Source organism: Scomber japonicus, chromosome 22 (assembly GCF_027409825.1).
Source record: "Scomber japonicus isolate fScoJap1 chromosome 22, fScoJap1.pri, whole genome shotgun sequence".
NCBI lineage: Eukaryota > Metazoa > Chordata > Actinopteri > Scombriformes > Scombridae > Scomber > Scomber japonicus.
Genome location: NC_070599.1, coordinates 17,491,856 through 17,619,325, shown reverse-complemented (window position 1 = coordinate 17,619,325; position 127,470 = coordinate 17,491,856). Strand labels below are relative to the sequence as shown.

The 127,470-nt window shown below is 40.8% G+C and overlaps 8 protein-coding genes and 26 non-coding genes across 35 annotated transcripts; 30 read left to right on the top strand and 4 right to left on the bottom strand.

The window, feature by feature from the left end:
- Window positions 1-242: 242 nt before the first annotated feature.
- trnan-guu (transfer RNA asparagine (anticodon GUU)) lies at window positions 243-316 on the top strand. The gene has a single exon. It is a non-coding gene; the product is annotated as a tRNA-Asn (tRNA).
- A 291-nt stretch (window positions 317-607) lies between these two features.
- On the top strand, window positions 608-681 carry trnan-guu (transfer RNA asparagine (anticodon GUU)). The gene has a single exon. It is a non-coding gene; the product is annotated as a tRNA-Asn (tRNA).
- Window positions 682-972: 291 nt separating this feature from the next.
- Window positions 973-1,046, top strand: trnan-guu (transfer RNA asparagine (anticodon GUU)). Its single transcript has one exon. It is a non-coding gene; the product is annotated as a tRNA-Asn (tRNA).
- Window positions 1,047-1,337: 291 nt separating this feature from the next.
- Window positions 1,338-1,411, top strand: trnan-guu (transfer RNA asparagine (anticodon GUU)). Its single transcript has one exon. It is a non-coding gene; the product is annotated as a tRNA-Asn (tRNA).
- A 1,021-nt stretch (window positions 1,412-2,432) lies between these two features.
- trnan-guu (transfer RNA asparagine (anticodon GUU)) lies at window positions 2,433-2,506 on the top strand. Its single transcript has one exon. It is a non-coding gene; the product is annotated as a tRNA-Asn (tRNA).
- A 291-nt stretch (window positions 2,507-2,797) lies between these two features.
- trnan-guu (transfer RNA asparagine (anticodon GUU)) lies at window positions 2,798-2,871 on the top strand. Its single transcript has one exon. It is a non-coding gene; the product is annotated as a tRNA-Asn (tRNA).
- Window positions 2,872-3,162: 291 nt separating this feature from the next.
- trnan-guu (transfer RNA asparagine (anticodon GUU)) lies at window positions 3,163-3,236 on the top strand. Its single transcript has one exon. It is a non-coding gene; the product is annotated as a tRNA-Asn (tRNA).
- Window positions 3,237-3,527: 291 nt separating this feature from the next.
- On the top strand, window positions 3,528-3,601 carry trnan-guu (transfer RNA asparagine (anticodon GUU)). Its single transcript has one exon. It is a non-coding gene; the product is annotated as a tRNA-Asn (tRNA).
- Window positions 3,602-3,892: 291 nt separating this feature from the next.
- trnan-guu (transfer RNA asparagine (anticodon GUU)) lies at window positions 3,893-3,966 on the top strand. Its single transcript has one exon. It is a non-coding gene; the product is annotated as a tRNA-Asn (tRNA).
- A 291-nt stretch (window positions 3,967-4,257) lies between these two features.
- On the top strand, window positions 4,258-4,331 carry trnan-guu (transfer RNA asparagine (anticodon GUU)). The gene has a single exon. It is a non-coding gene; the product is annotated as a tRNA-Asn (tRNA).
- Window positions 4,332-4,622: 291 nt separating this feature from the next.
- Window positions 4,623-4,696, top strand: trnan-guu (transfer RNA asparagine (anticodon GUU)). Its single transcript has one exon. It is a non-coding gene; the product is annotated as a tRNA-Asn (tRNA).
- A 656-nt stretch (window positions 4,697-5,352) lies between these two features.
- On the top strand, window positions 5,353-5,426 carry trnan-guu (transfer RNA asparagine (anticodon GUU)). Its single transcript has one exon. It is a non-coding gene; the product is annotated as a tRNA-Asn (tRNA).
- A 291-nt stretch (window positions 5,427-5,717) lies between these two features.
- Window positions 5,718-5,791, top strand: trnan-guu (transfer RNA asparagine (anticodon GUU)). The gene has a single exon. It is a non-coding gene; the product is annotated as a tRNA-Asn (tRNA).
- A 291-nt stretch (window positions 5,792-6,082) lies between these two features.
- Window positions 6,083-6,156, top strand: trnan-guu (transfer RNA asparagine (anticodon GUU)). Its single transcript has one exon. It is a non-coding gene; the product is annotated as a tRNA-Asn (tRNA).
- Window positions 6,157-6,447: 291 nt separating this feature from the next.
- On the top strand, window positions 6,448-6,521 carry trnan-guu (transfer RNA asparagine (anticodon GUU)). Its single transcript has one exon. It is a non-coding gene; the product is annotated as a tRNA-Asn (tRNA).
- A 291-nt stretch (window positions 6,522-6,812) lies between these two features.
- trnan-guu (transfer RNA asparagine (anticodon GUU)) lies at window positions 6,813-6,886 on the top strand. Its single transcript has one exon. It is a non-coding gene; the product is annotated as a tRNA-Asn (tRNA).
- A 291-nt stretch (window positions 6,887-7,177) lies between these two features.
- On the top strand, window positions 7,178-7,251 carry trnan-guu (transfer RNA asparagine (anticodon GUU)). Its single transcript has one exon. It is a non-coding gene; the product is annotated as a tRNA-Asn (tRNA).
- A 291-nt stretch (window positions 7,252-7,542) lies between these two features.
- On the top strand, window positions 7,543-7,616 carry trnan-guu (transfer RNA asparagine (anticodon GUU)). Its single transcript has one exon. It is a non-coding gene; the product is annotated as a tRNA-Asn (tRNA).
- A 291-nt stretch (window positions 7,617-7,907) lies between these two features.
- Window positions 7,908-7,981, top strand: trnan-guu (transfer RNA asparagine (anticodon GUU)). Its single transcript has one exon. It is a non-coding gene; the product is annotated as a tRNA-Asn (tRNA).
- A 291-nt stretch (window positions 7,982-8,272) lies between these two features.
- trnan-guu (transfer RNA asparagine (anticodon GUU)) lies at window positions 8,273-8,346 on the top strand. The gene has a single exon. It is a non-coding gene; the product is annotated as a tRNA-Asn (tRNA).
- A 291-nt stretch (window positions 8,347-8,637) lies between these two features.
- On the top strand, window positions 8,638-8,711 carry trnan-guu (transfer RNA asparagine (anticodon GUU)). Its single transcript has one exon. It is a non-coding gene; the product is annotated as a tRNA-Asn (tRNA).
- A 291-nt stretch (window positions 8,712-9,002) lies between these two features.
- On the top strand, window positions 9,003-9,076 carry trnan-guu (transfer RNA asparagine (anticodon GUU)). The gene has a single exon. It is a non-coding gene; the product is annotated as a tRNA-Asn (tRNA).
- A 291-nt stretch (window positions 9,077-9,367) lies between these two features.
- Window positions 9,368-9,441, top strand: trnan-guu (transfer RNA asparagine (anticodon GUU)). Its single transcript has one exon. It is a non-coding gene; the product is annotated as a tRNA-Asn (tRNA).
- Window positions 9,442-9,732: 291 nt separating this feature from the next.
- Window positions 9,733-9,806, top strand: trnan-guu (transfer RNA asparagine (anticodon GUU)). Its single transcript has one exon. It is a non-coding gene; the product is annotated as a tRNA-Asn (tRNA).
- A 656-nt stretch (window positions 9,807-10,462) lies between these two features.
- Window positions 10,463-10,536, top strand: trnan-guu (transfer RNA asparagine (anticodon GUU)). The gene has a single exon. It is a non-coding gene; the product is annotated as a tRNA-Asn (tRNA).
- A 291-nt stretch (window positions 10,537-10,827) lies between these two features.
- On the top strand, window positions 10,828-10,901 carry trnan-guu (transfer RNA asparagine (anticodon GUU)). The gene has a single exon. It is a non-coding gene; the product is annotated as a tRNA-Asn (tRNA).
- A 6,482-nt stretch (window positions 10,902-17,383) lies between these two features.
- Window positions 17,384-31,123, bottom strand: gba2 (glucosidase, beta (bile acid) 2). 2 transcript variants are annotated; one of them, XM_053343514.1, is made up of 17 exons: window positions 30,923-31,123; window positions 26,997-27,088; window positions 26,460-26,575; window positions 25,422-25,640; window positions 24,640-24,879; window positions 24,338-24,440; window positions 23,859-24,012; window positions 22,819-22,944; window positions 22,505-22,689; window positions 22,018-22,122; window positions 21,831-21,938; window positions 21,408-21,559; window positions 21,112-21,218; window positions 20,303-20,445; window positions 19,853-19,968; window positions 18,905-19,096; window positions 17,384-18,440 (listed from the first exon to the last, which is right to left on the bottom strand). In XM_053343514.1, exons 1-17 carry the CDS (start codon window positions 31,114-31,116, stop codon window positions 18,186-18,188), a joined length of 2,607 nt encoding a protein of 868 aa, XP_053199489.1. In that variant the 5' UTR covers window positions 31,117-31,123; the 3' UTR covers window positions 17,384-18,185. The 2 variants fall into 2 exon arrangements, with proteins under 2 accessions (XP_053199489.1, XP_053199490.1); XM_053343515.1 differs by lacking the exon at window positions 30,923-31,123 and adding an exon at window positions 29,401-29,485.
- A 1,670-nt stretch (window positions 31,124-32,793) lies between these two features.
- Window positions 32,794-37,381, top strand: rgp1 (GP1 homolog, RAB6A GEF complex partner 1). Its single transcript, XM_053343360.1, has 9 exons — window positions 32,794-32,928; window positions 33,059-33,174; window positions 33,673-33,806; window positions 34,202-34,285; window positions 34,479-34,628; window positions 34,906-35,052; window positions 35,411-35,538; window positions 35,625-35,802; window positions 36,671-37,381. Exons 2-9 carry the CDS (start codon window positions 33,059-33,061, stop codon window positions 36,892-36,894), a joined length of 1,161 nt encoding a protein of 386 aa, XP_053199335.1. The 5' UTR covers window positions 32,794-32,928; the 3' UTR covers window positions 36,895-37,381.
- A 683-nt stretch (window positions 37,382-38,064) lies between these two features.
- Window positions 38,065-39,111, bottom strand: msmp1 (microseminoprotein, prostate associated 1). Its single transcript, XM_053343109.1, has 3 exons — window positions 39,009-39,111; window positions 38,793-38,901; window positions 38,065-38,236 (listed from the first exon to the last, which is right to left on the bottom strand). The coding sequence occupies exons 1-3, from the start codon at window positions 39,109-39,111 to the stop codon at window positions 38,065-38,067; spliced, it is 384 nt and encodes a 127-aa protein (XP_053199084.1).
- Window positions 39,112-42,967: 3,856 nt separating this feature from the next.
- pik3c3 (phosphatidylinositol 3-kinase, catalytic subunit type 3) lies at window positions 42,968-54,629 on the top strand. The gene is made up of 25 exons (XM_053343281.1): window positions 42,968-43,345; window positions 44,601-44,789; window positions 45,123-45,266; window positions 45,437-45,566; window positions 46,760-46,846; window positions 47,437-47,532; window positions 47,839-47,910; window positions 48,035-48,139; window positions 48,717-48,809; window positions 48,953-49,138; window positions 49,290-49,420; window positions 49,959-50,040; window positions 50,119-50,186; window positions 50,296-50,401; window positions 50,505-50,621; window positions 50,861-50,992; window positions 51,476-51,604; window positions 51,713-51,782; window positions 51,884-51,948; window positions 52,044-52,128; window positions 52,223-52,297; window positions 52,414-52,582; window positions 53,091-53,181; window positions 53,869-53,994; window positions 54,307-54,629. Exons 1-25 carry the CDS (start codon window positions 43,281-43,283, stop codon window positions 54,319-54,321), a joined length of 2,628 nt encoding a protein of 875 aa, XP_053199256.1. The 5' UTR covers window positions 42,968-43,280; the 3' UTR covers window positions 54,322-54,629.
- An 8,644-nt stretch (window positions 54,630-63,273) lies between these two features.
- On the bottom strand, window positions 63,274-91,125 carry tesk1b (testis associated actin remodelling kinase 1b). The gene is made up of 11 exons (XM_053343282.1): window positions 90,499-91,125; window positions 76,732-76,853; window positions 76,514-76,562; window positions 75,286-75,432; window positions 73,505-73,587; window positions 67,895-67,985; window positions 67,100-67,183; window positions 65,772-65,858; window positions 65,468-65,564; window positions 63,556-65,367; window positions 63,274-63,524 (listed from the first exon to the last, which is right to left on the bottom strand). Exons 1-10 carry the CDS (start codon window positions 90,697-90,699, stop codon window positions 64,244-64,246), a joined length of 2,085 nt encoding a protein of 694 aa, XP_053199257.1. The 5' UTR covers window positions 90,700-91,125; the 3' UTR covers window positions 63,274-63,524; window positions 63,556-64,243.
- Window positions 91,126-102,052: 10,927 nt separating this feature from the next.
- On the top strand, window positions 102,053-111,860 carry faah2b (fatty acid amide hydrolase 2b). The gene is made up of 11 exons (XM_053343355.1): window positions 102,053-102,464; window positions 104,102-104,184; window positions 104,677-104,813; window positions 105,202-105,411; window positions 106,405-106,524; window positions 106,615-106,750; window positions 108,075-108,192; window positions 108,280-108,399; window positions 109,742-109,853; window positions 110,303-110,494; window positions 111,415-111,860. The coding sequence occupies exons 1-11, from the start codon at window positions 102,282-102,284 to the stop codon at window positions 111,588-111,590; spliced, it is 1,587 nt and encodes a 528-aa protein (XP_053199330.1). The 5' UTR covers window positions 102,053-102,281; the 3' UTR covers window positions 111,591-111,860.
- A 995-nt stretch (window positions 111,861-112,855) lies between these two features.
- nelfa (negative elongation factor complex member A) lies at window positions 112,856-120,105 on the bottom strand. The gene is made up of 11 exons (XM_053343020.1): window positions 119,722-120,105; window positions 118,044-118,215; window positions 116,861-117,022; window positions 116,549-116,638; window positions 116,239-116,366; window positions 116,000-116,069; window positions 115,782-115,870; window positions 115,255-115,363; window positions 114,829-115,157; window positions 114,590-114,689; window positions 112,856-113,725 (listed from the first exon to the last, which is right to left on the bottom strand). The coding sequence occupies exons 1-11, from the start codon at window positions 119,929-119,931 to the stop codon at window positions 113,541-113,543; spliced, it is 1,644 nt and encodes a 547-aa protein (XP_053198995.1). The 5' UTR covers window positions 119,932-120,105; the 3' UTR covers window positions 112,856-113,540.
- A 1,453-nt stretch (window positions 120,106-121,558) lies between these two features.
- On the top strand, window positions 121,559-123,546 carry c22h4orf48 (chromosome 22 C4orf48 homolog). The gene is made up of 4 exons (XM_053343616.1): window positions 121,559-121,577; window positions 121,793-121,922; window positions 122,840-122,928; window positions 123,475-123,546. The coding sequence occupies exons 2-4, from the start codon at window positions 121,811-121,813 to the stop codon at window positions 123,544-123,546; spliced, it is 273 nt and encodes a 90-aa protein (XP_053199591.1). The 5' UTR covers window positions 121,559-121,577; window positions 121,793-121,810.
- The last annotated feature ends 3,924 nt before the right edge of the window (window positions 123,547-127,470 follow it).

The following is a 127,470-nucleotide window of genomic DNA, read 5'->3' as shown; positions in this document are numbered from 1 at the left end:
TACACTATGGCGGCATGAGTGAAACTGAAGTTTGCTAAATGTCTTCTGTATCAAATTATCAGCGCTTTGCATTATTGGCTGAAACGTTGACGTTAAAATTACGTAGCATGTATTGAAAGGTCTTTTCCTTTATTATGCCATGGTTAGAATGCCTTCCATATTTCCTTTATACACAAAATGGTACTACGTGTGGGCGGGGATTAAAGATCGAGGCCACACCCCCTGCTAAAATTGAGCGTGCTGTCTCTGTGGCGCAATCGGTTAGCGCGTTCGGCTGTTAACCGAAAGGTTGGTGGTTCAAGCCCACCCAGGGACGTGGGCATTCAATTGTAATGTTTCCTACTATGAATAACAAACCCTTTAGCTACACTATGGCGGCATGAGTGAAACTGAAGTTTGCTAAATGTCTTCTGTATCAAATTATCAGCGCTTTGCATTATTGGCTGAAACGTTGACGTTAAAATTACGTAGCATGTATTGAAAGGTCTTTTCCTTTATTATGCCATGGTTAGAATGCCTTCCATATTTCCTTTATACACAAAATGGTACTACGTGTGGGCGGGGATTAAAGATCGAGGCCACACCCCCTGCTAAAATTGAGCGTGCTGTCTCTGTGGCGCAATCGGTTAGCGCGTTCGGCTGTTAACCGAAAGGTTGGTGGTTCAAGCCCACCCAGGGACGTGGGCATTCAATTGTAATGTTTCCTACTATGAATAACAAACCCTTTAGCTACACTATGGCGGCATGAGTGAAACTGAAGTTTACTAAATGTCTTCTGTATCAAATTATCAGCGCTTTGCATTATTGGCTGAAACGTTGACGTTAAAATTACGTAGCATGTATTGAAAGGTCTTTTCCTTTATTATGCCATGGTTAGAATGCCTTCCATATTTCCTTTATACACAAAATGGTACTACGTGTGGGCGGGGATTAAAGATCGAGGCCACACCCCCTGCTAAAATTGAGCGTGCTGTCTCTGTGGCGCAATCGGTTAGCGCGTTCGGCTGTTAACCGAAAGGTTGGTGGTTCAAGCCCACCCAGGGACGTGGGCATTCAATTGTAATGTTTCCTACTATGAATAACAAACCCTTTAGCTACACTATGGCAGCATGAGTGAAACTGAAGTTTGCTAAATGTCTTCTGTATCAAATTATCAGCGCTTTGCATTATTGGCTGAAACGTTGACGTTAAAATTACGTAGCATGTATTGAAAGGTCTTTTCCTTTATTATGCCATGGTTAGAATGCCTTCCATATTTCCTTTATACACAAAATGGTACTACGTGTGGGCGGGGATTAAAGATCGAGGCCACACCCCCTGCTAAAATTGAGCGTGCTGTCTCTGTGGCGCAATCGGTTAGCGCGTTCGGCTGTTAACCGAAAGGTTGGTGGTTCAAGCCCACCCAGGGACGTGGGCATTCAATTGTAATGTTTCCTACTATGAATAACAAACCCTTTAGCTACACTATGGTGGCATGAGTGAAACTGAAGTTTGCTAAATGTCTTCTGTATCAAATTATCAGCGCTTTGCATTATTGGCTGAAACGTTGACGTTAAAATTACGTAGCATGTATTGAAAGGTCTTTTCCTTTATTATGCCATGGTTAGAATGCCTTCCATATTTCCTTTATACACAAAATGGTACTACGTGTGGGCGGGGATTAAAGATCGAGGCCACACCCCCTGCTAAAATTGAGCGTGCTATCTCTGTGGCGCAATCGGTTAGCGCGTTCGGCTGTTAACCGAAAGGTTGGTGGTTCAAGCCCACCCAGGGACGTGGGCATTCAATTGTTATGTTTCCTACTATGAATAACAAACCCTTTAGCTACACTATGGCGGCATGAGTGAAACTGAAGTTTGCTAAATGTCTTCTGTATCAAATTATCAGCGCTTTGCATTATTGGCTGAAACGTTGACGTTAAAATTACGTAGCATGTATTGAAAGGTCTTTTCCTTTATTATGCCATGGTTAGAATGCCTTCCATATTTCCTTTATACACAAAATGGTACTACGTGTGGGCGGGGATTAAAGATCGAGGCCACACCCCCTGCTAAAATTGAGCGTGCTGTCTCTGTGGCGCAATCGGTTAGCGCGTTCGGCTGTTAACCAAAAGGTTGGTGGTTCAAGCCCACCCAGGGACGTGGGCATTCAATTGTAATGTTTCCTACTATGAATAACAAACCCTTTAGCTACACTATGGCGGCATGAGTGAAACTGAAGTTTACTAAATGTCTTCTGTATCAAATTATCAGCGCTTTGCATTATTGGCTGAAACGTTGACGTTAAAATTACGTAGCATGTATTGAAAGGTCTTTTCCTTTATTATGCCATGGTTAGAATGCCTTCCATATTTCCTTTATACACAAAATGGTACTACGTGTGGGCGGGGATTAAAGATCGAGGCCACACCCCCTGCTAAAATTGAGCGTGCTGTCTCTGTGGCGCAATCGGTTAGCGCGTTCGGCTGTTAACCGAAAGGTTGGTGGTTCAAGCCCACCCAGGGACGTGGGCATTCAATTGTAATGTTTCCTACTATGAATAACAAACCCTTTAGCTACACTATGGCAGCATGAGTGAAACTGAAGTTTGCTAAATGTCTTCTGTATCAAATTATCAGCGCTTTGCATTATTGGCTGAAACGTTGACGTTAAAATTACGTAGCATGTATTGAAAGGTCTTTTCCTTTATTATGCCATGGTTAGAATGCCTTCCATATTTCCTTTATACACAAAATGGTACTACGTGTGGGCGGGGATTAAAGATCGAGGCCACACCCCCTGCTAAAATTGAGCGTGCTGTCTCTGTGGCGCAATCGGTTAGCGCGTTCGGCTGTTAACCGAAAGGTTGGTGGTTCAAGCCCACCCAGGGACGTGGGCATTCAATTGTAATGTTTCCTACTATGAATAACAAACCCTTTAGCTACACTATGGCGGCATGAGTGAAACTGAAGTTTACTAAATGTCTTCTGTATCAAATTATCAGCGCTTTGCATTATTGGCTGAAACGTTGACGTTAAAATTACGTAGCATGTATTGAAAGGTCTTTTCCTTTATTATGCCATGGTTAGAATGCCTTCCATATTTCCTTTATACACAAAATGGTACTACGTGTGGGCGGGGATTAAAGATCGAGGCCACACCCCCTGCTAAAATTGAGCGTGCTGTCTCTGTGGCGCAATCGGTTAGCGCGTTCGGCTGTTAACCGAAAGGTTGGTGGTTCAAGCCCACCCAGGGACGTGGGCATTCAATTGTAATGTTTCCTACTATGAATAACAAACCCTTTAGCTACACTATGGCAGCATGAGTGAAACTGAAGTTTGCTAAATGTCTTCTGTATCAAATTATCAGCGCTTTGCATTATTGGCTGAAACGTTGACGTTAAAATTACGTAGCATGTATTGAAAGGTCTTTTCCTTTATTATGCCATGGTTAGAATGCCTTCCATATTTCCTTTATACACAAAATGGTACTACGTGTGGGCGGGGATTAAAGATCGAGGCCACACCCCCTGCTAAAATTGAGCGTGCTGTCTCTGTGGCGCAATCGGTTAGCGCGTTCGGCTGTTAACCGAAAGGTTGGTGGTTCAAGCCCACCCAGGGACGTGGGCATTCAATTGTAATGTTTCCTACTATGAATAACAAACCCTTTAGCTACACTATGGTGGCATGAGTGAAACTGAAGTTTGCTAAATGTCTTCTGTATCAAATTATCAGCGCTTTGCATTATTGGCTGAAACGTTGACGTTAAAATTACGTAGCATGTATTGAAAGGTCTTTTCCTTTATTATGCCATGGTTAGAATGCCTTCCATATTTCCTTTATACACAAAATGGTACTACGTGTGGGCGGGGATTAAAGATCGAGGCCACACCCCCTGCTAAAATTGAGCGTGCTGTCTCTGTGGCGCAATCGGTTAGCGCGTTCGGCTGTTAACCGAAAGGTTGGTGGTTCAAGCCCACCCAGGGACGTGGGCATTCAATTGTTATGTTTCCTACTATGAATAACAAACCCTTTAGCTACACTATGGCGGCATGAGTGAAACTGAAGTTTGCTAAATGTCTTCTGTATCAAATTATCAGCGCTTTGCATTATTGGCTGAAACGTTGACGTTAAAATTACGTAGCATGTATTGAAAGGTCTTTTCCTTTATTATGCCATGGTTAGAATGCCTTCCATATTTCCTTTATACACAAAATGGTACTACGTGTGGGCGGGGATTAAAGATCGAGGCCACACCCCCTGCTAAAATTGAGCGTGCTGTCTCTGTGGCGCAATCGGTTAGCGCGTTCGGCTGTTAACCGAAAGGTTGGTGGTTCAAGCCCACCCAGGGACGTGGGCATTCAATTGTAATGTTTCCTACTATGAATAACAAACCCTTTAGCTACACTATGGCGGCATGAGTGAAACTGAAGTTTACTAAATGTCTTCTGTATCAAATTATCAGCGCTTTGCATTATTGGCTGAAACGTTGACGTTAAAATTACGTAGCATGTATTGAAAGGTCTTTTCCTTTATTATGCCATGGTTAGAATGCCTTCCATATTTCCTTTATACACAAAATGGTACTACGTGTGGGCGGGGATTAAAGATCGAGGCCACACCCCCTGCTAAAATTGAGCGTGCTGTCTCTGTGGCGCAATCGGTTAGCGCGTTCGGCTGTTAACCGAAAGGTTGGTGGTTCAAGCCCACCCAGGGACGTGGGCATTCAATTGTTATGTTTCCTACTATGAATAACAAACCCTTTAGCTACACTATGGCGGCATGAGTGAAACTGAAGTTTGCTAAATGTCTTCTGTATCAAATTATCAGCGCTTTGCATTATTGGCTGAAACGTTGACGTTAAAATTACGTAGCATGTATTGAAAGGTCTTTTCCTTTATTATGCCATGGTTAGAATGCCTTCCATATTTCCTTTATACACAAAATGGTACTACGTGTTGGCGGGGATTAAAGATCGAGGCCACACCCCCTGCTAAAATTGAGCGTGCTGTCTCTGTGGCGCAATCGGTTAGAGCGTTCGGCTGTTAACCGAAAGGTTGGTGGTTCAAGCCCACCCAGGGACGTGGGCATTCAATTGTAATGTTTCCTACTATGAATAACAAACCCTTTAGCTACACTATGGCGGCATGAGTGAAACTGAAGTTTGCTAAATGTCTTCTGTATCAAATTATCAGCGCTTTGCATTATTGGCTGAAACGTTGACGTTAAAATTACGTAGCATGTATTGAAAGGTCTTTTCCTTTATTATGCCATGGTTAGAATGCCTTCCATATTTCCTTTATACACAAAATGGTACTACGTGTGGGCGGGGATTAAAGATCGAGGCCACACCCCCTGCTAAATTTGAGAGTGCTGTCTCTGTGGCGCAATCGGTTAGCGCGTTCGGCTGTTAACCGAAAGGTTGGTGGTTCAAGCCCACCCAGGGACGTGGGCATTCAATTGTAATGTTTCCTACTATGAATAACAAACCCTTTAGCTACACTATGGCGGCATGAGTGAAACTGAAGTTTGCTAAATGTCTTCTGTATCAAATTATCAGCGCTTTGCATTATTGGCTGAAACGTTGACGTTAAAATTACGTAGCATGTATTGAAAGGTCTTTTCCTTTATTATGCCATGGTTAGAATGCCTTCCATATTTCCTTTATACACAAAATGGTACTACGTGTGGGCGGGGATTAAAGATCGAGGCCACACCCCCTGCTAAAACTGAGCGTGCTGTCTCTGTGGCGCAATCGGTTAGCGCGTTCGGCTGTTAACCGAAAGGTTGGTGGTTCAAGCCCACCCTGGGACGTGGGCATTCAATTGTAATGTTTCCTACTATGAATAACAAACCCTTTAGCTACACTATGGCGGCATGAGTGAAACTGAAGTTTGCTAAATGTCTTCTGTATCAAATTATCAGCGCTTTGCAGTATTGGCTGAAACGTTGACGTTAAAATTACGTAGCATGTATTGAAAGGTCTTTTCCTTTATTATGCCATGGTTAGAATGCCTTCCATATTTCCTTTATACACAAAATGGTACTACGTGTGGGCGGGGATTAAAGATCGAGGCCACACCCCCTGCTAAAACTGAGCGTGCTGTCTCTGTGGCGCAATCGGTTAGCGCGTTCGGCTGTTAACCGAAAGGTTGGTGGTTCAAGCCCACCCAGGGACGTGGGCATTCAATTGTAATGTTTCCTACTATGAATAACAAACCCTTTAGCTACACTATGGCGGCATGAGTGAAACTGAAGTTTGCTAAATGTCTTCTGTATCAAATTATCAGCGCTTTGCATTATTGGCTGAAACGTTGACGTTAAAATTACGTAGCATGTATTGAAAGGTCTTTTCCTTTATTATGCCATGGTTAGAATGCCTTCCATATTTCCTTTATACACAAAATGGTACTACGTGTGGGCGGGGATTAAAGATCGAGGCCACACCCCCTGCTAAAATTGAGCGTGCTGTCTCTGTGGCGCAATCGGTTAGCGCGTTCGGCTGTTAACCGAAAGGTTGGTGGTTCAAGCCCACCCAGGGACGTGGGCATTCAATTGTAATGTTTCCTACTATGAATAACAAACCCTTTAGCTACACTATGGCGGCATGAGTGAAACTGAAGTTTGCTAAATGTCTTCTGTATCAAATTATCAGCGCTTTGCATTATTGGCTGAAACGTTGACGTTAAAATTACGTAGCATGTATTGAAAGGTATTTTCCTTTATTATGCCATGGTTAGAATGCCTTCCATATTTCCTTTATACACAAAATGGTACTACGTGTGGGCGGGGATTAAAGATCGAGGCCACACCCCCTGCTAAAACTGAGCGTGCTGTCTCTGTGGCGCAATCGGTTAGCGCGTTCGGCTGTTAACCGAAAGGTTGGTGGTTCAAGCCCACCCAGGGACGTGGGCATTCAATTGTAATGTTTCCTACTATGAATAACAAACCCTTTAGCTACACTATGGCAGCATGAGTGAAACTGAAGTTTGCTAAATGTCTTCTGTATCAAATTATCAGCGCTTTGCATTATTGGCTGAAACGTTGACGTTAAAATTACGTAGCATGTATTGAAAGGTCTTTTCCTTTATTATGCCATGGTTAGAATGCCTTCCATATTTCCTTTATACACAAAATGGTACTACGTGTGGGCGGGGATTAAAGATCGAGGCCACACCCCCTGCTAAAATTGAGCGTGCTGTCTCTGTGGCGCAATCGGTTAGCGCGTTCGGCTGTTAACCGAAAGGTTGGTGGTTCAAGCCCACCCAGGGACGTGGGCATTCAATTGTAATGTTTCCTACTATGAATAACAAACCCTTTAGCTACACTATGGTGGCATGAGTGAAACTGAAGTTTGCTAAATGTCTTCTGTATCAAATTATCAGCGCTTTGCATTATTGGCTGAAACGTTGACGTTAAAATTACGTAGCATGTATTGAAAGGTCTTTTCCTTTATTATGCCATGGTTAGAATGCCTTCCATATTTCCTTTATACACAAAATGGTACTACGTGTGGGCGGGGATTAAAGATCGAGGCCACACCCCCTGCTAAAATTGAGCGTGCTGTCTCTGTGGCGCAATCGGTTAGCGCGTTCGGCTGTTAACCGAAAGGTTGGTGGTTCAAGCCCACCCAGGGACGTGGGCATTCAATTGTTATGTTTCCTACTATGAATAACAAACCCTTTAGCTACACTATGGCGGCATGAGTGAAACTGAAGTTTGCTAAATGTCTTCTGTATCAAATTATCAGCGCTTTGCATTATTGGCTGAAACGTTGACGTTAAAATTACGTAGCATGTATTGAAAGGTCTTTTCCTTTATTATGCCATGGTTAGAATGCCTTCCATATTTCCTTTATACACAAAATGGTACTACGTGTGGGCGGGGATTAAAGATCGAGGCCACACCCCCTGCTAAAATTGAGCGTGCTGTCTCTGTGGCGCAATCGGTTAGCGCGTTCGGCTGTTAACCGAAAGGTTGGTGGTTCAAGCCCACCCAGGGACGTGGGCATTCAATTGTAATGTTTCCTACTATGAATAACAAACCCTTTAGCTACACTATGGCAGCATGAGTGAAACTGAAGTTTGCTAAATGTCTTCTGTATCAAATTATCAGCGCTTTGCATTATTGGCTGAAACGTTGACGTTAAAATTACGTAGCATGTATTGAAAGGTCTTTTCCTTTATTATGCCATGGTTAGAATGCCTTCCATATTTCCTTTATACACAAAATGGTACTACGTGTGGGCGGGGATTAAAGATCGAGGCCACACCCCCTGCTAAAATTGAGCGTGCTGTCTCTGTGGCGCAATCGGTTAGCGCGTTCGGCTGTTAACCGAAAGGTTGGTGGTTCAAGCCCACCCAGGGACGTGGGCATTCAATTGTAATGTTTCCTACTATGAATAACAAACCCTTTAGCTACACTATGGTGGCATGAGTGAAACTGAAGTTTGCTAAATGTCTTCTGTATCAAATTATCAGCGCTTTGCATTATTGGCTGAAACGTTGACGTTAAAATTACGTAGCATGTATTGAAAGGTCTTTTCCTTTATTATGCCATGGTTAGAATGCCTTCCATATTTCCTTTATACACAAAATGGTACTACGTGTGGGCGGGGATTAAAGATCGAGGCCACACCCCCTGCTAAAATTGAGCGTGCTGTCTCTGTGGCGCAATCGGTTAGCGCGTTCGGCTGTTAACCGAAAGGTTGGTGGTTCAAGCCCACCCAGGGACGTGGGCATTCAATTGTTATGTTTCCTACTATGAATAACAAACCCTTTAGCTACACTATGGCGGCATGAGTGAAACTGAAGTTTGCTAAATGTCTTCTGTATCAAATTATCAGCGCTTTGCATTATTGGCTGAAACGTTGACGTTAAAATTACGTAGCATGTATTGAAAGGTCTTTTCCTTTATTATGCCATGGTTAGAATGCCTTCCATATTTCCTTTATACACAAAATGGTACTACGTGTGGGCGGGGATTAAAGATCGAGGCCACACCCCCTGCTAAAATTGAGCGTGCTGTCTCTGTGGCGCAATCGGTTAGCGCGTTCGGCTGTTAACCGAAAGGTTGGTGGTTCAAGCCCACCCAGGGACGTGGGCATTCAATTGTAATGTTTCCTACTATGAATAACAAACCCTTTAGCTACACTATGGCGGCATGAGTGAAACTGAAGTTTACTAAATGTCTTCTGTATCAAATTATCAGCGCTTTGCATTATTGGCTGAAACGTTGACGTTAAAATTACGTAGCATGTATTGAAAGGTCTTTTCCTTTATTATGCCATGGTTAGAATGCCTTCCATATTTCCTTTATACACAAAATGGTACTACGTGTGGGCGGGGATTAAAGATCGAGGCCACACCCCCTGCTAAAATTGAGCGTGCTGTCTCTGTGGCGCAATCGGTTAGCGCGTTCGGCTGTTAACCGAAAGGTTGGTGGTTCAAGCCCACCCAGGGACGTGGGCATTCAATTGTAATGTTTCCTACTATGAATAACAAACCCTTTAGCTACACTATGGCAGCATGAGTGAAACTGAAGTTTGCTAAATGTCTTCTGTATCAAATTATCAGCGCTTTGCATTATTGGCTGAAACGTTGACGTTAAAATTACGTAGCATGTATTGAAAGGTCTTTTCCTTTATTATGCCATGGTTAGAATGCCTTCCATATTTCCTTTATACACAAAATGGTACTACGTGTGGGCGGGGATTAAAGATCGAGGCCACACCCCCTGCTAAAATTGAGAGTGCTGTCTCTGTGGCGCAATCGGTTAGCGCGTTCGGCTGTTAACCGAAAGGTTGGTGGTTCAAGCCCACCCAGGGATGTGGGCATTCAATTGTAATGTTTCCTACTATGAATAACAAACCCTTTAGCTACACTATGGCGGCATGAGTGAAACTGAAGTTTGCTAAATGTCTTCTGTATCAAATTATCAGCGCTTTGCATTATTGGCTGAAACGTTGACGTTAAAATTACGTAGCATGTATTGAAAGGTCTTTTCCTTTATTATGCCATGGTTAGAATGCCTTCCATATTTCCTTTATACACAAAATGGTACTACGTGTGGGCGGGGATTAAAGATCGAGGCCACACCCCCTGCTAAAACTGAGCGTGCTGTCTCTGTGGCGCAATCGGTTAGAGCGTTCGGCTGTTAACCGAAAGGTTGGTGGTTCAAGCCCACCCTGGGACGTGGGCATTCAATTGTAATGTTTCCTACTATGAATAACAAACCCTTTAGCTACACTATGGCGGCATGAGTGAAACTGAAGTTTGCTAAATGTCTTCTGTATCAAATTATCAGCGCTTTGCAGTATTGGCTGAAACGTTGACGTTAAAATTACGTAGCATGTATTGAAAGGTCTTTTCCTTTATTATGCCATGGTTAGAATGCCTTCCATATTTCCTTTATACACAAAATGGTACTACGTGTGGGCGGGGATTAAAGATCGAGGCCACACCCCCTGCTAAAATTGAGCGTGCTGTCTCTGTGGCGCAATTGGTTAGCGCGTTCGGCTGTTAACCGAAAGGTTGGTGGTTCAAGCCCACCCAGGGACGTGGGCATTCAATTGTAATGTTTCCTACTATGAATAACAAACCCTTTAGCTACACTATGGCGGCATGAGTGAAACTGAAGTTTGCTAAATGTCTTCTGTATCAAATTATCAGCGCTTTGCATTATTGGCTGAAACGTTGACGTTAAAATTACGTAGCATGTATTGAAAGGTCTTTTCCTTTATTATGCCATGGTTAGAATGCCTTCCATATTTCCTTTATACACAAAATGGTACTACGTGTGGGCGGGGATTAAAGATCGAGGCCACACCCCCTGCTAAAACTGAGCGTGCTGTCTCTGTGGCGCAATCGGTTAGCGCGTTCGGCTGTTAACCGAAAGGTTGGTGGTTCAAGCCCACCCAGGGACGTGGGCATTCAATTGTAATGTTTCCTACTATGAATAACAAACCCTTTAGCTACACTATGGCGGCATGAGTGAAACTGAAGTTTGCTAAATGTCTTCTGTATCAAATTATCAGCGCTTTGCATTATTGGCTGAAACGTTGACGTTAAAATTACGTAGCATGTATTGAAAGGTCTTTTCCTATATTATGCCATGGTTAGAATGCCTTCCATATTTCCTTTATACACAAAATGGTACTACGTGTGGGCGGGGATTAAAGATCGAGGCCACACCCCCTGCTAAAATTGAGCGTGCAGTCTCTGTGGCGCTACCTCGGGCAAGTTCGTCTGTCGTCAGTCCAAAGCGCTGATAGTGTAGCTAAAGGGTTTGTTATTCATAGTAGGAAACATTACAATTGAATGTCCACGTCCCTGGGTGGGCTTGAACCACCAACCTTTCGGTTAACAGCCGAACGCGCTAAGCTAATTCGTTCATTTCCAAAGTCAACAGCGAATCAAGTTCGTTCATTTCCAATGTACCTGGCCAATCACAACGCTACTTTCCAATTTTGGATGACGAAGGTTACCCACCGCCGCACCGGAGCTTTTTTTCCAACACCGGAGCTTTTTTGAACATCCATCAGTACGATTTAATGGTAAGTAACTATTCAAATATGTGTTTCCTGCTGAAAAAGACATGTGGGGTTTATTTTAATCCTTCACACGAAGTTATCCGATTGTTTTGCTACCTGTTACGTTACATTAAGGCCAGTTTAGACGCCATGGCTAACAATCGCTATTGCTAACTTTCCGGTCAATTTCGATTTCGCAGAGGAGATGTTGTACAAGATGCCGCCAAATCATGTGTGATTTATGAATAGGATAACGTCATTGTTCTAGATAGCGTGAACTTGCATCATATAAGGGGGTATACCAAGCTGTGGGCTAGCTAATATGTGTCGTTCGTGGTACAAACTGACGTTTACGTTACGATCAATAAATGTAACGTTTATGGGCTCAATATTAATATGAATAGAAAAAGCCATGTAACTGTCATGATATTAGTATTCCTAGCCAACCACCTGGGTAGATTATAAGCTATCTGGTTAACTGTTATGGCTAGTTTGTGTCATGTAAACAAACTTACGTTACGATCTACATAATACCCTCATTATTACTATGACTAGCAAATCATATAAACTACTTCACCATATCAGAGGTGATCAGACACCCAACGTTACTGTAACTTGATTGATTTTATAATGCAGCTGTCTGTCATGCTGTCATATTAGGTGTGTGTGTGCGCGTTTGTGCTGTAGTGTCACAGTGCATTGTCCATAGGATGCTCATTGTTTATTGTTGTCCATATTCATATTTATATTCATATTGCCTTTAGATGAGCAACAGGCCTAAAAGCCACAAGGGCATGGGGGAAGGAGATTGGATGGCAAGGCTGAGGGCATATGCCAGCTCAGGGGTTTGGCCTCCTGGAGGCAACAGACCAGCCCCTAGGCAGCGGAAGTGGCATGACCTCTATCAGAAGGTAAAATATGCCAATACATAATGATGACTTGAAAAATGTACCCTACAATAGTGCAGATACTATGAATAAAGCAAATGACTGTATACCCAGGCTAAACACAGTACTGATCGTTTCAGATTGAGAAATGCCCCATGCAGGCCCGTGGACAGTCCACTCTGTTTGGAGGGTCAGTGGCCTGTAACTGTGGCTTTCACAGTGCTAAGGTGAGCTATGTTTAAATGATGTATCGTTATGATTAATCTGGCATCTCATGTCTGCTGCAATGCTGTAGCTGTTATGTTTCATAACACAATGCTGTTGCTTTTGCCACCACTCAGCCTCCTGCCACTACCTCACAGTCTGCTGCTGTGGCCCCTGGTGCAACGGCTGCTGTGCCACCATCTTTCTTTCGCCCCCCTCCAAGTTTGTCAATGGTGAATATCATATTAAATAACTCATTTCATTCATAGTGGTTTTGTATTTGTTACATCATACAATTAATACTGTTTGTCTTTTCAGTTCACTAAATCATGCTTTGGTGGATCTATCTCACCAAAGCCTAATTTAGTGGCTAGGAGGAGCCCGAGCCCCTCTGCCTCCCCTGCGAGGACTCCCAGCCCCACTGCCTCCCCTGCGAGGACCCCAAGCCCTGCTCCATCCTCTGCGAGGACTCCCAGCCCCTCTGCCTCCCCTGCGAGGACTCCCAGTCCCTCTCCATCCTCTGTGAGGACCCCCAGCCAGACTCCATCCTCTGTGAGGACCCCGAGCCCTGCTATGTCCACCAGCATGGCAGAAGTCTGTGTAAGTACAGCAGCATCTGTTCACTGGCCTGGCTGTTGTGTAGGTTATGCTTAGTGTAGCCTTTATTTATGCCATACATTAATAACGTGTTGTGTAGGTTATGCTTAGTGTAGCCTTTATTTATGCCATACATTACTACATTATTGTTGTCTTCTAAACAGGATGCACCTGGAGGAGTTCAGCAGGCCACTGCGGGGGCTGCAGCTTCGGTGTGGTTGCCAGCGGAGATGTACAAAAACATCCCCGTCCAAGACCAGAGGTGGATTTCGAATGCCATCTTCCACTCTGGCAGACTGCGGCAAGACCTTAAGTTGTGGTACGAGCCCCCTGCCCCAGCCCTCATCTACCACCAGACGCCGACTCCAGACCGCTTCTTCACCCACAGGCTGATGGTGTGGATGCCCTACCACCTGTGGAAGGTGAGGGTAACCTGCCCTGAGTGTGGGAAGCAGCTGACGGGGTACGGTGTCCACAAGAGGGCTCGGAAGGTTCTGGACATCGACAGGTATTACCTGATGGTGACAGAGACGCTCAGGTGCACTGTGTGTTCTCTGAACTACCTGTCGACCTCCCAGACTGTCCGGAAACAGCTGGACCTGCCGCACCAGAAAGTGTTCCGGCTGATCCTGACCCGCAAGTGAGTAAATGGAATTCCGCTGTCACATTCAACTGTTGCTTCGCCGGCTGCGTATGATAGCCTTTGCATGACTGTAATGACCCTCCCATTAATGCGTAACTAATTGCAGCTACATGTCCATTTCAGGTACGCCTGTGACATCCGTGTAATCCGCCTGCTGCGGGACCGGACTCTCGGGAACAGTCCAGCACGTCTGGTGAAGCAGTTGAAGGAGAACCATGGGGAGGAATGGCTGAACAGGTTGGCACATTATCTTGGGGAGTGTGCTGTCTTTGTTGGCCGGCCAAGCCTCTTCCCAGTGGTGTGCCAGGATCCACCAGAGCCCATTGCTGTGCCCACCAGTCGATGGCTGCTCTCGGTCTACGGCAGGGACATCCTCTCTCGCCTAGACCATATTAAGGCCAGCATAACATCGACCTTTGGCTCCATCTTAAAGATGGCCTCAACCAAACAGGTAATAATAATACATGTGTACAGTGTAGTTAATCTATATACACTTGCTGCTGTAGATGGTTAAAATTTTACAGATTTTTTTAACATCGCTATTGTGAAATTCCAGATCACAAAGAAGCTGGCTGGCCATGCCAAGGGGACTGGGCTCTGGGTCACCTCCATTGGGAATGAGGTTGGCCAGATCGTGACCAGTGTGGTGACAGTGCAGGAGGGGCCAGGACTGGACAGGATGGTGGCAGGAGTGATGGAGCGGTACCGCCTTGCAGCTATCGCACCCCCACTGCTGCTGTATGTGGACTCTGGCTGCTGCATCAGTGAGGGCTCCAGCAAGCTGCAGACCAGGTTTGGGGAGTGGCCAGACCTCCACATACGGCTGGACATCTGGCACTTCATGCGGAGGCTGGCTGTTGGCTGTACCACCGACGCCCATCCCCTCTACCCCACCTTCATGGGCTGCCTCTCTGCCTGCATTTTTGAGTGGGATGCAGGGGACCTCTCTCTGTTGCGTCAGGCAAAGAGAGCAGCTCAGGCAGGAAGGTGTGCCAGCCATTACTGATCCTGCGGTGGACGCCAGGATCAGTAAGAAGGAGCTGAGCCAGTACTGCCGCAGGAGGACGCGCGGTGAGGAGGCCACCATCAGGCTCATTGAGCGACTGCTGCAGCAACTGGGCGGAGACAACGGGAGAGACCTGATGGGGGTGCCACTGCTGGACCAGGTGCGCATGGAGCACATCTGGCGTGTGCAGCAACGCCACGTGAAGTGCATCCAGGACCTGCCTGGTGTGCAGCTCTACACAGAGACCGGCACCACCAGGAAGGGAGGTATAGTCCTGACCAGGTACCGCTGCGCCAGGGGGTCCACATCCCTGGAGTCGTTCCACTGCCACCTGAACAGGTTCATTCCAGGTTGGTGTCTCCCTTATGTATAAGCAGTCACTATGCTCTTTTATGAAAGCACTCATTAGATTGGAAAGCTAGAGCTTTTTAATTGATTATTAATATTTCATTGTTTTCTCAGGAACCAGTGCAAACGCGCTGAATTTCCAGCTCTACCTCCTGGAAGGCCTGAACAGGTGGAACCAGGACCGAGGGACGGCGGCGGTGACCAGCAGGCCATCCTCTCTGCTCACCTACTCTGGGGATGTGACCCAGAGCATCAACACCAACAGCATTAAGGTGTTTGGCCGGGCATATGTGCCAAACTTCAGGCCACCCTCCGAATACACCGGTATGCTAATGTAATGATATCTGTCTACCTAGTGTATATACTTGACATCATACATAGCATTAATGTTTACTAATTATGTGTGCATGCTTGTTTATCTGTTCTTTTTCATAGGAGAGCTGCTTGGTGTTGACTACCTCTTGAGTCAGACTGGGCAGCCCCTGAAGGTCAGCCCTGACGCAGAGGAGACGGAGGACATGCTGGAGAACGTGGAGGGGGGTGAGGAAGAGGACGAGGGCATTGAGGAAAACCATACACCTGACCTCATGGTGTCAGGTCTCCTTGATGACCCAACACAGCCTATCTTCTCCCTGGCTGCTCCCATCCAGCCTGCTGCCACCTCCCTGGCTGCTGCCTCCTCCCAGCCTGCTGCCTCCTCCCTGGCTGCTGCCATCCAGCCTGCTGCCTCCTCCATGGCTGCTGCCTCCTGCCTGGCTGCTCCCTTCTCCCTGGCTGGGCACACACACACACCCGCCACACCTGTGGCTGTGAGGCCACGCACACAGCGGCAGCTTTTCCCTGCTCCAGCTCCCACGGCAGCTCCACAGCTGATGCTGCTGCTGGGACCAGCAGCTGCTCCTGCAGGCGCTCAGGTGCCTGTCCTGATGGCTGCTCCACAGGCCCTGAGTTTCGGCCTCATGCCTCCTCCTCCTGCTCCTGCTCCTCCTGCTCCGGTCCGCAAACTGACCCGCAGAGTATTGCACAACACGTGCAAGAAATGCGGGCAGTTCAGGACAGCAGAGACTGGCCACAGCCAGTACAAGGGGACAGTGTACTGCCCTTCAGTTGAGACTGTCCCCAAAGAACAGTGGCTGGAGGGCATGAAAAATAAATAGTGTGTAATGTTTTTTGTTTTATTGCAAATTTTTTTATATAAAAAATATAAATATTATTAATAATTATAATATTGTTTATTCATATTCTGTTTCATATTGTTATTGTTATAATAAAAGTTTGGTTGATTAAAAAACATATGCTTCACTGTTTTTTTGTGTTTTATTGCAATTCTACTTATTTTTTAAATAAAAAATATAATATCATTATTATGCATAATTATAAAGTTTATGAGATAATTTATGATCAATTTCAATGTTAGAAATTGCGGTTGAATGACTAAAAATCCCCTTTTTCTTTCCTTTCCTCCTCTTTTTCTCCCTTTTCTCCTTTTTCTCCCCTTTTTTTCTTCTGGCGCAATCGGTTAGCGCGTTCGGCTGTTAACCGAAAGGTTGGTGGTTCAAGCCCACCCAGGGACGTGGGCATTCAAATGTAATGTTTCCTAGTTTTTATAACAAAACCTTTAGCTACACTATGGCGGCATGAGTGAAACTGAAGTTTGCTAAATGTCTTCTGTATCAAATTATCAGCGCTTTGCATTATTGGCTGAAACGTTGACGTTAAAATTACGTAGCATGTATTGAAAGGTCTTTTCCTTTATTATGCTATGGTTCAAATTCCTACCGTATTCCATTTCTTGAAAAAATGGTACGTGTGGGTGGGGATTAAAAATTGAGGCAATTGGTCAGCGTGTTTGGCAGGTAACTGAAAGGTTGGTGGTTCAAGCCCCCCCCAGGGACGAGGATGTCTAATTGAAGGATTTATATGTTTTCGTTGCTTTTGTTGAATTTCCTGGGGTTCATTTGTGCCTCTGTTTAAACAGCACCCTTTTTGCCGGTCTGAAAGTTCTTTTTACAACAAAAATATATGTCTGAAATGGGGGAGTTATCTTATAAATCAGAGCACCAAATATAAAAGCCAAATTTACAAGCAAATAAAACTCTTTGAGTAGGTTTGACATTCATCATCTTATGGGCTGTAATTATCTCTATTTTAGAACTACAAAAATTATACCATATACATGTAATTAACATCATAATGTACAACCTCTTGTATTTTGTTCAGTTATTTATTCAGCATGATTGTCATGAGTATTGGATTCTATAAAACATGGTAAATGTTGCCGCTACATAATATACTGTAGATACAAGCCAACATGCAACAAGGCACCAAATGCTATTAACAAAAGAAAAAAAGGGAAAATCTATATCTTTTTTTCAGACTTGATTTCCAACACTACTCATCACATTTTACATCACTGAGTACAGCATTTAAATATAAATGAAATCAAATTAACTTCAGGTGTCTACATTTCTGGTCCAGTAATCATTTGTATCTAATTGTATTCATTAACAGGGCCTCTGGTGTACTCAACTGTTAAAAGAAAATTATTACATGTGGCTGGTATAATAACAGGCAACGCTCTTCAAATATTTAGCATATATACATTATTTTTGACATGATCGTGAACTGTGCAATGTAGTGCTTGCATGTGTGTGTACATGCGTGCAGATAGACAATATGTTGCTTGAACCCAAGGTCAATTTTTAATTAGCAATACACGCTGGCTATGATTTTGACATTGCCTGGCTGTCACTCTATCTATTTGCAGTCTGTTCTCCTCACCTAACAAAAAAATACCACAATCTATAGTAGATAATGACTTTTTCAAGCATAAACCATCATAATTCTGACTTCAGGCCTCAAATGACGCAACATCTGAAGCAAAACAAACTGTAGACAATTTAATTCAACGTTTGTAACCCATCAAATGCAGATGTGTGGAGGCTGCAGGAGAATTTGGAGGTCATCAATTTCAAGTATGATGGCTCAGGGTCCTAGCTCTGATTTCCTCTCAAATCCTGTCCCTGCTCCCTGTCCGTTGCTCCGGTTTGAGATGACGTGGTCTGATCCTTTTGTGAAGAGTTTAGGGCCAGCTGCATGGCCCAGATGCTCAGAGGCCTCATGTAGGCCAGAGAGCGATAGATACCCTTCTCACAGTAAGCTTCAGGAGTCTGGAAGGCCATGCCCAGCCTCTCCCACACAGTCCGGTAGCAACCCTCTGCCGTGCGCATACCTTCTTCCTGCATACCCTGATAAAGGAAAAAAAACAGAGTAAACACAACCAGTCATACAAAGATCTACTTTGTGCAGCTATCAAGTTACTTTCAAACATTTTAAATACATACATGAGCGTAAACATAAAAAGAACAGTAGACTTATTTGCTTTTTTAGAGTTACATAAAAAAGATAAATACTACTTTTGTATCTGTCTGTTAAATATTAATGAAGCTGGAGCTAGAAGATGGTTGGCTTAGCTTGGCATATAGACTAGGAAAAAGGTAGTCTCAAAATCTGCCTTAACCAAGACTCTTAATCATGGAAAAATACAACAAAACTAGTCAAGAAGGTAGGCTTCAAATCACTTTTAAAAAGTGAGGAGAACACACTTGAAGAAAAAAACATCAGTTCCAAATTTAAACAGGACGCGAATATGATACATGATCATTGTACATGATACAACCCTCCAGTGTAAAGTGGATACACACACACGCACCTCATGAATCATAGTCGCTGCCAGTCCATACACCACTCCAATCCAAACCTCGTCTGACTGGACACTGGAGCGGTCAGGCACTCCTTCCGGACGCATGCCATTAACTGCCCCCATCTGGCCTCCAGCAAAGCTCATTACATTCAAGTCAAAGACTGATTTCAGTGCACTCTTGATCTTTTCATTTGGAAAAGCCTGGAGGAGAGAAAGGAAGCAATGTTTAGACCACAAAGCTACTCTGAAAACATTTGCAGCTGAGAGTTCACACAACTTGCTTCTTAGCATGGGAAAACACGGTACTATTATATAATAAACATTAGTATGTTATTATTCAGTGTATTATTGTCAGTATATTTTAATATTACATGAGTATTACATTATTGAGTAGGACATGTATTAACTAGATTTTAATAAATTACACCTGACACTTATACTGTAGATATTAAATGTGTATATTATAGCAGTAGTTCAAACATTTGTGGTTAACGTTTGAGTATTTACTACATACTAATATATGCATGTACAATGCATACATATATTATATGTAACATACATACATACATACATACATACATACAATATCAGCTTTTGTTATTTGGCAAGTGGGCAAATAATATTTTAATTTGGTTGCAACTAACAATTTTTTTGCTATCCATGTGTTAGTGTTTGGGTGAATCATTTTGTTCATAGAATGTAAGATGATTATGAAAAATGTATTGTAATTCTCCACAACACAAGGTGATGTCTACAAATGTCCATGCAAAACCCAAAAATATAGTATATATATAGTATACGTATATAAAACAGAGAAAAAGCAGCAGATCTTTGCATTTGAGAAGCTGGAACCAGCATTTTTGATTAAAGAACTGAACTTAAAATTACTATTTATCACAATAGTTGCAGACAAATCTTCTAATTGATTTATCAACTAATCCTTGCAGCTCTACTTGCCTGGTAGTCGTCCTCTCCCAGCCCAGACGCCCTTAGGAACCAGTGGCCAGCACACTGGTCAGACATGACACTGTTAGAAAGGTCTCTCCCACTGCTGTCATAGTTGTAGTACTTCCCTAAACATGATGGAAAAATACAAAAAAAAGGAAGGCGTTTCAGGTCTTCATCAACTTCAAAATGACTGTAGTGGTGATGTAGTAATACAACTATTGTTTTCAGTTCAAAGTCAGCTAAGCCCCTACATTCTGTTTTTCTTTTCTTTAAAAAAAAAAAAAAGAAGAAAATAATGGAGTAAGAAAATGAGTTACTCGTGTCACAATTAGTTTAGCATTTGAAGGGTTTCGATCGAATACAAGATTTGTATATTTTTAAAAACAGCAGTAAATCCGACTGTCTTGGTTTGTGCATATTTATATGTATATATTGAGCCAAATGAATGGATTAACTTACCGTTCCAGAGCAGTTTATCAAAAGCTGCGCTGCCTCTGTCCAGGATGTCTCTGTAACGTTGGTATGTCTCCTCGTTGTCCACCAGTTTGGCCATCTTACACATCACGCACAATGACGCCAACCACAGCCCACCACAGTACGCACTGTAAAATATACATAAAAAGGACAGCGTTAACTTTTTTCAGAGGTGAACAAGATTTACATAAAAACCCTGCATGCAATTAGAGTCAAATGTAAACTTTCTGTAATGACACTGAAGTTTGACTACAAGCACATTTCAACCAGTAGGTGGCCGATTACAGCGCCACATCACAGTCAACACAGACTTTTCATTTACTTTGTTGGACGGTGTAATGAGATTCCTAGCTGTTTTGAATCCTTGTTAAATAATAATAATAAATCACAGAGTTTAAGTAAAGTTGGTCTCCCAGCCTTTAAACTTTCTGTGTGTCCATTGTTCCCAAGTTTAAAAGATAAGGAAAAAGAAGTTGCAAACAAGGATTGTCCGTTTTGAAGGCAACACAACTTTCAATCTGGCAGCAACATTTGAAACCATCAAACCTCTGCTTGCAGGAAACACTGCAACTAAGGGTGAATCAGTTTTTCCTGCTTTTTCTCATTAGTCATGCTTTTTCTATTTTTATTTCCTTCCCTCTAACCGGAATGGTTCGAGGGAAACTAGCAGGCTGCTAGCAGCAGCATGTTTTTTATTCAAACCTCTGTAAAATCTTTAATCTCCACTCATATAATTCATTCTATGTGCTGCCACTGTTTTGTTTTTTCATCTGGTCAGCATATTTAACTCTCACCTTGGTCCAGTCACTGTCCATCCATCGTAGGTCTGGTCAGCATATCCAGAGTTCTCTATCAGGCCATCTCCATCCAGGTCGAACTTCATCTCTGACTCCATCACCGCCTAGAAGATCAAATCATCCAATACACTCACGTTTCATTTTACTTCTACAAAAAGACAAAAAACAATTCTATACAGGGAATAATTAAGAGACCACTTATATCAATCATGTATGAATCTATCCAACTTTCACATATAGGATTGTTAAAGGACGCTTACAGTGTATTTTAAGACTATAGCAGTCAGTTATACCTGGCAGATGGGCCACATGTCCCGTAGATACTGGTTGTCCTGGGTGAGATGAAAATCTCTGTAGACCTGCAGGACAAACTTCAGATTCAGGTCCTTCCAGTCCGCAGTGTCATGAATGAGGTAGGCATTTACCCTTTTCCATGGTTCGTCATCTAGCGACAAGGCCGACATACAGTACTCAGTGACAGTTCATGAGAGGAGAGTTTGGTCTAATCAATACTTAATCAGCATGCTTCTACTTGCGTGATGGTAAAATAACTTAACGAATAAATCTACCTGATTTATCTCTGTGATTGATTACTATGATTATTTGGGGAAATGACAATCACTCATTATGCAAAAACATGCAATTATCTTTCAATAAGGTTTTAGTGTAAGAACTGCCATCACGGCTGTAGTTTATTATGTTCTCTTTTTTCATACCTGGGTCTCCTATGTCGTGAGGCACCACATTTTTGGCCTTGACTGGAGAACACAGCCCACTCATCAGATGGAGTCTCTCTGTTGGGTCCTTCTGAACCACACTGCCAGCTGAAAAGAGGTTTCAGCTGTGAAATATGGATCTGGTACAATCTTTGATAAAGCACTAAGATAAGAACGCTCCACTCACCGATATCATATTGCACACTCAAGGCAAGCTTGGGCCACAGCATGATAAGTGCAAAGGAAGCGTAGAAGTGCACGTCGTATGTGTTGTACATTCTGTACTCCTGACCTGAAACAATAGTATAGTAAAGAGCATCATTATATCGAGTATCATTATATCCATACTTTATGCATAAGAGCATAAATAATTTTCTTCTACTTTTAAATAATAAACTTTATAAAAGAGATGCAGCTCAAAGTGTTTTACAGCAAAAGAAATTACACACACCAAGTGCTTGACATGAAAAGGGTTAGGGGTTATTTTCATTTTTGCATTGTAGCTTTTGATTTCATTGTCTTGTTTGAGAGATCTGGTTTTTGAATTCTCAGTTCTGACCACATGGATATTATAAAAAAGACACTGTGACTAATAACACACTGTGACATTAACTGCGGCATGTGGCAGGCTACCACATTAGTTTCCTGATAGACTTCCTGTGCAGGAAATGTACCTTCTAAATAGGCAAAACGCCCATACTCCTTGATGACAGCTGGCTGAGCTGGCAGTCCCCCGTTCTCGCTGCGCACTCCGCCACTGACATCAGCGTCCTCTGGTAGCTCCGTCCACACAGTCCCTCCATCCGTCACAAAGTACAACTCGTTGAACAGGGCTGACTTATACCAGGAGGGGAGAGAACTGCAAGGAACAAGTGAATGTACAAGCTGATGTAAGAACAGGGCTTACCTGCTGAGGTCAACAGCCAAAAATTCAAAGTCTGAACATTTTTCATTTAGCCTGAAGAGGTTTTAGAGGTGTGAAATCTACCTGTCCTGCAGTATGGGTCTTTGCCACTCCTCAATGCTCTTCTCCCACTGTTTGTAATGCGTTAGAGCATAGTGACAGAGTGAGGGGGACGCATCCCCATTGGTTCCATAGTACCGAGTATATCTCCTGGAGAGAGGAAAGTCATGGGATGAATGACGTTGATACAACATTGTGTCATGTTTGTCAACAAATATGAAAGCATTACTAAATGACAATTATCAGTCTGCAGTGGTAACCCTTGTGACCCTTGCGTTTGCATGTCAGTCAAAGTTAGTCCTGGAGCTGCAGACCTCCCACTGGACGATCAGGTTGGACAAGTCCATTCACATAACCAGAGTGCCTTGTGATCTCCCACTACAAGGTGACAGAGACGCTGCTGTCCTCAGTCATGCTTGATATTTGCAATGTGGTTGCAAATTCTGTTATTGTGGGTTATGATATTTCAGTATACAGCAGTGCATGAAAACCGCTATGTGGCCACTAAATGAGTACGACTTGTATCTGTATATGATTTTATTCAGTAAACAAAACGAAATACAGAACAAATAATTTGTTTAGTTTCCTGTTTTGCTCTTATGCTCACCTCCCTCTCCCTCTCTCTCTATTGAACTTTCTTTTCTCTCCCTCGCTCTAACTGTTTTCTCGCCTCTTTTCTAAAGTTTATGTAGTAAGTAGCCACACTGAAAAACAGACCAGGTCAAGTCGTTTATGTCTGTTTTGTATTGTTTTTATGCTCGCCCCCTCACTATTTTCTCTCACTTCATTTCTAACGAGGTAGTGAGGCTTTTATCTTGGGGGGATAAATAGAGAGAGACCCCACCTGAACTAAAACTCTGAAAAGGAAGTGAGACAAATGTCTTACTTCCTCTGAAAAGGAAGGAAGACATTTGTCTCGCTTCATTTGCACTGACGGAGTGTGAAAAGGGTGTTTCACACTTCTGCAAATAGAGTGTCATAAAACTTCTCAGCATGTTACATGCAGGGTAATGGGGATGTGACAACGATCTCCATCTTGTTTATCTTTCAGCAGAGCAACATACCTGATGTGCTCTCTCTCCCTAGACCCGAAGGTGATTTTGGGCATGTCCCACCCCAGGCAGAATTCCAGTGTGTTATGACCCTGAGCCGGCACTGAGCAGCCCACAGCCAGCGCTGCAGCGACCTTCTCTCCTTTAGGTGTTGGCGGGCTGGAGCCTGCAGAGGTAAGACAGAGAGAGCAGAGGATAGTGAGGAAGGTTAGCATCCATCTTATAAAGCATCTCTATCAAACTCAAAAAGTTTTATGTGACTACATGTGACTGATACATGTGTGTATGTCAAAGAATAAATATAAAACATATAACATCTCATCTCTTTATAGGTGCTTATTATACTGCTCAGGTGTGTTTTTCTGGGTGTTTCCTCTTCTTTCTACTTGATTTTTATATTACTACTCCATGTTAGGTGAGCAAGTAAGTTAGATTGCTGTTCGAGTGTAAATCTGTCTCATCCTTCCATTGACAGTGTTTTAACTGCTGACCTGTCGGAGAGTCCAGACGTCCATCAGTGATGAGGTCACTCCACAAACCACTGCAGGTTCCCTTTGGACTGAATGCTGTCTGATGACTGATTTCCTTGTCAGGCTGTTAAAACACGCACAAACCCAAACACTCTCTTGTTAAATCTAAAACTTAATGCTCATTAAGACTTATTTCACAAAGAAAAAAATGTTGATTATAAATCCGCTTACAAATAACAGAGACTATTGTTACAAATCCAAAGAATTAAACAACCTACAATAAAAACCTTTGAAGCTGCTAAAATCATGAGGTCAAATCAAACCTGCTCTCGGGCTGCGATGCACAAGGTGTACGGGTTCACCGTTGTGCAGTGATGTAGCAAGACCCCAGACACTGCCTCTCCCTCTTTCTCCAGGTGGAATGGTTCGTTCCAGTGTCCCCCGCTCTTGTCATCCTTGTGTCCCGACCCGTTGACCATAGTGAACATGATGGAGACGTCTAGAGCGTAGTCATTCTTGTTCTCTATGTCCCACACGAATACTGCCACTGGCAGACTGGAGTCCTGAGAGAAAGGAGAGGGAACATGACAACATATGTAAAACATGTCCTTCAACGCTTCTGAGTGAGACTTTGATGCCTGAAAATATCACAAGGACAGAAAAGTTTTGGGATGATCCAAAAAGCTAAATAACCAATTTAGCTTTTACTTGCAACTTTCTAAACCTCATTGTCAAACTATCAGTATGACCAAGTATCAATAATGATACTAAAAAGGTAAATGACAAAAACTGGACAGTGATCTTTATGTCTGGGGGCTGTAATCCAGCACAAAGCTTGACGTTTTAAATTAACTTTTTTGTCTCGTGTTGAAAAGTTTAGACACATTTTCTCATCCTTGTGACACAACGTCCAAATGACTTGTTATTGTTTGGACAAATTGGCTTGATATGGGATTAAGACATGATGCTACATAATAAGCAAGAAGTCTCGCTCTGTTTATTTTCAAGAACCAAAATAAGTATTTAAAGTCAGTTATGAACGTCAGACAAATGAACCTGTGATGAACCTGTTTAACGGTGTGAAATCCAGAGATGCCTCAGTTACCTGGTAGTCGTGTGGGATAACCGGGGAAACCTGTCGGCAGGTGAGGGTGACATTCTGTCCAGGGAGGTGGTAGACAGTCCAGGCACGGGGGAACAAGGCATGGTAGAAGGCGTACTCTCCACAGTAGCCCCAGTTCCAGCCTTGTAACGTGGGAGGACGCTCTACAGAAAGCACCTGCTGGTAAACGGTTTGTCCCCCACGACGCAAACACACTGTGAACTGAGATGAAAGAAAAAATGTCAACATATAGTGATTTTTTTTATGATTATGTTTAAAAGGAAGATGTGAAATTAGAAATTGGTCATTAGAAAGAATATTTTTGGTTGTAATTTACTTTATAATGCAGCCATTTGTTCTTCAACTGTCTCAGGCAGAGAGCACACTGGTGATAATGACAGTCAGTCAACAGGGTCAAACAGTCACACCCCTTTTTTAGAAACGCACCATATCTTTGAGTTGCATCTCACGCATGTCTGCTGAGGCTGCTGCCAACACAGTTGACCCTGTGTGACTGTTGCAAATCAGCCGCTCTTTTAAAAAAGGGACTCTCCACAGCATCTGTTACATTACATGTGTGAGGTTAACTTGTGTGGTTTGCATCGATGGTGTGATGTGTGGTGAGGTGTGATGTTTTGCTGTCTACTTTTCTAAAAGGAAAATGACACCACCAAACAACTGAATGGATCCATTTATTAATGTAGACTTTGACTGTTTATCTTCTATGCAACATTTGGCTGGTGCTCGACAGAGATAGCTCATATGGATTAAGTTAATGATTAACATGAAACAGTTTCCTCTCCTGCTGATACTTTTATGACACCTACACCAATGCTATAGGGGTCTAGAGATAAGTGATTACTTATCAACAATGTAAAGCTTGACTTCACTGCCTGCTGGACTTTGTCTGTTGAGGTTCAAAAAAACAAAAGAGCCATTGTGCTCCAACTTTTTTAAAAAGGACCAGACTATATACCGCCAGTTCAATGTTCATTGATAAACCTATTTGGCACAAGTTACTCTTTTCAGGATTGTACATACCTGATTGGCTGTGACGGTTTTATAGTGGTACATCCCAGGGTTGAGTTGCCATCTACAGAATTCACCCCTCCAACCTCTCGTGATGGTTCCTCCCCCAATCCCACCTAGTGGAGCACCTGCAAATAAAGAGCACAGCGTTAACTGGGATGGAGCGATGCAGCAAATTCATTAGAACCTTTATTTTTGCACAATTTGAAAAGTCTACATGATGAAAACTGAGTTACAACCAGGTCATTTTTAGTCAAAAAGTAATGTAGATGATAACGATGGTTTGAGTCATGAAAATCGAGGCTGTCGTGACTCCAGATGTCTATCAAAGGTCACAGCTACAACAGGAATAGACGCTGCAGACTGATATTAGGCAATAATCATTCATCTGAATTGCACTAGACTGATAGCAGCATGAGTCCACAGAAACAAATCCATGTTTCACCACATATGTTCCTCCAAATCCAGCCATAAACATCCATATAATTCATTTACATAGACAAGTTGAACATATTTTTATAGCAGCACGAAACCTCCTTACTAACTTACCATATATTTGTTTCAGGGGTTGGGCACGAAACATATCGATGAATGGAGCCTTCTTCTCCACCTGAGTCTTCTTGTACCACCATTTTAGATACCTGGATAAACACGGACATGCAGTCATTACCTCAGGAATCACACGTGAAAGGATGCAAGTGTGACAGTTAAAAAGAAAAGAAAAAAAAAAAAGACGGCAAAATAACAAGCAAAGAAATTAGCACATAATCAGAAACAGAGTCGGTCAGATAAATGTGACCTATGAGGGGAAGCGTGTACTATAACGCTCATGTATTAAAGCGTTGATGATTAGAGATGCTTTTTAATTCTCAAAAGGACCACAAAAAAGTACCATGACAAGCACATGTGCAATAAGTAAACACGCCTTTTCTCCTCGCCTGTTTATTTTTCTCTATTCATAGTCTTTTAAAAGTGCCTTCAGCTGTTTCCTTTAGTCCTCTGAGCCAAAACTGGAACCAACAGTCAACAATTTGGACACACACACACACACACACACACACACACACACACACACACACAGACAGAGGCAGAGAGAAAAGTTGGGAATTGTCTAACTGCACGAGGGAAGCACTTTGTGAAACGAGAGGTCGAAGTGAAAACTCGTACACGCTATGACACCGGGTTTGTAGCGTAAAATATTAATTAGGTTAGGTTTCAAACAGCTTCTAAAGCCCTCTGACCAAAGACTCAGAAGTTCACAGTGAACGTCACAGAGTCATTAATCTGTTAATGCTCTGAAATCTGACCCAACACACGGATGATTTTCTGTTAATATGAAGAATAAAGTTGCTGTTTTTGGTTGAGCTGCTGTGTTTTATTCATTAGTTCAGCACAGAATTGGCCTCAACGCCGATAACGCCCCTCATTACATACAGTACATCCTAGAGTGAGAACAAGTGAGACACGTACTGTCCAAAACATATCTGCAGCAATCTGACAAGTTGATGAACTGGCTACAATTTCTGAATTCTTTTCTCTTGTTTCCTGTTTGGGATAAGTATGAAAAATGACTCCTCAGACATTTCGTTGTCTGGCCAACATCAGGACAAAATTATTAACACTGCTGGGGCATTTTGGGTACGCCTTAATCCATCTGTCGGCCCATGAAACGGTTTAGGAAGGCACAGTGAGGAGGATGAGGAGGAGGAGGAGGATGATGAGGAGGAGGAGGAGGAGGAGGAGGAGTGACACCCAAAAAAAACACTTTTAACCCCAGACAATTACAGCTCTTTAACGATCTACACCATTTAAGATTATAAACTGGAGAAGACATGACTCAGGGTTCAGTTTTATGACTTTGTTTACACAACAGAATAATAATCAATAACACTTGAGCCACACAAAGACCTTCCCAACTTCTGACAAAAAAAAAAAAAAAAAATCCTGTAGAACATGAAAAACATGCTGCGCTTGGCTGTATTACAAACAATAACTTAACAGGAACGGCCTGTTCCAGAGAAACAACAGCAGCGGCCCACATGGCTCCAGTCAGGAGAGTCTGACTGGGGGACCCGTTAAAGCGTGATGTTTGAGGCCACGGTAGGTTGAGCTTTTGTCAGGATGTTGTTGTTCTGCGGCTCAGCTGGAATGCAAACAATAGGATTCGCCCCTGATCCAGATCTGTGAATGCAGGCCAAGTGCATCAACATGAATTTAACTTGCGTCTGCTCAAGCTGCTTTTTTTTTGTGTCCGCCGCCACAGTGAATACGTCACAAGTGTGTAGAAGTGAATTTTCTTCTTATATTTCTTTCTCTATTTCCATACGTGCAGGAGATATACTGTATAACAAGAGCATATCATTTCCAGTATTTCTTTCTATTCAACAATATTGGTTCTTTCCTACCTATGATCGATTACATTTTCTCCTTTCATTTCTTTTAAAGCTTTCAATGAGACATACAGGAGATATACTGTATAGCAAGAGCAGATAATTGAGACTATTTCTAAAGCTACTGATATAAATGGGAACTGGAAGCCTTTATGTGGTAAAGAAACATTTTTAGTATTATAGTAATTTCACATTGCTGTTTCAAAACCTACAGATCGATACGTCATCAATCATAAACATATTAACCGTTAAACTGATTTTAAGTAGCATAAAATTGTAGTCTTTTTTTTTTAAAGCTTTCAATTAGACATACATGCAGGAGCTCATTGTGTCACAGTTACCTGGTTAGTTTTAGATATACTGTATAACAACAAGAGCAGATCATTGAGAGGATTTCTAACAATATTGGTGCTTTTCTATCTATATAAAAGGTAACCTACTGATATATAAAGGGAACTGTGTAGACAAGCCTTCAAGTGGTAAATAAACAGTTTAGTAATAAAGTAATTCCACATTGCTGCAATTCCTAATCAGGCCATGGTAGGCTGAAGGTGTGACAATACCTGGATTTGATGGTAATCTCCCTTTTAAGTCTGTCTAGACCTCCTCCCAGTTCTTAACGACCATCACATTCAACCGATACAATAATTAATGAGTGTTGCAACATGGACAAACCTGTCAGACAAACTTTGTATGAGAAACTGGGCTGAGATTTGCTTCTTTTTTGTGAGCTTTGGGAGTAATGTGTTTGTCTTGCAGAAACATTGCAACATCTTTGTGAACATTGATGCAAGTTTTTGTTTTATATTTTACCTTTTCTAATAGCTTCCTGGGAATTTATTGGCCTTCAGCACAACGTTGTGTCATGAAATTGACAGATAACAGGCTGAGCTGACAGTCTGTAATTTATATGCTGTCATATCCAACTTGAAATATCTGTGCTGCAGGGCTCGCTTTCAAAGTCAGTAGGAAAAAAATGATCAACCTGCAGACTGAAAATACAACTTTGCATCTGTCAGAGTTGTATATTCAGTCAGATGTTCAGACAGCAATTCAGTTTCAGGCAAAGTTTTACATCCCTGGCAATTGTGCAAGTAGTGTTCCCGGCACTTGCGTTGGCATGTGTGACATATATATATGATGTATCACCACACCCATTGTTGCAACACTCTTTGAAATTAGTGACATTAACTTCTCCTTGGACCAGAGCTTGTAGCCTACTGTAAAAAGAAGGAGTCAACTACATGTTAAATCCTTCAGAAACAGTCAACTTCTTATGTTTACAGCGCTGATTGAATAGAACATTTACAGAGAGGACCCCTGTGTTACTGCCCAATTTGCTGTTGTGACAATAAGCTTGAATACTGTGATGAAAAATGAATTTGTTTAATAATATTCAAATGCTTCTTTTAAAGTGGTTGACTACCTCAGTGTGAGCAACTAGTAGATTTTCCTCTCCTAATATTTAAGATTGTTTGGGGCTATAATAAACAATTCTAGCAGGATTGCATTTCACACCTGCTCTCAGGTGTGGGTTGAGAAACATGACACCGTGGGCTTAATGCTTCCCCAAGTGCGACACCATAGAAACATGCATAAGGGGGTTCAATGGTATGGGCTACAGATTGTTAAAACATATGGAAGTGTTAATTAAAACAGGCTGTGTCAGTAGAGACTTGTTTGGTGTGCATTGAGTACATTTAACAGAGAAACCATTACATTTTTTTGTGACAATTATTTAAAGTTGCTTGTTGTTGACTAAAGTTTTATATAGTAACTCAAAAAGAAATGAAGTGTGATAGGTGTGGCCCTATAGATACAGGGGTTTGTGTAGCTTTTTTACTCTCATAAGTTAAATGAACCATATATTCCACACCATACTCTATAAAATATATATACCATTTACAAAATCAGTGTCTCAATTGTTAGAAAGATTATTGTTTTAATACGTATTCACCTGTATCTCCTCATAATGTCTTAATATAGGTGAAATATAAAATGAATCACACAGGTTACCTCCTTTTGTCTATCTGTTACATGCAAAAAAAAGTTACAAAGTTGAAAGTCTAAAAGTGAATGTCTCACCTGATCCCAAGACCAATGTGCTCTAAGACGTTGGACAGCGAGACATCTTTAGCTTGAAAGGGTTTTCTCTTCTCCTTGAACTCGTGTGCCAGACAGATGCGCCATCCTTCCTTGGGTACTCCATATCCCATTTCCTTGGACACATATCTAGTCATAAGATCCGCTGTGGATTTCTCACCCCAGTCTGTTGTCATTTTGGCTGATTTCAGGGTGTGTGTTTTTCTCTGTCTGTGTGTGTGTATGTGTGGAGGTGGTGGGGGGAGAGTTGTTTGAAGTAGTGAATGAGAGCAAGAAAACCACTAAACAAGGTAGCTGTCACCACCTTTTGTCAACAGTCAGTTTGTCGTGTCTTCACCATGAGGCAGAAAACACTGAAGAGGAAGCTACAGGTGGACAAGAAATCTTTGAATGGATCAGTAAGCTGCAAAAAGTCATTCCTGTTGCTTTGAACACCTTCCGGACAGGGACAAACAAGAAAATAAATACATAATCAGCCCTTTTCAGGTTGGAGGACCCACTGCCATTATACTGTTATTAACATCCACATGAGCAATCAGCCTCTACAGCTCAATATGTGTTCATATCTTGAGAGGACAAATTTGCCACCATCATGTTGTGTTGTTGTGGCAGAAGAAGTAGGTTGTTTTCTTGCTCTCTTTTGCATGCAGGGATGTGGCTGTTATCTGCAGCTGGATAGATGGATGACAGCAAACCACCAGCAGGAAATAGTGAGGATGCTGAGTGCTGACCCCCCCTCCACCTCAGTCATTTAGCTGGGTAGCACCTAAAATGGGATCAAACAGGAGAGAAAAATCAACAAAAGTTATTAAATTGATCATAATTACGGTTTAACTACATTAAACAGCATCTTTTCCAACGAGAGGTTAGCTTGCAAAGACCGCAAAACTGATACATCGATTAATAATCAATAATGCGACGTTAGCTGAAGCCATTGATTTGTTTTAAACCCGGGGAAACAGTAGCTAGGTAAATTATGTATCTAACTCACCCGGTGATGAACGATGATTATATGTTTATTGTTGGGATCAACCTCATCATCACCACTGCTCCTCACCGATTATCTGCCTGCAGCTCCAGCCAGCGTCACCTTTAAACCCTGAGTTTAATTTTGCTCATTTTTTAGTCTTTCAGGCACCATTTCCCCATCGAACTGCACACGGATATCGCTTTATTAGGTCACAATAGTGGATTGAAAATCTCAACTATGATTTACAACCACCCACATTTTCTAAACAACGCGTTTAATTTCTTGGTGAGGTTTTATTTCATTTAAAACAGCAGCAGCCTGACAGTAAATGCCGTCTGACAGACTAAACTCAGGGATTATTAATGAGTGGATTAAACCATTTGAAGTAAGAAAGAGGGGGGTGCGTCATCACAAATACGTACTTATTTGCTCTATATTTGACTAACATTAGCATATTTTGATACATATATAATTAATGTTCTCATTATAAAACTATGTGTAAATAATGTGTAGTGACAATGTACCAAAGCGACGTTTATTATTCGTAAATGTCGCGTTAAAGCCTCCCTGTCAGTTACCATAGCAACAACCCACCTCTCGTCAGCTCTGCCACGGGTCGTCTTGTCCAGCGGCCGACCAAAACAACACCGCAGTAAAACTTCTACACTCTTATTGTCTTCTTTTAAAATGTTAAATTAAGACACACATCACTTAGGTGCAGTGCAGCACATTTTCTATAAAGATAATGTATAATTTTTGATACGTATTTCTATTCTTCAGGAGTTGTCGTTTTCCATGGTTAGTGATTGGTCGTCCAACACAGTGTATAGGATATCTACATAAGTTATATATGTTTTTTTGTTTTGTTTACCTCAGTTGTCAGCTTTTGTCGATCAACTGTATTGTTGCTGCACAAAGGGTGCATTTACAGATTATTGTTTTGAATAAGTAAGTTTACGTTCGCCTCGGGAACATAGATAACGTTATTCTGCACGGAGTAGTGTCGGTGGAGGCCAAGGTATGTGTTTTTATTATGCAAATCTGCTGTGTTTTATAGCAGGGATAACTCATTATATTCTCCATTTTGGTGATTGCATCCTCCATGTGGTAACTTAACCGTGTTGGCTGTTGCTTTTTAACCCTCTCAGATGATTGAGGTGGTGGCCTCTATGGCCCGAGGCCCTGTTTTCCTGGCCGGGGAGCTCATGGAGTGTCTGATAACTTTCACCAACCCCATGTCTCACCTGTCCACCTCTGCCAGCAGGTAGGATTGTTTCCCTTTCATCAATTTACTGATAAGAACCCTCTACATAACGATACTGAATTTGGGGTGTGATATAACCAGCCTTAATTAACCTAAATTTTAAGAAACAAACCATGGATTAGATGTAATTTGAAGAAAATACATGGTTTTTATGCACTATTTATGAAACGTGAAGTTAATTTGCATTTATTTAATTTGGTTGTCAACAGTGTTCAGTTGTTTTTTAATGAGGATTTGTTGTTTTTTTTATTATCAATTATTTATTTAAATATTCATTAAATAACCTAATAGACACAATATTAAGGACGTTAAAGGGTGACAGGACAGGGCATATTCAGTATGGGTATCCATATTATGATTTGTAATGTAGTCTTGGTTATTCTGTCTAGTGTCTTGTAACCTAATAGTGGGGAATCATATGATGCAGGACACTTGGATCCATATATAATTTAATCAGTGACTCTTTAAATGCCTTGGTTTACCTTTTGTTTTTCCCAGTGAGATGCTGGCGTGGGCCAGTGCGCAGATACACTGCCAGTTTCATGCCAGTGAGAGCAGAGTGGCTCTGCCGGCTCAGGGCAACAAGCAGGATGTCCAGGCTGAGAGTGACACTGTGCTTATTCCTAGTAGAGGTCAGTGGGAGGAAAAAATGAAATCCAACACACACATTCAGAAATCAAAACCTACGTATATGTATCAGCAAAACAATCAACTTTATGCATCTAAATCCACTTGTATTGTAACATAGATCATTATAAGACTCATAAGGGCTCATGTTACTTATTTAAACCATGCATACTTGTGTTAAAGCCCTTGTAGATGCAGGAGAACCAGTGCAGCCAGTAGACACCTCTCCTCAGAGGGTCCTTTGAGGGATTGTCAGAGTCTTGATCATTTAAAATATTTTGGAACTTAGTTGCAGTTGTTATATTTGTAATTCTGTTAAATAAAAATGACTCTGGAAGATCATTGCTTAATGTTTAATATGCCCCACTTCTCTTTAACATCCTCTCCTTTCATCACCCAGGAGAGCGAGGACAGTGTGTGCTGGACACACCACCCAAGATACTATTCTGTGACCTGCGCCTGGATCCCGGAGAGAGCAAAACCTGTACGTGTTAGTTTGCATATGTTTGCATATATGTCAAAAAACTTTTGACATAAAACTGTAACGCTACTATACTCTACTTTAGTGCATGTCAGAATGGAAGCATATTTACTCACCAAATTACATCTCAATTGTAGTTCTTCCTCAAATGTTTATGTACTATATATAAATTAACATATATGTACTACTCTCATAGATTCATACAGTGAGCTCGTACCCGTAGACGGCCCTCCTAGTTTCCGCGGTCAGGCGGTGAAGTATGTCTACAAACTGACCATCGGCTGCCAGAGGGTCAACTCTCCTATCAAACTTCTCAGAGTTCCCTTCAGAGTGCTGGTTCTGCAGGGTGAGACTTCTCTTTATTTCAAATGGTTGCATTTTACACTGCAAATCTTCCAGTTCTAACAAAGATCTGCTGTAACACTCTTAATAATTGGTGGCAATGAACAGAAAGAGGAAACAGCCAACTAAATGCTGATTTACTTTTATGTGGATGGTGAGAGACTCCTTTTGAAGATAGTAAATAGGAAAAATGACCAGATATAATGAAATCTACCTCTCTCTTTAGTCTGAGAGATGAAGACAGTTGTATATTTATAATAATCTTTAATGTTGGCCTGTAGGCATGCCAGAACCTCCATTTCCACAGGATGAGGAGGTTTCCCCCTCTAACCCGTTCCTGGAGGAAGAGGAAGCGAGCCGCAGGGATGCTCGGCCTTTGGAGAGAGCACTGGACATGTTGATGATCACCACATCAAGGCGCTGCCCACGTAAGCCTCATTGTTGTTCTCATCCGTTTTTATACAGAGTGAAACCAACTTCACTAAAGTTAGATTGTTCCATCCATTTCTTCTTCATTTGGGAAGTCTTTGTTTACCAGCACACCGTCCACCTTCAAGCTATGAAAGAATGGACTTCAATAGGAGAGAGGAAGTACTTTCATGCAGTATTGCACAGTGATTGGAGGAAATGTAAACTAGACACAGACATTAAGAATAGTTTTGTTAAATCACTATAACTTTAAGTAATAGTTGTATTTTACTTTTAATCTTCTACTCTGAATTATATTTTGCCACTGTTTTTATTTGGATGGTCTACATTTGACTTGTGGATCTCTGTTTTCTCCAGACATGTTTAATATCACTAACATGCGAGGGAAAGTGGCAAAGTTCTGCATCTTCAAGACTGTTTACAGACTCGGAGAGGACATCGTCGGCACATTCAACTTCTCAGAGGGCGACATTCCCTGCTTACAGGTGTGTTTGCATTTCTTCCTGTTGCACACACAGTGTTTGTAATTTAATGTGTGAATGAATTATTATATACTGTAACATCATTTCAGTATTCAGTGAGCCTCCAGAGCGAGGAGGAGATCCAGCAGCATTACCAGCGGCGTCCCGGCCAGGCTGTCAGCGTCACCGGACACGGACGGCACATGGAGTCGTGCCTCCACACGGCCTCCAGCCACTTCTCCCTCCCCATCCCCCTCAACGTCACACCAGGCTTCAGCACAGACATAGGTCAGTCACCAGATGTCTGAAACATGTCCATCTGTTTTATTAATGTGACATCTCAAATTTTATGTCTGACATTTAAACATCTTAGCAGTCCTTAATTATGCATGTTCAGTTAATAGTACTGTTATTAATAGAATGTTTAATGAGGTTGTTACAAGCCATAATAAAAATATTAATGCATTATAACTATTAATATGTACAGAGGCCAGTATAGCACCTTTCAACAAGAACATTCAAAGCTCTGTACATAAGACATAAAACAGTATTAGGACAAAATGTGAGGGGAAAAAAACACAAGACCATATAAAAAGACATATTTACAAATTTATATGAGGGAAAAATTTGTCCCACATCATGTCCAACTTAAGTTAAATGTATCCTGTGGATTTATGATCACTAGTAGCTCTTTGGAGCCATATTTTTAAGAGTGGGGCCTCGTCTTGTTTGTATTTCGTGGATGACGCAATAACATGCAGTGTAACATAAGGCAGGAAATAAGAGTGTTGCGAGCGGCTTTGAGAATAATTTTTGAGGAAGGAAATGCATTCAATGTACTTGTTAGATGTTAAGATGATGTAAGTGTAACCCTAATCTAGCAGCAAATTGTGATAGAGAAATCATTCCAAATAGTTTCTTCATAGATGTCAATGTCATTTTCAAAGGGTCAGTTATTTACCTCCAGAAAGAACTTTTTTTTAGGGTTTTTATCTTTGGGGTAGTGACCATTTTATTTATTATTTATAACATTTAAGAGGTTATGACAGCTCCCCTTAGGGACATTAGGGACATGCTCATCTGTGTGCCAAGCTCCTGTCTAACTCCAACAACACACAGTAACCCAAAACTCAATCTCTTCACTCTGCTTGTACAGTGGCTCTGAGGTGGCGCATGCACTTTGAATTTGTCACGGCTCGGGAACCTATGGAACCGCCCACGGTCCACCAGAACCAGTCGGAGGTGACGGTTTGGTCCGGAGCGGAGCATGTCGACGTGGATACCTTCAGCTGGGATCTTCCTATCAAGGTCCTCCCTACCAACCCGGCCCTGGCATCCTATGTGTCCCAGTTCACAGGGACCAACAGCATTAATATTTGACTGCTGCATGTGTGAGACTGTATGACGACGTGAGAACATAAGACATTAAAAATTATGTTTTTGAGCTTATTAACAGATGTTGGACAGATGATAGTGTGTGTGAGAGAGAGAGAGAGAGTGTGTGTGTGAGAGAGAGTGTGTGTGTGTGTGTTTTTCCAAAAAAGAGCTTTTATTTTGTTTCCTTTGTGCAGAACTGAACTGATGGATGATGCATATGTGAAATAATGCTACCTATTTTTTGGCATTATTTTCATGTGCATTTTGCTGTGCATCCTAACTTAACACATCTTCCTTTTTGGAGGACCAACACATGTGTGAAGTGCAGCTATCTCCGTGACTGTTGTGCATTTCTGTATATATGTAATTTCTTTTTTTACTTGTTTATTCAACAGCCCACGGGCACACTTGTCCTTTCTCATGTTATAAAACAAAATCCTTTAACTGTTTAACTGTCTTACTTTTAGTTTGAGCAAAGGCTGTATTGAGATGTAAATACTTAAAGAGAAATACTAATTAAAAGTGTGATTTAAATTTGATAAATGATGTGTCTGGGTGTCATTCAGTACAGACAAAGCAGCATTTTCTTTTTGTAAACTTTATTTGGAGGTTAAATGAGTTACAGCAGAGAACAGGTCAAATTCAACAGGAATTGTTTTATATATGTATATACAGTATATATTAATGTATATATCTATTTGCTGATATTTACAATAAGTCATTAGATGAATTGAAGATCTAGCTTCTGACTGAATATAAAAAATATGAGGAAAGAAGCTTCAACATTTCCAGATTTCTTACAAAACAATTTTGGTGTGAAAATCTCCTCAAACAACCTTTTATTAAAATAAAGTCGTGCAGCTTCTGCTTCTTTTACTACATAGTTTGAATCAGCCAAACAATTAATATCAAGCAGTTATTGATGAAGAAGTTTAATGAAAAATAGATGCAGCGATCTACCGGTATGTCTAAATTTAGTGAAGTGGCACATTGTGTGCTCGTTGTCTTGAAAATACTTAAAAATTCTTTCACATTTCCTTCATTGATTATACAACCTTAAAGTTACAATTTCCGTTAATGTTTGATATTAGTACAGTATGTATATGGAAAACTGGTTACTGGTATTTAACTGTGGTGAGTACTGGTTTCATAGGCAGATATCTGAGCGGTTTTCTACCCCTCCAGCTGTTGCTGCAGCTGAAGTGATCCATGGCTGGGGTCGTTGATGTCCTCACCTGGGGAGCATGGCAGGCGGGTGTCGGCTGTCTGGACCAGGGTCACTTTGCAGGTCACGGGCTCTACACGTATCTCGCACCACGCGGGGAAATCCACTGGCCGATGAACCCTGGGCAGTGAGTAAGGTAAAGGAGAAAACTCAGTGGATGTTTGCAGTTTTTAAAGCACCTTGAAGTCATGTCATTCACAAAAATGTGAAAGCATGTGGGGTTTAGTTGCAGACACATGACATAAGCACTCTTACGGCAAGAAACTCACTTGTCCTCACTTGTATGTCATGTGGACTGTAAACAACACTGTTTGACTCCGTTTCTTTTGCTGGTTCAGCAGTGTGTCACACTTTCAGTAAACAGTGTTGATTTTCCAAAACAGTTAAGTCTTGACAACATTTTTCTAAATGCCAGTGATGGAAGGCAACTACTTAATTTATTATGTATTTTACGTAAGTACAATATTTTACAGTGTTTTAAAACTTTGCCACTTATGCAATACTTTGCGATACTTTTTGTGTAGTGCAACCCAAAATTTCCCATAAACACAAAATAATTTAGATCCACAACTATGAAGTAACGTCTACTCCTGTGTTCGGTCTCCCTCAAGCTAGATGCAGTATAACAACCATGAGCATCTGGACACCAAACCACACAGGTTGTTTGTATACTCACGTCTCACAGCAACCGACACCCACAGGGTGCAGACAGGTGCACTGCATACAAGCGTTGTCCATCCAGGATTCACCCAGTGAGTAATGTCTCCCCTCAAACTCACACAGAGCTGGAACAACAGATGGAAGTCATAAATGAACTCAGAATAAAGATATTGTTGTGTTTTTTTTTAAATAAGTACAGATAGATATGATATTTCAAAGTGTGATATCTCACCTCTGGAGTCGAAGTGGCACTCCATGGGTGCTGCAAATGCACTGCTTGTCCACAGGAGAAACCCTGTGACAGTGAGCGCCCAGTTAACTCCAGCAAGCTCCATCTTCTTCTTGTGGTCTGGTCAGCGTCTGGTTCCTCTTCTCCCTTTGCAACCCCAATTTATACATCCTGAAGCTTCACAACCACGGCGTGGAGGTGTGGTTAGCACCGTCACAGGCCTGGCAGGTGGCCGCAGAGGGTGTCAGGGGTGCCATTGGGAATGAGGAGGTGGTGGTTTGTGGAGGGAGGGGGTAGAGAGAGAGAGTGAGGGGAAAAGGCTGTTTCTTGGCACCGTTTTGGCACTCCGGAGATCACCTCGATGCGCTTCAGCGGGCATGAACGTCTAAAGTGATAGAAACAATGACACATCCATGTGGTGACTAAGAGAGGGAAGGGTAGGAGAGAGGTGAGATTGAGGGCAGTGAGGGAGAGAGGTGACGTCCAAGGAGAGTAGGAGGAGGACAGAGAGGAGAGGAGAGAAAGAGGGATTGGATGGAATTATTAAACATGATTCATCATTCAACCTCTCATATGGTGTTGTAGGCCAGGTTGAAGTCAAGAAACTGAAGACGTGACTAATGCACCTATAAAACACATGCGTAAGTCCTGATTTTATCATAACTATTACAACACTTAAATAAATACAATCCATAAAGTTGAAATGTAGACGTACTTCACATGATCTACTGCTTTGACTGCTACATACATACAGTGTGTTACTATAGTTACAGACCCTCATCTGTATGTATGTACAATATAAAGTCCTGTATGGATACATATGTGTTTATCTATTAAAGGACAGGTTCACAAATTTAAATTCTGTCCTAAAACTACAGTCAGGTGCCCAAACAAACAGTGATGTGTTTTTCTTGTTCATTCCTGCTGTTCATACTGACCATTAGAAGATCTTTCATAGTGCACTTACAATGTAAGAGATGGGGGCAAAAACCCACAGTCCTCCTTTTGAGCAAAAAGTTTATTTTGAAGTTTATTTGAAGCTAATATTACCTGTTAACCTGTTTCAGTGTTCATTTGGGCACCTGACAATTGTTTTAAGGCAGACTGAAGGTTTTCCTTCAATTTATCATCCATCTGTGTGTATCCACTGAATGATGTCATGCTAACTACAAAACTTTAATTATATGTTGTGGCCCTCAAACTCACTAGGCTTCAGCTTTGTTGTCTGATAAAATAAAAAAATATGTTTTTAAAAAAATGATTTTCATCCCCCCAGTATAGAGTTAACCCATTTCCATGTTCACATAACTCTTGCATACATTGTGACCTCTAACCTTGCCTGTCTGTGCAGTGTTACCTCATATCAATGACGTCATTAATCCGACTGTTGAAACCTAAAGGAACAATGGAAATAGGGGCGCTGCAGTAGGTGTATTTGTCCCAAACCACTTGGTACAGGATGTTCAGTCACCCTGGCTACCATACACACGTAGTGTCGGTGTCACTGGGCTCCACTCTCTGTAACAGTTAGAACTGTGAATTTTGTGTACCTTTACGCTCCTAGTGTCAAGAAAGAAGAAACCTGTTCATAGTAGACCCCAAATGATACATCAGAGGGCCAATATTATTAGCCAGTATTGTTTTTTTTTACTAATATATTAGTATTTCCATCAATGTTGGATGATAAACAATAAAAACACACAATATTGCAGAAAAAGTGCATTGTGCTTGAAGTGATTAAGAAACTGTAATTATGACACAGTCGAAGAAGATGAGAAGTCTGTTAAGAGTGAATTGAATGAACAAGGTGCGCTTACTTTGTTTTCCAAGAAACTTTCAGCTCCATCTTATGGCCTTCGTCAGCAGAGGAACAGGCTGGCTGAAAGTGAGTGGAGCTTGTGATAAGAACAGTTTTATCTAATTTATCTTTCCTAGCTCAAGAGTGTAACTACATTTATTTTCCAGCACCTTTATCACAGGATGGATGTCTTTACAAAATGTGGCCTGTATATCCTTGATTTCAGCATCTTTCTACTCTTCTAAGACTCATTTCTGGGAAAAAGGCTAAATGCGTAATTAAAAATAGGATCCTGATGTGACAAGGCAACACAGTATCACTCTGTGAGCCTACAAAACATTAACTCATCTTCTTCCACTTGTTTGCAGTCTGAAGCGCCAGATCATAGGAAAAATCCTCTCAAGCCTTTCACAGGAGGCCCCGGGGCCTCGTAACACAGTGTTTTACGGGCCTTTTCTGTGGTAGTCACAGTAGTCAGAGTGTTGATAGGTCTCCCTCATCAGACGGTGATGCTTCTTCATTCATTCGATGTGTATGACTCACAGTTTGGTCTGTGTTGGTTTGGGCATTTGAGAAGTCAGTTAAGACAATGGAAGAAATTTTAATGACAAATGTTCCTTCATAACTTCAACCAGGGCAGATCTGACCTCTTCAGAGCTTATGGGTCCCATACATGACAGTGAAATCACACCCAAATTTGTTGTCGTCAGTTCCCGTCAGTGTTGATGAAAAAGGGAGGACCTCATCAAAACAAAGGATGAGGATTTTCCTGTCACACGCCTGTTCCTCTTCACGGACATGCACTTAATTGGTGAAAAGTGCATTTTAATTGGGAAGAACTTTCTGTTTGAAAGTTCACGAGGCTGTCGTCATCGAGTCGTCACACTTGGCATCTTTAATCTTTGATTAAAATGATTGTTTTTCTTTTCTTTGTTGTAATTTATTATAATACAATTAATACGTTTTACCATTTTACCAGTTTCTTTTTAAAATTTTAGTAGAGAAAAGATGACGGTAGCTGATATCTCTCCATGATGTTTTTATTATTCATATTTTATTTCAATTAATAATAATTATTTGCAAACTGGTATGGACTTTTCTGTACTGTGTTTTCAGTAGCGTAATAGCACTTTTTCTCCACTCCCAAGCTCTACAAGAAATAAATAAATAAGTTAATGATGATACATCCTTGAAAAAAGTTCACAAGTTTTGTATATAGAAGTAATGTATGGAGGACCATGTGCCTAATTGGTTTAGGCATTGTTACTCTACTAAGACAGTGGCAAGAGGTCTTTATTGCTGATTATGCTGTATTGTTTAAATATGTACCATTAGGGGTTTTAAGTTACATCTGAAACAATGGGAAATTAGCATACATCATCAATCTTATAATTATCTAAATTTCATATTCATAAGTGTAAGTTAAGTTTGCCAACAGAAAAAAATCTTATATTCCTCTCAGTTTTTCATAAAGAATGTGAGCAGTATGCAGACCATTAAAACTTGCACTAATAAGAAGGCTGTAATTATGTTAATAAGTGCCTTGTTTTAATGTCTTAATTTAACTTATTCTGTTGTTTTATTTATCCAAATGTTTTTTATAGATTTTAAAAAACTCCTTTTTCCTCTTTCTATTTGTTATGTGCTATATTTGTTTGTTCTCCAAGACTGTACTCCATGGCCATTCATGCAATCAGTAAAGAGAAAATAAAAATATATAGATAAAGAATGTATTTAATTAATATTTAAATGTACATAGTAAACAATTTTAAAAAACATAATTTAAGTGTAAAAAAAATACATAAACATAATAAAACAATTAAAAAACATAATTTAAGTGCAAACAAATACATAAACATAATAAAACTAATTTAAAAAACATAATTTAAGTGCAAAAAATTATGTGAAACATAATACAACAAATTTAAGAAGCATAATTTAAGTGCATGATTTAAAAACCCATTAATAATCAATGTTTAAAGCACTTTTTTAAAGACAGGTTTTAGGTGTCATGTGCCTTTAATTAGCCCCGCCTCTTTTCTACTTCCTTCTTCACCCCATCAGACTCGACAAATCAACCCAAGATTCATCGATCGCCCGCTTAGCCTCCCCAGTCCCGCTCTAGCTACGATCGACTGCTTTAGCCTGGCCTGTATATGTCGGTTGCTGCTGTGTTGTTGTGTAGCTCTCAGAAAAAAACATCAAATCATGCCCGGTGAGACAGCAGGTTAAAATAATGTCTTTACCGTGAACACAGGCGTTTAATGTTTGCATTTTTAGACTCGTTTACAGTTAGTTAAAGTCTCTATCCGTGTGGGCCGGCGGGTTAAAGTGGTTTAAAGTGAGTACAGAGGAGTGTTTTTGTGCTGATCCGAGGCCTTGTCGAAAAAAAAAAAAGTCTGACATAAAAGCGTCCGAGGTTGCATGCTGAAGTCTACAGGTTCTCTGGTTAGGTTTGAGTGTTTCTCCGTCGGAAGATGGACACTGATAAATTTAACTATGTTTACAGCTGTGACTTGGACATCAACGTTCAACTTAAGATGTAAGTTTCTTCCTTTAGCATCGTGCAAGTGTGTCGTTAACTAATCTATCTTGTGACTTGACAGGGTGTGTGTGTGTGTGTGTGTGTGTGTGTGTGTGTGTGTGTGTGTGTGTGTGTATGTATGTATGTATGTATGTGTGTGAGTGTGTGTTTGAGTGTTTATTACCATTGATAAGTAACCTAATTGACACTAATTAAGTTGCTAAATTATAAAAAGAAATAATACTACTGAAATGACAGATTCTGATATTTAGACAGAAAGTTAACTATTCTAACTATTTTTATAGTTTCATCATTTATGTCATTAATCGAGCTGATATCTAATTTATATCACTACATATTGATACAGTTGCATCCTGATTGAACCCCAAAAAAGCCTTATTTCTTTGAGACATTAATTTACAGATTAATTGACACTGATAATAATCTTCAATTGCAGTTGTAGTCTAAACTGTAGCCTAACACTGAGAAACTAACTATTCTTGTAGCCAGAATAGAAAGTGTTATTATTATTATTATTACTTCTACATCATAATGAAGTTACTAAATTGATTACCTGATTGTTGATATTAAAGCAGATTCCACCTACTAAATATGATCCGATTCCAATGAATCTACTCACACTACGTTTCATCACGAGCATAGTTTGTTGTTGGATGTTAGACGGCGTGTTTCCTGGTGAGGATTCTCATTTGAAAGCACAATCGTCCTTTTATTAAAATCAAGCGCATGGCTCATGAGTGTAATTATTGCATTAAAACAGTTTAATTAATGAGGCAGCTGTGAACTGTGGCCAGCTTTTCTCCAGTTTCATCACCACACTGGGACGGTGTCCAAGTGTCCATATTCATTTCATGTTAATGATTTTCATTCATGCATTTAATGCTAATGAGTTTTTTTATTTTTGAAAAAGAAAATAATTAGTACATCATACGTACATTTCTTTTTTATTCTTTATCATTGTCTGAAATACTACTGGGATGAAACTGAAAAAGGAAAATCTCAATAAATATGATCCCATGTTAATCTTGTACACCCTTCTTGCATCTGTATCTTGACTATTTTTAATTAAAATACTGAAAAATGAAATCAACATAGTTCAGACTGTGAAAATGAGTGTTAGGAAGACGACTAGACGAGGTTGACAAATTTACAAGAGGACAAGTTGAACCACTCTTGATACCATCAGCAAACAACAACACTTCAAACAACCTCTTTCTTTCCTCCTCACTCTTGTCTTTCTCTCCTCCTTCAGAGGCAGTTTAGAAGGGAAGCGAGAGCAGAAGAGCTACAAAGCCCTGCTCGAAGACCCCATGCTGAGGTTCTCCGGCCTCTACCAGGAGAACTGCTCGGACCTCTACGTCACCTGTCAGGTGTTTGCTGAAGGAAAACCTCTCGCTCTGCCCGTTCGCACCTCTTACAAAGCATTCAGCACTCGCTGGAAGTAAGTCCTGAGCTGTGTGTGTGTGTGTGTGTGTGTGTGTGTGTGTGTGTGTGTGTTTGGTCTATACAATAATTACTTTACCTCCTCATAACAGCTACTTCCTGTGTGAAGTTGGTGATTATTAGATGAACGCTGGTTATCAAAAATGATTTCATGACCTAAAAATAAATGTTATGTTAACCTGCCTTGAATTTTTCCGTCTTTAGAGCACATCTTCCAATGTGTGCTTTTTCCTGGAGTTTCAGAAAAGTTTCATTTCAGTTGCTCAGAGCTTTATGTCTCTTTTCTTATCTTTCTCTCTCTTTTATTCTCCTCTCCTGCGGTCTTTTGTAGCTGGAACGAGTGGCTGCGGCTACCAGTCAAGTACCCAGACCTTCCCCAAAGTGCCCAGGTTGCTCTCACAGTGTGGGACATCTATGGGCCCGGCAGAGCCGTCCCCGTCGGGGGAACCACTGTCACCCTCTTCGGCAAATATGGGTGCGTAAAAACTTGTTAGCGATCGAATAAGATTGTGTCAAAAGTTGAAACGTCGGCTTTGAATTCATATCAAGCTAAATCCTAAATTGGCAAGCAGAAGCACACAAAAACAACAAGATAAATAAACTGACGGTGTAGTTTTCAAACCCCCTCCCCCCGTCTTGTTCCAGTATGTTCCGGCAAGGGATGCATGACCTGAAGGTTTGGCCGGGTGTGGAGGGGGACGGAGGGGAGCCCACCACCACGCCAGGACGCACCAGCAGCAGCCTGGCAGAGGATCAGATGGGCAGATTGGCCAAGGTACAGTATGTACAGGAACAGGAGAGCAGGGCAAAGGACTGGAGAGAGGAGAGAGTGTGTTGTTGCAAGAAAGGAGGAGAGGGAAGGAGTGTGTGTGTGTGTGTGAAGAGGTTGGGGGTGGGGGGGGGTGGGGGGGGGTGGGGGGGGGGGGGGGGGGGGGCAAAAGAACATTGTGTGTGTTGGAGAGAGGAATCCTCCGATACGAAGCCCTTTCTAAACCACCGTCTGTTCCAGGGCCCTGACCTGGAGGTACTCAGTGATGTGAGTACAAGTGGAGGAGTCAGTGCTGGCAATGCAGAATGTGTGTGTGTGTGTGTTTGTGTACTGTATGCGTGTGTGTGTGTGTGGGTGTGTACAAGGCCTTGGCCAAAATTTATTTGAATATGAATCCTATCCTATTTTCTATTGACATTTAATACGACATTAAGACAGAACAGACTGTAAGGGATGTTCACACTATAAAGTCTTCCTCTGTTAAATCCCTCAACACTTTGCTTTGTTGTTTGAACTCATAAGTAGAAACATCCCATAAAAAGCATTTACAAATACATTTTGACTCAGGTTTTGGTGTGAGCACCTGTTGTCTGTCAAGGTGTGCGGCTGCGTTCTTGAAAGCATCACACACACCTGCTGTTGCCATACCTTCCTGTATGTACGCGTGTGTGCATGGATTTCATTTGTATGTGGACACGAGAACTTTTTGGGATATCTCCAGGGAGACGTCATTAAACATCAGCTGATTGAGGCTCGATTTTTTTTTTCAAGTTAAAACCCAAAAACCGACTCGATTCCTTTATATCTCACTAATCCTGACTCCTGGTCAACGTAATCATATCTGAGGATGTTTCTCAGCTGCTACCAGTTCATATCATATGTTGTTTCAAAGAGTGACTACTAATTCTAACCAGCTGTGTTGTGGGCCTCTCGTTCGTGGCCAAGTGTGTGCTTACATTCCCGACATCCACACTGACTGATGAGTGGCTGCTGAGTGTGCGAGCGGAGATGCTGGATTGGCTGCTGCCACTGGATTTGTGCATGTTTATGGATCGAGCAGTTTGCACACCAGCCACCCCGATGTTACCTCAATTATTCTATTTATTTATACATTTCAGTAAACCTTTTTTTTTTTTTTTTTTCTCGTCCCCCTGCTCTCTCTTTTTTTTTTCTCCCTTTCTTTCCTTGTCTCCGTTCAGCTGACGAAGGCCCATCGACAGGGCCACATGGTGAAGGTGGACTGGCTGGACCGTCTCACTTTCAGAGAGATTGAGATGATCAACGAGGTGAGTCTGTTTCCAAACACACCATTTTAATATATTTATAAAAAATAGGTTTAATATAAGTGATTATCAATATGATGATCTTGGAGGAATGCAGTTACGAAATGTAAGATTTTAGGATTTCTGTGTACCTTTTTCATAATCTTTGTGACAACTGTATGACGGCTTATTAGGACCATATATGTAGAATTTATATATACTGACCTGGAGGAGCCGGGATAATATTTTGAGAGAAAAAAAGGCACAAATTTGCTAAAGAAAAAAATCTGTTGCGAATTTGCGAGAAATAAACTCACAAATTTATGAGAAATACAATATCTTTTCAAAGTCTGGATGCTTAGGATGATGATGTGGTGATTCTGGGCTAAGATAACAATTATCTCCTTATTGCTAAACCCAACTGAAAAGTACAATTTGAGCAATGTCTCTCCAGTGTTACGAAGTGAGGCTATGGCAGAATAAAACAGCTTTTTTTCTCAAAATAACCTCCGCCTTCAGGTCAGTATTATTTATAAATGTATTTTATATCATTTTATATCAATGGCCCTACTGTTGTCTTTTGAAAACTTTCCTACATGTGTGTTTTTCTGCAGAGCGAGAAGCGCAGCTCTAACTTCATGTACCTCATGGTGGAATTTCCACGCGTCAAAACGAACGACAAAGAATACAGTATTGTCTATTACGAAAAGGTATTTTCATTTTTATAAACTTGTAAATAGGATAGTATAAGCATCATCATCTCTTTTTTCTTTTTTCTACTATTTTTATTCCTTTTTATTCTAATTTTAGTTTTTTTTTAATTGAGCTCTTACTATTCCTTTATTGTTTTTATTTATTATTATATTTGTGTATGATTATATAGTTTTTTAATAACTGTACAGCACTTTGGTTCAACTGAGGTTGTTTTTAAATGTTTTATAAATAAAACTTGACTTGATCATAACACTGGAAACCCTGTCAGCTGATTGGGTGCGTTGTGCTTGACCCCTACTCAGGATGGAGATGATTCGTCACCCGTTCTCACCAGCTGCGACATTGTCAAAGTCCCTGATCCACAGATGGGGATGGTGAGCAGACACACACACACACACACACACTGTTGCTGGTGAAATGTATACTGTAACTGATTACTTTATAGATTTGTATGTTTAATTCACAATATATATGTTTGTGTGTTACCTTTCCTCACAGGAGAACCTAGTCGAGAGCAAGCATCACAAACTGGCTCGTAGCCTCCGCAGTGGACCTTCAGATCACGACCTGAAGCCCAACGCTGCAACACGTGACCAGCTCAATGTAAGTAACCAGTAGTTCAGTTTTTACTTAGGACACATTGTGCTGACTGATACAAAAAAACCTGGTCAAAATATGATGCTGAGTGTCTTATTTCTTTTATTAAACAACTGCAGAACGCTATCATAAAAATATCTGGAGTGCAACCAAGCAAAATCATTCTTAAAGTCATGAAAACAACATCGATGGGAAGCTACTAGCATGCACTGCAGCACTGTGACAGATGCTTTGAATGTACTAAGCCTTTTTGAACTCTGAGTGCCAGAACAAACTGTTTAAACATACAGATATAAATACTCAAGAAGCATTTCTGTGGGTTTTACGATCTGTCGAAGCTCTTTGATTTTCAGCATCCAAGCATCTTTTCAATAGACGGAAATATTGAAGCACATGCATGACAGAAATCCCCCTCAGCTGACCATTTTTCATCCTTTTCTTTCGCAAGTCATAGTATCTTTATAGCTTTGGTATTTAAAAACAACACTTTTAGCAGATTTCACTCCTCTGTTACAGTTTGTCTTTGATTCTGTAGCAAGTATTTATTGCTAAAAATTGATTTGATATGTGTGTGCACCAACAGATCATTGTGAGCTACCCTCCTACCAAGCTGCTGAGCTCTGAAGAACAAGACCTGGTGTGGAAGTTCAGACACTACCTCACCACTCAGGAGAAGGTGTGTTGGTCTGACTCTGCTCTGCCACTCTGTTGCCACTTAACTCTCTATACCATCTTGCATAATTTGAATGCTTCCTCCTCCTCCTCCTCCTCCTCCTCCTCCTCCTCCTCCTCCTCCTCCTCTTCCTCTTCTCTCTGCAGGCTTTGACAAAGTTCCTCAAGTGTGTGAACTGGGATCTGCCCCAGGAGGCCAAGCAGGCTCTGGAGCTGCTGACGAAGTGGAGGCCCATGGATGTGGAGGACTCTCTGGAGCTGCTGTCCTCACAGTTCACAAACCCCACGGTCAGACGCTACGCCGTGGCACGCCTCCAGCAGGCAGATGATGAGGTAGGCGTTAAGGGGGGGGGGGGGGGGGGTCATGAGAAGTGAAACTGTATGTGGGTAGAAATGTTTACTTATAGATAGCTTATAGAAAAATGTTGAAAAATATCTCTTTACATTTTCTGTCACCATAATTCCTCCCCTTTCTTCTCTCTAGGATCTACTGATGTATCTCCTCCAGCTGGTCCAGGCGCTCAAATATGAGAACTTCAGTGATATTCAAGGAGGGTTGGAGCCAGGCAGCAAGAGAGACAGCCAGGGACTTTCAGATGACTCCGCACTGGACAGGTCAGCACTTGGACGCCACAACGTTATAGCAGCTACTCTGGTTGTGGATCATAAATAAGTCAACGCTACCAACCACACTGACGGAGGCACGGAGACTAGTCCTCTGGCCAGTCGCTTAAAATGTTTTAAAAATGACACGATTGTTCTACTTCCAATTATTTATTTTTTTCTAGTTTTATTTAGTTTTCTACCGCCTGGATCTCAGTTTATCTCTGAAACGCTCACTGGCTGCGAGAGTATTTGCTGATTTGCAGAATTTGATTATTTTTTCTTTCAGCAACCGTAATGAACTCATTGGGTTTTTCTGATTTTACTGGCGTTAGTCTTCAGCGAATCTACAGCTCTGGCCAGAATCTCGAGCTGTGAAATCGAAACTCTGCAACTGTGCTGACCTAAAATAAAACAAGAAACAAACCTTTATTTGCAGAAATTGAAATGGCGATACTCTTTCCTCTGTCTGTAGTTTGAGTTTTGCGTCTCCATATTCTCTATGTGCTCATTGATTTACTTTTTCTGTCTCTTGTTACTGTTTGTGTAGTTCTCAGATCCTCTCTGGTACGTCTGGACCCTCCACAGCTCCACAGAAAGGCAAAGAAGGAGCTGACAGCGAGAATATGGAGGTAAAAAGCCAAAACGTCACAGAAAACAAAAGTAGACATGAATCAATACCCTAAGTAAAGTATTCTATCTCTTTGTAGCAGGACCTATGTACGTTTCTCATCTCACGTGCTTGCAAGAACTCCACGCTTGCCAACTACTTGTACTGGTGAGCACAGTTTGTCTGACTTAAAAAACAAGCTTAGTTTGTTATTTCTATTCTATTTCTATTGTGCCTGTTTGTGCATTTGTCAGCAAAAGCTCTTCGTCATCCTCAGGTACGTGATAGTGGAGTGCGAGGATCAGGACACCCAGCAGAGAGACCCTAAGACCCACGAGATGTACCTGAACGTCATGAGGAGGTTCAGCCAGGCTTTACTCAAGGTCTGCTCTCCTATACGTCTCAATACAAGTGAAACAAACTGTCTCTGTCTCTCTTTGTGGCCTACTTCCTCTTATTTGAAACACACTCTCTCTTCCCTTCCAGGGTGATAAGAGCGTGAGGGTGATGCGGTCGCTGCTGGCCGCCCAGCAGACATTTGTAGACAGACTTGTGCAGCTGATGAAAGCCGTTCAAAGGGAGAGCGGAAATCGCAAGAAAAAGGTATCAGAACATCTTAACGCGCAAATGATGCTTATATATAGATATCATTTCAGAAAACGCTTTCATTAGAGGTTATTTCTTTTAGGTTGTTGACAGAATCAACCTAACTTTCACATTTCAGTAACACATATTAATTCTGGTGGTTGGTTTTTAACTGGAAACGTCCATCAACACACTGACACTAGTGCTGCTGCTGCTGCGTCGTGTTAACATCAGCGTGTCTTCCTGTGTGTTTGCAGACTGAGAGGCTGCAGGCTCTGCTGGCCGACAATGAGAAGGTCAATCTTTCAGAGATCGAGCCGATTCCTCTTCCTCTGGAGCCTCAGATCCGGATAAGAGGCATCGTCCCCGAGACAGCGACACTGTTCAAGGTACAAGAAACATGACATTCACCCCTAATAATAAATCACTACAATACAGAGACAAACATGCTGTTCAAGGCTCCAGTACACAGCGGCAATTGTGAATTTAATGACCCTTGAACTTCATTATTTGTATAATGTGGCATTGAAAGAAGCATAAAAGACAGATTGTACTTTCATCTTCAGTGAGATCCAGTTTGTTCAGCTTTGTCCTTACTCCACTGTATCAAAAACCAGCACCAAATCTTTACTTTTACTGCCTCTGAATCAGTTTACTCTTCACACATCTATGCCTTTATTGTTTATTGAAGTATAAACAAGGCATATCTCCACCTGACTTATCTACCATAGGACACAGCCAGCCTTAACATGACAGAGATTAACCACTCTGAAACAGACAGGCCCTCTGCTCCTGAGATAGAAAATGACCCAGGAACGCAAATATTTCCTTCATTTCCTTCATGAGTGTTTTTTCGTGTGTGTGTGTGTCAGAGTGCTCTGATGCCAGCCAAGCTGATATTCAAAACCGAGGATGGAGCCATGTACCCGGTCATCTTCAAACACGGAGACGACCTGAGGCAGGACCAGCTCATCCTTCAGATCATCTCCCTCATGGACAAAGTAAGAGGACTTTAATATTAACATGATCATAGATGAAAAATCAAGAATGATGACACAGAAAATAGAGCTTTGTTGAACTGAATTAAACTTTTTTTTTTAATGTTTTAGCTGTTGAGAAAAGAGAATCTGGACCTGAAGTTGACGCCCTACAAAGTTTTGGCCACCAGCACCAAACACGGTAAGAAGGAAGCCAAGAATCTTTTTATGAAGGATGTCTTAGAAAACAGCAGCATCACATTTAATTACTTGATATAACAATTAAAATCATTCTTGTTCCAGGTTTTATGCAGTTTGTCCAGTCGGTTCCTGTTGCAGAAGTCCTGGCTACTGAAGGCAACATCCAGGTCAGGAGTTGATAATCATTATACTACCTACATTCAGTCTTTTTCTCTTCCACTAACAAACACTAGAACTTCTCATTCTGATCTTATTTTGACAGAGCTTCTTCAGGAAACACGCACCAAGTGAAAAAGGGCCGTATGGTATCAGCTCAGAGGTGATGGACACATACGTCAAGAGCTGCGGTGAGTCAGTTTGAACTGTTTCATGTGTATTCTCTACCTGCAGATGATCACAGAGGACAAATTAATGAAATCTTGCTTCTGTATGTCTTTCCAGCTGGTTACTGTGTCATCACATACATCCTGGGAGTAGGAGACAGACACTTGGACAACCTGCTGCTGACAAAGACCGGTGAGCCAAACATGCTTTTTATAGATCAGAGTTTATTGAACATTATTTCATTTATTCATTTCTACAAAAAAAAAAAAAAAAGACAAGTTTGACTGTCCTCTCTTCTCTTCTTCCAGGGAAGCTCTTCCACATCGACTTTGGTTACATCCTGGGCAGAGACCCCAAACCTCTGCCGCCGCCCATGAAGCTGAGTAAAGAGATGGTGGAGGGGATGGGAGGCATGCAGAGCGAGCAGTACCAGGAGTTCAGGAAGCAGTGCTACACCGCCTTCTTGCATCTCAGACGGTAGGAGGCCAGAGACACACACACAGATACATGTTTGCTTAAGTCACTTTTGAGGACATTATAGAGATTTCCTGGAGACTTACCCTAACCCAAAATCAGAGACACAGCTTCTGTCCCCAGTTGGATAAGCCAGCCCAATCAACAGTCCCTGAAAGTAGCCTTTGACACACTCACACGTGCACACAAGCTAACAGAAATAACTAACCCTGTACCAGAGCAGTGGGTTTGCATGATTTAACATTATGACCAACTATTGTCCAAAGTATTGATTTCCTTCCTTTCATGCAGCCACTAATAGCATATTTTGTCATGGAGATTTAAAATAACTAAAAACTTTAAGCTTGTTTGAAGTAAGAAAGAAATCACAGGAGACATTCAAGGTTCAGTTTTAGTTGGATTATTGTCACATGATGAAGCAGATAGGAGCACACTTCTTTGTTGGTACATGCAGATTTGACACAAAAACCCCCACTGCACATCCTGTATTAAAACATGCGTCTCTCTTCAGATACTCCAACCTGATCCTGAATCTGTTCTCGCTCATGGTGGATGCCAATATTCCTGACATCGCTCTTGAGCCCGACAAAACTGTTAAGAAGGTAAAAGATTGTCGTTATGCCCAGTGAAACTATTATATATATATTTTTAAGTGGAGCTTAGATTACACAATTAAAATGCTGTTTCACTTTCTGACACATCAGTACGCTGAGGTCCAGACATTCACACTTTTAGCACTTAAATTACCACACTTACGCATGATATAAATGTTAATAAATGTTTATTACACAATATAATGTAGTTGTTAACAGATGTGTTTATTAGTATATTTAACTATAACAGAGTATTGTATATTAAACACCTAAAATGTCCTTTTAATGCTGCTTTTAGCTACATTATAGTGTGTTATAAACCATTTATTGAATGTATAACTGCTTATAAACTCTAAATAGTGGGACTTAAAGTAAAAGTGCTACCGATCTACAACAGAAATCAGCACACAGTAACAGTCAAAAGTTTGGACACATCTTTCCATTCACTGTGTCCAAACCTTTTACCGGTACTGTACCTTCCCCTTTTTAAAGCAGGTGAACCTTGGTAACTTAAATGAAACCATAATGGAAGTTATGAACAATATTAAATAACAGTGACATCAAGATTTACATTTCTGATGGGAACAAAAAAAAAAAAAATCAGTTCATTTCCACCTACAGCTGCCAAAGTGTAAAGCTGCCCAGTACAATAAACAACCAGTGACATTTATGTGGTTTTAATATTTTTACTACTAGGTACAAGACAAGTTCAGATTGGACCTATCAGATGAGGAGGCGGTTCATTACATGCAGAGTTTGATTGATGAGAGTGTGGGCGCGCTGTTTGCTGCTGTCGTCGAGCAGATACACAAGTTTGCTCAGGTAAGTGTAAAATACATTTCATATACTTGAATCCAGAGCTGAAAAACTAATGCAAAAATAAATCTGCAGTTTTGATCATCTGTTAATGGGTTAAGTGAATTCTCCAGGTCCAGCTGCTCAAAAGTAAATATTTGCTGTTTTTTTTAGTCTTTGTTGATACTAAACTGAATTTGGGTTTGGAACAACTGATAAAACAAAAACATGCAACACAGATTTGTCAGCTTGGGCTCTGGGAAATTATGATGAGCATTTTTTTTTACCAGACCAATCAAATGATCAAGAAAATAATGAACTGTCCTCGTCTCTCCTCAGTACTGGCGCAGATGAGCAGACCAGAGAGGCGGCCGAGACGAGACGAGACTGAACTGGATTGACAGATGCACAGAACTTCTGCAGCAGGAACGCACGATCGTATGGTGTGTGTGTGTGTGTGTGTGTGTGTGCGTGTGCGTGTGTGCGGATGAATGAGAAACTCTATGACACTGTTTAAAAAGGCCAAGAATGCACTGCCAACTTTTACTGCAAGATGGCTAAACAAGGACACGGACATCTTTGTTTGCTTCTGTATATAACATGTATATTAATTATTAAATGAATTAAATGTATGGCCAAATAAAAGACCGTTGATACAAGTATATTTTGTGGTTTTTTACTCAAAAGCAGTGTATATTTTCCATCATTTTAGCCCAAAAAAGTGCTGCTATGCAGTGTTTATGGCACGCAAGATGTTTCTTAATTGAGCATTGCTGACCATCTGTGGCTGGTCGTACGGTCTACGCGGGGGGTAGAAACCCCAGAGGGTTGATGAGTCATCGAGCGAATGACTAAGCATTTCTGCTGAGAGGGGAGATCATTTTGTGCTAAAATAAATTTTTTAACAGAACAATAATTAACTAAAACATCTACAGCGGCCAACTATTTCAACATGCTTCAAACAGACTTTATAAAAAAAAGTGACACTATCCCTTTTTTAAATGTAATTTTTGGTGGGCATTTTATGCTGTTATTAGATAGCACCACAAGAGAGATGGAGGGAAAAAGAGAGATGCAACAAATTCCCCTGCAAGACTTGAACGAGGGATTTTGCTCCTCTTACAGCATCTTGACCGCCGAGCTACAGAGATGCCTGTTAAACTTTCTTTTAAGGCATCAACATGGTTAAAAACCTGACAAAAAAGATTTTATCAACATCAGGCCACTTGTGGTTCAGGGGTTTTTCAGCAAAATAAAAACATCTCATTTAAAGCTGTTTACAATTTTTCTAATTTCATTAAAAATAAACATTAACTGCTAGTTTTATGTTCAAAAACATTCGACTCTCAATGTTGGATGTTCTCTGTGGAGCAGTAAAATAACTTCAGATGATTGATAACATGCTGACTTCGATTAACTCAACAAGCAAGAAAGCCAACTTGTAAAGACACTGTCAACGAGTGTTAGTCAGACTTACATACTTTTCTCAATATTTCTGTTGGGTTTTTCTTTTGGCGTAACAGTTAAAAACATTAGTTGTATTCATATTACACTTAAAACAACAATTAAAAGAGAGCCATGGTTTAAAAAAGCTTCAACATTTCAAGATGCTGACTAATCTAATCTAGAAATATAAGAGTTCAACTAATGATTACTTTGCAATTAATACACCGATTATTTTTTGGTTAATTCCTGTCAGAAACTTGTAAAAAAAAAAAATAGTCAAGTTCCTGAGAGACAGCCGAAGGTGACTTAAGATTTAAGGTTTTTTCTAACCAGACATCCAAATCTCCAAGATATTTAATTTACAGTGATTTAAAACTAAGAAGCTGAAACCACTGAATCTTTAGGATTTTTACTTTTTAGCAGACTCAAACAATCATTAAAATAGTATGTGGTTAATTATCTATCAATCCACTAATCACTTCAAGGTTTAACATAATTCATCTTCATGTCCTCAATATGAAAAGCAGTTTTTTTATTATGATCTACGCAAAAAGCAGAATTAATTTGAGTACAAACACAAGCTTCACAGGGTTAAATCAGTGAGCTGTAATACACTGCACTTTACTTCTCAGGTCAGTGCATGCCAACACACACACGCACACCTAGTGGATAAGCAAACTTTAAATCCATCTTGGTGGAGAATTATTACAAAACAGCCGAAAAGAAAAGCAGCAGCTTGACTGTTGTGTAGTCAGGTGCTCATTCACAGCAGCCAGCTTTTTCCTTAATACATTAATCATCTCTCCACAACGTAAGCACTGCGCTTATTAATAAAAGCCATAACGCACTGGCTTGTCCGTGGAGCTTTGGATAACCCCCCAGGTCACTGTGGACTCTGGAAATGGTAGAAGGGGAAACAAACAACGTTGGACGGCCAAACCCCCAAAGGCTCCCCAATGTTGCGTAAAGATTGCAACACCAGCAAAACAGAAGGCAAGATGTCAAGATGTTCCTTGTTTTCATGCAGGAGGCAGGATGAGGTGTCAGTCACGGTTAAGAGGCAGCGAACCTCCGATGGGGCAACTGTGAGTCAGAAACATTTCAGAGCGATGAGGAGAAAAAAACCTACTCTTTGTTATCACTTTGGGAAAAAAAAGCAGCATGAAGGAGCTGTTGGCTGCATGTGGGGGGTCAGAAGTTTTCTTAGTTCTTGTTTATGAAGTTTATGGTTTGGACTCGCCTGTCGAGCGGCACTGGACCGCAGCGACCGCAACCAGATTTAGATTCTTCACTGAATCGGTGGACGTGCACAAACACAGGAAAACAGCTCCTTTTGGACTTGTCAGATAAACTTTTTCTCCATCATTGGTTATTCTCACTCACCAGTCAATTCTCTGACCCCCCTTCACGCTGCCCTCTGACTCACATCAGACTCTGAAAAGCAGTCGCAGGAATGTGCTCGTAGGTTTGAGGCTGGAAGCCACAGTTTCTATCACTTGATGATGGATGCCGGTTAAACAGAATGACATGCTAGAGGTCAACCGGTGGCCTGGCGGGAAGGAACAAATATGTTTTTCTTACAATAAGGAATTCAGTTTTGGGTCATGACCTTTCATTCACTGGCCTAATAATGGACTCAGGTTCTACAAGAAATGAAGGTCAGAGGTCAAGGTCAAGTACAGAAAACCACCTACTAAGCTGGAGGAGATTCATTATCTTACTCAAAGACACTACGGTACTAAGTATGTCATGTCATGAAACACAACACTGTTAGCTTATTAAAAAGAACACAGTAAAGCCTCAGAGCTGTAATGATTAGTCAACCGACAGAAAATCAATCGACAACTACTTCGAGAACCAGTCATTGTTTTGAAAAAGTGATAACTATGATTTTTTTCTGTTTTCTAAAGTCCTAGACGATAATAAACTGAACATCTTTTGGTTGTGGACTGTTGGTCAGGACAAAACAAGATATTTAAGGAAGCATCTCTGGCTTTGGAAAGCGTCCAAACCACGCTTTCAAACCACCATCAAACCACCATTGATCAATTGAAAAAAAATAATTGTCAGATTAATCAATAATCAAAGCAATTGTTGGTTGCAGCCCTGGTCATGATAAAAAGCCAGCAAACTGTGAAAAAAGTTACAGTTACAATTGAAGAAAAGCTCAAATATGAGCCTAGAGTTTTTGTTGCTTTTTTTGAATGAGAATTAGTGAAACAAAGCCCGACCAATACTAGACTACTAAGGCTGACACAGACATTTTTGTTTTTCAAAACAAATCCATCTTTCCCGCCATTTTTGGGTACAAACCACAACCTGCAGCTACTCCTCAAGGAATACTAAGGCATTCCCAGGTCCAGCGTTTTATGGGTTTGGCCTGTGGTCTTCTCCCAGTTGGACATGTCTGGAATACCTCCACATCAGAGAAGAGGGAGCTCTACTCTGCACTTACTCTGAATGTCAGTGTCAAGAGATCTCTTCTGTCGTTACTCTGAGCTCGGGTTCATAGGTGAAAAAATCTAGAAACATCATATACAGACTGATGTATATGTCTGATGAGGAACAATTTATCTTTGCTATATTTGAGCTGCACATTGGTGTTTGTGTGTGCTTATTGGCCATTATGTCTGTCATAACCTTTGTCTGCTCTATATCAATCTACATGTAGTTCATTGGAGGAGCAAATCATCTTTTTCTCAATTTTTGCGATCTTGGTACTGAACAGTTTGACACAATTGTCCTCCACAGAAGACGGATGCAATGTCAGACATTTCTAGTGGACTTCAGCAGGTATCACTTAAAGAAGTGTACAACTCCCTCTTCTATTTCAACCCTCACAGAGCACAGTGATGTGTCGAATCCTGGCACTTGCACGCCTGTGTCACCTATTTTTATAGAGCAGCACTCATGGGAAGATGCATCACAAGTCTTTTAGCTTCAGTCTCCATTTGTCCCACCTGTCTCCTCTGAAGAGTGAGATGCAGGTGGGATGCCGATTCCTGAGTCCAGGCCTGTCTCCATCCCTCCACTGTCCCAGTACGCTGCACCTGAGTTGGTGTCATGATGAAGAGGATCGCCGGTGTACATGTCACCCAGGGTTGAGGTCTGATCCTCGTTGGAGGGAAGACTAGAGGACGACATGATGGAGACCTCATCAGCAAGTTCCACATGAATGTCACAAGGGTCGACAGGGAGCAGGGACAGAGGAACCAGAGAGACTGGATCGTGAACAGGTGCCTAAAAGAAAGAAATATTGGGAACATCTTTGTTTAGCAAAAACAAGCAAAGAAAGAGTGAAAACTGAAGAGTAACAAAGAATTCAGACCGGAGTCTTGGGTTGATTTTCGGTGGCTGGCGCAGCTGGTCTCGGTTCACGCAGAAACACAGTGAGAAGTGGAACGATGAGCAGAGAACAGAGCCCAATTCCCAAAAACAGCAAAGGCAACAACCCTGCAGGGAGAAAACACTCACAGGTTGAAGCAACACACGAGCAGCGCTGCATAATTTCACACTAGAGGTAAACAAGATGAATCAACAGTGAGGCAGCAGAATGAGGCGAGCCAAGACACCAGCAGGAGACTTAATTGGCGTTTTGGACTCTGTTGTCAGACATGGATTAGGTTCAGTCCTTTTTAAACAGGCGAACAACCGAGTCTTTACCATTTTAGTTTTAGTTTTTTTTTGCTGAACTAGACACCAATCTGTTAACCTGGTGCTATTATGATTACGACTCTTTCAAATTAAGCAATATCTAATCATGACAGCTTGTCACATGTTGCAAATATCATTGTGAGATGAGCTGTTCCACCTAAGCAAAGATTACATAAGTCAGTCATTTTCAAAGTCTCTGGGACTGCCCAATAACTCTGGGCAGATGTTAAATGCTCAACAAGACAGTACACTTCAGACCTTCAGTTTTATTACATAGCCCATAGCCAAATTTTGTAACAGAAAAAGCGTACAATGCTGGCTTTGTGGACAGCTACACTGTCTTGCTTTTGAAAAACCTATTGAGGGGAAAAGACCCCACCTTTGAGAAAATGTGAAGCTTCTTTATGGCATAACTATAATTTTGTGTGACAGAACAGTTTTCTTCTTATCTGTCCTGTATATCATCCTGTGACTCCTTCCTTCTTACAATCTTTTGTGTTCTGGAAACAGCAGCTAAACTTCTTACAGTACACCATCTTTGTAAAAAGTGAGGAACCATTTGTGAAAAGGGGAACAAATCCATCATGTCCACTGTACTCCTGTATAAAGCTAAATTGACTCTTCTTCAGTCTTCCTCTCACCTGAATTGGAGATGGTCTCGACACACTCCGGGGCAGATAGCGGGGAGGCCGCCATTGAGAAGGTTGGGAAGGAGAAGTTGGCAGCAGCACAGTAGTTCTGACCTGGAGCCAAGCCTGTGAACTCAACATGGGACACCACTTCCTGCGTCCAAACTGTGCGGCTCTACAAGACACAAATAAAACCAGTGATCCAAAACAGGAAACAATCCTTTTTAGTATTTAGGACACGACTACAAACAAAACTTCGGTTTGTGAAGAGTGGATTTTATGCAAACTCTTCAAAAACTTAACTCCAACTTAATCAATATTGAGCTTTTCCTTGTGGTAAAGGACAGAAACTGCTTGGTCAGTGTTTTTAAAATATGTACAAAGATTTGTGGCCTAAAGTGGGATCTGAATTAAATTTGTGATTTATAATTCATGAAGAAATCGATGTGCATTTTGAGACTTAACACCATCTTAGTTAGTGAATTTCAATTAATGCCTTAATGATATTTCTGCTCTACCTGCCTGTGAAAGTATTTTATCACTTGTTCTTTAAATTTAATTATTCAGCTTTTCATTATCTTAGCTTAGTGTTGAACAGTTTCATTTTCCCCCCTCTGTTTATTTGTTGACTTGGTGGAGAGCTTGTAGATGTTTTTAATGAGCGGAAGACTGCAAATTTACTCGATTTGACACTCGATGTGACCCAAAATTTGGAGTTTTGAATCTTTAGACTAAGTGGAAATTAAAATGTGTGACAACTTCTAGAGCAGCACCCTGGTGTGAAACTGTTAACTGAATGAAAACTGTTAAAATACACCAGAAAACTGGCTTGTGTGGACTCCCCTTTCAGCAGGTTTTCATATTTATACACCACAACTGTAATCAGTTAAAAGACAAAGCATGTTAGACCTGGTATTCAGAGCGATCGAGCTTATTGTACACAGTCACTGTTGTCCAGGGGTCAATCAGTTCAGAAATCGGACAGCATCCCTTCAGAGAGCACCTCCTGTTGGCAGCGCAGGGGAACTGCACCTTCACCAACAGCTGGTCTTCATGCACAGAGACTGAGACAGATGGAGGGCTGAAGCCTGGGTGGGCAGCGAGAGGATAGAAGAAGTGTTAATTATCTTCAAGCTTAGGATTAGATACCCTGAGATACTTTAACATATTACACACTTTAGCAGGTAATTGTATTTTAAAAGCAGCAGAATAAAAACCATGTGCCATAGACAGCAAGAGTCCAGTTTTTCATTCATACTGATTGTTATTTTTTTTCTCATCTGCACTCTTTCAACTTGAGTGCAGATGCAAGCTCTCTACACTGTGTCTCAGGTTTTGAGGCTGCAGCATTACAGAAAGTGTAGATTGTCACTGACTGAAGTCGCTGTAGTCGAACTTGCGTGGCTTAATCCAGACAGTTGAGCTGGGGCTGAGGTGGACACCCAGACGGATCATGTTGTACAGCTCGAAGTCTGAGAAGGCCTGAGACACGTCACAGCTACGGGACGAGACCCAAACACACCACGGTACATCCTGCCAGGGGTCCCTGCAGTCACACAAATATACAGATTTAAGATTTTGGCATAATTTGAATGTTGTAGATAAATGGCTGCTTGGACATTTCACTGATTTTTATCAATACCAAGCACAGTTTCCATATTTCCCCTTGTTGATTCCTGCAAATGTTTAAGGCCTGTCAACATCCTCTTTTTTAATATGTTGGTTTTGCATGCTTACAGTATCTTCATGTCTATTTTGATTGAGATTTAAAAAATATATATATAACAGTACATGACAATGTTTATATGTAGTATAGATATAACTTTAAAAAATACATAAATAAATACAAATATATCATGTATATATACATTATGAGCATCTTTAGATTTATATATACAATGAGCCTGGAAAAAATTAAAAAAGGGTAAAGCTTGTTTAAAAACTTAAATTCAAATTGAGTGGTGTAGTGCTGGCACCATAAAATAGTTATTGGACTTGCAGCAGCAAAAATAAAGTGTGCGAAGTCACAGGAAAGTAACTTCAAATTCTCTGTAATGCTTGTGAACACACACACACACACACACACACACACACACACACACACACACACACACGCACACACAAGCACACACGCACAGGAAGACTTACCCCTGTGTCTTTGTCTGCACGGTGTAGGTGGTATTAGGACTGGCATGGGGACAATCCCACCGCAGGAGGCAACCTAAGTCCAATGATTCCACTGCGGTATAGCAGACTAACCCAGTCGACCCTGAGAGGATCGCACGAAACCCATGAACCAAAATAGCACAAATACACAGATGCTCATTGACCGGTTAAGTCTGATTGTCACAACTTTGTTAACACTTGCATCCATGAGCATGGATACCCACACGCGAGCATGGATACCACCAGAGGAGATAATGATTCATTCTAACTGCAGGAAACAAAAAAACCCCACTAATTACTCAACCTTAACATGAGCATTACACCACATCATTAATATCAGTACTCACCAGTGATGAGCAGAGCTACCATGATCATGACACAGAAACCCACCAGTGGTCCCAACCGGCCCGCTGTTACCCCCGGTGTTCCCATGTGGCACCTTGGTGACCTCAGGATCAAGTAAGTAAGACTGAGCAGTGAGATTTTAGCTACAGTCTGTACACTAGGTGACTAACCCCTTTTAAAAAGCATGGTACATGCACCTGTAAAGACACACTGAGGAAGTGTGCTGCATTGGAGAATCAGTAGGAGGGTGGAAGGGGTGGAGAGATAAGGATTTAATTGAAGCACGCTGATTTTGTAAGGGAGAGGAAAGCCTGCACTTAAGGAGGAGGATGAGAAAATTGAGAACAAGACAGAGGCAGAGGTTAAGATTATTTGTGGGTAGATGGGAGAAGAAAAAGGTTTTAAATTGATACTTTACATGCAATTTTAACTTAATCCAAACTACACAGATTTTCCTCTTCTCTCAGTATTTTTGTTATTTTGAAAATGGGAATAAATACAGAATGGGGGGGGGGGGGGGGGGGGAGAGGGGGGACTAAAGCTGCAGACAAATGCTGGAGTGAATGGCATATTTCCCCCTAAAAAGGATAGATACAGATATTATTCAGACAGTCACGTGTCCATATAAACACAAACAGGTTAATCATTCCTCCTGTTCATACTGACCATTAGAAGATCCCTTCATAATGTATTTTCAGTGTAAGCAAGTTGATCAGAGGCTAATATGAAACTACAGCCAACTGAATTAGTCAATAAAGTGGATATCTGCCAATGTTACAGTCTTTCTAGAACAAATTGTTGTTTCTTGTCCACATAATTTCCCCGGACTGTAATTCCCCTTTTTCTGTTTCCTTGTCGAGACAAAAAAATAAATTTGTAATAAGGGCTTTAACTTTGGAAGACACCCACTAACATTAGCTTCAGCAGTCCAAATTACAGATACCCCCCTCCCCCATCACTTAGATTAAAAGCATGATGAATCAGAGGAATGATTACAGCAAGAAAACATGTTTCAGTGTTAGTTTTGGTGCCTGGCTATTGTTCAAGGATAGACTCGGAACATCAGTGCGTTCTCTCTTTTTATTCAATGCCATCTTTAAATAATAAGAATCTGTACATCTCTTAAGCAGGTCTTTGACCATTCATTCCCAAAAGAAATAATGATATCAATAGTTTCCTTATTAACAACAGTAATACAGATGAAGTGCTTAACCAGGCAACCAGAAAGGGCCGATAGATCATACAGCAACAAAAATAGTCAAAATAACGGTGTACATCACACACTCTTATCTTCCCTTACTCACTCTCTCTCTCACACTCACACACACACACACACACATATATATACACACACACCTCTCACACTGAATCCTCCAGCTCTTTATAAACATGCTCACACATTTTCATGTCACACTCACACACACACACACAAAGAGTGCATCATACACCTCTTGATAATTAAAGACATTAAAGCAAATCTGCCTGTTCATTCAAAACAGCACCAAACATCAAAAATAATAATTGCAACAGTTATAATACTAAGCTTAACATTCCTCATTTCAGCATCACCATCATCATGACTCAAATGAAATTTTACATCTGCGGATATACAGGATCTAACCGACCCGGCCCCAAACTGTGTGTGTGTATGTGTTTACATGCTGAACAGTTCTGGAGAGCGGCCAATCGTCAGTCAGATCTACGCAGGCACGTCTGACATCTGAAGCTGTGTCGCCCTCGGCCCAGCAGAGGGCGACACAACACACAACAAGTCTCCAGCAAAATATACCAGCTTCTTAAAAACAGAGTCAGTCCCCAAAGCTTTCATCAGTCAAGGAGTGTATTCTAGGTAAACTGGACTCTCAATCAGACCCTCTTCTGCACCAAAAAGCATGTCTGGAAAAATAAGCAGGGTATTGCTGCGTTCAAATCTGTGCAAATTTTAAGAACTTAATTTCCAGGGAAGAGGTTTTGGTGCAGAGCTTTAAACCCAGTGTCTTTTCTGTGTGTATTTGGTGTTGAGAAAGCCGGGTTTATTATGTCTTTGCCCCTGGCAAGGCGAGTCCCGGCTCCAAGCTGGTGGTGGTGGTAGTAGGTGTTGGGGAGGGTGGCAGCCCCTTGGGTCCTGGGCAAAGCAGCCCATGAGAGGCTGCGTGATCCCCGTTCAGGTTCTTGTAGGGGTTTCTGCGTGGTGGAGCTCTGAGACACACTGAGGGGAAGCGAAGGCCAGACAGGCAGCAGCCGGGACAGGAGATCACCTCCTCCTGGTCCAGAGAGTGACCGCTGCCCGAGCCAAACGGGGAGGAACCGGCGGGGTCGCTGGCAGGGGAGTGAAAGCCGTTGTTGTTGGTTGTGGCGCCAGTGTTGGTGGTGCTGTCGCTCCAACCCTGCGGTCGGTTCACGACCACGTTGTTGTTGTCCAAATTAGAAAGAGGAGGCAGGCACGGGGGCCCGTTGGAGATGGCTGACCCCCAGCCGTTTGAGAAGGGAGGAGTGGAGGGCTGGAGGGGAGTCGAGGAGTGGGATGGAGGAGAGGAGAGTTTGGAGTAAGGAGATGATGTGCTGTCTTGTGAGTCCGGGGAGCTGGTGCAGTCCATGGGCTCCTCCTCCCCTTCTTTCTCTTGGTCCAACGACAGCGGTTCAAGAGACAGCGGAAGACCTGAATCACCTGCCAGGTTAGTCTCACTCTCCTCCCCAGTCTGCTTCTCTTCTCCTAGCAGTCTCTCTTCCTCACTCATTACATTTAGTTCACAGTCTACAGTGTCTATCTCAGACTGGGACTCCTCCTCAGTGAGGACAGTGTTTGGTGCTGATGTGAGGTGAGGAGGAGGCGTACAGGGCAGTGAGTGGCAGCGTCTGTGCCTCCTTAGCAGGACGCTACCGTCAGCCTCAGACCCAGAGGACTCATCACAGGAGTCTGGCGGAGGGGGCAGGGTGAAGGTCAGGGAGATGACTGACTTGCTGGGAGTGTCAAACAGCTTGATCTTGCCACCTTTGAGGTCCTCCCTCAGAGAGAAAGGGTTAACCCGAGCAGGAGGTGCCAAAGGAATGGGGGACAAGTCCTGGGGGTGGAGCATGTCAGATTTGCTGCGGGAGAGACGGGGATCTGATGGGAGGCAGAGAGATCTCCGTCGCAGAGGGCCAACCGATGGAGAAACAGCTTTAAAAAAAAAGGAAAAAATAAATCCAGAATGAATTGTACTTAGTATTAATCTGCAGAATCAAATGTTTCAGTGCCAACAAATCGTTTGAAGACTCACCTTTCACTGCTGGTTCGTCCTTCTGTTTCCTCTCCGCCTGCCTCCTCTCCAGCTCCAACACAATTTGGGAAAAGGATGGACGGAGCTTTGCATTCATCTGACGGGAGGAGAAACAAACAGCAAACTTTGAGACTAACAGAACACAAGCATGACGGAGAAAACAGGTCAAAGATAACTGCAGTGCTAGATTTTGCTTTTCTTCAATCTAGACATTAATTTGGCCTTCCATGTTCATGAACGGTAGAATAAACAAAGACGACGATGAGTGTGTGAGTGTGTGTTGTCTGGGACGAGTGTTTCTTACATTACAGCAGGTGATCGCCAGTTTCAGGAAGTCAGGAGGACAGTCTTCAACCATCTGCTGAAAGGCCTCCACATCCAGACCAAAATCCTGCGCAAAAAAAAAAAAAAAAAAAATCACAATCACAAGTAGATTATTCTTATTATTTAGGTTTTTTTTTTTTTTTTTTTTTTTTTAAAGGCCCTTGAAATTGCAATATATATCATCCTCCATTTAATACTTAGGTGAGGTTTTATTGACAGGCTTCAACTGCTGTACTATGAAATAGCCACAAGGGGGAGACATGCACTTGTGATTTCTTCAAAAAGCTTTCAAGTTTAGGCTTCAGTTACCCAAAGCCATATTATACACAATACTAACAGCACACTAAAGTGTAACTAAGTATAAATTACAGGGAGTATAAAATAAATTAATTTACTGTTTGTGCCAACAGGAAATTGTGCAATATGTGCAACCTACAGATGTCAATTAAACTGCAAAAATGTAGTCGCCATTACCAATTAAATTTGCAAAAACATTTTTAATTTTAAAAATGTCTTTGCCCCTGGCAAAGCGAGTCCCGCCTCCAAGCTGGTGGTGGTAGTAGGTGTTAGGGAGGGTGCCATTTTTAATTTTAAAAATAATTTCAAAAATGTTTTTGGAACATTTCTCCACCATCTACAAATATCTTCAAGTTTCTGCAGCTGTGAGCAGCACTTTGATCACATATTTGTTCTAAATGTCAAGTATTTTCATCATGCATAGTGACTGTTTTTCACACACTTAATACCTGCATAGCATACTGTATACAGCATAGGAATGGAAAACATGGTGAATTGTCATTGTCTCCGCTGTGAGCAGGAGATTCACATCATGCACAGAGAGCCGTCAGTTAGGTGCTGTACGTTGGTTATTTTGAGCCGTTTAGCGCTTACATTTTGTAATGTGTAATATTCTGTCATGACAGGAAAGTCATCTTCCCGTTTATTCAAAATTGTGATTACAAGACAGATCTCAAAATGTGATATCCACATACTCTTCAGACTTATCTCTCACACATACCCTTCAAACTCATCTCTGATATTAAAGTGCTGTTGTCATCTCAACATCTCTGCTTGCACAACACTCATGTCGAAATTGTTTTTACTTCAGACTTGATGCAGTAAAACAGACTGTCCTACAAGACCTGCATATCAGTAATGGCTTTATCAAAAAAGTTTTCTGTGCACATGCCAACCACTTATATAATCATGAACTTTATGAAATGAGATGTACATGATATGATGAGAACGTGACGAGAAGGATCAGGGAAATGGTTAATGCGCTTTGGTGAAAAAGCTGTCATCAGCTACCTCAGTGCGTGGCAGGATGTCAGGGTCGGCCTGTATCCTCGCAATAATCTCACACAGGATGATCCCATACGCAAACACATCCACCTGCAGAGAGGAAGACGAGTCAGTCGACGAGAGATACATGCACAGATACAGACCACATCAAATAAAACAGGAAGAGACCAATTACTGTCTACCGGTGTGTGTGATTAGTTGCTTTTACCTTACAGAAATGGTATAAAATTACAATTAATGTTTTATGAAATGACTTCTGAATCCTCAAATGTTTTGTGTGGAGATGACAAAAAGTGGGATTGTTAAAATATATAAGTACAAAGTTTTTTAGTTCAGACTTTCTAAACCTTGAAAAAGGCACCATCGCCTAACGATTTTTACATTGATTTCTACGCTTGTTTCATATGCTTCATCAGTTATTCATGAATCTTGTTGTAGACATAAAGGTCTGAAAATCTGATTATATAACTTATGTGAATTTATAATTTTTAGACTAAAAGAGGAAAATATGCTGCGGATATGGTTTAAATTAATTTGTAGTTTCTTGTAAGTAACCTGAACAGGCAATCATGATTTCCACTAAGCTATACAGAAATTACCAGCCACAGAGGCCAAGAACACCTCTTACATAACTAAATGTTTGCCTTTGACATAATAACTGAATTGTTATATATTTATGGCTTTACTTTCGTGCGTGGTTCCTAGGTTTATGTGACCAGCTTGCATCACATCCACTGTGGACCTTGAACTCTTGCAACAACCTGCAGCTGAGTGCTAATGAAGACAGCGATCTGTCGTTACCTTCTCATTATACACCTCCCCTCTGAGCACCTCCGGAGCCATCCAGTAGGGGGAGCCGACAACAGCCAGAGGCTCCTGGTCTTCTTCCTCACTGCAGGGAGGAGACAGAAGGACAGAGGGGAAAAGAAACACAAAAGGACTTTCATGTTAAAACACTTAGAGGCTCTAGTGAAAGCAAAACCTTCCAAATCCATTTCACAACATCAGAGTTTAAAAAAGGACATCTTAATAATTCAGTAAGTCTAAAAGAATATAACGGCGAAGGATAAGAGGCATGTTTCTTTAACGAATCCCTCTGTTGTCCCTGTACATGTATAATGAGATTCAGTATGCTGTACCAAGACACATAAGAGGAATATAAATATTAAAAATATAAACATAAATCAAAGATAAAAAAGGATACATAGGGTTGAAAAGAGAGCACTTTAAAATGTATCTAATCACAACAAATAATTCTTCAGGAACTTGAAAGTTGATCTAATCAATCGTTTTAATTAACAGTCACTCTTTTGCACCTAGTGGAGCGATTTCACCCATTTTTGGATCACCGTTTTGTTTTCTGCCCCACAAACTCTGTTTTGATTAACCTCGTTTCCGGCCACAGCAGGCAGCTGAATTCAGATAAAAAGCTGTAAAAACCCACCGACCACTGCCCTCCACCAAACCACAGACTGAGTTAGCAACTCGTTGGTGAACAAAGTCACATTTAGCAGCAAAAGAGCCCAATGAAAAAGGAAAAGGAATATTGAACTTGTGGTTGTCTAGTTGCTGCAAACATGACTCAGAACGAATGCTAATATTGCTCTATATCTGCAGCATCAGAGTATAAAACTAAATCAATATTGTGTTTGTCAGGTTGTTCCAGGATGCGTTTACTAAGGTTAATTAGTTAGTATGAAGCCAGTTTATTACAACCTAAAGAACTAATATAAAATATATTTACTGTACTAGCTTGTAAAATAACTACAATATATTATCAGAGATTAAGTGAACATGCTAAAATGAAATACTGTGTTCTCCGGCTATAATATTACAGCCAATAAGTTCTTCAAAATTTCCATCCCGGTACAGGACATCTGTTTTCGTTATGGGCTGTGTGATTCGGCCCATTCAACCTGATCGGGGTGCTGGCTCAAAATTTAACACATTACGTCACCGTGTACGAGATTGTAGTGATTTGACGTATTTCTGAGGTCAGATTGACGCCCATTTCAAACGCCCCAGGTTACCAGATATGAAACAATGGCACGCAAACACAGTGTGCTGCAGCCATGGAGGCAAGCAAACAAACTGGATCAACTGAGATAGATTCAACCTGACCTAAAAACCAGCGTGAGCCTGGAGTCTGCAGAGTCTGGGGAGGAGGGGACGAGGGGGGAGACACCTCCCTCCAATATTTTGAATTTGGACTGCAGTACTCAATACTTGCCATCAGCGTTACATATTTCTCCTTTAAACTTCATTTTAAATTCTTAGTGAGCCACATTAAAAAACATCTTTTGATTACTAAAAACAAATGATTTCATTTCATCAGGTGAAACAAAAGATTTATTCTGGCAAACCTTCCTATGAATGGGAAGGTGTGACTAACACTGTATGTACATCAGGATAAGGATGTTTGTTTTAAAACCTAACAGTGCAAAGTCCCGTCACTGATGCTTGAGAAACAATAAAAAAAATATTTTCCTTTATTTTCCATTCAGGCACCGTGCGACTTGTAGGAGACACACAATGACGACAGATAAACAAGCAAGCACACATTACGCTCCATTTGGTTAACGCAAAACCCAATCAAGAGGGTTTTATGGGGTGCAACGTACCGGTGTGTGTGTGTGTGTGTGTGTTTGTGTTTTCTTAGATACGGAGGAAGTGCGCACAGTGTTTTTCAGTTATGTGGAGATATTGTTGTGCAATTTTAGCTGAATAAAAAGGAAGGAAAAAAGAATGTGCAAGTGCAACGTGCTTGCACACATGCCTGCGTGCACACACAAACACACAGACACACACATACACACACACACACACCCCGCTGGCAGATACTTCCTCTCTGTGCTATTTCCATCTGCTACTGTGGGCTATGATACTGCAGAAAATACAGGCAGGGAAGTGATGGCAGAGGGAGAGACGAGGAGCCGAGACGGTCACGGCTCCCAATGTAAACACCATTTGGAGAAGTGAACCGACAGAAATGTGACTCAGAAGGCAACAGAGGGAAAAAGAGCTACAATTAAAATTCAATAAATGACGAGTAAGAGTTAAATTAAAAACACCAGAGGAATAATGAGAGAGTAAAACGACAAGAGTGACTGGTTATAACGAAGGGCAGGAGAGATCCAGTACGGCACAGAGTGCAAAAGGAGGAGGACTGGAATAGTTTGACCTTATTTGGAGTGCTTTTCCTAAACCCCCTTCATCTCCTCTCCCTCCATCCATCCTTTGCTCCCTTCCTCCATGCCACAAGCACAGTGGTAGCACTCCAACACAAACACGCACACATTCGTTAGAGGGTTGTCAACATGGTCCATTCTCAGTCAATGCTCTGCTACAGGATACAACAGTGTTTGAGTTAAATAAAAAAGCAAATATGCCCTTGAAAAGTGACGGAAACACAATTTAGCAGCTGCTATTGAGACAGAGGCCGGAGCAAACAGAGGCTTGGTGGTTGATAGGTATGCAAAAATACACAATGACAGACACATGCACACTCTTAGTCAGATGGAAATGTTGCATGTGTATAATATTTAGCTTGATTTCAGCTCGTCTAATGGGTCCCGACAAGTTTCAAAAACCCCAAATTTAGAAGTTTTTCCAAACCAATTTTAGTTAAAAGCATGAAAATCATGACATAAACATTTCCCCCCCAGACAATGACGCACACTTGTGTAAACGTAAAAAAGGTGGCTGGGCACAAACAGAGCAAACACACACACAGTAAAGGGCAGGCCAGGTTACATTGGCAGCTGTCTTGTCTCAAGCCAGAGTTGTGTGTTTACTAAATGATTGCAGACAGAGAGAGGAGAGAGGAGGGGAGGATGACGACCTAAAGAAATGGGACACGAGTGAGTGAGAGTGAGAGTGAGAGTGAGCGTGTGTGTGTGTGTGTGTGTGTGTCTGTGTGTGTGTGTGAGATAAGTGTGAGCAGTGGCCTCTGATATACTGGCTGCTGCCTCTCTCTCTGTTTCTTTGAGGTCAGCTTTGGCATCCCACTCCCAACAATTCAGCTGATGCTCGACATTGTTAGCAATCAGCCGCCTGACTGTTCAGCCGTTTATGGAGCAACAACATTCATAAAGGAGGGAAACTGTCTGATTTGAGTCATGGACTTTTATGGGCATCGAGGAGACGTAGGGTCATGATAAACTGGGAATGACAGGGGAAAAAAACAAAGTAGATTTATGCACGTCATTTACTTAATTGCAATTTGACCATGTGGTATTTTACTGGAATATTTAAAATATTTGGAGGGATTAAAGCAGCTGTGATTTATATTTTTTATAACAATGATGTACAGAGAAATTACCACCCGACTCCGCAGCTCCTCTCAGCTTGACAGAACTTTATAGCAAGTTTTAGCTCCTTGTTTTGCTGTCTGGCTACTAAGTTACTGTTTTGGTTCACTCTGACAGCTCTCGTAATGTTATTTTTGGCCAGAGCAGACAGCTGTTTTCAGAGAAAAAGCTCCAAGTATCCACTGTACACTACCTAACTTTAGCACCCAGCTGCAAACAGAGAGTTAGCAACCAGATGCTGAATACAGTGGAGCATTCAGCAGCTAGAGTTGGATATTTCCCTCAGGAGATGGTAGACAGCAAAAACAGAACTAAAAAGAGAGTTAATATTGGACTGATATTTATTAGGTTAGAGTAAGAAACACAACTCCAAAACAATTATAATGTTGCTCCGTAGCTGTTGGATGTGTCAATAAGCAACTTTATGCTAACACATAGCGCATATTAACCTAAAAAGCTGATGATATGTCAATGTGTATGCACAACTTTATGCCATCCTAAATCAATAATAAATGCTTTATTTTTGGATAGGGTGCATATTAATGAACATCAATATTTAAATATCTCTGTAAACATGCCGGATTATAGCAAAGCTGCCAATTTGCATCCGTAGTCCCTACTAAATAAATAAATAGTAAAAATACAAATAAATAGATAAAATACAATTGTCCCAAAAAATCTGTTTATGCAGGTTTAAGGAACAGTTCAGCATTTTGTGAAATATGAAGTGATGATTAGATATGAGAAGTTCAACCCTACACTGGAACTAGTGCTGTCAAAAGTTCAGAAACTAACTTAATTTCACTAATGAATATATGTTGTTTATTTAATTAGTACAAAAACAGAAATGTGAATGAATAGTTTGTGGTTTTAGAGTGAGTTATGTAATCATTAAGCCCCCTCTTTCAGTCTTTATGTGAAGATAGGCTAATCGCTCTTCTAGCTTAAGCTTCATATTTAACGCGTAGATATGATAATATCATCATCACATGTAAGTCATAAGGATATTTCCCAAAAAGGCTCACTAATCCTTTACCGTATTCATCCAACATATATAATTAATGGTTACTTTGCAGATTTAGATTTTTGCATTTAAAGTTAGATAAATGTATAAAATATGTTTTACAGACTTTTCCTTTTCTTTCGTTTCAATGAAACATTTTAGACTTTGATAGTGAGCATTTATTCAACCCGTAGAGGAGCATTATATAATCCTTTCACTAATCCCACAAATTCCTAAAGCTGGAAAAGTGAGTTTTTTTATGCTGTCAGGTTTTCAGCCCATCCAGAAACAACCTTGTACCTCCCAATATTGGATGCCTATTTCTTTCCTACTTCACATTTTTCAAATGTTTCTTTTTCAGTCTGATACAGACGGTAAAAAGTCTTCAGTAATAAAAAGTTCCTCCTTGGCCACACTGAGTATGTCCCCCCATTGTAGTATTAAAACTTTTAGCTCTGTGAAGAATTTGAGCATCAAACATTGTGGGAGACATGATGTCACTGGAGAACCAGCTGGAGAGAAAAAAAAAAAAAACACTTCAGAGGATGGCCGGTCATTTATAGTCGTAAAATACGCCACATTAATGTCACTGCATAATAAAACACACAGCTGCAAACACAGAAGAAGAAGAAACCCAAAGACACAACGAGATGACAGCAACAGAGGTCGTGCGTCATGGCTGCTCTGATTAAATACTGACACCATCTCTGCCTTCCCAAACCTCTTCCCCCTTGAAACAACGCTCAAAAAAATATAAATATAGTTCCACAGAGAGCGAGCGGTGGTGGAAAAGGGGAGGGGAGGGATTTTTTTTTTTTTTTTTTACAACAACATTTGGAAGGGAAGCAACATGTGCTTGCATACTTTGGAAAAACCTGACTGAGCTTTGGTGTGAGTAATGTGTCTCTTTTAGCGTGTGTGATAGTGTGTCATCCAAGAGGAAAGAGAAGCTGTGGGAGACATGTTCCCAACACTTTTTATGGCATGGAGGATTAAAAACGAGAACGAGGGAACGGAGGAATGTAATTTATTGAGCGCAACTTATCTAATCAGAGAGTGTTGATAGAAGTTTTGATGAATGGGCTGTTATGGACTGACCTGTAATCTGGGATCTTCTCCGCCAAGCCAAAGTCTCCCACCACGGCCGAGCACACGCGGCCTTCCCAGCGCACCAGGCAGTTCTGTATGAGGGTCAGAGGTCACACACACATACATATATATAATCAGTTTGGGCTGTTACAGTAAGTGTGTGACCAGTGTGTGTCAGCCTTCCTTCTGTGTACATTTCAACACTGATTTTATAGATTTTATTGAGCAGAGCTTCTCATTTTCTTATAAAGGACTTTTTGGGTAAGCCTTCCACTCTTATCAACAGAAGCTGTAAATTGTGGATGATAATTAGTTAGTGTCTGTGGTGTTTTTCCACACAGTGTCAACCTTTTAGCAACTGACTAAAGTTTCTCCTGAAATGTCAAGTGTGATTTGTTAGTGGCCAACAGTTTCCAGCATGTCATCATTTCCTTTTGTTGCTTAATTGAGGTGCAATCTGCATCGAGACGGTTTTCTTCTTTTTAATTTTTTACTCCAACTGGACAACTTTCCACATTTCGTCACTCGTCGTATTTCTGTTGAATTTCTTTAGAGACTCTCGAGCAGTCCTGATCTAATGTATGAGTCATTCACAGCTTTTCTCTCGAGGCGGAGAAGACGTTCATCTAATAATTATCATTTGTTACTCTGAATGAGTTTGGAGCTTAAATATATAATTATAAATCAGTTCACTAAGAATGGTGACACCCAGTATCGATATTGAGCCACACCAATAATCTAAAATACTTTGTCATCATTTTAATGTTATAATTATAATAATAATAGTTAATTAAGCCTTATGACCATGTTCTTTCTTTGAGCTACTGTGCTGCTGGTCCAGCACATCTGGCTGCCACCATGTAAAGACAGGACTGTCCTGTTTTGTTGAGGTTTTAGGGCAGAGTTAAGTTATTCGTCACATTTCATTTGTTCTTTCTCGGCTTTTATTCAAATAAATAACATGAGGGTTTTTTTCAATTGAAAACATGATAATATATATCAGCTGCACTTCAATGTTTTAAGGAGAAGTCATTCAATTTCAAGTGGCTAAAAGTAAGATGTGTGTGTATTTACTATAAAAATGGGTCAAATTTGACCCTGAACAGTATGTGAGGGTTAAAATTTAAAAATGCTTTAGTTATGAGTGTGGCTTTCTCCTCTTTCCTTTTATGTTTACATGTGAGCCAGCAACTCAACTAGAGCAAATGTGTAATTTATTGCAATTTTTTAGCATATTAACATTAATGTCACCTCCTGCCTGCTGCTGCTGACCTACTGGAGTTAAATAAGCAGGTCAAAAGCCCACTGCTGCTGCATCAGGTCAATTTAGCTGCAAGCTGTTTTAGATTTTCCAGTTTTAGTAGCCTACTGTGCATTTAGATACTCAATTGCCAACATCCACAGCACAATATTTCCAACACATCCATTTGTTGCTTAGTGGGTACGAAGCCAATTTCTCCGCTGGACCTCCGTGATGTCACCAGATGGAGCTGAAAGCTTTGTGACGCTCCTGCAAAAGTCTCTAAATCTGCACACAAAGCCCTTTACTGTTTCCAAAATCTACATTAAAGCACAACCTCATCAAGTGTAAGCCGCTATGAGCTCCTCATGTTTCAACTGTGTGAGCCCCTGTGGAAAATCCATATGTTAAGCGTGTGTAGTTCAGTGTGCGTCAGTGCATGTAATACTTATGTATGGCTGCCTTAGGAGCAGAGTCCCCATGGAGAGCAATCTGTGCTTATGCAATGTACTGTACGTGGGCACTGGAGCGTGTGTGTTTGTGTCGTCACCTTGGAGGTGAGGTCCCTGTGGAAGATGCCCTTGCTGTGCAGGTACTTCAGCCCTTGGGCGATGTTTAGAGCCAGGCTGAGACGCAGGCTCCACGACAAGTACATGTCGCTGCCCAACAACTGCTCCAAGTTACCACCGTTGATGAACTGAGAACAATAACAACAACATGTTAATTAGTAATTCACAATGAAGGGATCACATTTGAAATTGCTTGCTTGTTGATATGAAGGCCGTTACCAATATTGGTTTGGGAAACTGGGAGTAAGGCAGAGAAATAATTAAGTATTTATTCATTTTCTTTATTGCATTTTTATCTGAATCATACTCATGATGATTTCTGTTGCCCATATTAATAAATCAAAGCATGTGAAGAATTTAGTCTTCTGGCTATTACAAATGGAGTGAGCAACAAATCTCTGTCCATAAGATAAACCTCCAAACCATGCCATCCATCACTTGATTACTTTGCTTAACACACACACACACACACACACACACACACACACACACACACACACTATGTGTATGTAATATGCTGACCAGAAGAGTCAGGCGTCACCAAATCCCCATTATCCCCTTGTCTTTTCACTATTGAGCTGCTGGGTTACCGTGGCAACGTCAGGTCAACCCATCACACATAAGAAGCAGGTGAAATGTCATGAACCGCCTGCCCTCAGTCTGTGTAATTGAGTCCACTCGGGCCTCACTAGCCGGCCAGTGACAGCTGCTCTTACTGTTCTGTGCTTCATGTAAAGCTCGTTTAGGGAGGCGTGTTATTGGTATAAATGATCAACATCTCTGCATTGAGCGTTAGAATAGCGCTTCCTGAGTTCCTATTTTCAATGAGTTTCCATTTTTAATGATTATTTTTCTTTTTGTTTGCTTGCTTGTTTGCTATAATAGCTATACTATTTTCAACAACTTGAAGAAAATGGGGCTCAAATCCTTCAGCTTTTGGTTTTCAGTGCAAAATTGGGGAATCTACATTGTTATTTACCCATTCAAAGCCAATTTTAATTGAAATAAGGATTGGTTGAGAGGATGTTAAGTGTTCGAATTACATTTTTTCCATCTAATTATCCAACAATTTCTGCCACTCAATACAATTATAAATCATGGTTTACTTGCTATAAAATACTTTAATAGGTAAAGTGTAAACACCAATTTCTCATCAGTGAATAAAGTGATACTCAAGTCTACTCAGCACTGGGTTAATTAGCGTCTTACCTCTGTGAGAGCGTGGAGCTGCCCCTCATGGACACACACTCCTATAAACCTGGAGGCAGAGCAGACAAACATCATTTTATCAATAAGAGGAGAACAGTTTCTACATACTCCATCAGAAGAGTTTGAAGGAAGTTAATGCAGAATAGGAATTGTACTTGAGTGTAATATGTTAGAGAGAACAAATAAACAAGGATAGCATGTTTCAGTGTTTCAGGTACCTGAGTATGTTAGGGTGCGATAGTCGGTTCATGAGCTGGACCTCCCTGAGCATGTTGGCTCTGTTACTGGCCAGGATGTTCATCTTCAGAGCCATGACCTGGCCCGACACACGATGCTGCACCTGGATCACAAAAAAAAAACCAAACAAAAAAAAACAGCTTTATTTTGATCCACTGACAAAGAATTCATGCTGAAAGTATTTCAAAACTGCAGATCAACAGGCCAGTTTCTGTACTGTGTTGCAAAATTTCCTTGGCTTTTTTTATTTTTTTTATTTCTGCACTAACAGACTCATGACAGTTGCTGTGAAATCTTCTTGAAAACATCTCACAGCACACATGAATACATAGGTTACACATATACGTTAAAACCAGCCTGCAGAACAGAGAAATATTAACACTCAAATGTTATGGAGACTAGCCCATAAAACATTAACAGGTCAGTTGCGTTACTCCATTTATTTTGGCTGCTTCTCTGCCCCAACCTGCTGCTGCTGCTATGGCACTGGCTCAAGTCTGGTATGGTAACCATGGTGACGCGACATGCAGGCTACATGTTAGCGCGTATTTGCTTGGGAAAGTAGTTTGACTGCCAAAGAAGTACATACGAGCAGCAGACGAGTGCCAAACGCTCACAGAGAGAAGTCAGAGGTGTTTCTGAGTCTGTCTGCGTTGGTCTGTGTCTGTTGTTCTTGTGTTAGTGTGACTAAAGTGAGAAAGTCTAGTATGTGTGGAGTCTGCAGTGTTAGCGCGACAGTGAGAGAGAAGATAGAAAATAGAAAAATATGACTGTTTAGTGCATTTTATGTAGATTTTATGCTTTTCTGCATTGGTGGATATCTATGATTCAGTATGTATAAGTAGTAAGATATTCCTTTATTAGAACCACAGTGGGGACATTTACAATATAAAAAGGTCTTATGTGAAAGCATTTTAACCCTGTATGAAGCCATATTTATAATATAAGATGTTGACCATAAACAAAAATGTATCCGTTGTCACATGTTCATCTATGTATTAAAAAGACCTGTCAATCAAAGCAAGTGTACGGTGGCCCCTAAGGTCAAAATACATATAAACGTGAATGCACAAACATCAAGAGAAATGTGCTCTAAATCAAAAAAGTACTTCAAATACTAAATTTATACAAAACAAAGAGAAATCACATGACCACCATACAAGTATGATAGCAGGTTCCAGGTCAATTATCTTGATTAAGTAAACGTTTGAAAAAAAAAAAAAAATCATCAAATGTTTGGTCAGAGTTTAAATCTTCTTAGCTGATTTTTTGATTCCTTAATTAAAACCATAATTTTGCCAATTATACACTTATTCAAGCTAAAGTTCTTGCAAAGCTCCTTTTGTTTTGGCATCATTTAACAAATACGCTCTACAAGACTTTTTTTTTTTAGTTTAATAAAAGAAGCCAAAGTAGTAAAGTATTATTCCGGTATCTGTATTAGCATTAGTATCAAATGACTTCAAAACAATACCTTCACCTACTTAAAAGATTTTCGCAATAGCAGGTCGCAGCCCCCCCCCCCGCCTCCTGATCCCGAATGCCATCTATATTTCTTTTGAGCTAATAATAAAGTCTAACTGGCACGAGAAGCTTTCAGTTGTGTATTCATTAGTGACGTGAGTGTGTAATGAAAGACAGGGTGAGGGGAGGGGAGGTAGAGAAAGAGAGTGTGTGTGTGTGAGAGGTCATCTAGTAGCAACAAGTGGACCAAGTCTGGAGTGAGAAGTGTTGAGCTGAAGTCTGTGTGACACTGGCCTGGATCAGGGACTGGGCTCGGGATCAGAGTGGTGATGGAAAAACCCACAAAGCCTATTAGAGACCAGACGAGAGTGCAGCGAGTAATGCTATAAATATACACACACACCCCCACACACACAGTCACTTTTGGGGACATTATAGACTTTGATTCATTTCCCGGAGACTAATTCTAACCACTCACGACTTGCCAAACCTTAACCACGGACCCAAAATTCAGCTTATTACAAATTGGGGGACACAACTTTTGTCCCCAACTGCACAAGTCCTCTCCAATAAACTGGTCCCAAGTCTAAAAATTTGTCCCCAAAAGTAGCCTATGACAGACCACACACACAGTCACCATTGACTTCCATTCATTTCCTGGAGACGTATCTCAACTTCAAATCATGACCCTAAACTGACCTTAAACCAAGTCTTCACCCTAAAATTAATTACTTCCAGTAAGGGGACTTGCTTTTTGTCCCCATAAAAATGATGAGTCGCCACAACATGAGGACTACTCAGACCACACACACACACACACACACACACACACACGGTTGATCTCTTCATCTTAAAACAGCTAGTAATGAAAGTCAATGTCTGCTGCACCAAATCCTCTCTCACAGATCCACTTGAGGATTTTAGTCTGTGTCTGAGTGCTGAGTGCTGCACACATGCATGGATAACCGCATGTAAATAACAAACGGACAATCTTGTACAGTAGCTACTTCCTCTTGCTAAAGAAGAAGTTGGAGCAGAAATGTTTAATGCACAGTGGGGGGTGGGGGATGGGGGGTTGTTGAAGGAGTGCAGGACTAATCTTAGCTTCTCTTTATAATATATACACAACACTTAGAGGACGAGGCTGTGTAGGCTGGTAGATTTAGAGTAGAGCTCTGCAGCCGATAAGAAGGTTTCTGTTCTCTGCCGCCTCCTTCTTCTTCTTCTTCTTCCATTAGCGACAATTTATCTTGCGAGCAGGACTGTGTGGGACTCTGCGTGACTGTGGGTTTACATCACGCCTTTTCCCAGCGCACATCTGCCTTCTCACTTACTCAAAGAAATGCTTACATGGTTGTCTGCCAACCTGCAAACTGTACGAGCCAGCCAAACATACACACTAACTCATATAGGCAGGTTACAGTGCAGACGTGAGCCAACTGCTGATGCAGCAGCTCCCAGTGGCTGGGACTACTGAACGCTGCTTGACCCGACTGTTTTTGTCTTGGCCATTTTTAGCCTCCAAACAGACATTATTGCCGTCTGACTCACCGTGATGCTTGAGTTTCTCTCAGGTGTGTGCTTGTCATAGTCTGCTTTTCATGAGCTCAACTCTGCAGAGACACAAGAAGTTGTGTGTGTGTGTGTGTGTGTGTGTGTGTGTCTCACATATTTTATGCCAAACACTTTACCGGTCATCTCCATGGACTTGCCACTGGAATGCCGATGTGCACGCCTACAGAAAGAACACCACACGATGCAGCAGAGCAAACACACACAAATGAGAGGCCTCTGCTCACATGCACGTGCCCAGACACTCCCTAAAGCTCTCCTTCGAAACATACTCGGCCTTGTAAAGTGCTGCTGTCAGCATAGGAAAGGTCACAAGCGTTGCTCCCTCGCTTGCTGCGCAGCCAACATGTGCAGCGATGTCTGTCATTAGCCTGCGGCCCACTGAGGCAGACTGATGCACGGCCAGGCTGAGAGGAGGATGTGTCAGAGACTGCGGATGGAGGATGCACACAAGGACAGGAAAGATGAAATAGACCTTAAAACGATCTGTGATTTTAAGGCATTTGAGGTAAAAATATGAAGACTGTGATAGCAGAGCTGAGCCAGTGTTTGGAAACTGTAGGAAAACTTGTTTCAGTTTGAATAAATTTCACTTTGTTTTTGTATAAGAGGGTTGCAGCCAGGATTTTAGAAATACTCAAGGTCAACAGTCTGAAGTCCCTCTGCTGAAATCTTTCTCCCTACACAATTACCTAAACACCATTTCAAAGCCTTTCCCACATTGCCATGAATTTTATTGCTAAATCTTGTATTTTTATGCATGTTGCTGACCTCAAATATGTGAACCGGGCTTAATAAAAAACATCTTAAAAAAATCACTATGTGGAACAAACTCAGGATGTTGCAGAAAAAAAAAAAATCCTGACACAATACTGAGGACATGACCTTGATGTCCTCAATGCTATCCCTGGTCGTGCTCTTGTAAAGGTTTAGTCTGTCTATTTTTTGTCTGTATTGCGTGCTGAAAAGCATGTGGACAATACTTTTGCTCAGGGGCTTTTTCTTGTGCTTTGGCTTTTTTGCTCTACTGAAGAGAAGTCTGAATACTACAAATGATATTTAAGCCAAAAGTGTGTTTTGTGGTGAAGCTATTTCCTGTTTTCCCCCCCTGAGAGCTTGACTAGTCTACACAGAGCCCAGTCTGCAAACCCATCCAACACCTTTGGGGTGAATTGGAAGGCTCACTGAGAGTCAGGCCTTATCACCCAACATCGCTGGCTAACCTCACTAATGCTCTTGTGACTGCATGTGAGCCCCACGGCCAGCTTCAGAAATCTTGTGTAAAGTCTTCCAAGAAACAGCGGAGGCTTGTTCCAGCTGCATAGTTTTGGAGTGAGATTTTCAGCCATCACATATGAGTGCAATGTTTGGGTGTCCACATACTTTGGTCGTGTACTGGCAATTCTGACCTTGAACCAAAAAAAGAAAAAGAAAAACGAATAAATTCTGCAGAACAAATCACATGTTTGCAGTGCTGCAGAGATGGAGTGTGGCTGAGTGTGACCACACCACTACACTCAGCAGAATGACTTTGCCCCCGGACACTGGGCCAGCTCTAAAGACCTCGTTTTCCCTCGTGGATTTCATGGTTTATTCACAACTTCCCATCGGCAGGGACCAATGTTATCATTTCTCCAGCTGAATGTTCATTTTCATGAATCTAAAAATCAACATTTAAACAAACACAGTGATCTCCAAATAAACTGTAGGGTTAATATCTGGACATATAACAACACTACTTCAAAATCTAGTTGTTTTAGCCCTGAAAAAGATCAAATGTAAGGAGACGATATTTTACAGTTTTACTAGTCTGTAGCCAGGCACAAAATAAAAGTATCATCATCATTAAATATGCATATAATGCAGCAGTTTGCAATGATATTAAAGCACAATTTGAATCTGCATTAAGAGCCATCACTGTAAGGCAGAATCATTAAGGCTCAACCGAGTAATGGGACAGCAAGTGAGTCAGAGAATCGAGAAAATGACTTCTCCTATAAAACAACTTAAAAAGGTTACGCCGCTGCCAGAGGCTCAGCTCTCAGTTATTGCATGAAGGGGCTCAAAAAGTGTGTGAGATTGTGACTGAAACAAGGCACCCGGCCAAGCTGGGTCCGTCAGTGAGCGAGCGGGGGGGAGGTCCCTCTCTGTGTGGTCGAGCTGGGTTCAGAAACACAACCTCATCCAGGGGATGCACAGTACAGGTAACTGCCACTCAATTTATTATACAACAGAAACACTGAGCCCACCACTACTCCTCCCTGTTCCCTGTCTATACACACCAACTTGAACCAGTCCCTGACGTCTACGTGTTTATTATCAATGACCTGTTGATCACAGATAGAGTGTTACATTTGAGGGGGGGGGGTGGTGAGGGGGGTAGATGAGGGAGAATGAAAGTAAGTGGAGTGTTTGCATTTCAGTCAAATCACAATCAAACATGTTGTTGTGTCTAATCATGCAGACAGTTTAGGTTTAAAAGGGCATTCCCCTGATTTTACTCACTAAGTTCAGCGTTACTCATCATGGAGAGTGTGAGTGTCATTGGTGGCTCAGGAGGGGGTTTCTAAAGTCAGATTATGTCATCTGGGAATCTGAAGTTGGGCTGGAAGACCTCAAATATCTACTGTAGGAGAAAACCTGTGTTACAACTCAGAGTTTGAAAGAGGGGGATTTACCAGGCAAGGGAAGATCTAATAAATGACTGTGTTGAGTTGCATTATGGGAAATGTAAGAGCCACTGTTTTGGGTGCTTTGCTTATATTGCGGGATGAAAGTCAGGATATATTTGCCTCGGCTGTTTAGATTTTTGCCTTTTGTTTAAAAAAAAAAACAAACCAAAAAAACCCTTTCTCTTGCAAGTCCCCAAACCTTTTGAAAATGTAACATCACATCAGAGTCCCTTTGTTCTCTTCATCTGAGACAGTCTAATATTTCTGTACACTTTAGACAGATGAAGCCTGTTTTCAATAGAAAGCAGTTCCAATAAAAAATGTTGACAGTGTTTTCTGCATTTTTGTCCAGTTTGCAGTTATTATGAGTAAACCATTTTTTTTTGAAAGATGTTTCTGCTGAACCTTTAAAAATGTCACTTCTGATTTGAAGTTGAATAGAATTTAATTTGCGGCTCTCACAGCAAATTATCCACTTAAGAGAAGAGTCAGATATCACTAAATGTGGTTGTAAACAAACCCTGGTGTGGCTTTGCACAACTAAAAAAGATAACAGATTCAAAAACAGAAGTTTTGTGGATGATATTGAAAACAAATGAGTTTTACTTCCCAAAAAAAAACAAAAAAAAAAACTTTCACAATATCTGTAACACTGGCAAAACACACACAAACAATGCAATGCATTTGTTTACTTTCTCGGAGGGGAGCGGCCTTCCTCGAGGTTAAGCTCAAGACTACCGCACAGGCCAAAATGTCAACGGAGGAAATACTCATTGTGCATTGATATAAACACACACACACACACACACACACAGAGACTCTTGACATCAAAACATGGTAACCATGATAGAGAAGGAAAAGAGGGGTGCAAGAGATATGAAAACAGATAGTTGTGCAACACTGGCCCAACACTTCTCTATTTTAAACCCCCGTCCAGTTGACATAGTCTAAGTAATAAAACACAGTGACAGGCACATATCATGCTCAGCACTCTCATATTTGTGTGGCAGTGCAGAACATAAACAAAGCTAAATACTTTTGTTACGAGTGGCGGCGGAGCAGGCCCCGACTGGAGCGAGGGAGGAGAGGGATAATGAGGGAAAAGTGCTACACTAAGCCATTGATGTTCAAGTCTGCACTGGCTCTCCCATACCAACACCACCATCCAATACCAACACTGACACACAGACGCACACAGAGCCTCGCAATCCTGAACACTGAAACTGATCACAAGCACACAGGAGACAACCGATGACGGATGGTGGTTTGTGTGTATGTGCGTCGCCTAAAGAAAAGAAGTTCCTTTTGTTGTTGTTGTTGTCGTTTTATCTCTCCGGAGCTGAAATTGTTCCAGAAGCCAGGATTTACAGAGAGCTGATCACATCTCAACACGTCCTGATGGGAGAGTCCCGGCCGCCAGCAGTTAACCAACCTGCACAGTTTCAGAGAGCATCATGGCTGAAGTGAACATGATAAGATGTGACTAAAGATTGTGTTTGCATCTGAAAGATCCTTCATGCTCTAACAGTATAACAATTACTACAGTAAATCTAAACGTTAAGATGACATAACAACAACAACAATTACACAGCGCCCAAGGTGACGTCTTGGCTCTCTTTATCTGATCAACTGTCGAAAACCGAAAAAGCTTTCAATGTGCAATTACGCAAATGAAACTACTAATCCTCATCAGCAGCAGATCGCCGGCATTTCATCCTGAAAACATTATTTAAACCAACTGTTTCCCACCATACTGGCTTGTGACTGTTTAAAATGAAGCAATATGTACTTATGGCACCCTGATCACGAGGTTATGAACTTAGTGTGGACATCATGTCTGATCAGTTCAACGAAGAAGTGATTTTCCTTCTTTGGAGGAGGTACAACTACCAGGAAGTGTTTAGTAGAGAATCACCTCATGCAATGTGGGGGGTCTCATTGCTTTGGACAGGAGATTTTTGTAACAAAAATATAATCACAATACAATTTCACTGAAAGCTGATACACAATGTTTTTTTTTTGCAGTCTTCGTTGTGACAACAAATAGATACACGAGTACACACACACACACTGTACACACACACTGTACACACAAGCAGTGGCACCACAGCAGTGTTTGGCAACCCATTTCCTTCGAATTAACGCTGTGTCACAGGCAGCTGACGCACACACACACACACACACTCACACTCATCAGTCATGTTGACAGTATTTGTCCCTCCGAGACGCTTGTCTAATTTAAATGCCTTTTTTATCCAATTACTCTCTTTAACTTATCATATTTCATGTGTGAGTGTGAAAAAAGAACCACACACACACACACACACACACACCTGTATCGCTTGACTCTTATCGGGCTAATCACAGCTTGCAGCATAATCGCTGTGATGACTGGTTTTGTTATGGAGAAATTCTTGTTATGTGACTCATGGAATTGTGTGTGAATTTCTCCCAGTTTTCAGAACAATTATGAAAAGTCAATCAAACCCTCTCGACTTGTGCCATGTATGGTTTTATGTTGAGAAACACTAAACTGACGGATTCAGCTTTTTTCTCTCTAAAAACTGAATGTCACAAAATGTTGTGTGTGCAGGATGGAGCATTAAGAAAACAGGTCAATGAAACTACATTTATTCATTCATGTGTTGTGCCAGAGTTCGTCTAAAGCTAATCTGCAGTCTCATTTAAAATTATACACACACACACACACACACACATATAAATTCAATACATTAAACTCTCTACAGCCTGCAGCTCATTAGCTTAGCATAGCATAGCATAAAGACTGGAAATAATGGGAAACTGCTAGCCTAATGCTGTCCAAAGGTAACATAATAAGCCACGTTGGTGGATGCATGTTGTTTCAAGGTGCAGGTGAGATAATGAAATACCATCCAGGAAGTCCAGATGTTGTAATGGATTTATGCATTTATACACACCAAAACACTGCACATCAGTTTCCAACTCACACAGATGGTATTTTATAACTCTGGTAGCAACTATTTTATAAATTAGGTGGAAAACCACAGAAATATGACATTCACGTAATCCTCCAGGAATGTGTGCTTGCATGTACAGTATCTGATGGGCAAATACAGAGCTATGCCGGATGACGTCAGGTTACGTTTTCAAGCAGAACTAATGTTGGTGTGAACGAGGCGTGAAGCTCCACCTGATTACTCCTGAAAAGTCAATACCGACCCAAATTTAAAAACTAGTCTGATGCCAACAGACTTTATTTTCTTTTACTTTAATCCCTAAAAGATACATTTCGCCAGACTTGGAAGCCCTGAAAAGTGTTTTTGAAAACAAAAGTTGGGAGATTTCCATGTCTCATGTAAATTAAAAGGAGAAAGAGCCAAGTGAGAAACCAAGTGAGAAACCAAATCTACTACAAAGCCTGAATTGTCCTGCGTTTCCTTGTTCTTAGACAGCAGGTGTCATACGGATGAGAAAATATACAAGAGCAGAAACAGCTGGAAAAATGAGCTAGAGTTCAGTAATCCAATTAGACACTGATTTAAGCTGTTTGTTTAAGAGATAAAACCCTGAAGCCCAGAGAAACAGACCGAATAAATAATCACCTACTATACATAATACAACTGTTGAGTGATGGTGCAATTTGCTTGCGATTGTAGGCGTTAATGCTTTTGAGCCTTCAGGTTTTGCAGGTCTAGTTTGGGGCTGATGGCGAAAGGGGGAAAAAAATATTAAAGGAGCGGGAGTCTTGCACAAGGCTGAAGCTGGTAGTACGTACACACAGAACTTTCCTTTGAAGAATAATAAAAAGGAAGATGAAAAAACACCTGGAGGATTTGTCTTGACACGTGTGCTCTCTTCCTTTATACCACCCCCCCCCCCCCGCCCCCCTTCTTGCCCTTATTTTTTTCCAGATTGCACAATTGTGCTCCGTAGAGGTGAATAGCTGCCTGTCCGCCTGCCGCGAGCCTCCATTGATCAGCTCCGAGGACTGAAGCCCACACTCCTAGCAGGAGGCAACAGCCTTTTGTGGCCCGAGTGCAGGGCATCCATTTCAAAGTCTGTGTACAGTAAATGGTCTTAATGCATTTTAGTGACTGCAATAAACAAAACATCTTAGTGGAGCAGAAGAGGAGCTGGGCCTTCTTCCTCTGAACTGAACCAGTACACACTGACACAGACAGACAGCACACAGATAGTAACTTTATTGAGCCCAAGGGAAATTTAGGAGGCATGTCCAGTCAGCCATGCCAGCAAACCTTTCAAATGTGACTGATAGCGGTGGTAACAATTTTGCATTTATATGGCGCTATCAAAAGGGCAAGTCGATCCAAACCAAAGTGGCAACTTGACAAGCCAGCAGTAAACACTGTGACATTTGCATGCTCATTGGCCATTCAAAGGGCAACGCTGAGGGAGTGGCTTCACAAGACTGAGCGGCCTAAAGAGGCTTTTTTTTTTTTTCCTTTTTCTTAAAGACAGGCAATGGCACAAAGCATCAAGAAGGACATTAGTACAGAAAAGGAAGTCTTATTTAGAGAGGCAAGGGCACATTTTTAAGACTGGAGTGTACAGAGACTGAGCTTAAGTTTTGTTTTTGTTTTTTTAAGTTGTCAAGTCTTTTGAATTTTAATATCTCCTTAGTGTTCAGACCGCAGCACCACTAATAGCCTTAATTACAATATGAATCACTGTGTTCATGTGAGAATCGCACAATGTTGCCAAATTTCACGTTGTAACACGAGTTAGTCACTTAAATGTTTTTACTTTACTTTACTTTACTTGTTAACATTCAGGCTACCTCACATGTAATTTAAAAGATACCCAGAATAAAGCTGAAACTGAAATCTGACCACAGAAAGTTATCAGCAACAAAATCCAATGCCTAAACTTTGGTGGTTGAGGTTTCTTAAAATGTGAAGATTTCCTCATTTTCTGTCTTATACTTGACTTTAACATCAGCTTTGGAAACTTTCCCCCAAAATCAGTTAGTCACTAAAACATTCACCAGATTAGTCACTACTGAAAATAATAGTTTTCAAGCCAGAACCAACACAGGAGGTTGTCACCGCCCTTAAGCACACATAATATATTCAGGTACAGACCCAAAGATCAAATAAATGACTGGAAAGAGGAAGCAGGAGAGTAATAAATAAAAACCACCACATCAATTCAGCAGATCTTGGCAAAGCTTTCACTTATACTGAATATACTGTAGGCAGCTGGACCTCTCAAGTCTGTTTGTTTTACAGGTTACTGTAATTAAAAGTGAAGATTGAGGCTTCCTCTTTGTCTTAACGTGACAGACGACCACAATGCCCACTAGAGCAAATAAAAAAGGTGAATAAACAGAACTGAACATTGACCAGATACCTGAACTTTAGGATTAGTAAAAGTTTAAAGCATCATTTAATGAGCAATAAGCATTTTGAATCATTTAAGATTGTATTTTTGTAGGATGTGAGATTCCTAAAAACATGAGATGCATTTATCTGCTGAGTTGAACTAAACACTGAAACACAACCCCGCCGCTAAGGACTGACACCTATGTGTGAAATATGACTGATATGAGGGAGAAATATCTAGATCCACTCTGCATAACACAATGATACATGGCTTCAAATTAGAAAAAAGTCCAGACATCTAACATGTGGCTGTGGCAACTCATTTTCACTCCTAGACATGAGATTTATATGTGAAGTGTAGAATGTGACCACAGATTCAATAAAGATTAAAATCGATCATCAATCACAGCTTCCCAGAACCCAAAGTTACATCTTGAAATTGTTTCTTATATCTGATATTTTACAGAAACAGCTGTACAGATATAAAAATGCCATTGCTGCTGTCTGCAAAGCACTGTTATTAGAGAAAGTTGAAACACCACTGTATTCTTTGCTATAGTTTTAGTCTTTTTAGGTGAGTTAAACACAAAGAGACAAAACCCAAGAAGAAGAAGGTGAAAAGTTTTAAACCCCATCTATGAAGCCACTGAATATACGAGTTGGTCCAGTATACTATTAAGTGATTTAGAAGGTTATAGCCCTCAGAGCAGGAACTTGTAATCATCTATCTTTATCAAAACCAAAGTGTTCAAACAGGCCGTTAATCAGTCATCAAACCTGTCTTTAGTCACACTATTGAGCAAGCCATTCAACGCCCAAAGAGCATGACTGATATTTAAAGAGATCCCCTCCGCATACGCTGCTTTTACTGATCATTTAGAGGTAGTGTGGGTACTTTTTGGGCATTACTGTTATCGTTATTAGTAGTTTCACTGTTATTCCCTTGTGTTTGTCTTTGCTTGTTTTTTTGGGATGTTTTGCATTCTGATGTAATCGTTACATGTGTGAACAACATCCTATTTTTCATATTATATTTTTCCTTTTTGTTCCCTACTGACTTGGATTTTAATCATGCTATTGTTTTGCATTATGATGTAATGATTACTTGCATGGACCCCAAGGAAGAGTAGTTGCTACCTTGGTGGTAGCCAACGGGGGTCCTAATAAATAAATAAAATGAATGAATGAATAAATAAATGACTACTGGTTGGAATGAAATAGGTTTAACATTATAAATTCTTTCAATTACATCTGCTTCTTCTTCATCAAAAAAATCATTGAGTCTGAATATGTAAACATGTTTCACTTCACAACTTTAACAGCTGGACGCAAGAGGTCTCCTACTGTACTTCACTGAAAAGTATGTTCTCAATATACACATGTCCACTGGAGGCTTCAAGTGTCCTCACACTTGTTTCTGTCGTGTACTAAACTAAACTATACTATGATTGATTGGCTCCAAACCAGTTGTGATGTCACAAATCCGCACGCACACGCACCTTGAACTCAGATTTTTAAAAAAAGGTGAGCACAGAGAAACTTTCCTTCAACAGATAAATGTGAAAACAGCCCTCTAGTGTCAAACCCTGCACAGTGAAGCTCAATCATGAAAGTGAAGTAAAGATAAGGAAACACATTTTGGCAGGATGGGGACTTTCACATTCAGCGTGTGAGGAGACGTTCATTAAATACATCTAGGTATCGTGCTCCATATTCGTAATCTGTCCTATTGTTCTGGTTTCCAGTTAAGAGGAATTGGTCCTAAAATACACACACATGAAACAATAATGTTACTAAAACCTTGAAAGGATCAAGATCTTTCAGCTTGGTGACCTTCTAGAAATCCAATTGTTCTCTGTGGCTCGTTCATCAAAACAAACTTCCTTATTTGCATATAATTCATGTCCGCACATCTCAAACAGGTGATGCAATTTTCTCTCCCTGGCCAGCTGCTCCTTGTACTTTGGCCATCTTTCACACCATCACACTGGGCTGTATGTGGCCACCACTAATGAGGCGTTCCCTGGAATTAGTCTCTATGCAAGTGAACTGCAGCGTGACCAAAAAGGATGAAGGCTACTGGTCCGAAAACAGAGAAGGGGGGAGATTGGGTTACCTACACATGTGCCAGATCTACCTGTCTTGACCGTATCCGCTTACACACCAAAACCCACACACACACACAGTGTCCATCTTACACAGCGTGCGGGTCACTGCAAACACGTGTGGGTGATTAAACAAGGACAGTGAGGTGTAAATTTCCACCATGACACCACCTCCCACAAAAAAACAAAAAGAAACAAACCATCACTAAAAACGTCCTCCTGTAATTATTCAGCATCATGCAGCTCTTCTTTCTTGTTCTTGCTCTTGGTGTTTGGTTTAGGTGATGATTTGGTTGCCATAGATACCGCCTCTTTCTTTAGATGTTGTGATGTTGTCAAATTGAGTTACCAGGAAGTCAAACAAATCACTCAGAGCTGACAGGAAGTTTGATGCAAGTCACACTTAGTCAAATCATCTTTAAAAAAAAAAAAAAAAAAATCAACCAAATAAATTAAAAAAACATAACTTTGTGTAACCATGGAGACCTGGTGCGTATGCAGCTAAAACCTTGAGCATGTCCTCAACAAGCAGCCTGCGTAAAAGTTAAATAGTTAGGATTAGGCCATCATTCATCACCCTGTTGCGACCACACAAACACACTTCCTCTCACCTTGAACACCTCTGAAAAGAACCCTGCGCCGATCTTCTCACAGCTGAAGTCATCTAGGCGAGCCAGGCTGGACACGGCGCTGCGCAGGGCCCGGTATGAGGACGGTCTGATCCGGTTGGTTCCGTGGACGCTGTGCATGGGCGGGTCTGCCTCTCCCTCCTGCTCCGGCTCGACCCTCTCCCTCTCCATCTCCATCTCCATCTCGGACAGCCCGGGAGGAGGAGGAGGAGGCGGGAGGAGGATGAGGACGTGGGAAGTGTGCGTAGTTTAAAATCCAGCCCGACTTCTGTTTACATTTCCCATGTCCTGCTACAAGGCCACAGAGCGGGGCTGTCCGGAGGGGAGGGACAGTAAGAGCTGTGGTCAGCCACCGGTTAGACTGAATTCCGCTGTCAAATTCCTGCACAGGTCCGGAACGAGCTTGCTTGTGTTTGTTTGTTTTGTTGGTGCCTAACAAACTACGCAGCCGCAGCGGTGAACCCTGCAGAGTCAGTGCGCAGTCTAGGTGAAACCCCTCATGCCGCGCAGAAGAGGAGACTGTGCCGTTTTATTAACTGCGCAGGCTGCTGCTGCTGCTGCTGCTTCTGTCTTGGCAGCAGCGTCCCTCTCTCTCTCTCTCTCTCTCTCCCTCTCTCTCTCTCTCTCTCTCGGTTTCCTCCAACTCTGCTCCTCCTGCAGGGGAAAAGGCCGGGGCTCCCCTTCTGCTTCCACCAATTGAATCGTGGGTTTCCAGTGCGCACAGAGCTGCCTCACTGCCGCTGTAGCCTATTAAAACTGGAGAAGGAGAATGAAGAGGGGGCGGAAACAGGGGCGTTAATTCACCAAAAAAAAAAAGAAAAAACATAAAGTGTGTGCATGGTTTGTCTGATCTGCCACTTAAACTCCCGCTTTCATGCACTGAGTGTGGTAACTATAGCCACAGCTGGATCTGACAGTATCATAATCTGATCAGTGTATCAGAGAGATTTTCTTTTTATAACTGTGACGTACAATAGCTTTAAGGCATGATTTAGGCTTGATTGCGCCTCTGACATGACTCTTGAGGTTATTCTCTTCATTAGTTAAATTAGATTAGTACACAGTGCGGTTGTAAACAATCAAGAAGAATCAGAGTTGATCATCAACGGAGCTGCTTGTCATGTTATCTGCACTCCAGTGATAGCCACCACTGATGCAGCAAGATATCACCTCTCATGTGTTAATGCCTGCACTTTGGACACACACTCACACACATAGGCTACATACATATATACGCTCTATTAACATGATCCAATCACATTGTAATCATTGATCTAATAGTGGTCGCTCTGTAGTATTTGGGGGGGTCTCCTTAGGGAGCCCCCAAGCAAGGCAGCGCACATGTCGCCTCCTGATGCTCTCTGCAGGAACCTGCGTGCTGCGGATCTCCACACAGCCGGACTGCGGCTTGTAAATTATGGATGCCAAACTGAGCCGAGTTTGTGAGCTCGTCTGTCACGGACTGAGCTAAAGTCTCTCCGTCCTGGATTCACCGTCTCAAGCAAGCAAGCACATATCACATCAGCTTCACGATTCAAACAGGAAAAAAAAACGCTGACGCACAACTGCACCCAGAAAGATAGAAAGAGAGAGACTTACCTGCTGGCCTCCTCTGAAAACATAACCTCCACATGCGCCGGTGTCCTCTGTTGAGCCCCTAGCTCAGATCAGCTGCTGCGGCGTCCGGTTACCGAGGGCTTTATTTTACTAATTAATCATCTATGTGTGCTGCCTTGAACCGCCTTCTCTCTCACACACACACACACACTCACACACACTCACACACTGTGGTTTCGTTTTCCGTCCCCGCCGTTGCTCCTCTGCGCCTGCCCCGCTCAGGGTTTGGTTGCATGAAGAGAGGAGCTGTTTGACTTTTGCTGTGCTTTATTGGAGGTGGTGAAGAGGGGCGGGTCCACACGTGATCACCCGCAAAAATGCACCTGTGGGGGCGCCTGAACCGGTACCGTGAACACCTACATGAGTGTAGTTGTGCCACAGGATCTGTTTTTTCATGTTTGAGCCACAGCAAATGAGTTTCTGCAGAATTTAACTATTTATTATGATTAATTATATCCTCTCTGGGTTCCTTATTCAGTGGTCTGTTTTGATCAGGTCGTGCACAACTATAACTTTGATATATCATTCATTGCTTATAGTTTCAAGTCTGACTCAAGTGGTTGGAGTCATGGTAGGTTTAACCTGTCAGGGGCCCCCGTGCAAAGATTTGTTGTTGGGCCCCTGTCGACCTCCCACTGCTCTGCATTGTGCTTATACTCTGTTGCTTCAAAGTCCCCATTAGGTATAGTGCACACAGACTTGGCAGCTTCATTTGACACACAAAGGCCAATCAGTATTCCAGTATTTATGGTCATTTAAATGCAGCTTTATTTAAGAATATGTACCATCTAAGCAGCTAATATAAAACTTAAAACTATTCTGACAGAGAGACTCTCTACAAGGTACACATTGAGGTAATAATGCAGGACCTATTAAGGTTGATTTCAAACTTTAATGGTAGAAATTCGCTCACAAATCTGCAGTTATTAAAATAACATGACATGCAGTGAACGTGGGACTTTTCCCAGGAGGAAATCCAGTGAAGATGGTTGACAAGAGAGGAAAGAGGAAAATTGTGTTTGATTATTCCAGATTCGTATCAAATTCTGGAGAGTTTGACCCTAAAAGAAAAACTTTCAAAACTGAGTCATCTGTGAGGGAAGTATTGCTCATAGTGCAACCTGTGAGGAGGGGTCACAAGTATGACCGAGCTGAAAATGTTCACACACAAAAATAATAAATGTTCAGCTAAACTGATATTTATCAAATTAACTTTAAGCATGAGCCTATAAACAGAATTAAAGACCCCTAAGTCCACATCTGGCTATCTATAAGCCTGCTGACAGTAGAAGTACAAATTCGCCTGATGAGAAAAAACATTTAAATGGTTTTTAAATGAGAATTTAACAAGTAAATGCCAAGTCCAGTTGGGATGTGCTGGCTGGAACTGGCTCATAAAAAAGGATGAATTATTAAAAAAAGCTTCAGCCTCAGATATTTTTATAAAGACACTCTGAGCACAGTTAAAATGAATCCCATGTGAACAAAACCAGCCTGTTAAACGGCCGATTACATTTTTTGTGTATTTATGCAGCTGCAGACGTGGATATTAACGCTTTTTACAGCTGATTGTGAACATCAGGTCCACGGGGTACTCAGAGGCGCAGGATCCCAGAGAGTCATAAAAAAAAGTGTGGCATGACAGCGTGGAGGCCTCTCACACCTCATAGCCACATACTCGGAGTGATGACACACCATTAACACATTCATCTGGAGGTGTGTGATTCTCTGGAAGTGGTGCAGGTTTATGTCCGAGATCTGCCACTGCATTATTTATCATTTATCAGTTTATTGGCTCCGTCCTCAAGCCCAGAGGAAAAACACTAAAGTCACACAGTTGTCGCTGATGATAATATGTACTATTCATTATTTAGTGCATCTAATCTCTTATTCATCACACTGAATGTTATATTTGTTTTGAGTCCAGTGAGCGCGTGTGTGGGGATTATGTGCAAGCAGTCATGCATGTTTGAGTGTGTGCGTGTGTCTGTGTGTGTGTGTGTGTGGGTGGGTGCATGACGGGATTATGTTGACCCCTCTGACCTCTTTAGGTTGAGAGTGACTTTATCACCTTGTGGAGCTTTATACTCTCTGTTGTCTTTGTAGACTTCATAGATCACTGAACTATCTTTGTGAATAGCAAACTAACTCACTCACTAAGTAACTAAAGCTTAACAGTGGCTGTAAGATTGCGTTCCTTGATCGAATTTGAATATCTTATTTAGTCTTTTAAAATCATTGATATTTGAAATTAGAAAATGAGAAGGTGAGAAACAGTTTAAGGCTCTATCTCATGCATAGTTATCAGCCTTTTCACGTTTTCTCTAACCTTTCTCCAACATGTATAATGTGTTTAGAAGTAAATCAATGAATTGACTTTATGATGTGTTTTAACTTGTCTGCTTCCTGCAAAAATGTTATTGATTGTTTGATTTTGCTTTTAACTAATATTCAGCTCTCAGTCTGATGTCTTTTTTGTCTTTTATTCTTTTATTGCATTTGTTTTCTACTTCTATCAGCGTCTCTTTCCTGCTGCTCTGTTGTTGCTGTGGTAACTTCTGTTTGCCAATTCATTTATCTGTAAAGTATCTTTTAGTGCCCTTTGTGAATGTATTGTTTGTTTATATGATTCAATTTTCTAGTTTTAGTCATTCCCATTATTTCTCATATAGTCAGATGTTGAATGCTCGGCTGTATCTTGATAAACTGATGGAGGACTGAAAACAAGAGAGGAACCAAGTCTAGTCCAGGACTTTGACAAAATGTGATATGTTGTATTTTATAATCAAAACCAACCAAAAACCCTAACCCTAACCCTAACCCTAACCCTCCAATTCAGATTTGATCCATCTGTGAGTTCAGTCTACTAGCAGGAGGACAAACTCATGATTTATTGAAACCAACACATTCAATCTTAGACTTAACCTACACACAGCATCAGGGCCCCAAAATCAATGTGATCCCATCATTCTTGTGGCCTCGTGATATATAGGAAAAAAATGGATTTTAATGAGGAGGGCTTGTGTGCCTCTCACTCAGGCCCCCTGCTGAGGAGTTTAAATGACGCCTGGTAGAAGGGGATCAATAGCAGGAGCCTGATGCATCTAACACCTGAGCAGAGGTTCATTGTATTTAACGCAGGATTAAATGAAGTTGGGATTAAACTTGTTGAATTTACAGCTAAAAACTTCCAGTAACCTACACCTGAAAGTCTCCACAGAGGTCTGATCAGGACCCCGACTCTCAGTTCACAATACAATGTAAATAAATCATCAGACACATCCGCCTCCCCCGCATCTAAAATTCCAATTCCCACTTATTGCATCCAGGTCTGGACAGTGCAAATCCATACACTGAACCTGCTGTGTCTCCCATCTGACCATCCCGGCGGTGGTGGCCACCTCATTACGGATCGTCTGTGGGTGCTAACGATCACAGGCAGCCAGGTGGGGGTGGGGGGTGGGGGGAGGGGGGCAGGGGCTTTTATAATTGGTTTTTGGAGAGGACCAGCTGTTTCATGTGCCCGCACGCCGGTCTCAAAAGGAGAAGCAAAATAAGAGGGGGGTGGAGAGTGGCGGGGGTGAAGAAGTGGTGGATTTGCCACATGCCCCCCCAAACACACACACACCCCTACCGCCCCTTCTCCCCTTCCCCCGGCGCCCCCTTAGATGAAAGACTGCTGCCAGATCGACACATAAATAACTGGAGATGGTGCTAAGTCACATCAGCTCCTATATGATCTGCAGCCATTTTTAAACATGCACATCTGTGTTTACAGGACAACAACTCATAAAGACAAACATATATAAACTTAAAATAGATTTTCACATGATTTAAATATTCTTTCACTCACTTCTTAAAGATTCTTGGCGATGAATTGAAGAGGATGAAACATCACTCCTAATCTACAGACCAGCTGTGAAGACATTTAGAAAACATATATGCATGATGTATTATTTATTTAACAAGGACCATACAGATAAACACTGTCATGCAACATATATAATATATAAGGGCTGAAGATAAGATGAAACCAAAGTTAGGATTTTAAAACTAGATTCAAATAATCAAACAAATGACTGGATGAAAAACAAGAAGACAGATCAAACAGACTGTGTGCATGTGTATAATTAACATATACTTCATTAATGCACTGACATATGCTTCACTATAATCTGTTTACTTCATTTATATTCATTCATTGTATGTATTTTCTTCTATTCACCAATGTAAATAAGTATTCCTCCTCTATGAACTTTCAAAGTAAAATGAAGGTTAATAAGTAAATATAGAAGTGATATGGTATATATGCTTTATGCAGTCGAGTATTATTCACCATTCACATCTTTGTCACCATTATAATAAAAACTTTAAGTGAGTGAGATATTAGTTCTGGCAGTTAGATGTTTTATAATTTAGAGCCTATTTCTGATTAACAACATCTGGTCATTTGGTATACAGACTAATTATGAGGAGATATTGTGAAGAGTCAGGATACAAACAATGAAAAGGTTAAACGGTAGCTGGAAACTACCTTTCTTTACAAAGCAGCTAAACTGTCTAAAATAATTAAAGTAGAAAGTCCCATGATGTTTTAAAACCTTTATTTCCACCCTGTGAAATATCATCAAGGGAAAACGACGTTGAATTCCCCGAATTTTAAGTAATGAAAACGTTCACTTAGACACACACATGCTCCCCAGGGGACAAACATATCAGCCTTCATCGGTCTCCAGGGTAGACTGAAGGTGCAGGAAAGTGGATCAGAGTGAAGTGCTGCTCTGTCCAAAGAGAATAGGAAAGTAAATTATTGTCCACTCAGAGATGACTGGAGGCAGACAGCTTTCTTCTCTCATCTCATTAGCAAAATTAAATGCTTGGATTATACAATGACAGCTGGTACGAGTGGAGGTTTTTGCTTTTCTGCTGTGTGTGTAAAATAGTCAAAATAATGAGTTATGGGTGATAGCTTATAGATGGCATGTGGCATCTATCCAATGACAAGAGAGACAGGACAGAAGATCAATACAAAAGCCCCCAAAACCCTTCCTCTGTTGTTCAGTGGCTGACCCCGTATCGTTTTACCCTGAAGGCCCGTCTTCACAAAGGCTTGAGTGTTCCCATAAAATACAACAGAGCAAAAGGTATATTCACTGCAAAGACACAACATAATCTCAAAATAATGGAGAGTTAACTGCAATCATGTCTGCTTTATGCACTTTTCAGAGCTCCTGTGGCCTCACAAGTGGATACAAATGCTGTCGATTGTGTGTTTCCCCTCTTGTTTCTACATGCCCGCTAGTTTTCTGAGCCTGTGCGCTCAGGTTTCACCTCACAGGTAAGGAATGATCTGTTTTTCTCCACTCGGCTGGGATTGTGATATGTTTGTGTTATGTTTTTTTGAATGGGGCGTATCCCTCAGGGCGTCTTTCTTCCTTTAGCTCAGTGACGGTCACTTCAGTGTGTCAGCAGCAATTGTAGTGTATTTACTCAAGATAAAGTATGGCCTCTCAGTTGTGTGTTAATGGGTTAACAGGTTGTAGGTCAGCGTCTGCAGTGTTTTAAATTGTGCAAAACATCCCCTCTCTTTGGTTGACAGAGTAAAAAAAGAGTGAGCTGACTTCCTGGTGAAATGTCATCTCTTAATCTTAAAAAGGGCCATGAAATGAGGTCCCGCTGCCAAAAAAAAGATCAATAAATAGCTCAGCAGGGTGTCGCTGCCATTCTATGGATCTTATTGATTTCACATTTCTTTTATTCACACAGTCAAGCCCTGACATGACGCTTTTCACCAATCTGATAAATGCACTCTCACTGGCGTTTATCAGAGCGGTGTAGTTAGTTTAAATAAGAGATAGCAGCTTTGGCTAATCATTAAACATATACATGTCATCAAGCTGTTCTTTAGAATAGATTAGATTACATAGTGACCATGTGACTGGATGTCAAGTGGGAATGTGATCTAGTAAATGCTAGTAGTATAATCATGACAAAAACATATTTAAAAAAAAGGTAAATTCATAAGTTACTGAAGTTTTACTCAGAGATGGAGATATTCAGATCTTTTACTTAAGTACACAGTACAGAAAAACTCAATACTGATCAAATATCAAAACTGAAGAGTCTTATGTTGTTAAATATTATATGTATGGATTATTACTGGTGTTTTGATGTGGAATCATCAGTTCTGAAGTAAGTTTAACTAGCCTACATTATACATGGTTTAATCTGTGAGTATGTATCATATCTCAGAAAATGATTACATGTTTTGTTTTGTATGTGAAATCTAATCTAGTATGTTAATCTAGTAGTAAATGGTAACTATAGCTGCCAAATACATTTAGTGGAGCGAAAAGTGTATAAAAATATAATAAAAACATGAACATGTATCTAAAATGTAGTTTGAGAATAGGAATAAACATCATTTGACCTATTCATTCTGTAATACTTAAATAAAGATCAGACTGGTTAAAATCAGTGATTGAAGTAAAAGATTAAATGATTAAATAAAAGGCAAGTACAGTAGCAGTGTGGCTACAATGCTATCAAAGGCAGCTGTGAGAGCATCATTTTGGTGAGAAATGTAATGTGGACACAGAGCAAACAAACAAACATCACAGGAAGAAGAGCTGACAGGAACAGACAGGCAGTATGGATCCTCCACTAACCCACTGACCTGCATTGCAGAGGCTTTTTTTCTCTTCTTTTAGCGACATGCTTTGAATGTTCAATCAGCGTGTTGTAGCGTTCAGCACTGCTGCCCCCTAGTGTTTACAGACAGTTATTACACCGTGATATTTAAACCCGATTTGAGCCGATTTGACCTACATGCAATAAAAATAATTAGTACATGTGGCTATTTTTGGAGATAAATAAGTTAAATCAAAAGAAAAATTAAGGTGTTAAGAGTTTTTCTGTGAAGCAGCATTTAAACCACCGTGTTCAAGACCAACTTCATTATAAATCTATTCATTTATAAATGATGTGAGCTTTTTGTGTCAAGTCAAGCTTTTCTTAGGGACAAACATACACTTGTGCAAATCATGATAAATATCAAGATAAACACATAAAATAAGAGAAACATGTAATATGACTGTAAACTAATGAAATAATGAAAAAGGACAGAGGTACATATGTAGGCTATGTATGAGGCAAAAAACAGATAAAGCATGATTTTTTAAAAAGTTAGTTCATGGAGAAAAAGAAGCTATGTGAGTCCAGAAGTTTTATGTATTTCTTTTTTTCAAAGTAACAATCTCAAAGTTCAGTTCCTTAGTTCAGAGATCCAAACAATTAACCATTCAAGCAGAGACCTGAAAGAACAGCGTGTAATTATGTCATGTGATGCTATTGGGCCAAAAAAGACCCCCCCCCCCCCCCCCCGTTTTTTGAGTGAAATGACTCGATTCACCCTCAGAATTTGATCCATTTTGTCTGATCACATTTTGAGAGTCTCAAAGAGCTCCATGATTTAACCATTTCATCCCCATTCAAGTTAAGCTTCAAGGGCTAAACCAGAAGTTAGCCATCTCATCTGGCAGAAGTCTTCACTGAGCATACTGGGTGATTCCTTCCTTAGAGTGGGAAGTGTATTTTTTACTTTTCTATTTTAGGCTTCATGCACCAGTGAGCAACTTTCATGGGAATGAACAGGGCTGCGCCTCTGACACTGTATCCAGTTCTCATTATACATCCATGACACCACCTCACACACATACAGGTGAGTTGAAGAGCGAGTCTGGTGTGTTCATTTCACCTTCCCTCTCTGAATCAACACTTTACCTGGGAGTTCCCCACCAACACCCAGTTTGTAATACCCATAATCCACAAATGCATTTATCAGAAGGCCACAGGCTCAATCACATTGTGTAACATCATTCAGCAGTAGGTAATCACTTAACAAAGATTTATTTAAAGATTGAGATTATTATTAATATTTTTCCCATTTCACTTCTCACTGCAGAAACAAAGAAATTCAAGTATTAAGTATTTGTGCGTCTGTGTGTCAAACTGTCTCTGAGAATAAAGGAGTATGGACTCGTGAGCTCAGTGTGTCACTTCTTTATTTGTTTTTAACAGGACTTTGTCATTTTTCTATGTACCTTTACTTCCAGATAAGATGCTTATGGCACTATTGTAAAACAAAGTAAGCATCTTGTTGTTGACAGTCACTACATGTGTCAACAAAATCACAGCTTTGTATGTTTACTCAGTCTGTGTTTAGAATAAAATCCTTTGACAACATGCATACATGGATTACTGGCTTTCATTACAAAACTAAGGAATGATTTCAGTGTGAAGTTGTTGTCATGTGGTTAAATAATAATAATAAAGTTATAATTGTCAGTACATTTTCCCTTTAAATGACAGCTGTTCATTGTTTGTTTGGTGTCAATACACAAGAATGAACTCTATGAGTTCCGGTGATGATTTTCAAAATAAAGTGTGCATCGCTGTTTCAGTTTAAAACTTTTCACTCTTTGCTTTTTAGTGTTGTGCAACTTACTGAAAATTAGTCATTAGTCACACTAGTTACTTCTCTCAAAAGTAACTGAGTGGTTTAAGAGATTACTACAAGAATTTCTCCTTTTTTAAAGGACAAGTTCATAATTTTTCTGTCTGTTTTTAGATATAGTCAGGTGCTCAAATGAATGACACATCAGGTGCCCAAATGAATGACACATTTTTCTTGCAGTAATCATTCTTCCTGTTCATACTGACCATGAGAAGATCCCTTCATAATGTACTTACAATGTAAGTGATGGAGGACAAAATCCACAAGTTTATTTGAAGAATATGAAGCTTCAGCCATCCAAATGAGTCAAATCAAGTACATATCTTTAAACGTTACAGTGTTTTTAGTGCCAATGTCCCTCTTTTTGTTATTATACTTCCATCACAGCTCAGCAGTGAAACACGAAGAGGGAATTAGATGCTAAAAATAACTGTAAATGTGTCAAATATCCACTTCATATGACTAACTGGACCGACTGTGGAGTTTGGCCCCAATCACTTACATTGAAAACATTTTTGATGAGGATCTTTTGACAGTCAGCATACATCTATAGACGTAGATTTATAGATGTACACTAGTGCAGAGATGCAGTATATTATATAACATGATGTTGTGGTGAGTAAATAGTTCAGCTTGTTTGGGTTTATTACAGCTCAGCAACAGTCAGCTGGTGCAGAAGCGGAAATGTCTCCTCCCCGGTGGCAGAGGAGTAAATAGTTCATGGTTTGGGTGTGAAATGATGAAAGTCATGATGACATTCAATCCTCTGCAAACATTGTTACTGATGGATGTGGAGCAGCTGGATGCTGGTGATGTGATGGGCAGTTTTCACCACCCACTAAACGAAAGCAGACTGTTGTTTTAAGACACGTAGAAAAAAACTGTGAATATAAGCTTCAACTCTAACATACTGTTAATATTCTTACTTTTCACAGTATCCCCTCCATATTAGTCTCTCTGAACCTCAAATCATTCACAGATGAATGGGTGATTCTTAATGAAGCTTTTGAAGAGCAGACAAAGTGCATTTTTTAAATTTGTACACGTTTAAAAAAGAAAAAACACAATCACACTTCTGTATATAATAGTCCTATGTCACATACAACAGGAGATTTCAATTGATATATTTTTGAAAGAACATTATGATTTAATTTAAAACATGTATTGTGGGTCACATCAGGAGAGGTCTTATAATTTAAAATGTAAAAGAAAAGCGTGTTTTCACTACTCTCAAATGTAAAACTGGGTCAGATTTGAGTTTGAACAGTATGTAAGGGGTTAAAGCTGCAGTTAGGTAAGTCTTATAAAAGTAACTTGTCATATTTGGAGGCAGGGCAGGAGTGCAGAGGGGAGGGGGAAGGGGGGGGGTGAAAGTTGTATTTCTTCAAATCTGATGCTAAGTCCTCTCTCTCCTCAAAGTTACCAACTGCTGCTTTAAGCCAAGCACACAAACATCAGGCCTGAGTCACTTCAGCTCTCTTTACGGTTTTATTGTGAAGGCACCATAAGCTCAGTGAGTGAGTAAGCACGTAAGCGGTGTAGTCTTGACGCAGCGGCTCACATCTGAACCCTCCAGCCGGGAGACGCACCGTGTTGGCCCACTGACGCTCCGTCCTCTCACCGCGGTGGAAACATGGCACTGAGCCGCCTGGAAAGGGCTCAGATATGGCTCTTCAAGGCGGTGATGGGAGTCTTCTTCATGCTGTTTCAGTTCCTGTCGTCTCGGAAACCCGACGGTAGGAAGCTGCCTCCCGTCAGCAACCCGCTGCTGGTGGTATCAGCGACGCAGCTCGCCCGGAAGATCCGACGGAGAGAGGTGTGTGTCGGTCAGACTAACTCACAACCCCGCCTGACAACAGACAGACGGGTTGCAGCTGGTTTCATTTCCTTCAATCTAATAATCACTTGTTACCTAATGCAAGTATTAGAGCTTAGAATACAATCAGACCACTTCATTTGGTAGCTGGTAGTCTTTTATTGTATATTTATTGTTGTGGTTTTATCTTTTTAAATGTTTATTCTCTTTACATTTCAATTATAAAAACATGTGGTCCACTCTTTACAGCAGGGGGTCTCAGAGTGAGGTCCGGGGACCCCTAGGAGTCCTTGGGGGGTTGTGGGGGGGGGGGCTCCATGGGGAAAGAGGAATAGCCTAATTTACTTTCACTATGACAATGTATGATTATTATTATTTTCTGTAATAAGACACACAACTTTGAACCAATGGGGCAATGGGGGACCCTGAGACACAATTTTACCAAATGAGGGGGGGGGGTCTGTGGTCTAATTTGTGTCAGTTTAGGGGCAGAAACTTTGACAACCATTGCTCCACAGCTCTTTTCCCTGCAGTTTTATGGTTGTTTCCAAGTCCATACAGCGGCTTAGTGGTCTTAAACAACCATAAAACTGTATCACCTTTGGAATAACTTCACAATCACTAGTAATTTGCCTTATTACACACATAAACCTAAACAGGATGAAATACAAGCAGGTGCAGCCTTTTGTAAAGCCGCTAAGCCGCCTGTCAGACAGGTATGGGGTTGGTCTGTGTGTAGGTGTTGTAGATGCTTTATATTGTAAGACATTTACAGGGTATTGGTGGGGGAGGGGAAACACCATTAAAACACTAAGAACTTAATTATTGTAAACTTAGCTATTTTATTAGACTGCAGTATACTGTGCAGGAGTTAATACATAATTTAAAGCTGCTGATGTGAATATATTTGTGTTTAAACTGAATATCTTTGAGTTTGGGACTGTTGGTGGAAAATTTCAGCTTTCCGAAGATGTCACAATGGATTTTTTATTTAGCTATTTTCTGACATATTAGACTAAATGATTGACAGAAAAAGTTATGAGCAACTATTTTGATCATTTAATAGTTTCTCAAGAAAATAAATCACAATTCTTCTACTCCAAGTCTGTCATATTTGAGGATTTGCTTGTGTAAACTACATATCTTTTGGGACTTGTTGGAACAGAACAGGCTCACCTTTGACCTTCTGACATTTTATCGAATATACCATTCAATGATTAATCCATCAGCCAAATTTTTACACCCTGTCCACACCCTGTACCTTTTTGTTTTTCTGATAGTGGAACATAAAACAGTTAAAATACATCAATATGCTATTACTGGTTTAAAGTATATTATAGCATATTTTTGTTTGGGTTCTTTTTGTTTGCATTAGACTCTTATCTAGGCCACTTTAAAAGTCATATTTCAACACAGGTTTGATGCTGAAATCTGATCTGTGGGAACCTTTTGTACTCTCTCTCATCCCCTCCCCCCTTTTACAGTCATGTCAGTCTCAGGTTTCATTTGCAGGAATGCATTAAATGCTGGTGACACCAAAACGAATTGTTCCAGTTTTGGCAGTTCAACTTGTTGGTTTGGTGTTTTTTGTTTTTTTTTGGGTCATGTCTTTGATTTTTAAATGTGCTTTTCTGCAGGTGTCCAGTGTGGAGGTGGTGCAGGCTTACATTGACAGGATCCAGGAAGTCAACCCTTTACTGAACGCTATGGTGAAAGACAGGCAAGAATCGTTCCTGCTCATCTGATTCTTTGCTCTAGTGTGCAACAGAAGCGCAATATAACTTTACTGCTTTTATATTGTTTTTATTGATGGCATTGGTCTTAAAGTATTGAAAGTAGTATTAAAGTATGTCAGGAGATGATGAGCCCAAGAAAAATATCTCTAAATGGACAATGAAGTCTTAGTAAATAAATAAAATAAAGTCTTCCCATTCTCTTGTATGGTAAAGTGTGTCCAAACTCTTCACTGGTACTGTATGTTTTTATTCTATGTAAATTATTTTATCTGTAATTTCTTTTTAATTTTTGTCTTCCTGTACCATCAAATGTAAACAAATCTGAAATTTGTATCATGTGTCTTAAGTAAGATTTATAGAACGCAACATATTACAAATTCTGGTATTCACAAGCTGTAATTATTGGTGTAAAAATTTTAAAATCAAGCCTCGTGTAGCAGAATTTGGTCAATAAATGTATTTTTCTGTCTATCCAGGTTTGCTGCTGCTCTCCAAGAGGCGGCTCAGGTTGACAAGCTGATTGAAGAGGAAACTGGAGGAGAGGAGGTCTTGGAGGACCGACTGCCTTTACTAGGAGTCCCTCTTTCTGTCAAAGAGGCCTTTGCCCTGCAGGGTAACTTCTTGTAATCTAATATCCAGTTGAAACATGAAACCAGCAGGCAGTTTCCTCTTCTCACACACATCAAATCATTTGATACCGTTCATCTAGCCGCTCCCAGATATCTAGTCGCAGCGTTGTTGATCCCGTTACAAACCGTTATGAAAGCTATATTTACTTTCAGTCTACTGAGTTGAATCCAACCGCAACTTCCCTATTTATGATTGACTGTTCAGTGGAGAAATGTTTAACTTCCTTCTTGCATCATCATGACCTCAGGATGACCTCTCTGCTTTGCATAAAGTATAAAAAGTCAAAAACATCTGCATTTCCAGCAAATGTGAATGAAATAATCGGCCAGTCTTGAGCTTTGAGTTTATTTGTTACTGTTTCTTTGCGTCAGGCATGCCTTACACAACGGGTGTGGTGTCAAGGCGAGGAGTTATGGCCACTGTCGACTCTCCAGCGGTGGCCCTGCTGAAGAGAGCGGGCGCCATCCCGCTGGGCGTCACCAACACCAGCGAGCTGTGCATGTGGCTGGAATCCCACAACCATCTGTATGGCATCACCAAAAACCCGTACGACCTGGAGAGGATACCAGGAGGAAGTTCAGGTCAGCAACTGTCGCTTGAGTTATTTGTTGGCAAGTTGAAGGATCAAATTTTCTTTTATGGAGGGAAGCGGACGCTGTTGTTGAGTCAAGATCCAGGGTCATGAACCATTCATTCAGAGCAGCTTATTACTGGAGTCTGTGTCTTTGTTTCCAGGAATAGCTTTGGTTTTTACCTCATAATCATATTACAGTACACTGCAGACACACAGAGCTCGTCTGTATGACTTCAAATTACTCTCAGTGGCATGAAAAAAATATGTTGTGTAAATGAAAAACGTGATTTTAAAAACAAGTAAATCATTGGACTATTTAAATGTCCAGGATGGAAGAATGGAGGCTTGCTTTTCCCTATTTTTACAACCATAATTGGTATATATAAACATGAGCAAACATAAACAAGATCAGAAAACATCACTCAAATACAATATTGTCTCTCAGCATCTGACTAGCTGTGTTGGACCTGATTGTTGGGTGAAAGGTTTTTAGCCACACGGCAGATAAACTAGAGGCATCATGAAGTTACCACAACGGTGAGTCAGAGGAACGTCACATAATAACAGTCTAGTTACTGTACCACTAACTGGTTTGGAAATACTACTGGAGAAATACACATTGGATGTTTTATTATTCGCAGCCTAGTTGCATTTTTTTTATGATCACTTAAAAAACTTCTATCAATCAATACTTTTTATATAAATGTTCAAAATATTGAATAACATGTTCTCCCTGCAGCATGGAGACCACATGATTTTCAGGTTTAAATCTGTCTTAAAGCTTAAATCCAGCTAAATGAGCGACAGAGCAAGAGCCCCAATAAGAGGCTTCCTGTTTCCTAGCACAGAGATTATGAATCATAACTCCAACACTAATGTAATGAATCAAATAAACTAGGCCCATTATTGAAGGTGCTCTCTGGAGTTTCTAACCTCTAGTATGACTGGGACGCACAAACTTACCTCCTCTGTCTCTGTTTATCTGCTCTGCCTGCCTCAGGTGGAGAGGGAAGCATCCTGGGAGGAGCAGGTTCGGTCATCGGTGTGGGGTCTGACATCGGTGGCAGCATCCGTATGCCTTGTTTCTTCAATGGAATATTTGGCCATAAAACCACTCCCGGTAAGAGACACTAAAAGTATAGAAACATGTTGTTTACATTGTGCTAATGTATGTGTATAGTGAGAGACTGTAACCGACATGTCTCTGCAGGTGTCGTGTCAAATGAGAACCAGTACCCTCCTAGCTCCGGCACACAGGAGGATTACCTCAGCACTGGTCCCATGTGCCGCTACGCCGAGGATCTGGTGCCAATGCTCAAGATCATGGCTGGGCCAAATGCTGAAAAGTGAGAGCTCTGCTAGCGTCTATTTATACTGACTGAAATCTTTTCTTTTTTTTCTCAAGGAAGCTTTACAGAAGTTGTTCTCTTTGCTTTTGCAGAGGCTTGTTCTTAAACATACGAATCGATTCACTGATTCAAATCGATCTTCATTTGAATGATCTGATATCAATTCATAAAATCCTGAGATCGATCTTTGACCATACGCCTTGTGACATGGATGCATGAAGCTTTAATCCAATTAGTCTCATGTGGCCAACCTTTGGTTCTTCATGCAACGAGACCTGGCTACGTGAGAAACTAATGAACCTTAAAAAAAACAACAACATGGCAACAGCTGCTCCATTGAAGGCACTGCTAAGCCTAAAGATGGATGTCTGATTGCATTTCAGATTTAAAAACTATGAAGACAGAGAAGAGCTGGACGAATGCAAAGCCATGTGTAAGATGTGAAGAATGGAGGTGGAATATTGTCCCTGTCTCTCAGGGCCCAGATCACTGTTCAGATGTTGTTGTGTCTGTTCATTACGGATACAAATACAGATACAATACACACTTTTGTCCACATGACGCGTACCGTCTCTGCACTAAAGAAAGCACCTGTTCTATTTTTATCTGGTCACTCAATACTTCACTAACGGTTGAGTCTATAGAGTTGCACTGTATTGTGTTGTCTGCTGTAGTGTGTTTGTCATGTTAAATGAAAAGAACATTAATTTAACTGCTTTGGGGTCAATTCTGAATGTAAACATTAATATTTTTAATAATGCTCCAGGTTAGACGGCTTCTCGTAGCATTTATAGCATTAATTCTCTGAGAATCTCTTTCATATTCAGGATATCTGTGATGATACCCAGTGCTGGCATGTAAAGTTATTGCAGTAAGTGCAATTATGGCTGTCATCATAGGAGGGGTACACACACCCCTTACAGTAATCTGCAGAAAATACCCCTCAAACCTGTAGAGTCTTGTTCCTAATTTGCTTCTTCTATGTGGACATGCTGATGTTTCGATATGGTTTTGCAAATGGTCTTTCTCGGGTAAAGTTGAGTGCGACTGTGAGTGACTGTGTGTGTTTGAAGCAAATATGGTATTTAAAAATGTAAATGTCCTCGTTCACTCAGATGGTAAAACCTTATCAAGTGAATGCAAAGAACTAAAACCAGAAGGTCAGGAGTTGGGTGCGGTTTGTTTGAGTTGACAAGTGGAAGCCACACACACCCCGACAGTGTTTAAGTTCAAGTCTCTGACGAGCAGCAGGTTTCAATAAAGGTCTTTATGCATTGATGTTTCTGTGATTTACAGTATGTGTTTGCACGTGTGCATGCAGGCTATCCTTAAACACAAAGGTGGACCTGAAGAAGGTACGGTTCTTCACCATCCCTGACGATGGTGGGACTCCTCTGACCCATCCCGTCACCAAAGAGCTCAGGGAGATCCAGCGGCAGGTGTGTTGAATCTTAAGTCTGGAAAACTGGACATCTAAAGGATTACCGGTATATTAAAATGAAAAACCCTCATGTGGTGTTTTCCAGGTGGTGCAGCGTCTGGAGGCCGATATTGGTGTGAAGGTTGAAGAGATACAACTCCCTGGGCTCCAATACAGCTTCCAGATCTGGGACGCCTACATGGGTCTTCCTGACAAAGACGGCAAAGTGAGTCCACTTGACAACCTGATACCGAGCTGCGTACCCCTGCGTGTCTGTACAGTGCTGTATCAGGTTTCCTTGAAGTAGAATGAAGATGAACAGGAAAGACTGGAGGGAAACAGACTTCAGAGACTTTGACGTTAAGACTTTGACGTTAAGACTCTGACAGGACGACATTAACAGCGAAGGAAAGCAGGTTGAGGCCGAGTGGGAGTCACAGCGCCTATTGTAGTGTGCAGCCCAGAAATGGTTCACTAATCTGTTGAGTTACAAGGGCACAGCATTACACACACACACACACACACACACACACACACACACACACACACACACACACACACACACACACACACACACACACACACACCATGACTCATGCATATTTTTGGTGTGAATGTCACAGATTGTGTATTCAGTTTAAGATAATAGTAGGTTTGATCCCTTTTTTTTCCCCATTCTCGTATTTGACTCACGACCACGATTACATAGTTTAGAGCACAGTCGTGTGACAAGAGTGCAACAAATATTACTTAAAGGACTGATTTGTAGAATTTAGTGCAGAGCAGAAATTAAATATTAGTTATAATCACCTGAAAATAAGAATTGTTGTCTTTTTGTTACCTTTTAGAATGAGCCGTTCATATCTATATAGGGAGCGGGTCCTCTTCCACAGAGACCGCCATGTTTCTACAGTCCAGGCAAACCAAAAACCGACTGTAGAGAGGGACCTTTGTGTTTTTGGGGCCACCGTAGGTTCTCCTAAATGCTTCAAAGGGGAAAAGGGAGGAGACAAGGGGGTATTCAGTTGGGTGCAGTCTGAAATGTGACCACTAGATGGCACTAAATCTTACATACTGGTCCTTTTAAACAACAGATTAATTCACAAATAACTTTTGGCTCATCTGACTAAAATAACACAATTAATTTAAATATAGATATTCAAAACCACTTTAAAATGGCAAAAAGCCTTTTTATTCAAATTGCTCTCTTTTACCTTTTCTTTCTTTTTGTTGGTTTTATGAACAATATTTCACGTATTAAATACTGTAGAGCATCAGCTACTTCTAGATAACATTTGGTGCTCTGTACAAGTGTGTGTGTGTGTGTGTGTGTGTGTGTGTGTGTGTGTGTGTGTGTGTGTGTGTGTTATTATTCATGACATGATAAATCACTCACTCGTGCTATAAAAAGCCTGGTGGAGAGATAATAAGGGCACTGACACAGGCCTGATGACGGGCATCCGACCACATTAGTGTCTCTTACTGAAATATAACACACACACACACTCTTGATGTATGTAATGTGACTTAATAAATACAATTTTAAAAAACTGTTTTTCCCATCATAGCCTCCTCAGACATTTGCCGAGCTGATGGGTGAGCCCGGACGGCCGGAGTGGCCTGTGTGGGAGCTGCTGAAATGGATGGTGGGAAAATCAGATCATACCCTGGCTGCTATCGGTAAGAGGCAGGAACTTTTATTTTGGGCTGCAGCTAACAATTATATTCATTACACATCAATCTAGCAGTTTTTATTTTATTATAAATTATCTTAACCTTTCTTCATCAGGGTTTATTTCCATTATGTCAATACCGTGTCTTTATTATCCTAATTCATCATGGTTTTATTGTTCCTTTTGATGGCTGTAATTAAACGTTTTATTATTGCAAACAATGCTGCAATGCTGTACAGTATAATACATTATTTAAATGAGTAATGTGGTATTAAAAACAAATTTGAGTCATATGTTAAAATAAAAAGTGACAGAATAAGTAGATGGTTATAAAATGTGTCATTTGTAGCTGCATAAATAATGGGGGGGGGGGGACAAGATTAGTATTCAGGTATTCATATAAAACCTTAGAGTCCTAAAGCTGCAGCTGAACTGGACTGTGTGTGACGTCCTCAGGTCTGGGCCTGCTGGAAATGTCTCACGGGTCCAAACCTGCCGACCCCTTCGCCATCGAGCAGAAGGAGAAGCTGCAGAAGGAGGTGGAGGAGCTGCTAGGGACTGACGGAGTTCTTCTTTACCCCTCGCACCCCACAGTGGCGCCCAAACACCACCACCCGCTCTTCACACCCTTTGACTTCTCCTACACAGGTATGTGATCCTTCATTTCAGATAGTAAATAATTGCTGATTCATTTTCTGTTGGGATTAATTCAGCTCTAAATATAAAATATTTAAGTGTCTTGGGAATGGGGTTAGGAAACTTAATCTCTTACAGAAAATATGTCAGTAATGTATTTTCTATAATCTTATTTCTGGTGCAGTTTCCCTTCTTTTGCATCAGTTTTGACTCTTTGTGACTGTTGAAACCATTTTCATAGGAGAAAATGTTTCTGAATTATAAATACAGATAGATTTCCATTAATATTTTAACTACTTTTCTCATTCTCAGTTTAGTCAATCTTACTCTGTACATCCATGCTGCTGCTAACATTCACCACTCACTTGAACACTGATCTAAAAAAACAAAACTGTGTCCCTACTTTAGCATATCTGTATTACACCTACAGTATGTTCTTTTTTCCAATTTTTCCAGTGTTATTTCACAGAGAATAAGCCTGAAAACAGTTATGAAAATGTCACATTCATGACATGATCAACACTTTTTCTTCACTTCTGTAACCTTAACCTTTACATAATGTTCATATTCTACTCGTTATTAGTCTCTACACCAATTGACATTCATAAATTCCCCGTCAGTCATTATTTTATGGTCCACAACATTTTATAAAATATGATGAATACAACATGTTTGAATGATTATTTTTAAATTGTTTAAATAAATTCAGGTCAAACTTATATTTTTAGATATAAAAATGTGCAAAAATTACGCATTTTACTTTCATTTTGTAAACTGTGGGTCACATTAGGAAAAGTCCAGCTAAAATAAATGTGTATATGGTGTTTTTACAGCTCTAAAATGTAAAAATCAGTATGTAAGGGTTAAAAGTTACTAACTCTGCGCCACTTTCTTAGAGCGGCCTAGTCTCACCTTCTTGGTTTTATCTTCAGGTATATTCAACACCCTTGGACTGCCGGTCACTCAGTGCCCTCTGGGTCTGAATGATGAGGGTCTGCCGCTGGGCGTGCAGGTCGTAGCTGGGAAGATGCATGACCGTCTGCCTCTCGCTGTGGCTCTCTACTTGGAGGAGGCGTTTGGAGGCTGGAGGGACCCTGGAGCCAACTAACCAACCCCCCCACCCTCCCCCACATGCTCACACCCCGCTAAAACAGCCATTACCAAAACTCCAGACTGGAGCAGGTCGGATCAGAGTTGGTGGCACACTGTAATTGCCTCGATGTGTAGTTCATGGGTACCAAGAGATGCAATCAGCATGTTGAATGTTCAGGTGGGAAAAGGTTGATCTTTGCACTGAGGAATCAGTCATCTCACTTAATGTTATAATTTGTATCATTTATCCTGTTTAGGGACTTATCTCATGAGCACGAGCTTTAAATCTTTAATCAAACATTCACATTATCACATAAAAGAAGTTTTAGTGATGCAGTGTGTTTGACCAGGACTCAGGTCCTCTGTTTGTAGTGTAAAGTAGCAGTTATCTTTCCATTATAAAACATGGAAAAACCTCATGTAGCTACTTTTTCTTCTATTTTATGCAGCTAAACAGTTACGTGTGTATATTTAACTCTCAAAAAAGGTCAGGTCATGACAGACTCATGGTTTCAAAAAACACCTGCACACCTACAAGTGTTACTTCGACTAATTAAACATGTGCTCAGGTTCAGGATGCTGACGCTGACGACACCCGACTCCATTTACATTAAAGAAACATAAAGCTGTAACTGGTACAACCAATCAAGGGAGACGACAATCAAGCTGAATGAAGTGTGAACACCTGTGCTGCTGGTGTGTAATACATGTGTAGGTGCTTTTTAATTAATTAGTAAAGCTAACAGGCAGCGGAATAGATAATGAAACACAAAAAGGAAATTTAAGACTTCCTTGACATCAACACAAGAAGTCAAAATATTTCCAGTACTGACCAGAAAGCCCCCCTCTCCTGTGTGATAATGTGAATGTTTGCAGTTAATCGACTGTGGTGCCTGTTTTATGCTGCAACTCATGTTTCAGATAATAAAAAAAAAAAAGGTACGGATCTGTTAAAGCTCATGTCTTCTTTTTTTGAGTCCAGTCTGGTTGAAATTAAACCGGGCAGATCTTCAACAGTCTGGATCTACTCGGACTAATTCAGGAGCAGTTTAAGTTTATGGTGGGAGCGTAATCTGACAGTTTGACCCCAACTATAAAGTGTGCTTTGCATACTGGGATGCAAATAAGCAAAGTCAACAACTGCTAGAAGTTGAGAGCTGATCTGGACTATAAATTAAGTGTGTTGGATTCTATTTGGATCTTTAAAAAAAAGGGAAAAGAGCAACCAGAACAAATAAAAAAAGGTTTGAAAACACCCTTCAGACAGATACAAACGCCCCCTGGAGTCTGTTGTCACTTTATTTTCTTCCCTTCTTTTGAAAAAAGGATGAAAAATTACCAAGAAGGCTCCAAACAGACCTCGACAGCATTGAGAACTTTATGCACCGCGTGTGGTTGTTTTTTGTTTTTTTTGTTGGTCACCTTTTACGATGACAGTCATTATCGTTCTCCTTTCTTGTCACAAACCATTATTCTGTTCTGAAAAAGGTAGAAGAAGCGTCACATTCATACAGTAAAATACAGACAAGCTCGTCTTTTCTTCTTTCTAGACACGTTGACATGCTTTTTTTTTTTTTTTGCACTTCAGGAAGTACAAATGTTGAAAAGGTGTCTGCCGTGAGAATCGTTGCTCTGCCCCAGACTCTTATAACTCTCTCTCTCTTTCACCCCTCCTGACCACACCATCATCCAGGAATCAGAGGTGACTTAAAAACAGAAACAATAAAAAGGATAAAGGAAAAAAAAAAAGAAATACAGAAACATTCTTCAAAGAGTCCTGCATTTTGGCGGTGCAGGAAAAGGGAGGACCTTTCTCTCCTTGACGATCTCTCACCCTCCCGGTGCTTGATTTGGCCCAAAATGTGTTTATGCAAATACTCGTACGTGTGTGTAAACATGTTTCTGAAGTGAAGAGAATTTTTTTTTTCGAATGTGTTGAGCGAGTAGCCCTCGTCCCGTTTGCTTCTCAGGAGGTGTTGGTGATGGGTTTGTATTTCTTGAGGCGGGTCCACTGTCCTGTGGAGTAGTTCATTTCGAAGACTGTGTCCACCAGCATGGTGGTGCTGCCGGTGCCGTCGGCTTTGGGCAGAACCTCTGTGTGCTCGCTCAGTTTGATCTGGATGATGTCCCCCTGCTCCGGGCACGGGTTCTCTGCAGGACAGACGGAGGGAGGCACACTGGTTACTACTGGCAACAAGGTGAGGCTAGAAATCATTAGACACTTGACTAAACTCATTTACTTATTAACCTCTCTGGAACTCGGCTTCCTCTTTATTACTCATCTCACTGCTTGGATGGAGTCACAAACACTTTTTCTTTGAATGTTTTTGCATTCATCCGGTGCCAAAATGCTGCTTTGCATTGTAAAACTAAAGTACGCATCGTTGACTTTTAGCCCTGATTGGTTTCAGTTCACACAGTCTTTACGAACAGGAGGTGTGAATATATTTAGCTAAACTGTGACTGAAAAGTGACACGTTCATTTAATAAAAATGGACTGGATTGGTCCGTCTGCTTTCATACAGCAAACAAACTCCACCTGAGATCTCAGTCTGGATCCAGTTGTTTCACCCACAGTTCAGATTTCCACTAAATGAACCAAATAAGCCCACTTCTCTTAATCATACTGAATGTTATTTAAACCATTCATTTGCTTTTTATCTTTATATGGACATTTTTATTGTCTTGTAAAAACAAGGCAGTTTGTTTATTTATTTAAGAGTCTTATTTGCTTTCTTTACTTTAAGCATTTTAATGCGAACAAGGAATAAATACATTTCTGTGAAGTATTTTAAGTTGCCTCTCTCTCTGTCTCTTGTTTCCTGCCATCTCTCAACTGTCGTTTTCCATTAAAAAAAAAAGAGTCAAAATGTCCCAGAAATTTAGTCTATTAAGTCTATTAAATACAGTGACTTGAGTAATTAACTGACTGTATTTTAACAACCCTGCAAGGAATTTGAGCTTTCTTTTCTTTTTCTTTTTTTAGTCAGACATCGAGACAGATTACTTGCGTACCTCTGGATCCAGCCATGAAGCCCAGGATGAGGGCCTTCTCTGGTCGGGTGACCTTGTTGGCCGTCTTGAACATCTCCTGGGCAGCGTACATCTGGTCTCTCTGAGGAGCAGACAGGGCATGCAACAGAAAATTAGGCTAAATACAAACAGTAGCTCTGAATGTCTATAAGGAAATATTTACTGTCCAAAATATGAACATGTTCCTCAGTCTTGGTCTCGGCTCTCCTCCTCCATCTTACCGTGAGTGAGAGATTCTTTTTGGGCTGCGGCTGTGGTGGTGTGGGGGTCGGGGTCGGTGTGGGAGTCTGAGGTGTGCTGGGAGGTTGGGTGGGGGTCTCTGGTTGGCTGGCGGTGGCAGCTGCCGGGGGCCCGTTGCTGGCGGGGGTGGAGGCTGGCGTGCTGGGGGATGTAGGGGTCGCGGGGTTCGCTGTGGTGCTCGCGTTGTACATCGGCGTCCTCTGTTTGTACTGGCCTGGTAAGGTGGCGGTGGCGCCAGTGCCGGCCGTCGCCGACTCCTCTGGTTGGCGAGTCGACTGCAGCGTGTCACGTCCCGAACCGCCTGCGTTTGCTTTAGAGGAAGGAAAGACAGTGTGAGGTTGAGTCTCTGCTCACACAGGAGGGAATTTCCTCAAAGTAGTAAATACATGTGAGCATCATTCTCTCACCTGGCTGTGCCTCTGAGCTGGGAATGTAGGAGGAGGAGGGAACCATGCTGGGTGTGGCTGGTAGGTAGCTGGTGGACGGCAGAGGATTCTCGTTTAACGCCCCGAGTTTCTGAAAGACAAAAAAACCCCAAAACATTTATTATGATGGAGACAGAGAAACACAGATTCAGACAGAGACGAGAGAAGGGGGAAAAAGGTAGATTTAGTTCAGTTAGTGTATGTAGAGATTAGATTAGATTACTGAAATGCTGTTTTTACCAGATTACCAAAGCAGTCACTTGGAAAACCGCAACTTCTTCAAAATTGTGCTGCTCGAAAAATGAGCATATTACTCCAGTTTTAGCTGCCTTTCACTGGCTCCTAGAGTCTTTTAGAATTGATTTTAAGATTATTTTACTTGTTTTAAAGCTCTGAATGGTTTAGATCATCCACAGCTGGTTTTTAAATATACATAACTACATCCATAAGAAAACAGGAAGCACGGCTTTAATTATGCTCGTCATCGTCATCATCATCATCATTATTACCTGTGCAGAGACGAGGCCAGCAGCATAGTCCGGTGTGGTGTTTTCCACCACTGCTTCTTCTTTGGCTGCTTTCTCTCCGGCTTCCGTTTCTACAGCAGGAGAAGAAACATCATTTGAACCTCGGTAATAATCACAAACGTTCTTAACTCATAAATTCAAGGTTTAATTTTACATTTAAGTTATTCAGATGACTGATAGAGGCCTGGAAATATAATTACCCAAAGTCTTTCTTCTCCTCTTGGCTTCTCTTCCAGCTCCGACCATATCGAGTTCTGAAATATCTAACAGCTGAAAATAATTTTTTAAAAATCAGTCAAATCATGAGACATAAAAACAGATTATGCAAGAACTGAATGATAATAAAACAACTACGTAATAAACTCACAACTAGTAGTGAAAGGAAATTGCACAGTTACATTGAGTAAGAGTAGGCAGGGCTTAGTAAATGTTAAAGTACCTTGACCCCCCTCTCCTTGCGCAGGGGCGTCCGTGCGGGGGCGATGGGTGTGCGGTTACTGGGGGGGCTGAACATACTGGGGGCAGTGGGGCTGCGGAATGGGGCCTTGGGAATCCCCTTGAGAGGTGCTGTGATAGACAAAAAACATTGATACATTTATCAGCGGTTGTACTTTCATCAAAATGACACTTTAAAATGCTTAATCATTCATCTAAAAAGGTGTGGATTTAAATTAATGCCGTAAGAACAGAAATACTGTGTGTGTGTGTGTGTGTGTGTGTGTGTGTGTGTTTATTGGTCTTCAACTCACTAGTGGTGTCAATCTTTTTGACCAGGCCTCTCCCTTTGGCATGAAAAGGCACTCCGGCTGTCTTTTTCAGCTGCTGGGCCGTTTCTGTGGCTACAAAAAGAAAATAAAGCTCAGATTTAAAAACACACATAACTGCAGCTTGTTGCATTTTAACTTGAACATTGCGATCCAGAGGGAAACCCGGTCACCTCTTTAGTCACGAAGGTGTAAACAAACGCACTCAAATATATAAGTTGCATACAATCGTGATAAATAAACAAACCACAAAAGACAGAAACGTCCCTGAAGCTTCCAAATAGTGGTGTAACTTACATTTTTGTAGCAGCTCTGCTCTGAGCGTTGCACTCTTGGGCTTTCTCTTCAGCTGGAAATGTTTAACAGGGGGTGTGAGGGGTCCCACCAGAGTGTTCAACGCACTCTTGTTCAGGTACTGGCACTCCAGAGGAAGCATGGCAGACGCCTCGCACTCACCCACTGTTGGACGAGAAACATGAACAATTCGTCACAGGACACAGAAAAATCCAGACCTTACTGTAAGATAAAGAACATTTTGATACTTCAGCCAAATGTGTCCAGCTGGTAAAAAGTTCAGTTCAGTCTGGAAAGGAGAAAGTCACCTGCTTTTGTGAATATTCAGGACGATAAATCAGTGTCCTGTCACATCAGGCAGTCACTGTTTATTCATGTCCAGAGTGAAAACACACATTATGAGGACTTGGATACAGTACATATAGATATTAGATTGTATCAGCAAAAACCTGAATACAAAACAAACTGCACTAAACATCTGTAGAAACACTTTATTCCTAAATCTTCTATACAGATGTTTTCTTGGCTTTCACTTAACTTACAGCTCCCCAGTAAGTGAGCTGAGCATGTTTCAGAGATGTCATGGAAACAAACTTCTTACATTAAACATCACCGTGAGCTGCTTTTAGCTCGACTGTGGTGTAAATAAGACTGCTTAAATGCATTTACTACACGCAATAAAAACATTTCAATACAATATAAGTCTTGTGGTTTCTATTTACTCAAACCTCCTTTTACAAACACGACACTACATGCAAATCCAAATTCAAATATGTGCACATTAAAAAAAAAAAAAAAAACTAATGATGTTGACAGTCATATCACACCTCCTTCCTTCCTCTCTACGAATAATAGCACCTTTGACTGTGCAGATGTGCTCAGACTGTCAACAGACACACTGACGTACTGTGTTTGGAAAAGGAGAAGTTATTCTATGCTTATTACATTATCACGCCACCGCACTACTAATACAAGCATCTCATTCATGAATAGTATTACAAACATGACAACACATCGTTTTGTTTTTGGTGTTGAAAGCAGGGTCATTTTATTAGCATCATGTAACAGAGGATTAATGTGACCCTTACCTTAAATTAGTTTAAAAAGTACATAACATTATAAATACAACTTTTCCAGAGGTATTGGCAGTGGCAGTCAGATGGAGGGGTCCACTACATCCCCTTACCTTTCTCCCTGAGCTCTCCTAGGATGTCTTGAACGTTTGGGTTCTGCTCCTCTAAGTCCAGATTGAGAGAGCCAGTCTCTGGGAAGGACTTAAGGATGTCTGCAACCATCAGCACCCAGGGCTCTGAGTCCACCGTAGCAAGCTGGATTATCTCCGACAAGGCCTCCTTCATCTGGTAAGGGGGTGGAGGGGAGAGGGGGAGAGGCTGTGTTAGTGAAACCTCTTAACCCTGCAATGTATCGCTGTTTAATCATTATTTTTTATTTACTGAGTAATCGTTAATGTGTTTCTCAGTAAAAGTTTAAATGTAAAAAAAAAAAAGGAAAATAAATCCACCAGAAACCCAGCCCCCTGTCTTTAATTGGCTTAATTTGAATGCAGGATTTATACTTAAAGGATATGTGCTTTCAATCTGAGTGATGGAGGCCGAGTGTGTGCGCTTATATGAGGCTTCAGCAACATGAATTAGTCACATCAGGTGGATAGTCGCCACATCATTTTAGTATCAAACTCCCTCTTTGTGTTTCCCTGTTGAGCTGTGATGGAAATATAGTAACAAAAAGAGGGGCTTCAGCACTAAAAAGACTGAAACATTAAAGGATATACACTTGATTTGACTCATTTGGACGACTGAAGCTTCATATTAGCTTCAGTCAAACTTTTAAATACATTTTTGCCCCCAGGGAGGCTTGAAGATTGTTATACACCATCACTTACATTGTAAGTGAGTTAAAGACATTGTCTAATGGTCCAATATGAACAGGAGGAAAGATTACAGCAAGATAAACATGTTTCAATGTTCATTTCAGCACTTGAAAAATTCTAACCCCGTCCTTTAATCTGTAAAACTTGAGTAAATGTACTTAGTAATTAATCCAGCTCTGATGATAATACCAGGGTTCCCACACATTTTTACCATTGAATTTTCAAAACTTTTCCATAACTATTGCATCATATTTTACTCCATTTCCACGACTTTGAATTTAAGTAGTTTAACAAAAGGTCCTCCCCAAGAACATCAGTAACTTAAACCATATAATGTACAGTACTGAACCACATGTTTCAGTGCAGTGTTAGGGCATACTTGTGAAAAACAGTGAATCAATCCTTTAATATGTATCCACTGCTGGAAAGACCCCTTCACTTTGGAGTAGCAGAGACTAATACAAAGCTAATTACTGAACATTTGAAGCCGCTAAACTAAGTGATATATGTCGGTACCGCCCTCTAGCTCCGAGCTGAGCCCATCCCACAATAATGTCTGTGCGGGGAACCTCTGGGCTAATATAACACCGCGGAGAGAGAGAGAGAGAAAAAAAAAACAAACCCAATTATATGCTGACGAGAGCTGTCGTGTAGCCACCTGACTTTAACGTAAATTAGTAGAGTATCTGTGTTATTTCAGAGAGAGCGAGAGAGATTAGACGGAGAAATGTGAGCTTGCTGCTTTTTTAACGGTAGCCGAACTGTTCTAACCGTCGCCAGTATTTAAAAGATAAACACCGAAAGCAACCGTTAGTGGTCAGTTAGTGAGGAGCGGTATTTAACGGACGTTCTAAAGCACTCCGTTAAGACTGCAGTGTTTTTATTTAAACTATTTAGTGAGCTCGAGCTGTTTTCTTAGTAGTTTGTATATTTTTGAATAGCTGCCCAGGTTAGCACCGATGCTAACACCCACCTCGTCCACGGTCCGCCGGGGGAGATGCAGCATCCCGAGCAGCAGCTTGAGCTTCACCGGCGGCGACAAGCTAGAAAAGCACAGCCGTATATTGTCTATCACGGACACGGTGAGGAGAGAGGCGATGCTCGGAGGCGTCCACAACTCGTCCGTGGATCCTAGTTTGTTGTGAAGCCACAGGCCGGTGTCGCTGTCCTTCATCGACGCCATCTTGGGAAAAGAAGTGTTTTGAGTTCGGGCATTTTAACAGGCTACCTAAGAAAACAGCAGTCAGGACCCCGCCCACACAGCGGGGCGGGGGCGCATTTATCACCACTGAAGCATGACAAACTAGTGCAAAAACAGGTGTATTTAACTCCAAATACCAAAAATATAATATTATTTTATGTTAAACATCAACTTCAGCAGGGTTGGGTTACTATGGAAATGTAATAGGTTACAGATTACTAGTAACCTTATCTAGAATGTAATAAGTAATGTAACTATTTCAATGACTTTATCAAAGTAATGTAACTTATTACATTTGATTACTTTTTGATCACTACTCTAAATTTTCTAACTAAGTTTAGGTGTTTATTATAGACACTGACATGATCTATAAGGGAGATCATTTCTTATGAAGTAATATTTATCTCTCATTTGAAAATGTATTAATTAGTTCATGTAGATTTTGGAATGTGAAATAAAGATATTTGATGAAAAAAGTCAAAAGTCTGGCATGTGCTTCATTGGTACTGTGACACCATTTAAGGCCACGTGTGCTCCAAATAAGCCCACATCATGATTTATTTACAAAACATAAACCCCCTCCGTTGTTTTCAAATCATTAAAAACAGAAATAGAGTATAGAGGTCAGATAAGTGGGCAACGTCCTCAAATAATAGCTAAATGCTTTCAATGGTGGAAGGTAACTAATTGCATTTACTCAAGTACTAAATGTGCAATTTTCATGTCTGCCTTAAACCAGCAGTCAGGTGTCCATATGAACAGAAAAGACAGAAATGAAATGCATTTAAAAGTTGATGTGAAGCTTATATGAGGCTTCAGTAGTCTGGATTAGACATCAAGTAGATATCTGACACATTTACAGTCTTTTTAGCATTAAATTCCCTCTTTGTGTTTCCCTGGTGAGCTGTGATGGAACGAATTTTAGAACACTTCAGTTTGTCCAGTCTTTATTGAAATGTGTAGTACATAGCTTCATTTTAAATGTACTCTGAATTAAAGCATATAACAAACAATTGGAAATATATCATGACATTTTTTTGTTTAACAAAATGTATCTAAATTTTTGACTCATCAAACTTTTGTTACAGGGTTCCCGTAAGCATTCTTATAACTCTTAAATTTACATTATTTTTCTTTTTTGGTAATTCAAACTTTTTTTTTAGTTAGCAGTTTACTTCTTACCTTTGTTCCAACTTTTTTCTAAAGATTAGGCTATTCACTGGATTTGAACTGCTTAAATTTTAGTGTATATAAAGATATTTATGAACATTTTTATCAACTATGTATCATATTCACCTTTGACTTAGTTTGGGTTGAATTTTAGGATCAGAAGTCTTGATTGAGTTCCCCCCAAAGTGGGTTAATTTCTTCCCACCCGCATTCTGCGAAGACCCGCTCCAACTCTGCCGCTGATTAGCTGTCACACTGCTAGTCACGCCTCAAAACCTAAATGTAACCAATCAGAGGCAGAGTAGGGCGGGTCTTCTCGGAATGCGGGTGGGGAAAGAATAAGGCCCCTAAGCAAAATTCGGGATGAGCTACGCGCATGCGCACTGTATCAATCTACATAAAACAATCGCTGGTGGGCATTTTGCGCTGATCTGACAAATATAATCGACTTATTGAGGGTAGGTTAACATACGATGTGTTAATTAAACAGTAATTATTCTTTGTAGGCTGCATTTTTAAATCTGTACAAATATTCACCGATGAAAACTGGACTATTTCCTAACAAAGCCTGTATGGTTTTGTGATTTCATTGACTGACGGCGGCCGTAGAGGACATCCATCGGTGTGTTTGTAAAAATCATACACCTGGTAATTTCTAATCTTCTAATTCAAGGTGTTTAATCGCATCTCCATGGCGTCCGGAGGGTTTGTGCAGGCTGTGGTGCTGCTGCTGGCGGTCCAGCTGCTCTGTGTGACTGCAGCTGATGCGGAGCAGGAGACGGGGACTGTCATCCCCGCAGAGAGTAGGTGCATTTAAACATAACATCAGGATGTTTCTGCCTCTTCAGTGCGGGGTTTTAAATATGTGTTAGGTGGGTTTCAATCTGCAACGGTGATTTCTAACGATAGCAGGTTCACACAGGGGTTTTTATTACTTGTTTAATGCATCCCAACACAAACCTGGGCCTGCAAAGCTTCTCTAAAACGCATTTTATTATTTCTGCAAGGTTCAAGCAATGTCGATTTTTAAAGGCAAATATCTAGAAGTTTGTTCTGCAGTCACCAAAGCCCATAATTAGAAATTTGACCCATTTTCAATGAAATGGACAAAACCAAATATCACAATATTTTTGACCTCAATATAGCCTACCTCAATATCGACATAGCATATTGTAGGTATGGCTATTGGTGCTTTCAAAAAATATTTACACAATGACATTTTTGATAAATAATCATCAGTAATGTGGATATTATGAGTAAAGTTGGTAAAAGCACATAGGACAGCTAAAACAGTCTGGTAAGCTCAGAAAATGACATCACTTTATTGTAATGCAGCCTCTAAAAAACAGGAAAAGACAATACTAGTGCCTTATCACCATATCCAAAATCTATCTACCTATCTATCTAGTCTCATAGCATGGTAGTACAATATCTATGATCAAAGACAGTATCTTGTCCTGTATCACAATATTGATATATTATCAATATATTGCCCAGCTCTAGGATCTAGCCTTCCTCACGATCATATTAAACTAGACCAACACCTCCTCAATGAAACCCAAATTAATAAAATCTCTTCAGGTTAACAGCTCCTTAAAGAGAGTATGCAAATATTAAAAGAAGAAGTGTCACATACTTCCACATTTCAATAAAATCACAGGTTTTACTAGTGTTTACCTAAATCTCTTTATTTCTGAACTCTTTTTTGTCTTGTTTACAGGTCGTCCATGCGTCGACTGTCATGCATTTGAGTTCATGCAGAGGGCACTGCAAGATCTAAAGAAGACCGCTTTTAATCTCGATGCCAGGGTAGGTGAAGTCCACTTCTCCTGGGTTATTTCATTATGTCCTTTCTTTCTTTTTTTATGTGCAGCAGGTTAGAGTTTAAAGGCCTCATGTTATTCCATTTTTATCACTTTCATCTCTCATACCATGAAACCGTTTAATGCTCATGATGTGTTTGTCTTATATTATTGTGTAAATGAGATCAGTGCGCTGAAACAGTAAACAGTAAAAAACCCACATAGGCCAAAAGAAGAAATATGTAAATATATATTAAATTTGAATTAAGAAGAATGATCAAATATACATAAAATGTTGCCTACATAACTTTAAAAAGTAAATAAGTAAAATAGCAGCACATATCGGACAACATATTCACCGGTACTGATATCTGTGATAGGCTAATGTCGGCCAGTAATATTGACTGTCTGATATATTAGTTTGGCTCTAACATATATGTATATATATAATAATATATCTCATGGTGATCCATAGTGTTTGATGTTTCTATGCTTTAAGTTTGCATTAAGTCGACAGCTGACGTGCTTGTGCTTGATGTTTTCTGTGCTGCAGACTGAGACGCTGGTGCTGAGGGCAGAGAGGAGGGCTCTGTGTGACTGCATGCCCACCAGCTCACTGCGCTGAGTCACCAGAGATCACCTGAGGACACTTCCGCCCGTCATCACAACACAACACACTACAAACATAAACCCCTTCTCTAAACCTCTACTCATGTACAGCAGTTTTAATTTCACTTATTCACACAATAGGCACTTTATTTTCTTTTTTTGGTTTCCTGTCATATCACTGTAGAGTGAAGCTTTGATTTGAGATCATGTGTCATGAGGCATGCAGTGTTTTGCCTTATTCGGGACAACTTTTATACCACTGATGTTTTACATCGTCAAACACACGCCTGTGAAGTCAGTTTGATTTTGTCATCATAAGATTTGGGTCGGTTCTCATCGTTCTATGAAGCATAAACTATTTTTTGTACTTTGTAGTATTAGACTGTATAATGTAGATACAGTAGAATGAATCGGTAAATTTACTCGTTGAATGTGTTGTAAGAGATTATTGTTTACGATGATTATACACATCAAACTGTAGCATCACATGTCAGTTTATTCAACAGCTCAAAACACTTTGGTAACAGTTTTAATGAGTTAATTAAGTTACCGTTAGCAATCAGCTAAATGACTAATATCACTGATTGAAGTCGACTGATCTGCATTCTGGCTTGGGTTGGGTGATTTATTAAAAGTAAATTCTTTTGCTTTTTAATATCCAACAAGATTTTTTGTAACAAAGGTGTTACTATGATTAGAAAAAAAAAAGATTTAAGAAGTTTTTTTAGGCTGGAAACTTTACTTAGCACAGCACTGTAGCATGAATTTACAGCACTTTTTGTTAACGTACTGTTAATATAGATTTGTATGTACAGTATAGATCCTGTATGTACATGGGTATATGAAATGAAGATGTCTACAGACTTTGTCTTTGTCTGACTAAAGTGTATGCAAGAATAGTGATACATTATAAACTGTAGTATCGGATGAACTGCAATATCAGCAGGAGGAACGGAGGGGGGACATAGAGATAGAAATAACTGTCTTATTGTTGCTTGTTCATGAACTGTACTTTGTTAACATTGTGTCACAAGAACCCCGATTTATTGTCTTAATGTTGTTACCCATCAATAAAATGAGTGAATACCTTTCACAGCGATCTGTAATAAAGAAGCATGGTGTGAGTTTGTGCTGGTGCAGATGGAGGTGTAACGCTGCACTGACTTTGTAACAAATGTGGAGAAACTGTTTCCACTTCTAACAATGAGCTGCAGCTTTAGATTCTTCCCTCTGTTGATGAATATACCTGTTAGTTTACTGATTCACCAATCAATCATTTGGGCCATAAAAATGTCATAAAGTTGTAAAAGAAAAAAAACACTTGATAGTTAGTTTAATATCATATAAGATAAACGATTGAGAAGTCATATGTAGACTTTGTTTTTTACCTATTTCTTTTAAAAAATGACATAAAGGATGATTTGATTATTGAAATAGTTGCTGATTCATTTTCCATCGATTAATCAATTAAACCATTTCAGCCCTACTTCTTTCATTCATTGTTAAGAAACTTCCCAAATTGAATTACTGTGTGAGAAAATATGCTTCTCACAGGCAAACTCAGAGCTTCGTGTGCTTTTATAGGCTGAAGCTGCTATTTCTTAACTATATAAGTAGCATTTACATTCACATAAACTCACTGAACACTTTATTAGGTACAACTGTACAATCTAATACAATCTATTACAACAGCTCTCCCATAAATGTAACATTTACGAAGCTTATACATTTTCAAAGGTGATAATTATACCTTATCTTCATTATTGGGGTCACAGTGGGTAGCGGTGGTGTAATGGAGTGCATTATATCTAACAGTATCTCTTATATTTTGTCCACCGTATTAATATATATTGTATTGGACTGCATTAGATTGTGCAGGTGTGCAGGTGTGCATAACTTATCCCTCACATACTGTTAATAATTAGTCTTTACATCAATTCACATTCATAAATCCCCCATCAGTCATTAATACAGGTTTAATTCATCTTATGGAAAGAAGATTTTATGGTTCAGGAGAACATTTGATAGACTATGATGAATACAAGATGTTTGAATGCTGTTTTTAAATTAAAAAAAAAAAAATACAAGTCAAAAAAGTCCGACTAAAAGAAATGTGTATATGGTGTTTTTACAGCTCTCAAATTTGACCCTGAACAGTATGTAAGGGTTAAGTGTTTAAGTTGAAGCTGAAAAGTAAGTTTCCTCATTAAAAACAATGGAGAAAATGGGCTTGTTGTCATGGCCACGTTGATATAAAAATCCAAATCAGCAGCAGTTTTGTTATTTTCGTATCTTGTAATCGATTCATATTTTTAATGCCGGTGTTAACCTTTGTTACATCACTGATTATGCTTCTGTATTTCATCTAACACTAGCTCACTAACATTAACACCTCATATCATAGTCTGCAGAGCCTCAACCCTGCCACCCAGTCACAAAAGTGATGTTATAATGTCTTGCTATTTTAGCTGACCTCGGCTCATCCCCTCCCACACACACACACACACAAACACACACACACACACACACACACACACATAGACACATCTCTTCATTTATTTACAACAGGGATTACAGCATGGGGGGAAGCAACTGCAAAACCTTTATCTACACCAGCAGGAGGAGCCCTAAGTAAAGGCAGGCCGCCAGCTGTGTCGCAGCGATGCAGCACTCTCCACGCTCTCTACTTCCCCTCATGGCTGTAAATGCAGATGGGGTGGAATACTGTAAATAGATACAGAAAGAGGAAACTAAGGCGGTAAATTGGCCACCGAAGTGCCTGCAGTGACCTGGCAGGAATCTCATCCCGGAGGCACCATTGTCTGCTGCCAGCTCATTTCAGGCAAATCCCCTCATACTGCAGCAGAGCACACAGGCGGCCTTATTGTGTTGTACGACCACAAATCTCTTGCTGAGCTTGAAGTTACTTGTGTTTTATTGGAAGGAGTAACTGAGAGGTTTGAGCGTGGCGGAAATTAGCTGAATCACTTTGAAAAATCCTGATTGTCAAGCAGCTTCTACTTTCTTTTCCCACTCTCTCACTAACTCACTGACTTACTCTCTCCTAACAGAGGCCTTTCAACTCCTCTTTCATCTGCTCCCAAGAAAGTTGACCGAATCGTTACAGCTGTTTGAAATTCTCCAGTAGGGGGGAACAAAGCAACGTCCTCAATTTTTCTTTTTCTTCCCTTCTTCGCCTCCTTACTCGGGTATTTTGTTTTGACATTGCCACAAAAGTTTGCTCACCTTCACCCAACCCTGCTGGGATGAATGCAAAGCACGCAAATTTACAGTTCAGTGGTGTGCTCTGGGCTTTATGGTGGTAAACTGAGTGGATGGGCTGGAGGTCAGTGAAAGCACACAGCTGCTGATTTATAAGAACAATAGAGACACCACTCGATTATGTTTCAGATGTGTTCACTTGAATTGATTTTAAACAGGATTTAACACTATTGAGTTTGCATTTGCATCTTCCTTCCTTCCTTCCTTCCTTCCATCCTTCCTTCCTTCCTTCCTTCCTTCCTTCCTTCCTTCCTTCCTTCCTTCCTTCCTCCTTCCCTCCTTCCTTCCTTCCTTCCTTCCTCCCTTCCTTCCTTCCTTCCTTCCTCCCTTCCATCCTTCCTCCTTTCCTTCCTTCTTCCTCCCTTCCATCCTTCCTCCTTTCCTTCCTTCTTCCTCCCTTCCATCATTCCTTCCTTCCTTCCTTGACTCAAGGACAACAGGAGGGTTAACCATTACATGTTTCTCCACAATGTTAGCTGTTTTATCATTTTTACTTAACTATCTTTATCTATTTTAAACATTTGTTTAATACTTTTAACAATGAATTTTGTCCATTTACTTCACCAACAAGTATTCATTGCATCAAGCTAACTATTTAACCTTTTGTTTTATCCATCAATTTAATCCATTTGACATGTTTATTTGGCTTTAGCTTACT

What these genes read in the sequence shown, in the direction of transcription:
- c22h4orf48 (XM_053343616.1), top strand. Translation starts at nt 121,811, where the DNA reads ATGGCGTCCGGAGGGTTTGTGCAGGCTGTGGTGCTGCTGCTGGCGGTC. An exon ending in GACTGTCATCCCCGCAGAGA is followed by an intron (nt 121,923 to 122,839) that starts GTAGGTGCATTT and finishes TCTTGTTTACAG; the next exon opens with GTCGTCCATGCGTCGACTGT. An exon ending in CTTTTAATCTCGATGCCAGG is followed by an intron (nt 122,929 to 123,474) that starts GTAGGTGAAGTC and finishes TCTGTGCTGCAG; the next exon opens with ACTGAGACGCTGGTGCTGAG.
- rgp1 (XM_053343360.1), top strand. Translation starts at nt 33,059, where the DNA reads ATGATTGAGGTGGTGGCCTCTATGGCCCGAGGCCCTGTTTTCCTGGCC. An exon ending in CTGTCCACCTCTGCCAGCAG is followed by an intron (nt 33,175 to 33,672) that starts GTAGGATTGTTT and finishes TGTTTTTCCCAG; the next exon opens with TGAGATGCTGGCGTGGGCCA. An exon ending in TGTGCTTATTCCTAGTAGAG is followed by an intron (nt 33,807 to 34,201) that starts GTCAGTGGGAGG and finishes TTCATCACCCAG; the next exon opens with GAGAGCGAGGACAGTGTGTG.
- tesk1b (XM_053343282.1), bottom strand. Translation starts at nt 90,699, where the DNA reads ATGGAGATGGAGATGGAGAGGGAGAGGGTCGAGCCGGAGCAGGAGGGA. An exon ending in AGCTCCACGCTCTCACAGAG is followed by an intron (nt 75,433 to 76,513) that starts GTAAGACGCTAA and finishes TATTGTTCTCAG; the next exon opens with TTCATCAACGGTGGTAACTT. An exon ending in GGGAGGTGTATAATGAGAAG is followed by an intron (nt 67,184 to 67,894) that starts GTAACGACAGAT and finishes TCCTCTCTGCAG; the next exon opens with GTGGATGTGTTTGCGTATGG.
- nelfa (XM_053343020.1), bottom strand. Translation starts at nt 119,931, where the DNA reads ATGGCGTCGATGAAGGACAGCGACACCGGCCTGTGGCTTCACAACAAA. An exon ending in AGGAGAGCTCAGGGAGAAAG is followed by an intron (nt 117,023 to 118,043) that starts GTAAGGGGATGT and finishes CTCGTCCAACAG; the next exon opens with TGGGTGAGTGCGAGGCGTCT. An exon ending in AAAAGAATCTCTCACTCACG is followed by an intron (nt 114,690 to 114,828) that starts GTAAGATGGAGG and finishes TCTGCTCCTCAG; the next exon opens with AGAGACCAGATGTACGCTGC.
- pik3c3 (XM_053343281.1), top strand. Translation starts at nt 43,281, where the DNA reads ATGGACACTGATAAATTTAACTATGTTTACAGCTGTGACTTGGACATC. An exon ending in TCAGCCAGGCTTTACTCAAG is followed by an intron (nt 50,402 to 50,504) that starts GTCTGCTCTCCT and finishes CTTCCCTTCCAG; the next exon opens with GGTGATAAGAGCGTGAGGGT. An exon ending in CCTGCTGCTGACAAAGACCG is followed by an intron (nt 52,298 to 52,413) that starts GTGAGCCAAACA and finishes CTCTTCTTCCAG; the next exon opens with GGAAGCTCTTCCACATCGAC.
- faah2b (XM_053343355.1), top strand. Translation starts at nt 102,282, where the DNA reads ATGGCACTGAGCCGCCTGGAAAGGGCTCAGATATGGCTCTTCAAGGCG. An exon ending in GATACCAGGAGGAAGTTCAG is followed by an intron (nt 105,412 to 106,404) that starts GTCAGCAACTGT and finishes TGCCTGCCTCAG; the next exon opens with GTGGAGAGGGAAGCATCCTG. An exon ending in TGGCCATAAAACCACTCCCG is followed by an intron (nt 106,525 to 106,614) that starts GTAAGAGACACT and finishes ATGTCTCTGCAG; the next exon opens with GTGTCGTGTCAAATGAGAAC.
- gba2 (XM_053343514.1), bottom strand. Translation starts at nt 31,116, where the DNA reads ATGACAACAGACTGGGGTGAGAAATCCACAGCGGATCTTATGACTAGA. An exon ending in TTATCCCACACGACTACCAG is followed by an intron (nt 24,880 to 25,421) that starts GTAACTGAGGCA and finishes CCTTTCTCTCAG; the next exon opens with GACTCCAGTCTGCCAGTGGC. An exon ending in GCGTTTTGCCTATTTAGAAG is followed by an intron (nt 22,123 to 22,504) that starts GTACATTTCCTG and finishes CTATTGTTTCAG; the next exon opens with GTCAGGAGTACAGAATGTAC.
- msmp1 (XM_053343109.1), bottom strand. Translation starts at nt 39,111, where the DNA reads ATGGAGCTTGCTGGAGTTAACTGGGCGCTCACTGTCACAGGGTTTCTC. An exon ending in GTGCCACTTCGACTCCAGAG is followed by an intron (nt 38,902 to 39,008) that starts GTGAGATATCAC and finishes CTGTTGTTCCAG; the next exon opens with CTCTGTGTGAGTTTGAGGGG. An exon ending in GGTGTCGGTTGCTGTGAGAC is followed by an intron (nt 38,237 to 38,792) that starts GTGAGTATACAA and finishes CTCACTGCCCAG; the next exon opens with GGTTCATCGGCCAGTGGATT.